Source organism: Carcharodon carcharias, assembly GCF_017639515.1.
Source record: "Carcharodon carcharias isolate sCarCar2 chromosome 38 unlocalized genomic scaffold, sCarCar2.pri SUPER_38_unloc_21, whole genome shotgun sequence".
NCBI lineage: Eukaryota > Metazoa > Chordata > Chondrichthyes > Lamniformes > Lamnidae > Carcharodon > Carcharodon carcharias.
This window is the reverse complement of record NW_024470788.1, coordinates 91,112-231,295: the sequence shown is the minus strand read 5'-3', so window position 1 is coordinate 231,295 and position 140,184 is coordinate 91,112. Positions and strand designations below refer to the sequence as shown.

At 49.9% G+C, this 140,184-nt stretch overlaps 1 protein-coding gene across 1 annotated transcript; it reads left to right on the top strand.

Annotated features, from left to right (window-relative positions):
- The first annotated feature begins 42,025 nt into the window (after positions 1-42,025).
- Positions 42,026-115,472, top strand: LOC121274805 (3 beta-hydroxysteroid dehydrogenase type 7-like). Its single transcript, XM_041182168.1, has 3 exons — positions 42,026-42,232; positions 112,826-112,981; positions 115,238-115,472. The coding sequence occupies exons 1-3, from the start codon at positions 42,076-42,078 to the stop codon at positions 115,348-115,350; spliced, it is 426 nt and encodes a 141-aa protein (XP_041038102.1). The 5' UTR covers positions 42,026-42,075; the 3' UTR covers positions 115,351-115,472.
- The last annotated feature ends 24,712 nt before the right edge of the window (positions 115,473-140,184 follow it).

Here is a 140,184-nt window from a genome sequence, read left to right as displayed (position 1 = left end):
TTCCAGGGATGACGAAGTTCAGTGAAGTGGATCGATGGGAGAAGTTGGGTCTTTTCTCAGAGAACAGAAGGTCAAGAGGAGATTTGATCGAGATGTTCAAAATCATGAGGGGGTCTGGGACAGAGTGGATCGGGAAACTGTTCCCACTGAGGGGAGGATGGAGAAGCAGAGGGACACGGATTGAAGGCGATGGGTAAAAGGAGCGACGGAGACACGAGGAGAAACTTTTTCACGCAGCGAGGGGTTAGGATCTGGAATGCGCTGCCTGAGAGTGTGGGGGAGGGAGGGTCAATCGAGGGGTTAGGGAATGGATCACGCTCCCTGAGAGTGTGGGGGAGGGAGGGTCAATCGAGGGGTTCGGGAGGGGATGGGGTGAATGTTCAGGGGAGTGAGGGAGATGGTAGGGGAGGGGTCTGAGTTGCGTGCTGGTTTGAAGGGCTACACAGGCCCAATGGGGCATAGTTATTGACCTCTCTCTGCCCACCCACAGCCAGGCCCACTTCTCGCCCCTCTGGCACTGATCAATGACACAACTGTCCAGGCTGTAGGCTTAGTCCAGGCCCCACCTGTCTCCGAGCCTCTGCGAGACCCTTTATCTTGTGAGCTTTCCGCTCTGGACAGATGTTGACTCCCCTCGGCCCCCAATAAAACATCAGATCAGAGAAAGCCGAAATTGTCCGACCTTGTGTCAGGGTGGCCAAGGTCACAGTGAGGCCTTGGGCCTGCTGCCTGGTGGTGTGGGAGGCCAGCCTTATAACCCCATTGTGTACCGAGGATTTGGAGATTAGATAGCGGAGGACAGTTCCATTGCTCTGCCAGTCTCTGACGCCACAAGCCTGGAGGTGACACCTCTTCATCACCGACTCAAGCAGGCAGCTAACTACCACTTTCTCAAGGGGCAATTAGGGATGGCTAATAAATGCTGGGCCCAGCCAGAGACGCCCACATTCCGTAAATGAATACATTATATAAAAAGTTTCAACATTTCACAGTTTGACTTGCCCTTGTCCTTCGAGATGGTAGAGGTGGTGGGTTTGGGCGGCGCTGTCGAAGGAGCCTTGGTGAGTTGCTGCAGTGCATCTTGTAGGTGGTACACACACTGGTGCTGCTGCTGTTGCTGCTGCTCCAGCTGTTGCTGCTGCTGTTAAGAAAACTCTGTGGCTTTTGGTTTGCAAATGTGAAAAATTGCAAATTTGCTTTCAATTCTTTTCCGGGGCTACTTAAATATTTTTTTCTTAAAGTTACTCTCTCTTAAGGAACACTTCAACACAGTTAGAATACACTGGCTTCTCCCTACACCTCCTTCAGGGCAATTAACATATTGGTTTATATTCCATACTGAGGGAGAGCCGCACTGTCGGAGGGTCAGTACCTAGGGAGCGCCGCACTGTCGGAGGGTCAGTATTGAGGGAGTGCCGCACTGTCGGAGGGTCAGTACTGAAGGAGCGCCGCACTGTTGGAGGGTCAGTACTGAGGGAGAGACGCACTGTCGGAGGTTCAGTGCTGAGGGAGAGCCGCACTGTCGGAGGGTCAGTGATGAGGGAGTGCTGCACTATCAGAGGGTCAGTGCTGAGGGAGTGCCGCACTGTAAAAGGGTCAGTACTGAGGGAGCGCCGCACTGTTGGAGGGTCAGTACTGAGGGAGAGCCGCACTGTCGGAGGGTCATACTGAGGGAACACCGCAATGTCGGAGGGTCAGAACTGAGGGAGAGCCGCACTATCGGAGGGTCAGTACTGAGGTAGCGCCGCACTGTCGGAGGGTCAGTACTGAGGGACCGCCGCACTGTCGGGGGGTCAGTACTGAGGGAGTGCCACTCCAACATTATATTCCGTGTCTGGAATCTCTTGGTTGGGAATACTAAATAGTCCATGAAACCGACAGATTTGTTCAGTTATTGTTCCCAACCCATGGATCATCGCTGACGTTTAAGTAAGGATGTGAGAGAATTTGAGAGAGGGTGTGGAAAAGATTCACAGGAACGATTCCAGGGATGACGAAGTTCAGTGAAGTGGATCGATGGGAGAAGTTGGGTCTTTTCTCAGAGAACAGAAGGTCAAGAGGAGATTTGATCGAGATGTTCAAAATCATGAGGGGGTCTGGGACAGAGTGGATTGGGAAACTGTTCCCATTGGGGGACGGATGGAGAAGCAGAGGGACACGGATTGAAGGCGATGGGTAAAAGGAGCGACGGAGACACGAGGAGAAACTTTTTCACGCAGCGAGGGGCTAGGATCTGGAATGCGCTGCCTCAGAGTGTGGGGGAGGGAGGGTCAATCGAGGGGCTAGGGTCTGGAACGTGCTGCCTGAGGGTCTGGGGAGGGAGGGTCATTCGAGGGGTTAGGATCTGGAACGCGTTGCCTGAGTGTGGGGGGAGGGAGGATAATCGAGGGGTTAGGGAATGGATCACGCTCCCTGAGAGTGTGGGGGAGGGAGGGTAATCGAGGGGTTAGGGAATGGATCACGCTCCCTGAGAGTGTGGGGGAGGGAGGGTCAATCGAGGGGTTCGGGAGGGGATGGGGTGAATTTTCAGGGGAGTGAGGGAGATGGTAGGGGAGGGGTCTGAGTTGCTGTGCTGGTTTGAAGGGCTACACAGGCCCAATGGGGCATAGTTATTGACTTCTCTCTGCTCACCCCCAGCCAGGCCCACTTCTCGCCCCTCTGGCACTGATCAATGACACAACTGTCCAGGCTGTAGGCTTAGTCCAGGCCCCACCTGTCTCCGAGCCTCTGCGAGACCCTTTATCTTGTGAGCTTTCCGCTCTGGACAGATGTTGACTCCCCTCGGCCCCCAATAAAACATCAGATCAGAGAAAAACGAAATTGTCCGACCTTGTGTCAGGGTGGCCAAGGTCACAGTGAGGCCTTGGGCCTGCTGCCTGGTGGTGTGGGAGGCCAGCCTTATAACCCCATTGTGTACCGAGGATTTGGAGATTAGATAGCGGAGGACAGTTCCATTGCTCTGCCAGTCTCTGACGCCACAAGCCTGGAGGTGACACCTCTTCATCACCGACTCAAGCAGGCAGCTAACTACCACTTTCTCAAGGGGCAATTAGGGATGGCTAATAAATGCTGGGCCCAGCCAGAGACGCCCACATTCCGTAAATGAATACATTATATAAAACGTTTCAACATTTCACAGTTTGACTTGCCCTTGTCCTTTGAGATGGTAGAGGCCGTGGGTTTGGGCGGCGGTGTCAAAGGAGCCTTGGTGAGTTGCTGCAGTGCATCTTGTAGGTGGTACACACACTGGTGCTGCTGCTGTTGCTGCTGCTCCAGCTGTTGCTGCTGCTGTTAAGAAAACTCTGTGGCTTTTGGTTTGCAAATGTGAAAAATTGCAAATTTGCTTTCAATTCTTTTCCGGGGCTACTTAAATATTTTTTTCTTAAAGTTACTCTCTCTTAAGGAACACTTCAACACAGTTAGAATACACTGGCTTCTCCCTACACCTCCTTCAGGGCAATTAACATATTGGTTTATATTCCATACTGAGGGAGAGCTGCACTGTCGGAGGGTCAGTACCTAGCGAACGCCGCACTGTCGGAGGGTCAGTACTGAGGGAGCGCCGCACTGTCGGAGGGTCAGTACTGAGGTAGCGCCGCACTGTCGGAGGGTCAGTGCTGAGGGAGCGCCGCACAGTCAGAGGGTCAGTACTGAGGGAGAGCCGCACTGTCGGAGGGTCAGTACTGAGGGAGTGCCACTCCCACATTATATTCCGTGTGTGGAATCTCTTGGTTGGGAATACTAAATAGTCCATGAAACCGACAGATTTGTTCAGTTATTGTTCCCAACCCATGGATCTTCGCTGACCTTTAAGGAAGGATGTGAGAGAATTTGAGAGAGGGTGTGGAAAAGATTCACAGGAACGATTCCAGGAATGACGAAGTTCAGTGAAGTGGATCGATGGGAGAAGTTGGGTCTTTTCTCAGAGAACAGAAGGTCAAGAGGAGATTTGATCGAGATGTTCAAAATCATGAGGGGGTCTGGGACAGAGTGGATCAGGAAACTGTTCCCATTGGGGGACGGATGGAGAAGCAGAGGGACACGGATTGAAGGCGATGGGTAAAAGGAGCGATGGAGACACGAGGAGAAACTTTTTCACGCAGCGAGGGGCCAGGATCTGGAATGCGCTGCCTCAGAGTGTGGTGGAGGGAGGGTCAATCGAGGGGTTAGGATCAGGAACGTGCTGGCTGAGAGTGTGGGGGAGGGAGGGTCAATCGAGGGGCTAGGGTCTGGAACGTGCTGCCTGAGGGTGTGGGGGAGGGAGGGTCAATCGAGGGGTTAGGATCTGGAACGCGCTGCCTGAGGGTGGGGGGAGGGAGGGTCAATAGAGGGGTTAGGGAATGGATCACGCTCCCTGAGGGTGGGGGGAGGGAGTGTCAATCGAGGGGTTCGGGAATGGATCACGCTCCCTGAGAGTGTGGGGGAGGGAGGGTCAATCGAGGGGTTTGGGAGGGGATGGGGTGAATTTTCAGGGGAGTGAGGGAGATGGTAGGGGAGGGGTCTGAGTTGCTGTGTTGGTTTGAAGGGCTACACAGGCCCAATGGGGCATAGATATTGACTTCTCTCTGCTCACCCCCAGCCAGGCCCAATTCTCGCCCCTCTGGCACTGATCAATGACACAACTGTCCAGGCTGTAGGCTTAGTCCAGGCCCCACCTGTCTCCGAGCCTCTGCGAGACCCTTTATCTTGTGAGCTTTCCGCTCTGGACAGATGTTTACTCCCCTCGGCCCAATAAAACATCAGATCAGAGAAAGCCGAAATTGTCCGACCTTGTGTCAGGGTGGCCAAGGTCACAGTGAGGCCTTGGGCCTGCTGCCTGGTGGTGTGGGAGGCCAGCCTTATAACCCCATTGTGTACCGAGGATTTGGAGATTAGATAGCGGAGGACAGTTCCATTGCTCTGCCAGTCTCTGACGCCACAAGCCTGGAGGTGACACCTCTTCATCACCGACTCAAGCAGGCAGCTAACTACCACTTTCTCAAGGGGCAATTAGGGATGGCTAATAAATGCTGGGCCCAGCCAGAGACGCCCACATTCCGTAAATGAATACATTATATAAAAAGTTTCAACATTTCACAGTTTGACTTGCCCTTGTCCTTCGAGATGGTAGAGGCCGTGGGTTTGGGCGGCGCTGTCGAAGGAGCCTTGGTGAGTTGCTGCAGTGCATCTTGTAGGTGGTACACACACTGGTGCTGCTGCTGTTGCTGCTGCTCCAGCTGTTGCTGCTGCTGTTAAGAAAACTCTGTGGCTTTTGGTTTGCAAATGTGAAAAATTGCAAATTTGCTTTCAATTCTTTTCCGGGGCTACTTAAATATTTTTTTCTTAAAGTTACTCTCTCTTAAGGAACACTTCAACACAGTTAGAATACACTGGCTTCTCCCTACACCTCCTTCAGGGCAATTAACATATTGGTTTATATTCCATACTGAGGGAGAGCCGCACTGTCGGAGGTTCAGTACCTAGGGAGCGCCGCACTGTCGGAGGGTCAGTACTGAGGGAGAGCCGCACTGTCGGAGGGTCAGTGCTGAGGGAGAGCCGCACTGTCGGAGGGTCAGTACTGAGGGAGAGACGTACTGTCGGAGGGTCAGTACTGAGGTTGCGCCGCACTGTCGGAGGGTCAGTGCTGAGGGAGCGCCGCACAGTCAGAGGGTCAGTACTGAGGGAGAGCCGCACTGTCGGAGGGTCAGTACTGAGGGAGAGCCGCACTGTCGGAGGGTCAGTACTGAGGGAGTGCCACTCCAACATTCTATTCCGTGTGTGGAATCTCTTGGTTGGGAATACTAAATAGTCTATGAAACCGACAGATTTGTTCAGTTATTGTTCCCAACCCATGGATCTTCGCTGACCTTTAAGGAAGGATGTGAGAGAATTTGAGAGAGGGTGTGGAAAAGATTCACAGGAACGATTCCAGGGATGACGAAGTTCAGAGAAGTGGATCGATGGGAGAAGTTGGGTCTTTTCTCAGAGAACAGAAGGTCCAGAGGAGATTTGATCGAGATGTTCAAAATCATGAGGGGGTCTGGGACAGAGTGGATCAGGAAACTGTTCCCATTGGGGGACGGATGGAGAGGCAGAAGGACACGGATTGAAGGCGATGGGTAAAAGGAGCGATGGAGACACGAGGAGAAACTTTTTCACGCAGCGAGGGGCTAGGATCTGGAATGCGCTGCCTGAGAGTGTGGGGGAGGGAGGGTCAATTGAGGGGTTAGGATCTGGAATGCGCTGCCTGAGAGTGTGGGGGAGGGAGGGACAATCGAGGGGTTAGGGAATGGATCACGCTCCCTGAGAGTGTGGGGGAGGGAGGGTCAATCGAGGGGTTAGGGAATGGATCACGCTCCCTGAGGGTGTGGGGGGAGGGAGGGTAATCGAGGGGTTAGGGAATGGATCACGCTCCCTGAGAGTGTGGGGGAGGGAGGGTCAATCGAGGGGTTAGGGAATGGATCACGCTCCCTGAGAGTGTGGGGGAGGGAGGGTCAATCGAGGGGTTCGGGAGGGGATGGGGTGAATGTTCAGGGGAGTGAGGGAGATGGTAGGGGAGGGTCTGAGTTGCTGTGCTGGTTTGAAGGGCTACACAGGCCCAATGGGGCATAGTTATTGACCTCTCTCTGCTCACCCCCAGCCAGGCCCACTTCTCGCCCCTCTGGCACTGATCAATGACACAACTGTCCAGGCTGTAGGCTTAGTCCAGGCCCCACCTGTCTCCGAGCCTCTGCGAGACCCTTTATCTTGTGAGCTATCCGCTCTGGACGGATGTTGACTCCCCTCGGCCCCCAATAAAACATCAGATCAGAGAAAGCCGAAATTGTCCGACCTTGTGTCAGGGTGGCCAAGGTCACAGTGAGGCCTTGGGCCTGCTGCCTGGTGGTGTGGGAGGCCAGCCTTATAACCCCATTGTGTACCGAGGATTTGGAGATTAGATAGTGGAGGACAGTTCCATTGCTCTGCCAGTCTCTGACGCCACAAGCCTGGAGGTGACACCTCTTCATCACCGACTCAAGCAGGCAGCTAACTACCACTTTCTCAAGGGGCAATTAGGGATGGCTAATAAATGCTGGGCCCAGCCAGAGACGCCCACATTCCGTAAATGAATACATTATATAAAAAGTTTCAACATTTCACAGTTTGACTTGCCCTTGTCCTTCGAGATGGTAGAGGCCGTGGGTTTGGGCGGCGCTGTCGAAGGAGCCTTGGTGAGTTGCTGCAGTGCATCTTGTAGGTGGTACACACACTGATGCTGCTGCTGTTGCTGCTGCTCCAGCTGTTGCTGCTGCTGTTAAGAAAACACTGTGGCTTTTGGTTTGCAAATGTGAAAAATTGCAAATTTGCTTTCAATTCTTTTCCGGGGCTACTTAAATATTTTTTTCTTAAAGTTACTCTCTCTTAAGGAACACTTCAACACAGTTAGAATACACTGGCTTCTCCCTACACCTCCTTCAGGGCAATTAACATATTGGTTTATATTCCATACTGAGGGAGAGCTGCACTGTCGGAGGGTCAGTACCTAGCGAACGCCGCACTGTCGGAGGGTCAGTACTGAGGGAGCGCCGCACTGTCGGAGGGTCAGTACTGAGGTAGCGCCGCACTGTCGGAGGGTCAGTGCTGAGGGAGCGCCGCACAGTCAGAGGGTCAGTACTGAGGGAGAGCCGCACTGTCGGAGGGTCAGTACTGAGGGAGTGCCACTCCCACATTATATTCCGTGTGTGGAATCTCTTGGTTGGGAATACTAAATAGTCCATGAAACCGACAGATTTGTTCAGTTATTGTTCCCAACCCATGGATCTTCGCTGACCTTTAAGGAAGGATGTGAGAGAATTTGAGAGAGGGTGTGGAAAAGATTCACAGGAACGATTCCAGGAATGACGAAGTTCAGTGAAGTGGATCGATGGGAGAAGTTGGGTCTTTTCTCAGAGAACAGAAGGTCAAGAGGAGATTTGATCGAGATGTTCAAAATCATGAGGGGGTCTGGGACAGAGTGGATCGGGAAACTGTTCCCATTGGGGGACGGATGGAGAAGCAGAGGGACACGGATTGAAGGCGATGGGTAAAAGGAGCGATGGAGACACGAGGAGAAACTTTTTCACGCAGCGAGGGGCCAGGATCTGGAATGCGCTGCCTCAGAGTGTGGTGGAGGGAGGGTCAATCGAGGGGTTAGGATCAGGAACGTGCTGGCTGAGAGTGTGGGGGAGGGAGGGTCAATCGAGGGGCTAGGGTCTGGAACGTGCTGCCTGAGGGTGTGGGGGAGGGAGGGTCAATCGAGGGGTTAGGATCTGGAACGCGCTGCCTGAGGGTGGGGGGAGGGAGGGTCAATAGAGGGGTTAGGGAATGGATCACGCTCCCTGAGGGTGGGGGGAGGGAGTGTCAATCGAGGGGTTCGGGAATGGATCACGCTCCCTGAGAGTGTGGGGGAGGGAGGGTCAATCGAGGGGTTTGGGAGGGGATGGGGTGAATGTTCAGGGGAGTGAGGGAGATGGTAGGGGAGGGGTCTGAGTTGCTGTGTTGGTTTGAAGGGCTACACAGGCCCAATGGGGCATAGATATTGACTTCTCTCTGCTCACCCCCAGCCAGGCCCAATTCTCGCCCCTCTGGCACTGATCAATGACACAACTGTCCAGGCTGTAGGCTTAGTCCAGGCCCCACCTGTCTCCGAGCCTCTGCGAGACCCTTTATCTTGTGAGCTTGCCGCTCTGGACAGATGTTTACTCCCCTCGGCCCAATAAAACATCAGATCAGAGAAAGCCGAAATTGTCCGACCTTGTGTCAGGGTGGCCAAGGTCACAGTGAGGCCTTGGGCCTGCTGCCTGGTGGTGTGGGAGGCCAGCCTTATAACCCCATTGTGTACCGAGGATTTGGAGATTAGATAGCGGAGGACAGTTCCATTGCTCTGCCAGTCTCTGACGCCACAAGCCTGGAGGTGAGACCTCTTCATCACCGACTCAAGCAGGCAGCTAACTACCACTTTCTCAAGGGGCAATTAGGGATGGCTAATAAATGCTGGGCCCAGCCAGAGACGCCCACATTCCGTAAATGAATACATTATATAAAAAGTTTCAACATTTCACAGTTTGACTTGCCCTTGTCCTTCGAGATGGTAGAGGCCGTGGGTTTGGGCGGCGCTGTCGAAGGAGCCTTGGTGAGTTGCTGCAGTGCATCTTGTAGGTGGTACACACACTGGTGCTGCTGCTGTTGCTGCTGCTCCAGCTGTTGCTGCTGCTGTTAAGAAAACTCTGTGGCTTTTGGTTTGCAAATGTGAAAAATTGCAAATTTGCTTTCAATTCTTTTCCGGGGCTACTTAAATATTTTTTTCTTAAAGTTACTCTCTCTTAAGGAACACTTCAACACAGTTAGAATACACTGGCTTCTCCCTACACCTCCTTCAGGGCAATTAACATATTGGTTTATATTCCATACTGAGGGAGAGCCGCACTGTCGGAGGTTCAGTACCTAGGGAGCGCCGCACTGTCGGAGGGTCAGTACTGAGGGAGAGCCGCACTGTCGGAGGGTCAGTGCTGAGGGAGAGCCGCACTGTCGGAGGGTCAGTACTGAGGGAGAGACGTACTGTCGGAGGGTCAGTACTGAGGTTGCGCCGCACTGTCGGAGGGTCAGTGCTGAGGGAGCGCCGCACAGTCAGAGGGTCAGTACTGAGGGAGAGCCGCACTGTCGGAGGGTCAGTACTGAGGGAGAGCCGCACTGTCGGAGGGTCAGTACTGAGGGAGTGCCACTCCAACATTCTATTCCGTGTGTGGAATCTCTTGGTTGGGAATACTAAATAGTCTATGAAACCGACAGATTTGTTCAGTTATTGTTCCCAACCCATGGATCTTCGCTGACCTTTAAGGAAGGATGTGAGAGAATTTGAGAGAGGGTGTGGAAAAGATTCACAGGAACGATTCCAGGGATGACGAAGTTCAGAGAAGTGGATCGATGGGAGAAGTTGGGTCTTTTCTCAGAGAACAGAAGGTCCAGAGGAGATTTGATCGAGATGTTCAAAATCATGAGGGGGTCTGGGACAGAGTGGATCAGGAAACTGTTCCCATTGGGGGACGGATGGAGAGGCAGAAGGACACGGATTGAAGGCGATGGGTAAAAGGAGCGATGGAGACACGAGGAGAAACTTTTTCACGCAGCGAGGGGCTAGGATCTGGAATGCGCTGCCTGAGAGTGTGGGGGAGGGAGGGTCAATTGAGGGGTTAGGATCTGGAATGCGCTGCCTGAGAGTGTGGGGGAGGGAGGGACAATCGAGGGGTTAGGGAATGGATCACGCTCCCTGAGAGTGTGGGGGAGGGAGGGTCAATCGAGGGGTTAGGGAATGGATCACGCTCCCTGAGGGTGTGGGGGGAGGGAGGGTAATCGAGGGGTTAGGGAATGGATCACGCTCCCTGAGAGTGTGGGGGAGGGAGGGTCAATCGAGGGGTTAGGGAATGGATCACGCTCCCTGAGAGTGTGGGGGAGGGAGGGTCAATCGAGGGGTTCGGGAGGGGATGGGGTGAATGTTCAGGGGAGTGAGGGAGATGGTAGGGGAGGGTCTGAGTTGCTGTGCTGGTTTGAAGGGCTACACAGGCCCAATGGGGCATAGTTATTGACCTCTCTCTGCTCACCCCCAGCCAGGCCCACTTCTCGCCCCTCTGGCACTGATCAATGACACAACTGTCCAGGCTGTAGGCTTAGTCCAGGCCCCACCTGTCTCCGAGCCTCTGCGAGACCCTTTATCTTGTGAGCTATCCGCTCTGGACAGATGTTGACTCCCCTCGGCCCCCAATAAAACATCAGATCAGAGAAAGCCGAAATTGTCCGACCTTGTGTCAGGGTGGCCAAGGTCACAGTGAGGCCTTGGGCCTGCTGCCTGGTGGTGTGGGAGGCCAGCCTTATAACCCCATTGTGTACCGAGGATTTGGAGATTAGATAGTGGAGGACAGTTCCATTGCTCTGCCAGTCTCTGACGCCACAAGCCTGGAGGTGACACCTCTTCATCACCGACTCAAGCAGGCAGCTAACTACCACTTTCTCAAGGGGCAATTAGGGATGGCTAATAAATGCTGGGCCCAGCCAGAGACGCCCACATTCCGTAAATGAATACATTATATAAAAAGTTTCAACATTTCACAGTTTGACTTGCCCTTGTCCTTCGAGATGGTAGAGGCCGTGGGTTTGGGCGGCGCTGTCGAAGGAGCCTTGGTGAGTTGCTGCAGTGCATCTTGTAGGTGGTACACACACTGATGCTGCTGCTGTTGCTGCTGCTCCAGCTGTTGCTGCTGCTGTTAAGAAAACACTGTGGCTTTTGGTTTGCAAATGTGAAAAATTGCAAATTTGCTTTCAATTCTTTTCCGGGGCTACTTAAATATTTTTTTCTTAAAGTTACTCTCTCTTAAGGAAGACTTCAACACAGTTAGAATACACTGGCTTCTCCCTACACCTCCTTCAGGGCAATTAACATATTGGTTTATATTCCATACTGAGGGAGAGCTGCACTGTCGGAGGTTCAGTACCTAGGGAGCGACGCACTGTCGGAGGGTCAGTATTGAGGGATAGCTGCACTGTCGGAGGGCCAGTACTGAGGGAGCGCCGCACTGTCGGAGGGTCAGTACTGAGGGAGAGACGCACTGTCGGAGGGTCAGTACTGAGGGAGAGACGCACTGTCGGAGGGTCAGTACTGAGGGAGAGCCGGAATGTCAGGGGGTCAGTGCTGAGGGAGAGCCGCACAGTCGATGGGTCAGTACTGAGGGAGAGCAGCACTGTCGCAGGGTCAGTGCTGAGGGAGCGCCACAGTGTCGGAGGGTCAGTGCTGAGGGAGAGCCTCACTGTCGGAGGGTCAGTACTGAGGGAGAGCTGGACTGTCGGAGGGTCAGTACTGAGGGAGAGCCGCACTGTCGGAGGGTCAGTACTGAGGGAGAGCCACACTGTCGGAGGGTCAGTACTGAGGGAGCGCCGCACTGTCGGAGGGTCAGTACTGAGGGAGAGCCGCACTGTCAAAGGGTCAGTGCACAGGGAGAGCCGCACTGTTGGATGGTCAGTGCTGAGGGAGCGCCACAGTGTCGGAGGGTCAGTGCTGAGGGAGAGCCTCACTGTCGGAGGGTCAGTACTGAGGGAGAGCCGGACTGTCGGAGGGTCAGTGCTGAGGGAGATCCGCACTGTCGGAGGGTCAATACGGAGAGAGAGCAGCGCAGTTGGTGGGTCAGTACTGAGGGAGAGCAGCACTGTCGGAGGGTCAGTGCTGAGGGAGAGCAGCACTGTCGGAGGGTCAGTACTGAGGGAGCGCCGCACTGTCGGAGGGTCAGTGCTGAGGGAGAGCCGCACTGTCGGAGGGTCAGTGCTGAGGGAGATCCGCACTGTCGGAGGGTCAGTGCTGAGGGAGCGCCGCTCAGTCAGAGGGTCAGTACTGAGGGAGAGCCGCACTGTCGGAGGGTCAGTACTGAGGGAGTGCCACTCCAACATTATATTCCGTGTGTGGAATCTCTTGGTTGGGAATACTAAATAGTCCATGAAACCGACAGATTTGTTCAGTTATTGTTCCCAACCCATGGATCTTCGCTGACCTTTAAGGAAGGATGTGAGAGAATTTGAGAGAGGGTGTGGAAAAGATTCACAGGAACGATTCCAGGGATGACGAAGTTCAGTGAAGTGGATCGATGGGAGAAGTTGGGTCTTTTCTCAGAGAACAGAAGGTCAAGAGGAGATTTGATCGAGATGTTCAAAATCATGAGGGGGTCTGGGACAGAGTGGATCGGGAAACTGTTCCCACTGAGGGGAGGATGGAGAAGCAGAGGGACACGGATTGAAGGCGATGGGTAAAAGGAGCGACGGAGACACGAGGAGAAACTTTTTCACGCAGCGAGGGGTTAGGATCTGGAATGCGCTGCCTGAGAGTGTGGGGGAGGGAGGGTCAATCGAGGGGTTCGGGAGGGGATGGGGTGAATGTTCAGGGGAGTGAGGGAGATGGTAGGGGAGGGGTCTGAGTTGCGTGCTGGTTTGAAGGGCTACACAGGCCCAATGGGGCATAGTTATTGACCTCTCTCTGCCCACCCACAGCCAGGCCCACTTCTCGCCCCTCTGGCACTGATCAATGACACAACTGTCCAGGCTGTAGGCTTAGTCCAGGCCCCACCTGTCTCCGAGCCTCTGCGAGACCCTTTATCTTGTGAGCTTTCCGCTCTGGACAGATGTTGACTCCCCTCGGCCCCCAATAAAACATCAGATCAGAGAAAGCCGAAATTGTCCGACCTTGTGTCAGGGTGGCCAAGGTCACAGTGAGGCCTTGGGCCTGCTGCCTGGTGGTGTGGGAGGCCAGCCTTATAACCCCATTGTGTACCGAGGATTTGGAGATTAGATAGCGGAGGACAGTTCCATTGCTCTGCCAGTCTCTGACGCCACAAGCCTGGAGGTGACACCTCTTCATCACCGACTCAAGCAGGCAGCTAACTACCACTTTCTCAAGGGGCAATTAGGGATGGCTAATAAATGCTGGGCCCAGCCAGAGACGCCCACATTCCGTAAATGAATACATTATATAAAAAGTTTCAACATTTCACAGTTTGACTTGCCCTTGTCCTTCGAGATGGTAGAGGTGGTGGGTTTGGGCGGCGCTGTCGAAGGAGCCTTGGTGAGTTGCTGCAGTGCATCTTGTAGGTGGTACACACACTGGTGCTGCTGCTGTTGCTGCTGCTCCAGCTGTTGCTGCTGCTGTTAAGAAAACTCTGTGGCTTTTGGTTTGCAAATGTGAAAAATTGCAAATTTGCTTTCAATTCTTTTCCGGGGCTACTTAAATATTTTTTTCTTAAAGTTACTCTCTCTTAAGGAACACTTCAACACAGTTAGAATACACTGGCTTCTCCCTACACCTCCTTCAGGGCAATTAACATATTGGTTTATATTCCATACTGAGGGAGAGCCGCACTGTCGGAGGGTCAGTACCTAGGGAGCGCCGCACTGTCGGAGGGTCAGTATTGAGGGAGTGCCGCACTGTCGGAGGGTCAGTACTGAAGGAGCGCCGCACTGTTGGAGGGTCAGTACTGAGGGAGAGACGCACTGTCGGAGGTTCAGTGCTGAGGGAGAGCCGCACTGTCGGAGGGTCAGTGATGAGGGAGTGCTGCACTATCAGAGGGTCAGTGCTGAGGGAGTGCCGCACTGTAAAAGGGTCAGTACTGAGGGAGCGCCGCACTGTTGGAGGGTCAGTACTGAGGGAGAGCCGCACTGTCGGAGGGTCATACTGAGGGAACACCGCAATGTCGGAGGGTCAGAACTGAGGGAGAGCCGCACTATCGGAGGGTCAGTACTGAGGTAGCGCCGCACTGTCGGAGGGTCAGTACTGAGGGACCGCCGCACTGTCGGGGGGTCAGTACTGAGGGAGTGCCACTCCAACATTATATTCCGTGTCTGGAATCTCTTGGTTGGGAATACTAAATAGTCCATGAAACCGACAGATTTGTTCAGTTATTGTTCCCAACCCATGGATCATCGCTGACGTTTAAGTAAGGATGTGAGAGAATTTGAGAGAGGGTGTGGAAAAGATTCACAGGAACGATTCCAGGGATGACGAAGTTCAGTGAAGTGGATCGATGGGAGAAGTTGGGTCTTTTCTCAGAGAACAGAAGGTCAAGAGGAGATTTGATCGAGATGTTCAAAATCATGAGGGGGTCTGGGACAGAGTGGATTGGGAAACTGTTCCCATTGGGGGACGGATGGAGAAGCAGAGGGACACGGATTGAAGGCGATGGGTAAAAGGAGCGACGGAGACACGAGGAGAAACTTTTTCACGCAGCGAGGGGCTAGGATCTGGAATGCGCTGCCTCAGAGTGTGGGGGAGGGAGGGTCAATCGAGGGGCTAGGGTCTGGAACGTGCTGCCTGAGGGTCTGGGGAGGGAGGGTCATTCGAGGGGTTAGGATCTGGAACGCGTTGCCTGAGTGTGGGGGGAGGGAGGATAATCGAGGGGTTAGGGAATGGATCACGCTCCCTGAGAGTGTGGGGGAGGGAGGGTAATCGAGGGGTTAGGGAATGGATCACGCTCCCTGAGAGTGTGGGGGAGGGAGGGTCAATCGAGGGGTTCGGGAGGGGATGGGGTGAATTTTCAGGGGAGTGAGGGAGATGGTAGGGGAGGGGTCTGAGTTGCTGTGCTGGTTTGAAGGGCTACACAGGCCCAATGGGGCATAGTTATTGACTTCTCTCTGCTCACCCCCAGCCAGGCCCACTTCTCGCCCCTCTGGCACTGATCAATGACACAACTGTCCAGGCTGTAGGCTTAGTCCAGGCCCCACCTGTCTCCGAGCCTCTGCGAGACCCTTTATCTTGTGAGCTTTCCGCTCTGGACAGATGTTGACTCCCCTCGGCCCCCAATAAAACATCAGATCAGAGAAAAACGAAATTGTCCGACCTTGTGTCAGGGTGGCCAAGGTCACAGTGAGGCCTTGGGCCTGCTGCCTGGTGGTGTGGGAGGCCAGCCTTATAACCCCATTGTGTACCGAGGATTTGGAGATTAGATAGCGGAGGACAGTTCCATTGCTCTGCCAGTCTCTGACGCCACAAGCCTGGAGGTGACACCTCTTCATCACCGACTCAAGCAGGCAGCTAACTACCACTTTCTCAAGGGGCAATTAGGGATGGCTAATAAATGCTGGGCCCAGCCAGAGACGCCCACATTCCGTAAATGAATACATTATATAAAACGTTTCAACATTTCACAGTTTGACTTGCCCTTGTCCTTTGAGATGGTAGAGGCCGTGGGTTTGGGCGGCGCTGTCGAAGGAGCCTTGGTGAGTTGCTGCAGTGCATCTTGTAGGTGGTACACACACTGGTGCTGCTGCTGTTGCTGCTGCTCCAGCTGTTGCTGCTGCTGTTAAGAAAACTCTGTGGCTTTTGGTTTGCAAATGTGAAAAATTGCAAATTTGCTTTCAATTCTTTTCCGGGGCTACTTAAATATTTTTTTCTTAAAGTTACTCTCTCTTAAGGAGCACTTCAACACAGTTAGAATACACTGGCTTCTCCCTACACCTCCTTCAGGGCAATTAACATATTGGTTTATATTCCATACTGAGGGAGAGCTGCACTGTCGGAGGGTCAGTACCTAGCGAACGCCGCACTGTCGGAGGGTCAGTACTGAGGGAGCGCCGCACTGTCGGAGGGTCAGTACTGAGGTAGCGCCGCACTGTCGGAGGGTCAGTGCTGAGGGAGCGCCGCACAGTCAGAGGGTCAGTACTGAGGGAGAGCCGCACTGTCGGAGGGTCAGTACTGAGGGAGTGCCACTCCCACATTATATTCCGTGTGTGGAATCTCTTGGTTGGGAATACTAAATAGTCCATGAAACCGACAGATTTGTTCAGTTATTGTTCCCAACCCATGGATCTTCGCTGACCTTTAAGGAAGGATGTGAGAGAATTTGAGAGAGGGTGTGGAAAAGATTCACAGGAACGATTCCAGGAATGACGAAGTTCAGTGAAGTGGATCGATGGGAGAAGTTGGGTCTTTTCTCAGAGAACAGAAGGTCAAGAGGAGATTTGATCGAGATGTTCAAAATCATGAGGGGGTCTGGGACAGAGTGATCGGGAAACTGTTCCCATTGGGGGACGGATGGAGAAGCAGAGGGACACGGATTGAAGGCGATGGGTAAAAGGAGCGATGGAGACACGAGGAGAAACTTTTTCACGCAGCGAGGGGCCAGGATCTGGAATGCGCTGCCTCAGAGTGTGGTGGAGGGAGGGTCAATCGAGGGGTTAGGATCAGGAACGTGCTGGCTGAGAGTGTGGGGGAGGGAGGGTCAATCGAGGGGCTAGGGTCTGGAACGTGCTGCCTGAGGGTGTGGGGGAGGGAGGGTCAATCGAGGGGTTAGGATCTGGAACGCGCTGCCTGAGGGTGGGGGGGAGGGAGGGTCAATAGAGGGGTTAGGGAATGGATCACGCTCTCTGAGGGTGGGGGGAGGGAGGGTCAATAGAGGGGTTAGGGAATGGATCACGCTCCCTGAGAGTGTGGGGGAGGGAGGGTCAATCGAGGGGTTCGGGAGGGGATGGGGTGAATTTTCAGGGGAGTGAGGGAGATGGTAGGGGAGGGGTCTGAGTTGCTGTGTTGGTTTGAAGGGCTACACAGGCCCAATGGGGCATAGTTATTGACTTCTCTCTGCTCACCCCCAGCCAGGCCCAATTCTCGCCCCTCTGGCACTGATCAATGACACAACTGTCCAGGCTGTAGGCTTAGTCCAGGCCCCACCTGTCTCCGAGCCTCTGCGAGACCCTTTATCTTGTGAGCTTTCCGCTCTGGACAGATGTTTACTCCCCTCGGCCCAATAAAACATCAGATCAGAGAAAGCCGAAATTGTCCGACCTTGTGTCAGGGTGGCCAAGGTCACAGTGAGGCCTTGGGCCTGCTGCCTGGTGGTGTGGGAGGCCAGCCTTATAACCCCATTGTGTACCGAGGATTTGGAGATTAGATAGCGGAGGACAGTTCCATTGCTCTGCCAGTCTCTGACGCCACAAGCCTGGAGGTGACACCTCTTCATCACCGACTCAAGCAGGCAGCTAACTACCACTTTCTCAAGGGGCAATTAGGGATGGCTAATAAATGCTGGGCCCAGCCAGAGACGCCCACATTCCGTAAATGAATACATTATATAAAAAGTTTCAACATTTCACAGTTTGACTTGCCCTTGTCCTTCGAGATGGTAGAGGCCGTGGGTTTGGGCGGCGCTGTCGAAGGAGCCTTGGTGAGTTGCTGCAGTGCATCTTGTAGGTGGTACACACACTGGTGCTGCTGCTGTTGCTGCTGCTCCAGCTGTTGCTGCTGCTGTTAAGAAAACTCTGTGGCTTTTGGTTTGCAAATGTGAAAAATTGCAAATTTGCTTTCAATTCTTTTCCGGGGCTACTTAAATATTTTTTTCTTAAAGTTACTCTCTCTTAAGGAACACTTCAACACAGTTAGAATACACTGGCTTCTCCCTACACCTCCTTCAGGGCAATTAACATATTGGTTTATATTCCATACTGAGGGAGAGCCGCACTGTCGGAGGTTCAGTACCTAGGGAGCGCCGCACTGTCGGAGGGTCAGTACTGAGGGAGAGCCGCACTGTCGGAGGGTCAGTGCTGAGGGAGAGCCGCACTGTCGGAGGGTCAGTACTGAGGGAGAGACGTACTGTCGGAGGGTCAGTACTGAGGTTGCGCCGCACTGTCGGAGGGTCAGTGCTGAGGGAGAGCCGCACAGTCAGAGGGTCAGTACAGAGGGAGCGCCGCACTGTCGGAGGGTCAGTACTGAGGGAGTGCCACTCCAACATTCTATTCCGTGTGTGGAATCTCTTGGTTGGGAATACTAAATAGTCTATGAAACCGACAGATTTGTTCAGTTATTGTTCCCAACCCATGGATCTTCGCTGACCTTTAAGGAAGGATGTGAGAGAATTTGAGAGAGGGTGTGGAAAAGATTCACAGGAACGATTCCATGGATGACGAAGTTCAGAGAAGTGGATCGATGGGAGAAGTTGGGTCTTTTCTCAGAGAACAGAAGGTCCAGAGGAGATTTGATCGAGATGTTCAAAATCATGAGGGGCTCTGGGACAGAGTGGATCAGGAAACTGTTCCCATTGGGGGACGGATGGAGAGGCAGAAGGACACGGATTGAAGGCGATGGGTAAAAGGAGCGATGGAGACACGAGGAGAAACTTTTTCACGCAGCGAGGGGCTAGGATCTGGAATGCGCTGCCTGAGAGTGTGGGGGAGGGAGGGACAATCGAGGGGTTAGGGAATGGATCACGCTCCCTGAGAGTGTGGGGGAGGGAGGGTCAATCGAGGGGTTAGGGAATGGATCACGCTCCCTGAGGGTGTGGGGGGAGGGAGGGTAATCGAGGGGTTAGGGAATGGATCACGCTCCCTGAGAGTGTGGGGGAGGGAGGGTCAATCGAGGGGTTAGGGAATGGATCACGCTCCCTGAGAGTGTGGGGGAGGGAGGGTCAATCGAGGGGTTCGGGAGGGGATGGGGTGAATGTTCAGGGGAGTGAGGGAGATGGTAGGGGAGGGTCTGAGTTGCTGTGCTGGTTTGAAGGGCTACACAGGCCCAATGGGGCATAGTTATTGACCACTCTCTGCTCACCCCCAGCCAGGCCCACTTCTCGCCCCTCTGGCACTGATCAATGACACAACTGTCCAGGCTGTAGGCTTAGTCCAGGCCCCACCTGTCTCCGAGCCTCTGCGAGACCCTTTATCTTGTGAGCTATCCGCTCTGGACAGATGTTGACTCCCCTCGGCCCCCAATAAAACATCAGATCAGAGAAAGCCGAAATTGTCCGACCTTGTGTCAGGGTGGCCAAGGTCACAGTGAGGCCTTGGGCCTGCTGCCTGGTGGTGTGGGAGGCCAGCCTTATAACCCCATTGTGTACCGAGGATTTGGAGATTAGATAGTGGAGGACAGTTCCATTGCTCTGCCAGTCTCTGACGCCACAAGCCTGGAGGTGACACCTCTTCATCACCGACTCAAGCAGGCAGCTAACTACCACTTTCTCAAGGGGCAATTAGGGATGGCTAATAAATGCTGGGCCCAGCCAGAGACGCCCACATTCCGTAAATGAATACATTATATAAAAAGTTTCAACATTTCACAGTTTGACTTGCCCTTGTCCTTCGAGATGGTAGAGGCCGTGGGTTTGGGCGGCGCTGTCGAAGGAGCCTTGGTGAGTTGCTGCAGTGCATCTTGTAGGTGGTACACACACTGATGCTGCTGCTGTTGCTGCTGCTCCAGCTGTTGCTGCTGCTGTTAAGAAAACACTGTGGCTTTTGGTTTGCAAATGTGAAAAATTGCAAATTTGCTTTCAATTCTTTTCCGGGGCTACTTAAATTTTTTTTCTTAAAGTTACTCTCTCTTAAGGAAGACTTCAACACAGTTAGAATACACTGGCTTCTCCCTACACCTCCTTCAGGGCAATTAACATATTGGTTTATATTCCATACTGAGGGAGAGCTGCACTGTCGGAGGTTCAGTACCTAGGGAGCGACGCACTGTCGGAGGGTCAGTATTGAGGGATAGCTGCACTGTCGGAGGGCCAGTACTGAGGGAGCGCCGCACTGTCGGAGGGTCAGTACTGAGGGAGAGACGCACTGTCGGAGGTTCAGTGCTGAGGGAGAGCCGCACTGTCGGAGGGTCAGTGATGAGGGAGTGCTGCACTATCAGAGGGTCAGTGCTGAGGGAGTGCCGCACTGTAAAAGGGTCAGTACTGAGGGAGCGCCGCACTGTTGGAGGGTCAGTACTGAGGGAGAGCCGCACTGTCGGAGGGTCATACTGAGGGAACACCGCAATGTCGGAGGGTCAGAACTGAGGGAGAGCCGTACTATCGGAGGGTCAGTACTGAGGTAGCGCCGCACTGTCGGAGGGTCAGTACTGAGGCACCGCCGCACTGTCGGGGGGTCAGTACTGAGGGAGAGCCGGACTGTGGGAGTGTCAGTAATGAGGGAGTGTCGCACTGTCGGAGGGTCAGTGCTGAGTGCGAGCCGCACTGTCTGAGTGTCAGTACTGAGGGAGAGCCGCACTGTCGGAGTGTCAGTACTGAGGGAGGGCCACACTGTCGGAGGATCTGTACAGAGGGAGAGCCGCACTGTCGGAGGGTCAGTACTGAGGGAAGCCGCACTCTCAGAGGCTCAGCGCTGAGGGAGAGCCGCACTGTCGGTGGGTCAGTGCAGAGGGAGCGCCGCACTGTCGGAGGGTCAGTACTGAAGGAGCGCCGCTCTGTCGGAGGGTCAGTACTGAGGGAGAGACGCACTGTCGGAGGTTCAGTGCTGAGGGAGAGCCGCACTGTCGGAGGGTCAGTGATGAGGGAGTGCTGCTCTGTCAGAGGGTCAGTGCTGAGGGAGCGCCGCACTGTTGGAGGGTCAGTACTGAGGGAGAGCCGCACTGTTGGAGGGTCATACTGAGGGAGAGCCGCACTGTCGGAGGGTCAGAACTGAGGGAGAGCCGCACTACCGGAGGGTCAGAACTGAGGTAGCGCCGCACTGTTGGAGGGTCAGTACTGAGGGAGAGCCGGACTGTCGGAGGGTCAGTGCTGAGGGAGATTGCACAGTCGGAGGGTCAGTACTGAGGGAGCGCCGCACTGTCGGAGGGTCAGTACTGAGGGAGCGCCGAACTGTCAAAGGGTCAGTACTGAGGGAGCGCTGCACTGTTGGAGGGTCAGTACTGAGGGAGAGCTGCACTGTCGGAGGGTCAGTGCTGAGGGAGAGCCGCACTGTCAAAGGGTTAGTACTGAGGGAGCGCTGCACTGTTGGAGGGTCAGTACTGAGGGAGAGCCGCACTGTCGGAGGGTCAGTACTAAGGGAGAGCCGCACTGTCGGAGGGTCAGTGCTGAGGGAACACTGCACTGTCGGAGGGTCAGAACTGAGGGAGAGCCGCACTGTCGGAGGGTCAGTGCTGTGGGAGATTGCACAGTCGGAGAGTCAGTACTGAGGGAGAGCCGCACTATCGGAGGGTCAGTACTGAGGTAGCGCCGCACTGTCGGAGGGTCAGTACTGAGGGAGAGCCTGACTGTCGGAGGGTCAGTGCTGAGGGAGATTGCACAGTCGGAGGGTCAGTACTGAGGGAGAGCCTCACTGTCAAAGGGTCAGAACTGAGGGAGTAACGCACTGTTGGAGGGTCAGTACTGAGGGAGAGCCGCACTGTCGGAGGGTCAGTGCTGAGGGAGAGCCGCACTGTCTAAGGGTCAGTACTGAGGGAGCGCCGCACTGTCGGAGGGTCAGTGCTGAGGGAGAGCCGCACTCTCGGTGGTTCAGTGTTGAGGGAGAGACGCAATGTCAGAGGGTCAGTGCTGAGGGAGAGCCGCACTGTCGGAGGGTCAGTACTGAGGGAGAGCCGCACCGTCGGAGGGTCAGTGCTGAGGTAGCGCTGCACTGTCGGAGGGTCAGTAATGAGGGAGCGCCGCACTGTCAGAGGGTCAGTGTTGAGGGAGCGCCGCACTGTCGGAGGGTCAGTACTGAGGGAGAGCCGCACTGTCGGAGGGTCAGTACTGAGGGAGAGCCGCACTGTCGGTGGGTCAGTACTGAGGGAGTGCCACATTGTCAGAGGGGCATTGCTGAGGGAGAGCCGCACTGTCGGAGGGTCAGTGCTGAGGGAGCGCCGCACTGTCGGAGGGTCAGTGCTGAGGGAGCGCCGCACTGTCGGAGGGTCAGTACTGAGGGAGAGCCGCACTGTCGGAGGGTCAGTGCTGAGGGAGAGCCGCACTGTTGGAGGGTCAGTACGGAGAGAGAGCGCACAGTCGGAGGGTCAGTGCTGAGGGAGAGCCACAGTATCGGAGGGTCAGGGCTGAGGGAGAGCAGCACTGTCAGAGGGTCAGGGCTGAGGGAGAGCAGCACTGTCGGAGGGTCAGTACTGAGGGAGAGCCGCACTGTCGGAGGGTCAGTACTGAGGGAGAGCCGCACTGTCAGAGGGTCAGTACTGAGGGAGAGCCGGACTGTCGGAGTGTCAGTACTGAGGGAGTGCAGCATTGTCAGAGGGTCAGTACTGAGGGAGACATGGACTGTTGGAGGGTCAGTACTGAGGGAGAGCCGCACTGTCGGAGGGTCAGTACAGAGGGAGAGCAGCACTGTCAGAGGGTCAGTACTGAGGGAGTGCCACTCCAACATTATATTCCGTGTCTGGAATCTCTTGGTTGGGAATACTAAATAGTCCATGAAACCGACAGATTTGTTCAGTTATTGTTCCCAACCCATGGATCTTCGCTGACCTTTAAGGAAGGATGTGAGAGAATTTGAGAGAGGGTGTGGAAAAGATTCACAGGAACGATTCCAGGGATGACGAAGTTCAGTGAAGTGGATCGATGGGAGAAGTTGGGTCTTTTCTCAGAGAACAGAAGGTCAAGAGGAGATTTGATCGAGATGTTCAAAATCATGAGGGGGTCTGGGACAGAGTGGATCGGGAAACTGTTCCCACTGAGGGGAGGATGGAGAAGCAGAGGGACACGGATTGAAGGCGATGGGTAAAAGGAGCGACGGAGACACGAGGAGAAACTTTTTCACGCAGCGAGGGGTTAGGATCTGGAATGCGCTGCAAGAGTGTGGGGGAGGGAGGGTCAATCGAGGGGTTCGGGAGGGGATGGGGTGAATGTTCAGGGGAGTGAGGGAGATGGTAGGGGAGGGGTCTGAGTTGCGTGCTGGTTTGAAGGGCTACACAGGCCCAATGGGGCATAGTTATTGACCTCTCTCTGCCCACCCACAGCCAGGCCCACTTCTCGCCCCTCTGGCACTGATCAATGACACAACTGTCCAGGCTGTAGGCTTAGTCCAGGCCCCACCTGTCTCCGAGCCTCTGCGAGACCCTTTATCTTGTGAGCTTTCCGCTCTGGACAGATGTTGACTCCCCTCGGCCCCCAATAAAACATCAGATCAGAGAAAGCCGAAATTGTCCGACCTTGTGTCAGGGTGGCCAAGGTCACAGTGAGGCCTTGGGCCTGCTGCCTGGTGGTGTGGGAGGCCAGCCTTATAACCCCATTGTGTACCGAGGATTTGGAGATTAGATAGCGGAGGACAGTTCCATTGCTCTGCCAGTCTCTGACGCCACAAGCCTGGAGGTGACACCTCTTCATCACCGACTCAAGCAGGCAGCTAACTACCACTTTCTCAAGGGGCAATTAGGGATGGCTAATAAATGCTGGGCCCAGCCAGAGACGCCCACATTCCGTAAATGAATACATTATATAAAAAGTTTCAACATTTCACAGTTTGACTTGCCCTTGTCCTTCGAGATGGTAGAGGTGGTGGGTTTGGGCGGCGCTGTCGAAGGAGCCTTGGTGAGTTGCTGCAGTGCATCTTGTAGGTGGTACACACACTGGTGCTGCTGCTGTTGCTGCTGCTCCAGCTGTTGCTGCTGCTGTTAAGAAAACTCTGTGGCTTTTGGTTTGCAAATGTGAAAAATTGCAAATTTGCTTTCAATTCTTTTCCGGGGCTACTTAAATATTTTTTTCTTAAAGTTACTCTCTCTTAAGGAACACTTCAACACAGTTAGAATACACTGGCTTCTCCCTACACCTCCTTCAGGGCAATTAACATATTGGTTTATATTCCATACTGAGGGAGAGCCGCACTGTGGGAGGGTCAGTACCTAGGGAGCGCCGCACTGTCGGAGGGTCAGTATTGAGGGAGTGCCGCACTGTCGGAGGGTCAGTACTGAAGGAGCGCCGCACTGTTGGAGGGTCAGTACTGAGGGAGAGACGCACTGTCGGAGGTTCAGTGCTGAGGGAGAGCCGCACTGTCGGAGGGTCAGTGATGAGGGAGTGCTGCACTATCAGAGGGTCAGTGCTGAGGGAGTGCCGCACTGTAAAAGGGTCAGTACTGAGGGAGCGCCGCACTGTTGGAGGGTCAGTACTGAGGGAGAGCCGCACTGTCGGAGGGTCATACTGAGGGAACACCGCAATGTCGGAGGGTCAGAACTGAGGGAGAGCCGCACTATCGGAGGGTCAGTACTGAGGTAGCGCCGCACTGTCGGAGGGTCAGTACTGAGGGACCGCCGCACTGTCGGGGGGTCAGTACTGAGGGAGAGCCGGACTGTGGGAGTGTCAGTACTGAGGGAATGTCGCACTGTCGGAGGGTCAGTGCTGAGTGCGAGCCGCACTGTCTGAGTGTCAGTACTGAGGGAGAGCCGCACTGTCGGAGTGTCAGTACTGAGGGAGGGCCACACTGTCGGAGGATCTGTACAGAGGGAGAGCCGCACTGTCGGAGGGTCAGTACTGAGGGAAGCCGCACTCTCAGAGGCTCAGCGCTGAGGGAGAGCCGCACTGTCGGTGGGTCAGTGCAGAGGGAGCGCCGCACTGTCGGAGGGTCAGTACTGAAGGAGCGCCGCTCTGTCGGAGGGTCAGTACTGAGGGAGAGACGCACTGTCGGAGGTTCAGTGCTGAGGGAGAGCCGCACTGTCGGAGGGTCAGTGATGAGGGAGTGCTGCTCTGTCAGAGGGTCAGTGCTGAGGGAGCGCCGCACTGTTGGTGGGTCAGTACTGAGGGAGAGCCGCACTGTTGGAGGGTCATACTGAGGGAGAGCCGCACTGTCGGAGGGTCAGAACTGAGGGAGAGCCGCACTACCGAAGGGTCAGTACTGAGGTAGCGCCGCACTGTCGGAGGGTCAGTACTGAGGGAGAGCCGGACTGTCGGAGGGTCAGTGCTGAGGGAGATTGCACAGTCGGAGGGTCAGTACTGAGGGAGCGCCGCACTGTCGGAGGGTCAGTACTGAGGGAGCGCCGAACTGTCAAAGGGTCAGTACTGAGGGAGCGCTGCACTGTTGGAGGGTCAGTACTGAGGGAGAGCTGCACTGTCGGAGGGTCAGTGCTGAGGGAGAGCCGCACTGTCAAAGGGTTAGTACTGAGGGAGCGCTGCACTGTTGGAGGGTCAGTACTGAGGGAGAGCCGCACTGTCGGAGGGTCAGTACTAAGGGAGAGCCGCACTGTCGGAGGGTCAGTGCTGAGGTAGCGCCGCACTGTCGGAGGGTCAGTAATGAGGGAGCGCCGCACTGTCAGAGGGTCAGTGTTGAGGGAGCGCTGCACTGTCGGAGGATCAGTAGTGAGGGAGAGCCGCACTGTCGGAGGGTCACTACTGAGCGAGAGCCGCACTGTCGGAGGGTCAGTACTGAGGGAGTGCCACATTGTCAGAGGGTCAGTGCTGAGGGAGAGCCGCAATGTCGGAGGGTCAGTGCTGAGGGAGCGCCGCACTGTCGGAGGGTCAGTGCTGAGGGAACACTGCACTGTCGGAGGGTCAGAACTGAGGGAGAGCCGCACTGTCGGAGGGTCAGTGCTGTGGGAGATTGCACAGTCGGAGAGTCAGTACTGAGGGAGAGCCGCACTATCGGAGGGTCAGTACTGAGGTAGCGCCGCACTGTCGAGGGTCAGTACTGAGGGAGAGCCTGACTGTCGGAGGGTCAGTGCTGAGGGAGATTGCACAGTCGGAGGGTCAGTACTGAGGGAGAGCCTCACTGTCAAAGGGTCAGAACTGAGGGAGTAACGCACTGTTGGAGGGTCAGCACTGAGGGAGAGCCGCACTGTCGGAGGGTCAGTGCTGAGGGAGAGCCGCACTGTCAAAGGGTCAGTACTGAGGGAGCGCCGCACTGTCGGAGGGTCAGTGCTGAGGGAGAGCCGCACTCTCGGCGGTTCAGTGTTGAGGGAGAGACGCAATGTCAGAGGGTCAGTGCTGAGGGAGAGCCGCACTGTCGGAGGGTCAGTACTGAGGGAGAGCCGCACCGTCGGAGGGTCAGTGCTGAGGTAGCGCTGCACTGTCGGAGGGTCAGTAATGAGGGAGCGCCGCACTGTCAGAGGGTCAGTGTTGAGGGAGCGCCGCACTGTCGGAGGGTCAGTACTGAGGGAGAGCCGCACTGTCGGAGGGTCAGTACTGAGGGAGAGCCGCACTGTCGGTGGGTCAGTACTGAGGGAGTGCCACATTGTCAGAGGGGCATTGCTGAGGGAGAGCCGCACTGTCGGAGGGTCAGTGCTGAGGGAGCGCCGCACTGTCGGAGGGTCAGTGCTGAGGGAGCGCCGCACTGTCGGAGGGTCAGTACTGGGGGAGAGCCGTAATGTCGGAGTGTCAGTGCTGAGGGAGCGCCGCACTGTCGGAGGGTCAGTACTGAGGGAGAGCCGCACTGTCGGAGGGTCAGTGCTGAGGCAGAGCCGCACTGTTGGAGGGTCAGTACGGAGAGAGAGCGCACAGTCGGAGGGTCAGTGCTGAGGGAGAGCCACAGTATCGGAGGGTCAGGGCTGAGGGAGAGCCGCACAGTCAGAGGGTCAGGGCTGAGGGAGAGCCGCACTGTCGGAGGGTCAGTGCTGAGGGAGTGCCGCACTGTCGGAGGGTCAGTGCTGAGGGAGAACGCACTGTCGGAGGGTCAGTACTGAGGGAGAGCCGCACTGTCGGAGGGTCAGTACTGAGGGAGCGCCGCACTGTCAGAGGGTCAGTACTGAGGGAGAGCCGGACTGTCGGAGGGTCTGTACTGAGGGAGTGCCGCACTGTCGGAGGGTCAGTGCTGAGGGAGAACGCACTGTCGGAGGGTCAGTACTGAGGGAGCGCCGCACTGTCGGAGGGTCAGTACTGAGGGAGTGCCACTCCAACATTATATTCCGTGTCTGGAATCTCTTGGTTGGGAATACTAAATAGTCCATGAAACCGACAGATTTGTTCAGTTATTGTTCCCAACCCATGGATCATTGCTGACCTTTAAGGAAGGATGTGAGAGAATTTGAGAGAGGGTGTGGAAAAGATTCACAGGAACGATTCCAGGGATGACGAAGTTCAGTGAAGTGGATCGATGGGAGAAGTTGGGTCTTTTCTCAGAGAACAGAAGGTCAAGAGGAGATTTGATCGAGATGTTCAAAATCATGAGGGGGTCTGGGACAGAGTGGATTGGGAAACTGTTCCCATTGGGGGACGGATGGAGAAGCAGAAGGACACGGATTGAAGGCGATGGGTAAAAGGAGCAATGGAGACACGAGGAGAAACTTTTTCACGCAGCGAGGGGCTAGGATCTGGAATGCGCTGCCTCAGAGTGTGGGGGAGGGAGGGTCAATCGAGGGGCTAGGGTCTGGAACGTGCTGCCTGAGGGTCTGGGGAGGGAGGGTCATTCGAGGGGTTAGGATCTGGAACGCGTTGCCTGAGAGTGTGGGGGAGGGAGGGTCAATCGAGGGGTTAGGGAATGGATCACGCTCCCTGAGAGTGTGGGGGAGGGAGGGTCAATCGAGGAGTTCGGGAGGGGATTGGGTGAATGTTCAGGGGAGTCATGGAGATGGTAGGGGAGGGTCTGAGTTGCTGTGCTGGTTTGAAGGGCTACACAGGCCCAATGGGGCATAGTTATTGACCTCTCTCTGCTCACCCCCAGCCAGGCCCACTTCTCGCCCCTCTGGCACTGATCAATGACACAACTGTCCAGGCTGTAGGCTTAGTCCAGGCCCCACCTGTCTCCGAGCCTCTGCGAGACCCTTTATCTTGTGAGCTTTCCGCTCTGGACAGATGTTTACTCCCCTCGGCCCAATAAAACATCAGATCAGAGAAAGCCGAAATTGTCCGACCTTGTGTCAGGGTGGCCAAGGTCACAGTGAGGCCTTGGGCCTGCTGCCTGGTGGTGTGGGAGGCCAGCCTTATAACCCCATTGTGTACCGAGGATTTGGAGATTAGATAGCGGAGGACAGTTCCATTGCTCTGCCAGTCTCTGACGCCACAAGCCTGGAGGTGACACCTCTTCATCACCGACTCAAGCAGGCAGCTAACTACCACTTTCTCAAGGGGCAATTAGGGATGGCTAATAAATGCTGGGCCCAGCCAGAGACGCCCACATTCCGTAAATGAATACATTATAAAAAAAGTTTCAACATTTCACAGTTTGACTTGCCCTTGTCCTTCTAGATGGTAGAGGTCGTGGGTTTGGGCGGCGGTGTCAAAGGAGCCTTGGTGAGTTGCTGCAGTGCATCTTGTAGGTGGTACACACACTGGTGCTGCTGCTGCTGCTGCTGCTCCAGCTGTTGCTGCTGCTGTTAAGAAAACTCTGTGGCTTTTGGTTTGCTAATGTGAAAAATTGCAAATTTGCTTTCAATTCTTTTCCGGGGCTACTTAAATATTTTTTTCTTAAAGTTACTCTCTCTGAAGGAAGTCTTCAACGCAGTTAGAATACACTGGCTTCTCCCTACACCTCCTTCAGGGCAATTAACATATTGGTTTATATTCCATACTGAGGGAGAGCCGCATTGTCGGAGGGTCAGTACGTCGGGAGCGCCGCACTGTCGGAGGGTCAGTACTGAGGGAGACCGCACTGTCGGAGGGTCAGTACTGAGGGATAGACGCACTGTCGGAGGGTCAGTACTGAGGTAGCGCCGCACTGTCGGAGTGTCAGTACTGAGGGAGAGCCGGACTGTCGGGGGGTCAGTGCTGAGGGAGAGCCGCACAGTCAATGGGTGAGTACTGAGGGAGAGCCGCACTGTCAAAGGGTCAGTACTGAGGGAGTGACGCACTGTCGGATGGTCAGTACTGAGGGAGAGCCGCACTGTCGGAGGGTCAGTGCTGAGGTAGAGCAGCACTGTCGGAGGGTCAACACGGAGAGAGAGCCGCACAGTCGGTGTGTCAGTAATGAGGGAGAGCAGCACTGTCGGAGGGTCAGCGCTGAGGGATAGCCGCACTGTCGGAGGGTCTGTACCTAGGGAGCGCCACAGTATCGGAGGGTCAGGGTGAGGGAGAGCCGCACTGTCGGAGGGTCAGTGCTGAGGGAGAGCCGCACTGTTGGAGGGTCAGTACGGAGAGAGAGCGCACAGTCGGAGGGTCAGTGCTGAGGGAGAGCCACAGTATCGGAGGGTCAGGGCTGAGGGAGAGCCGCACAGTCAGAGGGTCAGGGCTGAGGGAGAGCCGCACTGTCGGAGGGTCAGTGCTGAGGGAGTGCCGCACTGTCGGAGGGTCAGTGCTGAGGGAGAACGCACTGTCGGAGGGTCAGTACTGAGGGAGAGCCGCACTGTCGGAGGGTCAGTACTGAGGGAGCGCCGCACTGTCAGAGGGTCAGTACCGAGGGAGAGCCGGACTGTCGGAGGGTCAGTACTGAGGGAGTGCCACTCCAACATTATATTCCGTGTCTGGAATCTCTTGGTTGGGAATACTAAATAGTCCATGAAACCGACAGATTTGTTCAGTTATTGTTCCCAACCCATGGATCTTCGCTGACCTTTAAGGAAGGATGTGAGAGAATTTGAGAGAGGGTGTGGAAAAGATTCACAGGAACGATTCCAGGGATGACGAAGTTCAGTGAAGTGGATCGATGGGAGAAGTTGGGTCTTTTCTCAGAGAACAGAAGGTCAAGAGGAGATTTGATCGAGATGTTCAAAATCATGAGGGGGTCTGGGACAGAGTGGATTGGGAAACTGTTCCCATTGGGGGACGGATGGAGAAGCAGAGGGACACGGATTGAAGGCGATGGGTAAAAGGAGCGATGGAGACACGAGGAGAAACTTTTTCACGCAGCGAGGGGTTAGGATCTGGAATGCGCTGCCTCAGAGTGTGGGGGAGGGAGGGTCAATCGAGGGGCTAGGGTCTGGAACGTGCTGCCTGAGGATGTGGGGGAGGGAGGGTCAATCGAGGGGTTAGGATCTGGAACGCGCTGCCTGAGGGTGGGGGGAGGGAGGGTAATCGAGGGGTTAGGGAATGGATCACGCTCCCTGAGAGTGTGGGGGAGGGAGGGTCAATCGAGGGGTTCGGGAGGGGATGGGGTGAATGTTCAGGGGAGTGAGGGAGATGGTAGGGGAGGGGTCTGAGTTGCTGTGCTGGTTTGAAGGGCTACACAGGCCCAATGGGGCATAGTTATTGACCTCTCTCTGCTCACCCCCAGCCAGGCCCACTTCTCGCCCCTCTGGCACTGATCAATGACACAAATGTCCAGGCTGTAGGCTTAGTCCAGGCCCCACCTGTCTCCGAGCCTCTGCGAGACCCTTTATCTTGTGAGCTTTCCGCTCTGGACAGATGTTTACTCCCCTCGGCCCAATAAAACATCAGATCAGAGAAAAACGAAATTGTCCGACCTTGTGTCAGGGTGGCCAAGGTCACAGTGAGGCCTTGGGCCTGCTGCCTGGTGGTGTGGGAGGCCAGCCTTATAACCCCATTGTGTACTGAGGATTTGGAGATTAGATAGCGGAGGACAGTTCCATTGCTCTGCCAGTCTCTGACGCCACAAGCCTGGAGGTGACACCTCTTCATCACCGACTCAAGCAGGCAGCTAACTACCACTTTCTCAAGGGGCAATTAGGGATGGGTAATAAATGCTGGGCCCAGCCAGAGACGCCCACATTCCATAAATGAATACATTATAAAAAAAGTTTCAACATTTCACAGTTTGACTTGCCCTTGTCCTTCTAGATGGTAGAGGTCGTGGGTTTGGGCGGCGGTGTCAAAGGAGCCTTGGTGAGTTGCTGCAGTGCATCTTGTAGGTGGTACACACACTGGTGCTGCTGCTGCTGCTGCTGCTCCAGTTGTTGCTGCTGCTGTTAAGAAAACTCTGTGGCTTTTGGTTTGCTAATGTGAAAAATTGCAAATTTGCTTTCAATACATTTCCGGGGCTACTTAAATATTTTTTTCTTAAAGTTACTCTCTCTGAAGGAAGTCTTCAACGCAGTTAGAATACACTGGCTTCTCCCTACACCTCCTTCAGGGCAATTAACATATTGGTTTATATTCCATACTGAGGGAGAGCCGCATTGTCGGAGGGTCAGTACGTCGGGAGCGCCGCACTGTCGGAGGGTCAGTACTGAGGGAGACCGCACTGTCGGAGGGTCAGTACTGAGGGATAGACGCACTGTCGGAGGGTCAGTACTGAGGTAGCGCCGCACTGTCGGAGTGTCAGTACTGAGGGAGAGCCGGACTGTCGGGGGGTCAGTGCTGAGGGAGAGCCGCACAGTCAATGGGTGAGTACTGAGGGAGAGCCGCACTGTCAGAGGGTCAGTACTGACGGAGAGCCGCACTGTCAAAGGGTCAGTACTGAGGGAGTGACGCACTGTCGGATGGTCAGTACTGAGGGAGAGCCCCACTGTCGGAGGGTCAGTGCTGAGGTAGAGCAGCACTGTCGGAGGGTCAACACGGAGAGAGAGCCGCACAGTCGGTGTGTCAGTAATGAGGGAGAGCAGCACTGTCGGAGGGTCAGCGCTGAGGGATAGCCGCACTGTCGGAGGGTCTGTACCTAGGGAGCGCCACAGTATCGGAGGGTCAGGGTGAGCGAGAGCCGCACTGTCGGAGGGTCAGTGCTGAGGGAGTGCCGCACTGTCGGAGGGTCAGTGCTGAATGAGTGCCGCACTGTCGGAGGGTCAGTGCTGAGGGAGCGCCGCACTGTCGGAGGGTCAGTGCTGAATGAGTGCCACTCCAACATTTTATTCCGTGTGTGGAATCTCATGGTGGGAATACTAAATAGTCCATGAAACCGACAGATTTGTTCAGTTATTGTTCCCAACCCATGGATCATCGCTGACCTTTAAGGAAGGATGTGAGAAAATTTGAGAGAGGGTGTGGAAAAGATTCACAGGAACGATTCCAGGGATGACGAAGTTCAGTGAAGTGGATCGATGGGAGAAGTTGGGTCTTTTCTCAGAGAAGGTCAAGAGGAGATTTGATTGAGATGTTCAAAATCATGAGGGGGTCTGGGACAGAGTGGATCGGGAGAAACTGTTCCCATTGGGGGAATGATGGAGAAGCAGAGGGACACGGATTGAAGGCGATGGGTAAAAGGAGCGACGGAGACACGAGGAATAACTTTTTCACGCAGCGAGGGGTTAGGATCTGGAACGCGCTGCCTGAGAGTGTGGGGGAGGGAGGGTCAATAGAGGGGTTAGGATCTGGAACGCGCTGTCTGAGAGTGTGGGGGAGGGAGGGTCAATCGAGGGGTTAGGGAATGGATCACTCTCCCTGAGAGTGTGGGGGAGGGAGGGTCAATCGAGGAGTTCGGGAGGGGATTGGGTGAATGTTCAGGGGAGTCATGGAGATGGTAGGGGAGGGTCTGAGTTGCTGTGCTGGTTTGAAGGGCTACACAGGCCCAATGGGGCATAGTTATTGACCTCTCTCTGCTCACCCCCAGCCAGGCCCACTTCTCGCCCCTCTGGCACTGATCAATGACACAACTGTCCAGGCTGTAGGCTTAGTCCAGGCCCCACCTGTCTCCGAGCCTCTGCGAGACCCTTTATCTTGTGAGCTTTCCGCTCTGGACAGATGTTTACTCCCCTCGGCCCAATAAAACATCAGATCAGAGAAAGCCGAAATTGTCCGACCTTGTGTCAGGGTGGCCAATGTCACAGTGAGGCCTTGGGCCTGCTGCCTGGTGGTGTGGGAGGCCAGCCTTATAACCCCATTGTGTACCGAGGATTTGGAGATTAGATAGCGGAGGACAGTTCCATTGCTCTGCCAGTCTCTGACGCCACAAGCCTGGAGGTGACACCTCTTCATCACCGACTCAAGCAGGCAGCTAACTACCACTTTCTCAAGGGGCAATTAGGGATGGCTAATAAATGCTGGGCCCAGCCAGAGACGCCCACATTCCGTAAATGAATACATTATAAAAAAAGTTTCAACATTTCACAGTTTGACTTGCCCTTGTCCTTCTAGATGGTAGAGGTGGTGGGTTTGGGCGGCGCTGTCGAAGGAGCCTTGGTGAGTTGCTGCAGTGCATCTTGTAGGTGGTACACACACTGGTGCTGCTGCTGCTGCTGCTGCTCCAGCTGTTGCTGCTGCTGTTGAGAAAACTCTGTGGCTTTTGGTTTGCAAATGTGAAAAATTGCAAATTTGCTTTCAATTCATTTCCTGGGCTACTTAAATATTTTTTTCTTAAAGTTACTCTCTCTGAAGGAAGCCTTCAACACAGTTAGAATACACTGGCTTCTCCCTACACCTCCTTCAGGGCAATTAACATATTAGTTTATATTCCATACTAAGGGAGAGCCGCACTGTCGGAGGGTCAGTACCTAGGGAGCGCCGCACTGTCGGAGGGTCAGTATTGAGGGAGTGCCGCACTGTTTGAGGGTCAGTACTGAAGGAGCGCCGCACTGTTGGAGGGTCAGTACTGAGGGAGAGACGCACTGTCGGAGGTTCAGTGCTGAGGGAGAGACTCACTGTCGGAGGGTCAGTGATGAGGGAGTGCTGCACTATCAGAGGGTCAGTGCTGAGGGAATGCCGCACTGTCAAAGGGTCAGTACTGAGGGAGCACCGCACTGTTGGAGGGTCAGTACTGATGGAGAGCCGCACTGTCGGAGGGTCAGTGCTGAGGGAGAGCCACAGTGTCGGAGGGTCAGTGCTGGGGGAGAGCCGCACTGTCAGAGGGTCAGTACTGAGGGAGCGCCGCACTGTCGGAGGGTCAGTACAGAGGGAGAGCAGCACTGTTGGAGGGTCAGTGCTGAGGGAGAGCCGCACTGTCAGAGGGTCAGTGCTGAGGGAGAGCCACTCCAACATTATATTCCGTGTGTGGAATCTCTTGGTTGGGAATACTAAATAGTCCATGAAACCGACAGATTTGTTCAGTTATTGTTCCCAACCCATGGATCTTTGCTGACCTTTAAGGAAGGATGTGAGAGAATTTGAGAGAGGGTGTGGAAAAGATTCACAGGAACGATTCCAGGGATGACGAAGTTCAGTGAAGTGGATCGATGGGAGAAGTTGGGTCTTTTCTCAGAGAAGGTCGAGAGGAGATTTGATGGAGGTGTTCAAAATCATGAGGGGGACTGGGACAGAGTGGATCGGGAAACTGTTCCCATTGGGGGACGGATGGAGAAGCAGAGGGACACGGATTGAAGGCGATGGGTAAAAGGAGCGACGGAGACATGAGGAGAAACTTTTTCACACAGCGAGGGGTTAGGATCTGGAACGCGCTGCCTGAGGGTGTGGGGGAGGGAGGGTCAATCAAGGGGTTAGGATCTGGAACGCGCTGCCTGAGAGTGTGGGGGAGGGAGGGTCAATCGAGGGGTTCGGGTGGGGATGGGGTGAATATTCAGGGGAGTGAGGGAGATGGTAGGGGAGGGGTCTGAGTTGCTGTGCTGGTTTGAAGGGCTACACAGGCCCAATGGAGCATAGTTATTGACTTCTCTCTGCTCACCCCCAGCCAGGCCCAATTCTCGCCCCTCTGGCACTGATCAATGACACAACTGTCCAGGCTGTAGGCTTAGTCCAGGCCCCACCTGTCTCCGAGCCTCTGCAAGACCCTTTATCTTGTGAGCTTTCCGCTCTGGACAGATGTTTACTCCCCTCGGCCCAATAAAACATCAGATCAGAGAAAGCCGAAATTGTCCGACCTTGTGTCAGGGTGGCCAAGGTCACAGTGAGGCCTTGGGCCTGCTGCCTGGTGGTGTGGGAGGCCAGCCTTATAACCCCATTGTGTAGCGAGGATTTGGAGATTAGATAGCGGAGGACAGTTCCATTGCTCTGCCAGTCTCTGAGACCACAATGCTCGGGAATACTAATCCCCACTTCAGGACCATCAGAGTCCAACGCAGGGGTTAAATTATAGGGGCAATGAGGGGGTGAGTGGGTGACGGGGGAAACCCTGTGTAAATATCAGTCCAGAACAAAAAACATAATTTCTCGCATTTCGCTCTCTCTTTCCCCCTGTCTCTCTCTCTCTCTGTCCTTGTCTCTCTGCCTCTCTCTCTCCCTCTCTCTCTTCCTCTGACTCTCTCTCTCTGTCTTTCTCTTTCTCCCTCTCTCTCTCTCTCTCTCTCTCTGTCTCTCTCTCCCTCTCTCTGTCCCTCTCCCTCTTTCTCTCTCTCTGTCCTCCCTCTGTCTCTCTCTCTATCTCTTTGCCTCTCTCTTTCTCTCTCACTCTCTCTGTCTCTTCCTCTCTGTCTCTCAATCTCTTTGTCACTCTCTCTCTCTCTATGTCTGTTTCTCTCTCTCTCTCTATGTCTGTTTCTCTCTTTGTCTCTCCCTCTCTCTCTCTGTGACTTTCTCTCTCTCTCTGCCCTATGCCCTTGGCAACGGGATATAGACCCATTGGAGACTTGGGCAGAGAAATATCAGATGTAGTTTAATCCGGACAAATGCGAGGTAATGCATTTTGGAAGGTCTAATACAGGCAGGAATTACACAGTAAATGGCAAAACCCTTAAGTGCATCGATGGGCAGAGGGATCTAGGTGTACAGGTCCACAAGTGGCAACGCAGGTGGATAAGGTAGTCAGGAATGCATATGGCATGCTTGCCTTCATCGGCAGGGGTGTTGAGTATAAAAGCTGGGAAGTCATGCTGCAGCTGTATAGAACCTTGGTTAGGCCACACTTGGAATATTGCGTGCAATTCTGGTCACCACATTACCAGAAGGATATGGAGGCGTTGGAGAGGGTGCAGAGGAGGTTTACCAGGATGCTGCCTGGCCTGGAGGTTATTAGCTATGAGGAGAGGTTGGAGAAACTCGGATTGTTCTCACTAGAGCGACGGAGATTGAGGGGGCGACTTGATAGAAGTTTACAAAATTATGAGTGGCATGGACAGAGTAGATAGTCAGAAGCTTTTTCCCAGGGTGGAAGAGTCAATTACTAGGGGACATAGATTTAAGGTGAGAGGAGAAAACTATAGAGGAGATGTGCGGGGCAAGTTTTTTACTTACAGAGGGTAGTGAGTGTCTGGAACTCGCTGCCAGAGGAGGCGGTGGAAGCAGGTACGATAGTGGTGTTTAAGGGGCAGCTTGACAAATACATGAATAGGATGGGAATAGAGGGAGACGCACCCCAGAAGTGCAAAATGTTTCAGTTGACGGGCAATATGATCGGCGCAGGCTTGGAGGGCTGAAGGGCCTGTTCTTGTGCTGTACTTTTCTCTGTTCTTTGTCCTGCGTTCAGACTGCTCTAATCAGTAGCTCGCTGTGTTGACACTCTCTGACCCCTCGCTCCATCCCTGCCAACTCCCTCTCAGCCTTCTACCACACCAACAGCCCAGCCTCAAGTCCAGACCATCCAGTTCAGCCCAGTATCGCCCATTGGGACCTATTCCAGTTGCAGTCCATGCACAAGTTGGGTGTGCGATGGGACACACACCCCCCCCCACCCCGCCCCCACCCTCTCTCAAAAACACACAGAAAAAACCCACCCCTCTGAATGTTATTCTCCACTTAATTCCCCAGCTTGCCCACCTCTCTCTGGCCTCCTGGCATTCCCCCCCACCGGCTGCCCCCCATCGCCAGTTAAAATTACCCACCAGCAACCCCCCCCCAAACCCCGCTCACTACAGGAACACCAGCACCTACACCCACAAGGAGCGCAGCACCAAAACATGCAGAAACCTCTGAAAACCAAGTTAGAGTAAACCCAGGTCACTCACTGGGGCAAAGGGAGCAGCAAGCTCTGGGAGAGATAAGCAGGGAGACACGGATGGGGAGAGAGAGACTGAGAGAGAGCAACAGAGGAATAGACAGAGAGTGAGACAAGGAAAGAGGCAGCGAGAGAGATAAAGACAGATTGAGAAACCGAAAGAACAGAGTGAGAGAGAGAAACAGACAGAGCGAGAGAGACAGACAGAGACAGAGAGAGAGTTAAAGAGTGAGGCAGAGTGAGAGACAGACAAAGAGTGAGAAAGGGAGAGAGAGAGAGGGAGGGAGGGTGGAGAGAAGGAGAGGGGGTTGTTTGAGAGAGAGAGAGGGTGTGAGTGAAGAGAGAGGGTGTGAGTGAGAGAGAGAGGGGGGGGGGTGTTGGAGAGAGAGAGGGTGGGTAGAGAGAGAGAGAGGGTGGAGAGAGAGAGAAGGTGGAGAGAGAGAGAGAGGGGGGGGTGTTTGAGAGAGAGAGGGAGGGAGAGTAGAGGGAGAGAGAGAGAGGGTGGAGAGAGAGAGAGGGAGGGAGGGTAGAGGGAGAGAGAGAGGGTGGAGAGAGAGAGAGAGGGGGGAGTTTTGGAGAGAGAGGGAGGGTGTGGGTGAGAGAGAGAGGGAGGGTGGAGTGAGAGAGAGAGGGGGTGTTGGAGAGAGACAGAGGGAGCGAGGGTGGAGAGAGAGAGAGAGAGGGAGGAAGGGAGGGTGGAGAGAGAGAGAGGGAGGGAGGGTGGAGTGAGAGAGAGAGGGGGGTGTTGGAGAGAGAGAGAGAGGGGGGGTGAGTGAGAGAGAGGGGGGTGGAGTGAGAGAGAGGGGGGTGGAGTGAGTGAGAGAGAGGGGGGGTGGAGTGAGAGAGAGAGGGGGTGGAGTGAGTGAGAGAGAGGGGGGTGGAGTGAGAGAGAGAGGGGGTGGAGTGAGTGAGTGGGAGGGAGGGAGGGGGGATGGAGTGAGTGAGTGGGAGGGAGGGAGGGAGGGTGGAGTGAGTGAGAGAGAGGGAGGGTGGAGTGAGTGAGAGAGAGGGAGGGAGGGTGGAGTGAGTGAGAGAGAGGGAGGGAGGGTGGAGTGAGTGAGAGAGAGAGGGAGGGAGGGTGGAGAGAGGGAGGGAGGGTGGAGAGAGGGAGGGAGGGTGGAGTGAGTGAGAGAGAGGGAGGGAGGGTGGAGTGAGTGAGAGAGAGGGAGGGAGGGTGGAGTGAGAGAGAGGGAGGGAGGGTGGAGTGAGAGAGAGGGAGGGAGGGTGGAGTGAGAGAGAGGGAGGGAGGGTGGAGTGAGAGAGAGGGAGGGAGGGTGGAGTGAGAGAGAGGGAGGGAGGGTGGAGTGTGAGAGAGAGAGGGAGGGAGGGTGGAGTGTGAGAGAGGGAGGGAGGGTGGAGTGAGAGAGAGAGGGGGTATTGGAGAGAGAGAGAGGGGGGGTGGAAAGAGTGAGAGAGAGAGGGGGGGTGGAATGAGTGAGAGAGAGAGGGGTGGAGTGAGTGAGAGAGAGGGAGGGTGGAGTGAGTGAGAGAGGGGTGGAGTGAGTGAGAGAGAGGGAGGGAGTGAGTGAGAGAGAGGGGGTGGAGTGAGTGAGAGAGAGGGGGTGGAGTGAGTGAGAGAGAGAGAGGGAGGGAGGGTGGGGAAGAGAGGGAGGGAGGGAGGGTGGGGAGAGAGAGGGAGGGAGGGTGGGGAGAGAGAGAGGGAGGGTGGGGGAGAGAGAGAGGGTGGGTGGGGAGGGAGGGAGGGTGGGGAGGGGAGAGAGAGAGAGGGAGGGAGGGGAGAGAGAGAGAGGGAGGGAGGGGAGAGAGAGAGAGAGAGGGAGGGTGGGGAGAGAGAGAGGGAGTGAGGGGAGAGAGAGAGAGGGAGGGTGGGGAGAGAGAGGGAGGGAGGGTGGGGAGAGAGAGGGAGGGAGGGTGGGGAGAGAGAGAGAGAGAGGGAGGGTGGGGAGAGGGAGAGAGAGGGAGGGAGGGGAGAGAGAGGGAGGGAGGGGAGAGAGTGGGAGGGAGGGGAGAGAGAGAGAGGGAGGGAGGGGGAGGGAGGGAGGGGAGAGGGAGGGAGGGGAGAGGGAGGGAGGGAGGGAGGGGAGAGAGAGGGAGGGAGGGTGGGAGAGAGAGAGAGAGGGAGGGTGGGAGAGAGGGAGGGAGGGTGGGAGAGAGAGAGGGAGGGAGGGTGGGAGAGAGAGAGGGAGGGAGGGTGGGAGAGAGGGAGGGAGGGTGGGAGAGAGGGAGGGAGGGTGGGGAGAGAGGGAGGGTGGGAGGGTGGGAGAGAGGGAGGGAGGGAGGGTGGGAGAGAGGGAGGGAGGGAGGGTGGGAGAGAGAGAGGGAGGGAGGGTGCAGAGAGAGGGAGGGAGGGTGGGGAGGGGGAGAGAGGGAGGGAGGGTGGGGAGAGAGAGCGGGAGGGAGGGAGGGAGGGTGGAGGGAGGGAGGGGGATCGCGGGAGGGTGGAGGGAGGGAGGAGGGAGGGTGGAGGGAGGGAGGGAGGGAGGGTGGAGGGAGGGAGGGTGGAGGGAGGGTGGGGAGAGAGAGGGAGGGTGGGGAGAGAGAGAGGGAGGGAGGGGAGAGAGAGAGAGAGAGGGACGGAGGGGAGAGAGAGAGAGGGAGGGAGGGGAGAGAGAGAGAGGGAGGGAGGGGAGAGAGAGAGAGGGAGGGAGGGGAGAGAGAGAGGGAGGGAGGGGAGAGAGAGAGGGAGGGAGGGGAGGAGAGAGGGAGGGAGGGTGGGGGGGAGAGAGAGGGAGGGAGGGGTGGGGGAGGAGAGAGAGGGAGGGAGGGTGGGGGAGGAGAGAGGGAGGGAGGGTGGGGGGAGAGAGAGGGAGGGAGGGTGGGGGGAGAGAGAGGGAGGGAGGGTGGGGGGAGAGAGAGGGAGGGAGGGTGGGGGGAGAGAGAGAGAGAGAGGGAGGGAGGGTGGAGTGAGTGAGTGAGAGAGGGGGGTGGGTGGAGTGAGAGAGAGGGAGAGGGGGTGGAGTGAGTGAGAGTGGGAGGGAGGGAGGGAGGGAGGGTCGGGACAGTGAGAGAGGGAGGGAGGGTGGGGACAGAGAGAGAGGGAGGGAGGGTGGGGACAGAGAGAGAGGGAGGGAGGGTGGGGACAGAGAGAGAGGGAGGGAGGGTGGGGACAGAGAGAGAGGGGGCGGTGGAGTGAGAGAGAGGGAGAGGGGGTGGAGTGAGTGAGAGAGAGGGAGGGAGGGTGGAATGAGTGAGTGAGTGAGTGAGAGAGAGAGGGAGGGAGGGAGGGTGGGGACAGAGAGAGAGGGGGGGTGGAGTGAGAGAGAGAGAGGGAGGGAGGGTGGAATGAGTGAGTGAGTGAGAGAGAGAGAGGGAGGGAGGGAGGGAGGGTGGGGACTGAGAGAGAGAGAGAGAGGGAGGGAGGGTGGGGGGAGAGAGAGGGAGGGAGGGTGGGGGGAGAGAGAGGGAGGGAGGGTGGGGGGAGAGAGAGGGAGGGAGGGTGGGGGGAGAGAGAGAGAGAGAGGGAGGGAGGGTGGAGTGAGTGAGTGAGAGAGGGGGGTGGGTGGAGTGAGAGAGAGGGAGAGGGGGTGGAGTGAGTGAGAGTGGGAGGGAGGGAGGGAGGGAGGGTCGGGACAGTGAGAGAGGGAGGGAGGGTGGGGACAGAGAGAGAGGGAGGGAGGGTGGGGACAGAGAGAGAGGGAGGGAGGGTGGGGACAGAGCGAGAGGGAGGGAGGGTGGGGACAGAGCGAGAGGGAGGGAGGGTGGGGACAGAGAGAGAGGGGGCGGTGGAGTGAGAGAGAGGGAGAGGGGGTGGAGTGAGTGAGAGAGAGGGAGGGAGGGTGGAATGAGTGAGTGAGTGAGTGAGAGAGAGAGGGAGGGAGGGAGGGTGGGGACAGAGAGAGGGGGGGGTGGAGTGAGAGAGAGAGAGGGAGGGAGGGTGGAATGAGTGAGTGAGTGAGAGAGAGAGAGGGAGGGAGGGAGGGAGGGTGGGGACTGAGAGAGAGAGAGAGAGGGAGGGAGGGTGGGGACAGAGAGAGAGAGGGGTGGGTGGAGTGAGAGAGAGGGAGAGGGGGTGAAGTGAGTGAGAGAGAGGGGGTGGAGTGAGTGAGAGAGAGAGAGAGGGAGGGAGGGTGGAGTGAGAGAGAGAGAGAGGGGGTGGAGTGAGTGAGACAGAGGGGGTGGAGTGAGTGAGAGGGTGGAGTGAGTGAGAGAGAGGGGGTGGAGTGAGTGAGAGAGAGAGAGAGGGAGGGAGGGTGGAGTGAGAGAGAGAGAGAGGGGGTGGAGTGATTGAGAGAGAGGGGGTGGAGTGAGTGAGAGGGAGAGGGAGGGAGGGTGGAGTGAGTGAGAGAGAGGGGGTGGAGTGATTGAGAGAGAGGGGGTGGAGTGAGTGAGAGGGAGAGGGAGGGAGGGTGGAGTGAGTGAGAGAGAGGGGGTGGAGTGATTGAGAGAGAGGGGGTGGAGTGATTGAGAGAGAGGGGGTGGAGTGATTGAGAGAGAGGGGGTGGAGTGAGTGAGAGAGAGGGGGTGGAGTGAGTGAGAGAGAAGGGGTGGAGTGATTGAGAGAGAGGGGGTTGAGTGAGAGAGAGGGGTGGAGTGAGTGAGAGAGAGGGGTGGAGTGATTGAGAGAGAGGGGGTTGAGTGATGAGAGAGAGGGGGTGGAGTGAGTGAGAGAGGGGGGGTGGAGTGATTGAGAGAGAGGGGGTGGAGTGAGTGAGAGAGAGGGGGTGGAGTGAGTGAGAGAGAGGGGGTGGAGTGATTGAGAGAGAGGGGGTTGAGTGAGAGAGAGGGGGTGGAGTGAGTGAGAGAGAGGGGGTTGAGAGTGATTGAGAGAGAGGGGGTTGAGTGAGAGAGAGGGGGTGGAGTGAGTGAGAGAGAGGGGGTGGAGTGATTGAGAGAGAGGGGGTGGAGTGATTGAGAGAGAGGGGGTGGAGTGAGTGAGAGAGAGGGGGTGGAGTGAGTGAGAGAGAGGGGGTGGAGTGATTGAGAGAGAGGGGGTGGAGTGATTGAGAGAGAGGGGGTTGAGTGAGAGAGAGGGGGTGGAGTGAGTGAGAGAGAGGGGGTGGAGTGATTGAGAGAGAGGGGGTGGAGTGAGTGAGAGAGAGGGGGTGGAGTGAGAGAGAGGGGGTGGAGTGATTGAGAGAGGGGGTGGAGTGATTGAGAGAGAGGGGGTGGAGTGAGAGAGAGAGGGGGTGGAGTGAGTGAGAGAGAGGGGGTGGAGTGATTGAGAGAGAGGGGGTTGAGTGAGAGAGAGGGGGTGGAGTGAGTGAGAGAGAGGGGGTGGAGTGAGTGAGAGAGAGGGGGTGGAGTGAGTGAGAGAGGCAGCCTCTATTCAGCAGGAGGAGGAGCTGACTCTGTCCTGACACAGTGTCGAGTCAGGAGCTGAGTGAGCACCGAGCAGATTATAGAGCTGTGATACTATCAGTCTGTACAGGCCGAGTCTGCCCGGGACGGGGGTGGGTGGAGTTCGGGGTAATGGCTGATCGACCGGGAGAGGTGTATCTGGTCACAGGCGGCTGTGGGTTTCTCGGCCGGCACCTGGTGAAGATGCTGGTGGAGCGCGGACAGGGAATCTCGGAGATTCGGGTCTTCGACGTGAAGGTGGACAGAGAGCTGGAGTCCCTGAGCACGGGTAAGCAGCAATTCATACCAGTCCCAGATGGGCAGGGATGTCATACCCAATCTGGGTCCCTGTCCGACAACCCAGCGAGATAAGCATTGCCCTCGAGACTCAAAGCAAAATAAGGTGGATGTTGGAAATGTGAAACCAGAACAGGAAATAATGGAAAAGTTCAGCCGGTCTGCCAGAATTTGTGCAGAGAGAAACAGGGTAAAGGTTTGCACTTCGTATGAATCTTCTTCAGAGCTGAAGAGAGGTACAAATGGGATGAAATTTACATCGTTCAAGGGGCGGTGGAGTCGGAAAAGCTGGAGAGAAGGTCAAAAAGATCAAAAAACGGGGCAAAAGGTGGGATAAAACAATGAATATTCATGAAAATGAATAAAAATGGAGATGGATAAAAATCAGAAATAAAAATGAATATTGAGGAAAGGGGATGGGAAAGGGGGTGGGGATGGAGGAGAGAGTTCATGATCTGAAGTTGTTCAGTATTCAGTCCCCAAGGCTGTAAAGTCCCTAGTCGGTAGATGAGGTGCTGTACCTCCAGTTTGCGTTGGGCTTCACTGGAACAATGCAGCAGGCCAAGGACAGATATGTGGGCAAGAGAGCAGGGTGGAGTGTTAAAATGGCAAGCGACAGGGAGGTTTGGGTCATTCTTGCGGACAGACCGCAGGTGTCCTGCAAAACGGTCACCCAGTCTGTGTTTGGTCTCTCCAATCTAGAGGAGACCACATTGGGAGCAATGAATGCAGTAGACTAAGTTGAGGGAGTACAAGTGAAAAGCTGCTTCACTTGGAAGGAGTGTTTGGGCTCTTGGACCCAAGGATCATCCTCCGTCATTTCCACCAACTCCAGCATGATGCCACCACCAAACACATCTTCCCTTCACCCCCCCCGTCGGCATTCCGTAGGGATCGCTCCCTCCGGGACACCCTGGTCCACTCCTCCATCACCCCCTACTCCCCAACCCCCTCCCACGGTACCTCCCCATGCAACCGCAGGCAAAGTAGCATACAGAATTGAACCATTAAGTCTGTTTCTCTCCCCACGGAAGATGTTAGACCATAAGACCATAAGACATAGGAGCAGAAATTAGACCATTCGGCCCATCGAGTCTGTTCCACCATTCAATCACGGCTGATAAGTTTCTCAACCCCATTCTCCCGCCTTCTCCCCGTAACCTTTGACCCCCTTACCAATCAAGAACCTATCTATCTCGGTCTTAAATACACTCAATGACCCGGCCTCCACAGCCTTCTGTGGCAATGAATTCCATAGATTCACCACTCTCTGGCTAAAGAAGTTTCTCCTCATCTCTGTTCTAAAAGGTCTTCCCTTTACTCTGAGGCTGTGCCCTCGGGTCCTAGTCTCTCCTACTAATCGAAACATCTTCCCCACGTCCACTCTATCCAGGCCTTTCAGTATTCTGTAAGTTTCAATCAGATCCACCCCCTCATCCTTCTAAACTCCATCGAGTATAAACCCAGAGTCCTCAAACATTCCTCATATCTTAAGCCTTTCATTCCTGGGATCGTTCTCGTGAACCTCCTCTGGACCCTCTCCAGGGCCAGCACATCCTTCCTGAGATACGGGGTCCAAAATTGCTCACAATATTCTAAATGTGGTCTGACCAGAGCCTTATAAAGCCTCAGCAGCGCATCCCTGCTTTTATATTCCAGTCCTCTCGAAATAAATGCCAACATTGCATTTGTCTTCCTAACTACCGACTCAACCTGCAAGTTAACCTTAAGAGAATCCTGGACTAGGACTCCCAAGTCCCTTTGCACTCCAGATTTCTGAATTCTCTCCCCATTTAGAAAATAGTCTATTCCTCTATTCTTCCTACCAAAGTGCATGACCTCACACTTCCCCACGTTGTATTCCATCTGCCACTTCTTTGCCCATTCTCCTAACCTGTCCAAATCCTTCTGCAGCCTCCCCACCTCCTCAATACTACCTGTCCCTCCACCAATCTTTGTATCATCTGCAAACTTAGCCAGGATGCCCTCAGTTCCTTCATCTAGATCATTAATGTATGAAGTGAAAAGTTGTGGTCCCAACACTGACCCCTGTGGAACTCCACTAGTCACCGGCCACCATCCTGAGAAGGACCCCCTTACCCCACTCTCTGCCTCCTGCCAGACAGCCAGTCTTCTATCCGGCTGGGCTTTTCCAGCATTTTCTGTTTTTAAGTATTGGCCCTGTTTACTTAGATCTTGTGAAATGATTTCCACTCAAAATGCCTGGCTTGGAATCAAAGGTTAATGAGCCAAAGGTTCAGCCAAGCTGTGTGTGTGTGAGTGTGTGTGTGTGTCTGCGTGAGTGTGTGTGTGTGTGTGTGTCTACGTGAGTGTGTGTGTGTGTGTCTACGTGAGTGTGTGTGTGTGTGTCTACGTGAGTGTGTGTGTGTCTACGTGAGTGTGTGTGTGTGTCTCTACGTGAGTGTGTGTGTGTGTGTGTGTGTCTATGTGAGTGTGCGTGTGTGTCTGCGTGAGTGTGCGTGTGTGTCTGCGTGAGTGTGCGTGTGTGTCTGCGTGAGTGTGCGTGTGTCTGCGTGAGTGTGCGTGTGTGTCTGCGTGAGTGTGTGTGTGTGTGTGTCTACATGAGTGTGTGTGTGTCTACATGAGTGTGTGTGTGTCTCTACGTGAGTGTGTGTGTGTGTGTGTCTCTACGTGAGTGTGTGTGTGTGTGTGTCTCTACGTGAGTGTGTGTGTGTGTGTGTCTCTACGTGAGTGTGTGTGTGCGTGTGTGTCTATGTGAGTGTGCGTGTGTGTCTATGTGAGTGTGCGTGTGTGTCTATGTGAGTGTGTGTGTGTGTCTACGTGAGTGTCTGTGTGTGTGTCTACGTGAGTGTCTGTGTGTGTGTCTACGTGAGTGTCTGTGTGTGTGTCTACGTGAGTGTCTGTGTGTGTGTTTACGTGAGTGTCTGTGTGTATGTTTACGTGAGTGTCTGTGTGTGTGTGTGTCTGCGTGAGCGTGTGTGTGTGTGTCTGCGTGAGCGTGTGTGTGTGTGTCTGCGTGAGCGTGTGTGTGTGTCTACGTGAGTGTCTGTGTGTGTGTGTGTGTGAGCGTGTGTGTGTGTCTACGTGAGTGTCTGTGTGAGTGTCTGTGTGTGTGTGTGTGAGTGTCTGCGTGAATGTCTGTGTGTGTGTGTGTCTGAGGGAGCGTGTGTGTGTCTACGTGACTGTCTGTGTGTGTCTACGTGACTGTCTGTGTGTGTCTACGTGACTGTCTGCGTGAGTGTCTACATGACTGTCTGCGTGAGTGTCTGCGTGAGTGTCTGCGTGAGTGTCTGCGTGAGTGTCTGCGTGAGTGTCTGTGTGTGTGTGTGTGTGTGTGTCTGCGTGAGTGTTTGTGTGGGTGTGTGTGTCTGCGTGAGTGTCTGTGTGGGTGTGGCTGCGTGAGTGTGTGTGTGTGTGTCTGCGTGAGTGTCTGTGTGTGTGTGTGTGTGTGTGAGTGGCTACGTGAGTGGCTACGTGAGTGTCTACGTGAGTGTCTACGTGAGTGTCTGTGTGTGTGTCTGTGTGTGTGTGTCTGCGTGAGCGTGTGTGTGTGTCTGTGTGTGTGTGTGTGTGTGTGTCTATGTGAGTGTCAGTGTGTGTGTGTGTGTCTGCGTGAGTGTCTGTGTGTGTGTGAGTGTGTATATGTGTCTGCGTGAGTGTGTGTGCGTGTGGCTGCATGAGTGTGTGCATGTGTGTGTGTGCATGTGTGTCTACGTGAGTGTGTGTGTGTGTATTTGTGTGAGAGTATTTGTGTGTGTGTGTGTGTGTGTGTTCCTGCGTGAGTGTGTGTGTGTGTGCATTTGTGTCTGCATGAGTGTGTGTGTGCGTGTGTGTGTCTGCGTGAGTGTGTGTGTGCATGTGTGTCTGCGTGAGTGTGAATGTGTGTGTGTGGCTTCATGAGTGTGTGTGTGTGCATGTGTGTCTGCGTGAGTGTGTGCGTGCACTGTCGGAGGATCAGTGCTGAAGGAGCGCCGCACTGTCGGAGGTTCAGTGCTGAGGGAGCGCCGCACTGTCAGAGGGTCAGTGCTGAGGGAGAGCCGCACTGTCGGTGGGTCAGTGCTGAAGGAGCGCTGCACTGTCGGAGGTTCAGTGCTGAGGGAGAGCGGCACTGTCGGAGGGTCAGTACTGAGGGAACACCGCACTGTCGGAGGGTCAGAACTGAGGGAGAAATGCACTGTCGGAGGTCCAGTACTGAGGGAGAGCCGCACTGTCGGAGGTTCAGTGCTGAGAGAGAGCCGCACTGTCGGAGGGTCAGTACTGAGGGAGAGCCGCACTGTCGGAGGGTCAGTACTGAGGGAGCGCCGCACTGTCGGAGGGTCAGTACTGAGGGAACACCGCACTGTCGGAGGGTTAGAACTGAGGGAGAAACGCACTGTCAGAGGTTCAGTACTGAGGGAGAGCCGCACTGTCGGAGGGTCAGTGCTGAGGGAGAGCCGCACTGTCGGAGGGTCAGTACTGAGGAAGAGCCGCACTGTCGGAGGGTCTGTACTGAGGGAGTGATGCACTGTCGGAGGGTCAGTACTGAGGGAGAGCTGCACTGTCAGAGGGTCAGTACTGAGGGAGAGCCTCACTGTCGGAGGGTCAGTACTGAGGGAGAGCCGCACTGTCGGAGTGTCAGTACTGAGGGAGAGCCGCACTGTCGGAGGGTCAGTGCTGAGGGAGAGCCGTACTGTCGGAGGGTCAGTGCTGAGGGAGAGACGCACTGTCAAAGGGTCAGTACTGAGGGAGAGCCGCACTGTCGGAGGGTCAGTACTGAGGGAGAGCCGCACTGTCGGAGGGTCAGTGCTGAGGGAGAGCCGCACTGTCAAAGGGTCAGTACTGAGGGAGAGCCGCACTGTCGGAGGGTCAATGCTGAGGGAGAGCCTCACTGTCGGAAGGTCAGTGCTGAGGGAGAGCCGCAGTGTGGGAGGGTCAGTGCTGAGGGAGCGCCGCACTGTCGGAGGGTCAGTGCTGAGGGAGAGCCGCACTGTCGGTGGGTCAGTGCTGAGGGAGAGCCGCACTGTCGGAGGGTCAGTACTGAGGGAGAGCCGCACTGTCGGAGGGTCAGTACTGAGGGAGAGCCGCACTGTCACACAATCGCATACAGACACACACACCCCGACTCTCACACACAGACAGGAAAACACACACGTTCACACAAACATACAGACACACAAACACACACACTAACCCCCAAGGCCGTGTAGTCGGGTGGGAGAGTGTATCCACCCCTTTCACAGCCTGTATCTCTCTGCACACGTACAGCAGCTGACTCTGAGACGTGCACACAGAGCGTATCATCATATCGAAACCAGTCTGAACAGCTTGTGAGGTTCGTTCTGCAAAACAGATGCAATTGAAAGGAGGTAGCTGAGTCAAATTCATGCACCTGACTCTGAATCGTGGAGACGTGGATCCCATACCCAATCCCATGTCATGAGAGTTCAAGTTTGGGGGATATCAATGGATGAAACAAAACGCTTTGTTGGGAGCTGCTGCGGCGGAACAGAAACGTTAATGTGTTCCTTTATTCCGGCATTCCCTCCTCTGGAGCAGATTTACTCTCTCTGATCAACACAATGTGGTTCAGGGCTGGTGCAACTGATTCAGAGGTTGGCCAGTTTAAAGTGGACTCGGAAAGTTCAGTGACCTGCATGTATCATATCTGTTTTGCAGAATGAATCTCACAAGCTTGTTCGGACTGGTTTCGATTTGTTAATAAAGTCTGTATGTGTGTCTCAGGGTCAGCTACTGTATGCATACACATCGATACAGTGAGTAAAAGAGGCACATTCACTCTCCTGTCTGACTGTGCAGCTGTATCCGTGCTTGTGTGTGTGTGTGTTTGTGTGTGTCTGTATGTGCGTCTGTTTGTGAGTGTGTATGTGTGTTTGTGAGCGTGTGGGTGTGTGTGTCTGTGTGTTTTTGCGCCTGAGGCTGTGTGTGTGTGTGTGTGTGTGTGTGTGTGTGTGTGTGTCCGTGTGTGCATGTTTGAGTGTGAGTGCCTGTGTGTGAGAGTCGGTGTGAGTGTGTGTGTGTTATTGGCTGAGAATGTATCTGTGTGTCTGTGTGTGTGTGTATTATTGTCTGTGAGAGAGTGCGTGTGTGTATGTCTGTGTTATTGTCTGTGAAAGAGAGTGTGTGTGTGTTTGAGTGTCGGTACGTGTGGATCTGTGTGTGTGTGCGTGTTTGAGTATGAATGCCTGTGTGTGAGTGTGTGTATGTGTGTATGTCTGTTAGTGTCTGTGAGAGAGAGTGTATGTGTGTATGTCTGTGTTGTTGTCTGTGAGAGAGAGTGTGTGTGTGTGTATGTCTGTGTTATTGTCTGTGAGAGAGAGTGTGTGTATGTCTGTGTTGCCTGTGAGAGAGAGTGTGTGTGTATGTCTGTGTTATTTTCTGTGAGAGAGAGTGTGTGTGTGTTTGAGTGTGTGTATGTGTGGATCTGTGCGTGTGTGTGTGTGTGTGTGTGTGTGCGTGTTTGAGTATGAATGCCTGTGTGTGAGAGTGTGTGTGTGTATGTGTTTTATTGTCTGTGAGAGAGAGTGTGTGTGTGTATGTGTGTTATTGTCTGTGAGAGAGAGTGTGTGTGTGTATGTCTGTGTTGTTGTCTGTGAGAGAGAAAGTGTATGTATGTCTGTGTTATTGTCTGTGTGAGAGAGTATGTGTGTGTTTGAGCGTGTGTATGTGTGGATCTGTGTGTGTGTGTGAATGTTTGAGTATGAATGCCTGTGTGTGAGAGTGTGTGCATGTGTAAGTGTGTTGTTATCTGTGAGAGAGAGTGTGTGTGTATGTCTGTGTTATTGTCTGTGAGAGTGCGTGTGTATATGTCTGTGTTATTGTCTTTGAGAGGGAGTGTGTGTCTGTTTGAGTGTGTGTATGTGTGGATCTGTGTGTGTGTGTGTGTGTGTGTGTGTGTGTGCGTGTTTGACTATGAATGCCTGTGTGTGAGAGTGTGTGTGTATGTCTGTGTTGTTGTCTGTGAGAGAGAGAGTGTATTATGTCTGTGTTATTGTCTGTGAGAGTGTGTGTGTATATGTCTGTGTTATTGTCTGTGAGAGAGAGTGTGTGTGTGTTTGAGTGTGTGTATGTGTGGATCTCTGTGTGTGTGTGTGTGTGTGTGTGTGCGCGTTTGAGTATGAATGCCTGTGTGTGTGTGTGTGCGTATGTGAGTTATTGTCTGTGAGAGAGAGTGTGTGTGTATGTCTGTGTTGTTGTCTGTGAGAGAGAGAGAGTGTATGTATGTCTGTGTTATTATCTGTGAGAGAGAATGTGTGTGTATGTCTGTGTTATTGTCTGTGTGAGAGAGTATGTGAGTGTTTGAGCGTGTGTATGTGTGAATCTGTGTGTGTGCATGTTTGAGTATGGATGCCTGTGTGTGAGAGTGTGTGTGTATGTGTGTTATTGTCTGTAAGAGAGAGTGTGTGTGTGTTTGAGTGTGTGTATGTGTGGATGTGTGTGTGTGTGCGTGTTGGAGTATGAATGCCTGTGTGTGAGAGTGTGTGCATGTGTATGTGTGTTATTGTCTGTAAGAGAGAGTGTGTGTGTGTTTGAGTGTGTGTATGTGTGAATCTGTGTGTGTGTGCATGTTTGAGTATGTATGCCTGTGTGTGAGAGTGTTTGTGTATGTGTGTTATTGTCTGTGAGAGAGTGTGTGTGTATGTATGTTATTGTCTGTGGGAGAGAGTGTGTGTGTGTTTGAGTGTGTGTATGTGTGGATCTGTGTGTGTGTGCGTGTCTGAGTATGAATGACTGTGTGTGAGAGTGTGTGTGTGTGATTGTCTGTGAGAGACAGTGTGTGTGTGTTTGAGTGTGTGTATGTGTGGATCTGTGAGTGTGTGTGTGTTTGAGTATGAATGCCTGTGTGTGAGAGTGAGTGTGTGTGATTGTCTGTGAGACAGAGTGTGTGTGTGAGTGTTTGATTGTGTGTATGTGTGAATCTGTGTGTGTTTGTGCGTGTTTGAGAATGAATGCCTGTGTGTGAGAGTGTGCGTATGTGTATGTGTGTTATTGTCTGTGAGAGAGAGTGTGTGTGTGTTTGAGTGTGTGTATGTGTGGATGTGTGTGTGTGTGCGTGTTGGAGTATGAATGCCTGTGTGTGAGAGTGTGTGCATGTGTATGTGTGTTATTGTCTGTAAGAGAGAGTGTGTGTGTGTTTGAGTGTGTGTATGTGTGAATCTGTGTGTGTGTGCATGTTTGAGTATGTATGCCTGTGTGTGAGAGTGTTTGTGTATGTGTGTTATTGTCTGTGTGAGAGTGTTTGTGTATGTGTGTTATTGTCTGTGAGAGAGTGTGTGTGTATGTATGTTATTGTCTGTGAGAGAGTGTGTGTGTATGTATGTTATTGTCTGTGAGAGAGAGTGTGTGTGTGTTTGAGTGTGTGTATGTGTGGATCTGTGTGTGTGTGCGTGTCTGAGTATGAATGACTGTGTGTGAGAGTGTGTGTGTGTGATTGTCTGTGAGAGACAGTGTGTGTGTGTTTGAGTGTGTGTATGTGTGGATCTGTGAGTGTGTGTGTGTTTGAGTATGAATGCCTGTGTGTGAGAGTGAGTGTGTGTGATTGTCTGTGAGACAGAGTGTGTGTGTGAGTGTTTGATTGTGTGTATGTGTGAATCTGTGTGTGTTTGTGCGTGTTTGAGAATGAATGCCTGTGTGTGAGAGTGTGCGTATGTGTGTGTGTGTTATTGTCTGTGAGAGAGAGTGTGTGTGTGTTTGAGTGTGTGTATGTGTGGATCTGTGTGTGTGTGCGTGTTGGAGTATGAATGCCTGTGTGTGAGAGTGTGTGCATGTGTATGTGTGTTATTGTCTGTGAGAGAGAGTGTGTGTGTGTTTGAGTATGTGTATGTGTGTATCTGTGTGTGTGTGTGCATGTTTGAGTATGAATGCCTGTGTGTGAGAGTGTGTGTGTGTATGTATGTCTGTGTTATTGTCTGTGAGAGAGTGTGTGTATATGTCTGTTATTGACTGTGAGAGAGAGTGTGTGTGTGTTTGAGTGTGTGTATGTGTGGATCTGTGTGTGTGTGTGTGTATGTGTGTTTGTTATTGTCTGTGAGAGAGAGTGTGTGTGTATGTCTGTGTTGCTGTCTGTGAGAGAGAGAGTGTATGTATGTCTGTGTTATTGTCTGTGAGAGAGAATGTGTGTGTATGTCTGTGTTATTGTCTGTGTGAGAGTCTGTGGGTATGTGTGTTATTGTCTGTGAGAGAAAGTGTGTGTGTGTTTGAGTGTGTGTATGTGTGGATCTGTGTGTGTGTGCGTGTTTGAGTATGAATGTCTGTGTTTGAGAGTGTTTGTGTGTGATTGTCTATGAGAGGGAGTGTGTGTGTGTTTGAGTGTGTGTATGTGTGAATCTCTGTGTGTGTGTGTGTGTGTGTGTGTGTGTGTGCGTGTTTGAGTATGAATTCCTGGGTGTGAGAGTGTGTGTATGTGTATGTGTGTTATTGTCTGTGAGAGAGAGTGTGTATGTATGTCTGTGTTGTTGTCTGTGAGAGATTGTGTTTGTATTTGTGTTATTGTCTGTGAGAGAGAGTGTGTGTGTGTTTGAGTGTGTGTATATGTGAATCTGTGTGTGTGTGTGCATGTTTGAGTATGAATGCCCCTGTGTGAGAGTGTGTGTATGTGTATGTGTGTTATTGTCTGTGAGAGTGAGTGTGTGTGTGTTTGAGTGTGTGTATATGTGGATCTGTGTGTGTGTGTTTGTGCGTGTTTCAGTATGAATGCCTCTGTGTGAGAGTGTGTGTATGTTTGTTATTGTCTGTGAGAGAGAGTGTGTGTGTGTATGTCTGTGTTATTGTCTGAGAGAGAGTGTGTGTGTGTATGTCTGTGTTGCTGTCTGTGACAAAGAGAGTGTATGTATGTCTGTGTTATTGTCTGTGAGAGAGAATGTGTGTGTATGTCTGTGTTATTGTCTGTGTGAGAGTGTGTGGGTATGTCTGTTATTGTCTGTGAGAGAGAGTGTGTGTGTGTTTGAGTGTGTGTATGTGTGGATCTGTGTGTGTGTGCGTGTTTGAGTATGAATGCCTGTGTGTGAGAGTGCTTGTGTATGTGTGTTATTGTCTGTGAGAGAGAGTGTGTATGTATGTCTGTGTTGTTGTCTGTGAGAGATTGTGTTTGTATGTGTGTTATTGTCTGTGAGAGAGAGTGTGTGTGTGTTTGAGTGTGTGTATGTGTGAATCTGTGTGTGTGTGTGCATGTTTGAGTATGAATGCCTCTGTGTGAGAGTGTGTGTATGTGTATGTGTGTTATTGTCTGTGAGAGTGAGTGTGTGTGTGTTTGAGTGTGTGTATATGTGGATCTGTGTGTGTGTGTTTGTGCGTGTTTCAGTATGAATGCCTCTGTGTGAGAGTGTGTGTATGTTTGTTATTGTCTGTGAGAGAGAGTGTGTGTGTGTATGTCTGTGTTATTGTCTGTGAGAGAGAGTGTGTGTGTGTATGTCTGTGTTGCTGTCTGTGACAAAGAGAGTGTATGTATGTCTGTGTTATTGTCTGTGAGAGAGAATGTGTGTGTATGTCTGTGTTATTGCCTGTGAGAGAGAATGTGTGTGTATGTCTGTGTTATTGTCTGTGTGAGAGTGTGTGGGTATGTCTATTATTGTCTGTGAGAGAGAGTGTGTGTGTGTATGTCTGTGTTGCTGTCTGTGAGAAAGAGAGTCTATGTATGTCTGTGTTATTGTCTGTGAGAGTGAGTGTGTGTGTGTTTGAGTGTGTGTATGTGTGGATGTGTGTGTGTGTGTGTGTGTGTGTGTGTGTTTGTGCGTGTTTGAGTATGAATGCCTCTGTGTGAGAGTGTGTGTATGTTTGTTATTGTCTGTGAGAGAGTGTGTGTGTGTGTATGTCTGTGTTATTGTCTGTGAGAGAGGATGTGTGTCTGTTTGAGTGTGTGTATGTGTGGATCTGTGTGTTTGTGTGTGTGTGTGTATGCGTGTTTGTGTATGAATGCCTGTGTGTGAGAGTGTGTACATGTGTATGTGTGTTATTGTCTGAGAGAGAGAGTGTGTATGTGTGTTATTGTCTGTGAGAGAGAGTGTGTGTGTGTTTGAGTGTGTGTATGTGTGAATCTGTGTGTGTGTGCATGTTTGAGTATGTATGCCTGTGTGTGGGAGTGTTTGTGTATGTGTGTTATTGTCTGTGAGAGAGTGTGTGTGTATGTATGTTATTGTCTATGAGAGAGAGAGTGTGTGTGTTTGAGTGTGTGTATGTGTGGATCTGTGTGTGTGTGCGTGTCTGAGTATGAATGACTGTGTGTGAGAGTGTGTGTGTGTGATTGTCTGTGAGAGACAGTGTGTGTGTGTTTGAGTGTGTGTATGTGTGGATCTGTGAGTGTGTGTGTGTTTGAGTATGAATGCCTGTGTGTGAGAGTGAGTGTGTGTGATTGTCTGTGAGACAGAGTGTGTGTGTGAGTGTTTGATTGTGTGTATGTGTGAATCTGTGTGTGTTTGTGCGTGTTTGAGAATGAATGCCTGTGTGTGAGAGTGTGCGTATGTGTGTGTGTGTTATTGTCTGTGAGAGAGAGTGTGTGTGTGTTTGAGTGTGTGTATGTGTGAATCTGTGTGTGTTTGTGCGTGTTTGTGTATGAATGCCTGTGTTTGAGAGTGTGCGTATGTGTATGTGTGTTATTGTCTGTGAGAGAGAGTGTGTGTGTGTTTGAGTATGTGTATGTGTGAATCTGTGTGTGTGTGCATGTTTGTGTATGAATGCCTGTGTGTGCGAGTGTGTATGTATGTATGTCTGTGTTATTGTCTGTGAGAGAGTGTGTGTGTGTATGTCTGTTATTGTCTGTGAGAGAGAGTGTGTGTGTGTGTTTGAGTGTGTGTATGTGTGGATCTGTGTGTGTGTGCGTGTTTGAGTATGAATGACTGTGTGTGAGAGTGTGTGTGTTTGATTGTCTGTGAGAGACAGTGTGTGTGTGTTTGAGTGTGTGTATGTGTGAATCTGTGTGTGTGTGCGTGTTTGAGTATGAATGCCTGTGTGTGAGAGTGTGTGCATGTGCATGTGTGTTACTGCCTGTGAGAGAGTGTGTGTGTGTGTTTGAGTGTATGTATGTGTGAATCTGTGTATGTTTGTGCGTGTTTGAGTATGACTGCCTGTGTGTGAGAGTGTGTTTATGTGTGTTATTGTCTGTGAGAGAGTGTGTGTGTGTGTTTGGGTGTGTGTATGTGTGGATTTGTGTGTGTGTGCACGTTTGAGTATGAATGCCTGTATATGAAAGTGTGTGTGTGTGATTGTCTGTGAAAGAGAGTGTGTGTGTGTTTGAGTGTGTGTATGTGTGAATCTGTGTGTGTGTGTGTGTGTGTGTGTTTGAGTATGAATGCCTGTGTGTGAGTGTGTGTGTGTGTGATTGTCTGTGAGAGACAGTGTGTGTGTGTGTTTGAGTGTGTGTATGTGTGAATCTGTGTGTGTGTGCATGTTTGAGTGTGAACGCCTGTGTGTGAGTGTCTGTGTGTGTGATTGTCTGTGAAAGAGAGTGTGTGTGTGTTTGAGTGTGTGTACATGTGTATGTGTGTTAATGTCTGAGAGAGAGAGTGTGAGTGTGTTTGAGTGTGTGCATGTGTGAATCTGTGTGTGTGTGCATGTTTGAGTATGAATGCCTGTGTGTGAGAGTGTGTGTGTATGTATGTCTGTGTTATTGTCTGTGAGAGAGTGTGTGTATATGTCTGTTATTGACTGTGAGAGAGAGTGTGTGTGTGTTTGAGTGTATGTATGTGTGGATCTGTGTGTGTGTGTGTGTGTGTGTGTGTTTGAGTATGAATGCCTGTGTGTGAGAGTGTGTGTGTGTATGTGTGTTATTGTCTGTGAGAGAGAGTGTGTGTGTGTTTGAGTGTGTGTATGTGTGAATCTGTGTGTGTGTGCGTGCTTGAGTATGAATGCCTGTGTGTGAGAGTGTGTGTATGTGTATGTTTGTTATTGTCTGTGAGAGACAGTGTGTGTGTGTTTGAGTGTGTGTATGTGTGGATCTGTGTGTGTGCGTGTTTGAGTATGAATGCCTCTGTCTGAGAGTGTGTGCATGTGTAAGTGTGTTGTTATCTGTGAGAGAGAGTGTGTGTGTATGTCTGTGTTATTGTCTGTGAGAGTGCGTGTGTATATGTCTGTGTTATTGTCTTTGAGAGGGAGTGTGTGTCTGTTTGAGTGTGTGTATGTGTGGATCTGTGTGTGTGTGTGTGTGTGTGTGTGTGTGTGTGCGTGTTTGAGTATGAATGCCTGTGTGTGAGAGTGTGTGTGTATGTCTGTGTTGTTGTCTGTGAGAGAGAGAGTGTATTATGTCTGTGTTATTGTCTGTGAGAGTGTGTGTGTATATGTCTGTGTTATTGTCTGTGAGAGAGAGTGTGTGTGTGTTTGAGTGTGTGTATGTGTGGATCTCTGTGTGTGTGTGTGTGTGTGTGTGCGCGTTTGAGTATGAATGCCTGTGTGTGTGTGTGTGTGTGTGTGTGTGTGTGTGTGTGTGTGCGTATGTGAGTTATTGTCTGTGAGAGAGAGTGTGTGTGTATGTCTGTGTTGTTGTCTGTGAGAGAGAGAGAGTGTATGTATGTCTGTGTTATTATCTGTGAGAGAGAATGTGTGTGTATGTCTGTGTTATTGTCTGTGTGAGAGAGTGTGTGTGTGTTTGAGTGTGTGTATGTGTGGATGTGTGTGTGTGTGCGTGTTGGAGTATGAATGCCTGTGTGTGAGAGTGTGTGCATGTGTATGTGTGTTATTGTCTGTAAGAGAGAGTGTGTGTGTGTTTGAGTGTGTGTATGTGTGAATCTGTGTGTGTGTGCATGTTTGAGTATGTATGCCTGTGTGTGAGAGTGTTTGTGTATGTGTGTTATTGTCTGTGAGAGAGTGTGTGTGTATGTATGTTATTGTCTGTGGGAGAGAGTGTGTGTGTGTTTGAGTGTGTGTATGTGTGGATCTGTGTGTGTGTGCGTGTCTGAGTATGAATGACTGTGTGTGAGTGTGTGTGTGTGTGATTGTCTGTGAGAGACAGTGTGTGTGTGTTTGAGTGTGTGTATGTGTGGATCTGTGAGTGTGTGTGTGTTTGAGTATGAATGCCTGTGTGTGAGAGTGAGTGTGTGTGATTGTCTGTGAGACAGAGTGTGTGTGTGAGTGTTTGATTGTGTGTATGTGTGAATCTGTGTGTGTTTGTGCGTGTTTGAGAATGAATGCCTGTGTGTGAGAGTGTGCGTATGTGTATGTGTGTTATTGTCTGTGAGAGAGAGTGTGTGTGTGTTTGAGTGTGTGTATGTGTGGATGTGTGTGTGTGTGCGTGTTGGAGTATGAATGCCTGTGTGTGAGAGTGTGTGCATGTGTATGTGTGTTATTGTCTGTAAGAGAGAGTGTGTGTGTGTTTGAGTGTGTGTATGTGTGAATCTGTGTGTGTGTGCATGTTTGAGTATGTATGCCTGTGTGTGAGAGTGTTTGTGTATGTGTGTTATTGTCTGTGTGAGAGTGTTTGTGTATGTGTGTTATTGTCTGTGAGAGAGTGTGTGTGTATGTATGTTATTGTCTGTGAGAGAGTGTGTGTGTATGTATGTTATTGTCTGTGAGAGAGAGTGTGTGTGTGTTTGAGTGTGTGTATGTGTGGATCTGTGTGTGTGTGCGTGTCTGAGTATGAATGACTGTGTGTGAGAGTGTGTGTGTGTGATTGTCTGTGAGAGTGTGTGTGTGTTTGAGTGTGTGTATGTGTGGATCTGTGAGTGTGTGTGTGTTTGAGTATGAATGCCTGTGTGTGAGAGTGAGTGTGTGTGATTGTCTGTGAGACAGAGTGTGTGTGTGAGTGTTTGATTGTGTGTATGTGTGAATCTGTGTGTGTTTGTGCGTGTTTGAGAATGAATGCCTGTGTGTGAGAGTGTGCGTATGTGTGTGTGTGTTATTGTCTGTGAGAGAGAATGTGTGTGTGTTTGAGTGTGTGTATGTGTGGATCTGTGTGTGTGTGCGTGTTGGAGTATGAATGCCTGTGTGTGAGAGTGTGTGCATGTGTATGTGTGTTATTGTCTGTGAGAGAGAGAGTGTGTGTGTTTGAGTATGTGTATGTGTGTATCTGTGTGTGTGTGCATGTTTGAGTATGAATGCCTGTGTGTGAGAGTGTGTGTGTATGTATGTCTGTGTTATTGTCTGTGAGAGAGTGTGTGTATATGTCTGTTATTGACTGTGAGAGAGAGTGTGTGTGTGTTTGAGTGTGTGTATGTGTGGATCTGTGTGTGTGTGTGTATGTGTGTTTGTTATTGTCTGTGAGAGAGAGTGTGTGTGTATGTCTGTGTTGCTGTCTGTGAGAGAGAGAGTGTATGTATGTCTGTGTTATTGTCTGTGAGAGAGAATGTGTGTGTATGTCTGTGTTATTGTCTGTGTGAGAGTCTGTGGGTATGTGTGTTATTGTCTGTGAGAGAAAGTGTGTGTGTGTTTGAGTGTGTGTATGTGTGGATCTGTGTGTGTGTGCGTGTTTGAGTATGAATGTCTGTGTTTGAGAGTGTTTGTGTGTGATTGTCTATGAGAGGGAGTGTGTGTGTGTTTGAGTGTGTGTATGTGTGAATCTCTGTGTGTGTGTGTGTGTGTGTGTGTGCGTGTTTGAGTATGAATTCCTGGGTGTGAGAGTGTGTGTATGTGTATGTGTGTTATTGTCTGTGAGAGAGAGTATGTTTGTGTTTGACCGTGTGTATGTGTGAATCTGTGTGTGTGTGCATGTTTGAGTATGAATGCCTGTGTGTGAGAGTGCTTGTGTATGTGTGTTATTGTCTGTGAGAGAGAGTGTGTATGTATGTCTGTGTTGTTGTCTGTGAGAGATTGTGTTTGTATTTGTGTTATTGTCTGTGAGAGAGAGTGTGTGTGTGTTTGAGTGTGTGTATATGTGAATCTGTGTGTGTGTGTGCATGTTTGAGTATGAATGCCTCTGTGTGAGAGTGTGTGTATGTGTATGTGTGTTATTGTCTGTGAGAGTGAGTGTGTGTGTGTTTGAGTGTGTGTATATGTGGATCTGTGTGTGTGTGTTTGTGCGTGTTTCAGTATGAATGCCTCTGTGTGAGAGTGTGTGTATGTTTGTTATTGTCTGTGAGAGAGAGTGTGTGTGTGTATGTCTGTGTTATTGTCTCTGAGAGAGAGTGTGTGTGTGTATGACTGTGTTGCTGTCTGTGACAAAGAGAGTGTATGTATGTCTGTGTTATTGTCTGTGAGAGAGAATGTGTGTGTATGTCTGTGTTATTGTCTGTGTGAGAGTGTGTGGGTATGTCTGTTATTGTCTGTGAGAGAGAGTGTGTGTGTGTTTGAGTGTGTGTATGTGTGGATCTGTGTGTGTGTGCGTGTTTGAGTATGAATGCCTGTGTGTGAGAGTGCTTGTGTATGTGTGTTATTGTCTGTGAGAGAGAGTGTGTATGTATGTCTGTGTTGTTGTCTGTGAGAGATTGTGTTTGTATGTGTGTTATTGTCTGTGAGAGAGAGTGTGTGTGTGTTTGAGTGTGTGTATGTGTGAATCTGTGTGTGTGTGTGCATGTTTGAGTATGAATGCCTCTGTGTGAGAGTGTGTGTATGTGTATGTGTGTTATTGTCTGTGAGAGTGAGTGTGTGTGTGTTTGAGTGTGTGTATATGTGGATCTGTGTGTGTGTGTGTGTGTGTGTGTGTGTGTTTGTGCGTGTTTCAGTATGAATGCCTCTGTGTGAGAGTGTGTGTATGTTTGTTATTGTCTGTGAGAGAGAGTGTGTGTGTGTATGTCTGTGTTATTGTCTGTGAGAGAGAGTGTGTGTGTGTATGTCTGTGTTGCTGTCTGTGACAAAGAGAGTGTATGTATGTCTGTGTTATTGTCTGTGAGAGAGAATGTGTGTGTATGTCTGTGTTATTGTCTGTGAGAGAGAATGTGTGTGTATGTCTGTGTTATTGTCTGTGTGAGAGTGTGTGGGTATGTCTGTTATTGTCTGTGAGAGAGAGTGTGTGTGTGTATGTCTGTGTTGCTGTCTGTGAGAAAGAGAGTCTATGTATGTCTGTGTTATTGTCTGTGAGAGAGAGTGTGTGTGTGTTTGAGTGTGTGTATGTGTGGATCTGTGTGTGTGTGCGTGTTTGAGTATGAATGCCTGTGTGTGAGGGTGTGTACATGTGTATGTGTGTTATTGTCTGAGAGAGAGAGAGTGAGTGTGTTTGAGTGTGTGTATGTGTGGATCTGTGTGTCTGTACGTATTTGAGTATGAATGCCTGTGTGTGAGAGTGTGTGTGTGATTGTCTATGAGAGTGAGTGTGTGTGTGTTTGAGTGTGTGTATGTGTGGATCTGTGTGTGTGTGTGTGTGTGTGTGTGTGTGTGTGTTTGTGCGTGTTTGAGTATGAATGCCTCTGTGTGAGAGTGTGTGTATGTTTGTTATTGTCTGTGAGAGAGAGTGTGTGTGTGTATGTCTGTGTTATTGTCTGTGAGAGAGGGTGTGTGTCTGTTTGAGTGTGTGTATGTGTGGATCTTTGTGTTTGTGTGTGTGTGTGTGTGTGCGTGTTTGTGTATGAATGCCTGTGTGTGAGAGTGTGTACATGTGTATGTGTGTTATTGTCTGAGAGAGAGAGTGTGTATGTGTGTTATTGTCTGTGAGAGAGAGTGTGTGTGTGTTTGAGTGTGTGTATGTGTGAATCTGTGTGTGTGTGCATGTTTGAGTATGTATGCCTGTGTGTGGGAGTGTTTGTGTATGTGTGTTATTGTCTGTGAGAGAGTGTGTGTGTATGTATGTTATTGTCTATGAGAGAGAGTGTGTGTGTGTTTGAGTGTGTGTATGTGTGGATCTGTGTGTGTGTGCGTGTCTGAGTATGAATGACTGTGTGTGAGAGTGTGTGTGTGTGATTGTCTGTGAGAGACAGTGTGTGTGTGTTTGAGTGTGTGTATGTGTGGATCTGTGAGTGTGTGTGTGTGTTTGAGTATGAATGCCTGTGTGTGAGAGTGAGTGTGTGTGATTGTCTGTGAGACAGAGTGTGTGTGTGAGTGTTTGATTGTGTGTATGTGTGAATCTGTGTGTGTTTGTGCGTGTTTGAGAATGAATGCCTGTGTGTGAGAGTGTGCGTATGTGTGTGTGTGTTATTGTCTGTGAGAGAGAGTGTGTGTGTGTTTGAGTGTGTGTATGTGTGAATCTGTGTGTGTTTGTGCGTGTTTGAGTATGAATGCCTGTGTTTGAGAGTGTGCGTATGTGTATGTGTGTTATTGTCTGTGAGAGAGAGTGTGTGTGTGTTTGAGTATGTGTATGTGTGGATCTGTGTGTGTGTGCGTCTTGGAGTATGAATTCCTGTGCTTGAGAGTGTGTGCATGTGTATGTGTGTTATTGTCTGTGAGAGAGAGTGTGTGTGTGTTTGAGTATGTGTATGTGTGAATCTGTGTGTGTGTGCATGTTTGTGTATGAATGCCTGTGTGTGCGAGTGTGTATGTATGTATGTCTGTGTTATTGTCTGTGAGAGAGTGTGTGTGTGTATGTCTGTTATTGTCTGTGAGAGAGAGTGTGTGTGTGTGTTTGAGTGTGTGTATGTGTGGATCTGTGTGTGTGTGCGTGTTTGAGTATGAATGACTGTGTGTGAGAGTGTGTGTGTTTGATTGTCTGTGAGAGACAGTGTGTGTGTGTTTGAGTGTGTGTATGTGTGAATCTGTGTGTGTGTGCGTGTTTGAGTATGAATGCCTGTGTGTGAGAGTGTGTGCATGTGCATGTGTGTTACTGCCTGTGAGAGAGTGTGTGTGTGTGTTTGAGTGTATGTATGTGTGAATCTGTGTATGTTTGTGCGTGTTTGAGTATGACTGCCTGTGTGTGAGAGTGTGTTTATGTGTGTTATTGTCTGTGAGAGAGTGTGTGTGTGTGTTTGGGTGTGTGTATGTGTGGATTTGTGTGTGTGTGCACGTTTGAGTATGAATGCCTGTATATGAAAGTGTGTGTGTGTGATTGTCTGTGAAAGAGAGTGTGTGTGTGTTTGAGTGTGTGTATGTGTGAATCTGTGTGTGTGTGTGTGTGTGTGTGTTTGAGTATGAATGCCTGTGTGTGAGTGTGTGTGTGTGTGATTGTCTGTGAGAGACAGTGTGTGTGTGTGTTTGAGTGTGTGTATGTGTGAATCTGTGTGTGTGTGCATGTTTGAGTGTGAACGCCTGTGTGTGAGTGTCTGTGTGTGTGATTGTCTGTGAAAGAGAGTGTGTGTGTGTTTGAGTGTGTGTACATGTGTATGTGTGTTAATGTCTGAGAGATAGAGTGTGAGTGTGTTTGAGTGTGTGCATGTGTGAGTATGAATGCCTGTGTGTGAGAGTGTGTGTGTATGTATGTCTGTGTTATTGTCTGTGAGAGAGTGTGTGTATATGTCTGTTATTGACTGTGTGTGTGTTTGAGTGTATGTATGTGTGGATCTGTGTGTGTGTGTGTGTGTGTGTGTGTGTTTGAGTATGAATGCCTGTGTGTGAGAGTGTGTGTGTGTATGTGTGTTATTGTCTGTGAGAGAGTGTGTGTGTTTATGTCTGTGTTGCTGTCTGTGAGAAAGAGAGTGTATGTATGTCTGTGTTATTGTCTGTGAGAGAGAATGTGTGTGCATGCCTGTGTTATTGTCTGTGTGAGAGTGTGTGGGTTTGTGTGTTATTGTCTGTGAGAGAAAGTGTGTGTGTGTTTGAGTGTGTGTATGTGTGGATCTGTGTGTGTGTGTGCATGTTTGAGTATGAATGCCTGTGTGTGAGAATGTGTGTATGTGTATATGTGTTATTGTCTGTGAGAGAGAGTGTGTGTGTGTTTGAGTGTGTGTATGTGTGGATCTGTGTGTGTGTGCATGTTTGAGTATGAATGCCTGTGTGTGAGGGTGTGTACTTGTGTATGTGTGTTATTGTCTGAGAGAGAGAGTGTGAGTGTGTTTGAGTGTGTGCACGTGTGGATCTGTGTGTGTGTGTGCGTGTTTGAGTATGAATGCCTGTGTGTGAGAATGTGTGTATGTGTATATGTGTTATTGTCTGTGAGAGAGAGTATGTGTGCGTTTGAGTGTGTGTATGTGTGGATCTGTGTGTGTGTGCGTGTTTGAGTATGAATGCCTGTGTGTGAGTGTGTGTACATGTGTATGTGTGTTAATGTCTGAGAGAGAGAGTGTGAGTGTGTTTGAGTGTGTGTATGTGTGGATCTGTGTGTGTGTACGTGTTTGAGTATGAATGCCTGTGTGTGAGAGAGTGTGTGTGTGATTGTCTATGAGAGTGAGTGTGTGTGTGTTTGAGTGCGTGTATGTGTGGATCTGTGTGTGTGTGTGTGTGTGTGTGTGTGTGTGTGTGCGTGTTTGAGTATGAATGCCTGTGTTTGAGAGTGTGTGTATGTTTGTTATTGTCTGTGAGAGAGAGTGTGTGTGTGTATGTCTGTGTTATTGTTTGTGAGAGAGAGTGTGTGTGTGTTTGACTATGTGTATGTGTGGATCTGTGTGTGTGTGCGTCTTGGAGTATGAATTCCTGTGCTTGAGAGTGTGTGCATGTGTATGTGTGTTATTGTCTGTGAGAGTGAGTGTGTGTGTGTTTGAGTATGTGTATGTGTGAATCTGTGTGTGTGTGCATGTTTGTGTATGAATGCCTGTGTGTGAGAGTGTGTGTGTATGTATGTCTGTGTTGTTGTCTGTGAGAGAGTATGTGTGTATGTCTGTTATTGTCTGTGAGAGAGAGTGTGTGTGTGTTTGAGTGTGTGTATGTGTGGATCTGTGAGTGTGTGTGTGTTTGAGTATGAATGCCTGTGTGTGAGAGTGAGTGTGTGTGATTGTCTGTGAGAGAGAGTGTGTGTGTGTGTTTGATTGTGTGTATGTGTGAATCTGTGTGTGTTTGTGCGTGTTTGAGTATGAATGCCTGTGTGTGAGAGTGTGTGTATGTGTGTTATTGTCTGTGAGAGAGAGTGTGTGTGTGTTTGATTGTGTGTATGTGTGGATCTGTGAGTGTGTGCATGTTTGAGTATGAATGCCGGTGTGTGAGAGTGATTGTGTGTGATTGTCTGTGAGAGAGAGTGTGTGTGTGTGTTTGAGTGTGTGTATGTGTGAATCTGTGTGTGTTTGTGCGTGTTTGAGTATGAATGCCTGTGTGAGAGTGTGTGTATGTGTTATTGTCTGTGAGAGAGTGTGTGTGTGTTTGAGTGTGTGTGTGTGAATCTGTGTGTGTGTGCGTGTGTTTGAGTATGAATGCCTGTGTGTGAGAGTGTGTGTGTGTGTGATTGTCTGTGAGAGACAGTGTGTGTGTGTTTGAATGTGGGTATGTGTGAATCTGTGTGTGTATGCATGTTTGCGTATGAATGCCTGTGTGTGTGTCTGTGTGTGTGATTTTCTGTGAAAGAGAGTGTGTGTGTTTGTGTGTATGTATGTGTGAATCTGTGTGTGCATGCATGTTTGAGTATGAACGCCTGTGTGTGAGATTGTGTGATTGTGAAAGAGAGTGTGTGTGTGTTTGAGTGTGTGTACGTGTGTATCTGTGTGTGTATGCGTGTTTGAGTATGAATGCCTGTGTGTGGGAGTGCGTGTGTGTGATTGTCTGTGAAAGAGAGTGTGTGTGTGTTTGAGTGTGTGTATGTGTGAATCTGTGTGTGTGTGCGTGTTTGATTATGAATGCCTGTGTGTGAGTGTGTGTGGCTATGTGTGTTATTGCCTTTGAGATAGAGAGTGTGTATGTATGTCTGTGTTATTGTCTGTGAGCGAGTGTGTGTGTATGTCTGTTATTGTCTGTGAGAGAGAGTGTGTGTGTGTTTGAGTGTGTGTATGTGTGGATCTGTATGTGTGCGTGTTTGAGTATGAATGTCTGTGTATGTGAGTGTGTGTGTGTGATTGTGAGAGACAGTGTGTGTGTGTTTGAGTGTGTTTATGTCTTGCGCTTTGTGTGTGTGCGTGTTTGAGTAGGAATGCCTGTGTGTGAGAGTGTGTGTGTGTGATTGTCTGTGAGAGAGAGTGTTTGTGTGTTTGAGTGTGTGTATGTCTGTGTTATTGTCTGTGAGAGAGAGTTTGTGTGTATGTCTGTGTTATTGTCTGTGAGCGAGAGGTGTGTGTGTGTTGGAGTGTGTGTATGTGTGGATCTGTGTGTGTGTGTTTGTGTGTGTGTGTGTGTGTGTGTGTGTGCGTGTTTGAGTATGAATGCCTCTGTGAGTGTGTGTGTATGTTATTGTCTGTGAGAGAGAGTGTATGTTTGTATGTCTGTGTTATTGTCTGTGAGAGAGAGTGTGTGTCTGTTTGAGTATGTGTATGCGTGGATCTGTGTGTATGTGTGCGTGTTTGAGTATGAATGCCTGTGTGTGAGAGTGTGTCTGTGTGTACATGTGTTATTGTCTGTGAGAGAGAGTGTGTTTGTATGTCTGTGTTGTTGTCTGTGTGAGAGAGAGTGTTTTTTTGTCTGTGTTATTGTCTGTTTGAGAGAGTATGTGTGTGTTTGAGCGTGTGTATGTGTGAATCTGTGTGTCTGTGCATGTTTGAGTATGAATGCCTGTGTGTGAAATCGTGTGTGTATGTGTGTTATTGTCTGTGAGAGAGAATGTGTGTGTATGTCTGTGTTATTGTCTGTGAGAGAGAATGTGTGTGTATGTCTGTGTTATTGTCTGTGAGAGAGAATGTGTGTGTATGTCTGTGTTATTGTCTGTGTGAGAGTGTGTGGGTATGTCTGTTATTGTCTGTGAGAGAGAGTGTGTGTGTGTATGTCTGTGTTGCTGTCTGTGAGAAAGAGAGTCTATGTATGTCTGTGTTATTGTCTGTGAGAGAGAGTGTGTGTGTGTTTGAGTGTGTGTATGTGTGGATCTGTGTGTGTGTGCGTGTTTGAGTATGAATGCCTGTGTGTGAGGGTGTGTACATGTGTATGTGTGTTATTGTCTGAGAGAGAGAGAGTGTGAGTGTGTTTGAGTGTGTGTATGTGTGGATCTGTGTGTCTGTACGTATTTGAGTATGAATGCCTGTGTGTGAGAGTGTGTGTGTGATTGTCTATGAGAGTGAGTGTGTGTGTGTTTGAGTGTGTGTATGTGTGGATCTGTGTGTGTGTGTGTGTGTGTGTGTGTTTGTGCGTGTTTGAGTATGAATGCCTCTGTGTGAGAGTGTGTGTATGTTTGTTATTGTCTGTGAGAGAGAGTGTGTGTGTGTATGTCTGTGTTATTGTCTGTGAGAGAGGGTGTGTGTCTGTTTGAGTGTGTGTATGTGTGGATCTGTGTGTTTGTGTGTGTGTGTGTGTGTGTGTGCGTGTTTGTGTATGAATGCCTGTGTGTGAGTGTGTACATGTGTATGTGTGTTATTGTCTGAGAGAGAGTGTGTGTATGTGTGTTATTGTCTGTGAGAGAGAGTGTGTGTGTGTTTGAGTGTGTGTATGTGTGAATCTGTGTGTGTGTGCATGTTTGAGTATGTATGCCTGTGTGTGGGAGTGTTTGTGTATGTGTGTTATTGTCTGTGAGAGAGTGTGTGTGTATGTATGTTATTGTCTATGAGAGAGAGAGTGTGTGTGTGTTTGAGTGTGTGTATGTGTGGATCTGTGTGTGTGTGCGTGTCTGAGTATGAATGACTGTGTGTGAGAGTGTGTGTGTGATTGTCTGTGAGAGACAGTGTGTGTGTGTTTGAGTGTGTGTATGTGTGGATCTGTGAGTGTATGTGTGTGTTTGAGTATGAATGCCTGTGTGTGAGAGTGAGTGTGTGTGATTGTCTGTGAGACAGAGTGGGTGTGTGAGTGTTTGATTGTGTGTATGTGTGAATCTGTGTGTGTTTGTGCGTGTTTGAGAATGAATGCCTGTGTGTGAGAGTGTGCGTATGTGTGTGTGTGTTATTGTCTGTGAGAGAGAGTGTGTGTGTGTGTTTGAGTGTGTGTATGTGTGAATCTGTGTGTGTTTGTGCGTGTTTGAGTATGAATGCCTGTGTTTGAGAGTGTGCGTATGTGTATGTGTGTTATTGTCTGTGAGAGAGAGTGTGTGTGTGTTTGAGTATGTGTATGTGTGGATCTGTGTGTGTGTGCGTCTTGGAGTATGAATTCCTGTGCTTGAGAGTGTGTGCATGTGTATGTGTGTTATTGTCTGTGAGAGAGAGTGTGTGTGTGTTTGAGTATGTGTATGTGTGAATCTGTGTGTGTGTGCATGTTTGTGTATGAATGCCTGTGTGTGCGAGTGTGTATGTATGTATGTCTGTGTAATTGTCTGTGAGAGAGTGTGTGTGTGTATGTCTGTTATTGTCTGTGAGAGAGAGTGTGTGTGTGTGTTTGAGTGTGTGTATGTGTGGATCTGTGTGTGTGTGCGTGTTTGAGTATGAATGACTGTGTGTGAGAGTGTGTGTTTGATTGTCTGTGAGAGACAGTGTGTGTGTGTTTGAGTGTGTGTATGTGTGAATCTGTGTGTGTGTGCGTGTTTGAGTATGAATGCCTGTGTGTGAGAGTGTGTGCATGTGCATGTGTGTTACTGCCTGTGAGAGAGTGTGTGTGTGTGTTTGAGTGTATGTATGTGTGAATCTGTGTGTGTTTGTGCGTGTTTGAGTATGACTGCCTGTGTGTGAGAGTGTGTTTATGTGTTATTGTCTGTGAGAGAGTGTGTGTGTGTGTTTGGGTGTGTGTATGTGTGGATTTGTGTGTGTGTGCACGTTTGAGTATGAATGCCTGTATATGAAAGTGTGTGTGTGTGATTGTCTGTGAAAGAGAGTGTGTGTGTGTTTGAGTGTGTGTATGTGTGAATCTGTGTGTGTGTGTGTGTGTGTGTGTGTGTGTGTTTGAGTATGAATGCCTGTGTGTGAGTGTGTGTGTGTGTGATTGTCTGTGAGAGACAGTGTGTGTGTGTGTTTGAGTGTGTGTATGTGTGAATCTGTGTGTGTGTGCATGTTTGAGTGTGAACGCCTGTGTGTGAGTGTCTGTGTGTGTGATTGTCTGTGAAAGAGAGTGTGTGTGTGTTTGAGTGTGTGTACATGTGTATGTGTGTTAATGTCTGAGAGAGAGAGTGTGAGTGTGTTTGAGTGTGTGCATGTGTGAAACTGTGTGTGTGTGCATGTTTGAGTATGAATGCCTGTGTGTGAGAGTGTGTATGTATGTATGTCTGTGTTATTGTCTGTGAGAGAGTGTGTGTATATGTCTGTTATTGACTGTGAGAGAGAGTGTGTGTGTGTTTGAGTGTATGTATGTGTGGATCTGTGTGTGTGTGTGTGTGTGTGTGTGTGTTTGAGTATGAATGCCTGTGTGTGAGAGTGTGTGTGTGTATGTGTGTTATTGTCTGTGAGAGAGTGTGTGTGTTTATGTCTGTGTTGCTGTCTGTGAGAAAGAGAGTGTATGTATGTCTGTGTTATTGTCTGTGAGAGAGAATGTGTGTGTATGCCTGTGTTATTGTCTGTGTGAGAGTGTGTGGGTATGTGTGTTATTGTCTGTGAGAGAAAGTGTGTGTGTGTTTGAGTGTGTGTATGTGTGGATCTGTGTGTGTGTGTGCATGTTTGAGTATGAATGCCTGTGTGTGAGAATGTGTGTATGTGTATATGTGTTATTGTCTGTGAGAGAGAGTGTGTGTGTGTTTGAGTGTGTGTATGTGTGGATCTGTGTGTGTGTGCATGTTTGAGTATGAATGCCTGTGTGTGAGGGTGTGTACTTGTGTATGTGTGTTATTGTCTGAGAGAGAGAGTGTGAGTGTGTTTGAGTGTGTGCATGTGTGGATCTGTGTGTGTGTGTGCGTGTTTGAGTATGAATGCCTGTGTGTGAGAATGTGTGTATGTGTATATGTGTTATTGTCTGTGAGAGAGAGTATGTGTGCGTTTGAGTGTGTGTATGTGTGGATCTGTGTGTGTGTGCGTGTTTGAGTATGAATGCCTGTGTGTGAGTGTGTGTACATGTGTATGTGTGTTAATGTCTGAGAGAGAGAGTGTGAGTGTGTTTGAGTGTATGTGTGGATCTGTGTGTGTGTACGTGTTTGAGTATGAATGCCTGTGTGTGAGAGAGTGTGTGTGTGATTGTCTATGAGAGTGTGTGTGTGTGTGTTTGAGTGCGTGTATGTGTGGATCTGTGTGTGTATGTGTGTGTGTGTTTGTGCGTGTTTGAGTATGAATGCCTCTGTGTGAGAGTGTGTGTATGTTTGTTATTGTCTGTGAGAGAGAGTGTTTGTGTGTATGTCTGTGTTATTGTCTGTGAGAGAGAGTGTGTGTCTGTTTGAGTGTGTGTATGTGTGGATCTGTGTGTGTGTGTGTGTGTGTGTGTGCGTGTTTGAGTATGAATGCCTCTGTTTGAGAGTGTGTGTATGTTTGTTATTGTCTGTGAGAGAGAGTGTGTGTGTGTATGTCTGTGTTATTGTTTGTGAGAGAGAGTGTGTGTGTGTTTGACTATGTGTATGTGTGGATCTGTGTGTGTGTGCGTCTTGGAGTATGAATTCCTGTGCTTGAGAGTGTGTGCATGTGTATGTGTGTTATTGTCTGTGAGAGTGAGTGTGTGTGTGTTTGAGTATGTGTATGTGTGAATCTGTGTGTGTGTGCATGTTTGTGTATGAATGCCTGTGTGTGAGAGTGTGTGTGTATGTATGTCTGTGTTATTGTCTGTGAGAGAGTATGTGTGTATGTCTGTTATTGTCTGTGAGAGAGAGTGTGTGTGTGTTTGAGTGTGTGTATGTGTGGATCTGTGAGTGTGTGTGTGTTTGAGTATGAATGCCTGTGTGTGAGAGTGAGTGTGTGTGATTGTCTGTGAGAGAGAGTGTGTGTGTGTGTTTGATTGTGTGTATGTGTGAATCTGTGTGTGTTTGTGCGTGTTTGAGTATGAATGCCTGTGTGTGAGAGTGTGTGTATGTGTGTTATTGTCTGTGAGAGAGAGTGTGTGTGTGTTTGATTGTGTGTATGTGTGGATCTGTGAGTGTGTGCATGTTTGAGTATGAATGCCGGTGTGTGAGAGTGATTGTGTGTGATTGTCTGTGAGAGAGAGTGTGTGTGTGTGTTTGAGTGTGTGTATGTGTGAATCTGTGTGTGTTTGTGCGTGTTTGAGTATGAATGCCTGTGTGAGAGTGTGTGTATGTGTTATTGTCTGTGAGAGAGTGTGTGTGTGTTTGAGTGTGTGTGTGTGTGAATCTGTGTGTGTGTGCGTGTGTTTGAGTATGAATGCCTGTGTGTGAGAGTGTGTGTGTGTGTGATTGTCTGTGAGAGACAGTGTGTGTGTGTTTGAATGTGGGTATGTGTGAATCTGTGTGTGTATGCATGTTTGCGTATGAATGCCTGTGTGTGTGTGTCTGTGTGTGTGATTTTCTGTGAAAGAGAGTGTGTGTGTTTGTGTGTGTGTATGTGTGAATCTGTGTGTGCATGCATGTTTGAGTATGAACGCCTGTGTGTGAGATTGTGTGATTGTGAAAGAGAGTGTGTGTGTGTTTGAGTGTGTGTACGTGTGTATCTGTGTGTGTATGCGTGTTTGAGTATGAATGCCTGTGTGTGGGAGTGCGTGTGTGTGATTGTCTGTGAAAGAGAGTGTGTGTGTGTTTGAGTGTGTGTATGTGTGAATCTGTGTGTGTGTGCGTGTTTGATTATGAATGCCTGTGTGTGAGTGTGTGTGGCTATGTGTGTTATTGCCTTTGAGATAGAGAGTGTGTCTGTATGTCTGTGTTATTGTCTGTGAGCGAGTGTGTGTGTATGTCTGTTATTGTCTGTGAGAGAGAGTGTGTGTGTGTTTGAGTGTGTGTATGTGTGGATCTGTATGTGTGCGTGTTTGAGTATGAATGTCTGTGTATGTGAGTGTGTGTGTGTGATTGTGAGAGACAGTGTGTGTGTGTTTGAGTGTGTTTATGTCTTGCGCTTTGTGTGTGTGCGTGTTTGAGTAGGAATGCCTGTGTGTGAGAGTGTGTGTGTGTGATTGTCTGTGAGAGAGAGTGTTTGTGTGTTTGAGTGTGTGTATGTCTGTGTTATTGTCTGTGAGAGAGAGTTTGTGTGTATGTCTGTGTTATTGTCTGTGAGCGAGAGGTGTGTGTGTGTTGGAGTGTGTGTATGTGTGGATCTGTGTGTGTGTGTTTGTGTGTGTGTGTGTGTGTGTGTGTGTGTGTGTGTGTGTGTGTGTGCGTGTTTGAGTATGAATGCCTCTGTGAGTGTGTGTGTATGTTTGTTATTGTCTGTGAGAGAGAGTGTATGTTTGTATGTCTGTGTTATTGTCTGTGAGAGAGAGTGTGTGTCTGTTTGAGTATGTGTATGTGTGGATCTGTGTGTATGTGTGCGTGTTTGAGTATGAATGCCTGTGTGTGAGAGTGTGTCTGTGTGTACATGTGTTATTGTCTGTGAGAGAGAGTGTGTTTGTATGTCTGTGTTGTTGTCTGTGTGAGAGAGAGTGTTTATATGTCTGTGTTATTGTCTGTTTGAGAGAGTATGTGTGTGTTTGAGCGTGTGTATGTGTGAATCTGTGTGTCTGTGCATGTTTGAGTATGAATGCCTGTGTGTGAAATCGTGTGTGTATGTGTGTTATTGTCTGTGAGAGAGAGTGTGTGTGTGTTTGAGTGTGTGTATGTGTGGATCTGTGTGTGTGTGCGTGTTTGAGTATGAATGCCTGTGTGTGAGAGTGTGTGTATGTTTGTTATTGTCTGTGAGAGAGAGTGTGTGTGTGTATGTCTGTGTTATTGTCTGTGAGAGAGAGTGTGTGTGTGTATGTCTGTGTTGCTGTCTGTGAGAAAGAGAGTGTATGTATGTCTGTGTTATTCTCTGTGAGAGAGAATGTGTGTGTATGTCTGTGTTATTGTCTGTGTGAGAGTTTATGTGTGTGTTTGAGCGTGTGTATGTGTGGATCTGTGTGTGTGTGTGCATGTTTGAGTATGAATGCCTGTGTGTGAGAGAGTTTGTGTATGTGTGTTATTGTCTGTGAGAGAGAGTGTTTATGTATGTCTGTGTTATTGTCTGTGAGAGAGTGTGTGGGTATGTGTGTTATTGTCTGTGAGAGAAAGTGTGTGTGTGTTTGAGTGTGTGTATGTGGGAATCTGTGTGTGTGTGCGTGTTTGAGTATGAATGCCTGTGTGTGAGAATGTGTGCATGTGTATGTGTGTTATTGTCTGTGAGAGAGAGTGTGTGTGTGTTTGAGTGTGTGTATGTGTGGATCTGTGTGTGTGTGCGTGTTTGAGTATGAATGCCTGTGTGTGAGGGTGTGTACATGTGTATGTGTGTTATTGTCTGAGAGAGAGAGTGTGAGTGTGTTTGAGTGTGTGTATGTGTGGACCTGTGTGTGTGTGTGTGTGCGTGTTTGAGTCTGAATGCCTGTGTGTGAGAGTGTGCGTGTGTGATTGTCTGTGAGGGGGAGTGTGTGTGTGTTTGAGTTTGTCTATGTGTGAATCTGTGTGTGTGTGCGTGTTTGAGTATGAACGCCTGTGTGTGAGATTGTGTGTGTGATTGTGAGAGTGTGTGTGTGTTTGAGTGTGTGTACATGTGGCTCTTTGTGTGTGTGCTTGTTTGAGTATGAAGGCCTGTGTGTGAGAGTGCGTGCATGTGACTGTTTGTGAAAGAGAGTGTGTGTGCGTTTGAGTGTGTATATGTGTGAATCTTTGTGTGTGTGCGTGTTTGAGTATGAATGCCTGAGTGTGAGAGTGTGTGTGTATGTGTGTTATTGTCTGTGAGAGATTGTGTATGTATGTCTGTGTTATTGTCTGTGAGAGAGTGTGTGTGTATGTCTGTTATTGTCTGTGAGAGAGAGAGTGTGTGTGTATCTCTGTTTTGTTGTCTGTGAGAGAGAGAGTGTACATAAATCTGTGTTACTATCTGTGTGAGAGAATTTGTGTGTCTGTGTGTTATTGTCTGTGAGAGAGAGTGTGTGTGTGTTTGAGTGTGTGTATGTGTGGATCTGTGTGTGTGTGCATATTTGAGTATGAATGCCTGCATGTGAGAGTGTGTGTTATTGTCTGTGAGAGAGAGTGTGTATGTACGTCTCTGTTATTGTCTGTGAGAGAGTGTGTGTGTATGTGTGTTATTGTCCGTGTGAGCGGGTTTGTGTGTGTTTGAGTGTGTGTATGTGTGAATCTGTGTGTGTATGCGTGCTTGAGTATGAATGCCTGTGTGTGAGAGTGTGTGTAGGTGTATGTGTGTCATTGTCTGTGAGAGACAGTGTATGTGTGGATCTGTGTTTGTGTGCATAATTGAGTATGAATGCCTGTGTGTGAGATTGTGTGTGTATGTGTGGTATTGTCTGTGAGGGAGAGTGTGTATGTATGTCTGTGTTATTGTCTGTGAGAGAGTGTGTGTGTATGTGTGTTATTGTCTGTGAGAGTGTGTGTGTGTGTATGTGTGAATCTGTGTGTGTATGTGTGAATCTGTGTGTGTGTGCATGTTTGAGTATGAATACCTGTGTGTGAGAGTGTGTGTGTGTATGTGTGTTATGGTCTGTGAGAGAGAGTGTGTATGTATGTCTGTGTTATTGTCTGTGAGAGAACGTGTGTGTGTGTTTGAGTGTGTGTATGTGAGAATCTGTTTGTGTGTGCGTGTTTGAGTATGAATGCCTGTGTGTGAGAATGTGTGTATGTGTATGTGTGTTATTGTCTGTGAGAGAGAGTGTGTGTGTGTGTGTGAGTGTGTGTATGTGTGAATCTGTGTGTGTGTGTGTGTTTGGGTATGAATGCCTGTGTGTGAGAGTGTGTGTGTAAGTCTGTTATTGTCTGTGAGAGAGAGTGTGTGTGTGTATGTCTGTGTTGCTGTCTGTGAGAAAGAGAGTCTATGTATGTCTGTGTTATTGTCTGTGAGAGTGAATGCGTGTGTATGTCTGTGTTATTGTCTGTAAGAGAAAGTGTGTGTGTGTTTGAGTGTGTGTATGTGTGGATCTGTGTGTGTGTGCGTGTTTGAGTATGAATGCCTGTGTGTGAGAATGTGTGTGTGTGATTGTCTGTGAGAGAGAGTGTGTGTGTGTTTGAGTGTGTGTATGTGTGAATCTGTGTGTGTGTGCATGTTTGTGTATGAATGCCTGTGTGTGAGAGTGTGTGTGTATGTATGTCTGTGTTATTGTCTGTGAGAGAGTATGTGTGTATGTCTGTTATTGTCTGTGAGAGAGAGTGTGTGTGTGTTTGAGTGTGTGTATGTGTGGATCTGTGAGTGTGTGTGTGTTTGAGTATGAATGCCTGTGTGTGAGAGTGAGTGTGTGTGATTGTCTGTGAGAGAGAGTGCGTGTGTGTGTTTGATTGTGTGTATGTGTGAATCTGTGTGTGTTTGTGCGTGTTTGAGTATGAATGCCTGTGTGTGAGAGTGTGTGTATGTGTGTTATTGTCTGTGAGAGAGAGTGTGTGTGTGTTTGAGTGTGTGTATGTGTGAATCTGTGTGTGTGTGCGTGTTTGAGTATGAATGCCTGTGTGTGAGAATGTGTGTGTGTGATTGTCTGTGAGAGAGAGTGTGTGTGTGTTTGAGTGTGTGTATGTGTGAATCTTTGTGTGTGTGCGTGTTTGAGTATGAATGCCTGAGTGTGAGAGTGTGTGTGTATGTGTGTTATTGTCTGTGAGAGAGAGTGTGTATGTATGTCTGTGTTATTGTCTGTGAGAGAGTGTGTGTGTATGTGTGTTATTGTCTGTGAGAGAGAGTGTGTGTGTGTTTGAGTGTGTGTATGTGTGGATCTGTGTGTGTGTGCATATTTGAGTATGAATGCCTGTATGTGAGAGTGTGTGTGTTATTGTCTGAGAGAGTGTGTATGTATGTCTGTGTTATTGTCTGTGAGAGAGTGTGTGTGTATGTGTGTTATTGTCCGTGTGAGAGAGTTTGTGTGTGTTTGAGTGTGTGTATGTGTGAATCAATGTGTGTATGCGTGCTTGAGTATTAATGCCTGTATGTGAGAGTGTGTGTATGTGTATGTGTGTCATTGTCTGTGAGAGACAGTGTGTGTGTGTTTCAGTGTGTGTATGTGAGGATCTGTGTGTGGGTGCATAATTGAGTATGAATGCCTGTGTGTGAGAGTGTGTGTGTATGTGTGTTATTGTCTGTGAGAGAGAGTGTGTGTGTGTTTGAGTGTGCGTATGTGTGGAACGGTGTGTGTGTGCGTGTTTGAGTATGAATGCCTGTGTGTGAAAGTGTGTGTGTGTGATTGTCTGTGAGAGAGAGTGTGTGTGTGTTTGAGTGTGTGTATGTCTGTGTTATTGTCTGTGAGAGAGAGTGTGTGTGTATATGTCTCTGTTATTATCTGTGAGAGAGAGTGTGTGTGTGTTTGAGTGTGTGTATGTGTGGATCTGTGTGTGTGTGTGTGTGTTTGAGTATGAATGCCTGTGTGTGAGAGCGTGTCTGTGTGTACGTGTGTTATTGTCTGTGAGAGAGAGTGTGTTTGTATGTCTGTGTTGTTGTCTGTGTGAGAGAGAGTGTATATATGTCTGTGTTATTGTCTGTTTGAGAGAGTGTGTGTGTGTTTGAGTGTGTGTATGTGTGGATCTGTGTGTGTGTGCGTGTTTGAGTATGAATGCCTGTGTGTGAGAGTGTGTGTATATGTGTGTTATTGTCTGTGAGAGAGTGTGTGTGTGTGTTTGAGTGTGTGTATGTGTGAATCTGTGTGTGTGCGTTTTTGATTATGAATGCCTGTGTGTGAGAGTGTGTGTGTATATGTGTTAATGTCTGTGAGAGAGTGTGTGTATGTATCTCTGTGTTATTGTCTGTGAGAGTGTGTGTGTGTATGTGTGTTATTGTCTGTGAGAGAGAGTGTGTGTGTGTTTGAGTGTGTGTATGTGTGGATCTATGTGTGTGTGCGTGTTTGAGTATGAACGGCTGTGTGTGAGAGTGTGTGTGTGTGATTGTTTGTGAGAGACAGTGTGTGTGTGTTTGAGTGTGTGTATGTGTAGATCTGTGTGTGTGTGTGTGCGTGTTTGAGTATGAATGCCTGTGTGTGAGAGTGTGTGTAGGTGTATGTGTGTTATTGTCTGTGAGAGAGTGTGTGTGTGTGTTTGAGTGTGTGTATGTGTGAATCTGTGTGTGTATGCGTGCTTGAGTATGAATGCCTGTGTGTGAGAGTGTGTGTAGGTGTATGTGTGTCATTGTCTGTGAGAGACAGTGTATGTGTGGATCTGTGTTTGTGTGCATAATTGAGTATGAATGCCTGTGTGTGAGATTGTGTGTGTATGTGTGGTATTGTCTGTGAGGGAGAGTGTGTATGTATGTCTGTGTTATTGTCTGTGAGAGAGTGTGTGTGTATGTGTGTTATTGTCTGTGAGAGTGTGTGTGTGTGTATGTGTGAATCTGTGTGTGTATGTGTGAATCTGTGTGTGTGTGCATGTTTGAGTATGAATACCTGTGTGTGAGAGTGTGTGTGTGTATGTGTGTTATGGTCTGTGAGAGAGAGTGTGTATGTATGTCTGTGTTATTGTCTGTGAGAGAACGTGTGTGTGTGTTTGAGTGTGTGTATGTGAGAATCTGTTGGTGTGTGCGTGTTTGAGTATGAATGCCTGTGTGTGAGAATGTGTGTATGTGTATGTGTGTTATTGTCTGTGAGAGAGAGTGTGTGTGTGTGTGAGTGTGTGTATGTGTGAATCTGTGTGTGTGTGTGTGTTTGGGTATGAATGCCTGTGTGTGAGAGTGTGTGTGTAAGTCTGTTATTGTCTGTGAGAGAGAGTGTGTGTGTGTATGTCTGTGTTGCTGTCTGTGAGAAAGAGAGTCTATGTATGTCTGTGTTATTGTCTGTGAGAGTGAATGCGTGTGTATGTCTGTGTTATTGTCTGTAAGAGAAAGTGTGTGTGTGTTTGAGTGTGTGTATGTGTGGATCTGTGTGTGTGTGCGTGTTTGAGTATGAATGCCTGTGTGTGAGAATGTGTGTGTGTGATTGTCTGTGAGAGAGAGTGTGTGTGTGTTTGAGTGTGTGTATGTGTGAATCTGTGTGTGTGTGCATGTTTGTGTATGAATGCCTGTGTGTGAGAGTGTGTGTGTATGTATGTCTGTGTTATTGTCTGTGAGAGAGTATGTGTGTATGTCTGTTATTGTCTGTGAGAGAGAGTGTGTGTGTGTTTGAGTGTGTGTATGTGTGGATCTGTGAGTGTGTGTGTGTTTGAGTATGAATGCCTGTGTGTGAGAGTGAGTGTGTGTGATTGTCTGTGAGAGAGAGTGCGTGTGTGTGTTTGATTGTGTGTATGTGTGAATCTGTGTGTGTTTGTGCGTGTTTGAGTATGAATGCCTGTGTGTGAGAGTGTGTGTATGTGTGTTATTGTCTGTGAGAGAGAGTGTGTGTGTGTTTGAGTGTGTGTATGTGTGAATCTGTGTGTGTGTGCGTGTTTGAGTATGAATGCCTGTGTGTGAGAATGTGTGTGTGTGATTGTCTGTGAGAGAGAGTGTGTGTGTGTTTGAGTGTGTGTATGTGTGAATCTTTGTGTGTGTGCGTGTTTGAGTATGAATGCCTGAGTGTGAGAGTGTGTGTGTATGTGTGTTATTGTCTGTGAGAGAGAGTGTGTATGTATGTCTGTGTTATTGTCTGTGAGAGAGTGTGTGTGTATGTGTGTTATTGTCTGTGAGAGAGAGTGTGTGTGTGTTTGAGTGTGTGTATGTGTGGATCTGTGTGTGTGTGCATATTTGAGTATGAATGCCTGTATGTGAGAGTGTGTGTGTTATTGTCTGAGAGAGTGTGTATGTATGTCTGTGTTATTGTCTGTGAGAGAGTGTGTGTGTATGTGTGTTATTGTCCGTGTGAGAGAGTTTGTGTGTGTTTGAGTGTGTGTATGTGTGAATCAATGTGTGTATGCGTGCTTGAGTATTAATGCCTGTATGTGAGAGTGTGTGTATGTGTATGTGTGTCATTGTCTGTGAGAGACAGTGTGTGTGTGTTTCAGTGTGTGTATGTGAGGATCTGTGTGTGGGTGCATAATTGAGTATGAATGCCTGTGTGTGAGAGTGTGTGTGTATGTGTGTTATTGTCTGTGAGAGAGAGTGTGTGTGTGTTTGAGTGTGTGTATGTGTGGATCTGTGTGTATGTGTGCGTGTTTGAGTATGAATGCCTGTGTGTGAAAGTGTGTGTGTGTGATTGTCTGTGAGAGAGAGTGTGTGTGTGTTTGAGTGTGTGTATGTCTGTGTTATTGTCTGTGAGAGAGAGTGTGTGTGTATATGTCTCTGTTATTATCTGTGAGAGAGAGTGTGTGTGTGTTTGAGTGTGTGTATGTGTGGATCTGTGTGTGTGTGTGTGTGTTTGAGTATGAATGCCTGTGTGTGAGAGCGTGTCTGTGTGTACGTGTGTTATTGTCTGTGAGAGAGAGTGTGTTTGTATGTCTGTGTTGTTGTCTGTGTGAGAGAGAGTGTATATATGTCTGTGTTATTGTCTGTTTGAGAGAGTGTGTGTGTGTTTGAGTGTGTGTATGTGTGGATCTGTGTGTGTGTGCGTGTTTGAGTATGAATGCCTGTGTGTGAGAGTGTGTGTATATGTGTGTTATTGTCTGTGAGAGAGTGTGTGTGTGTGTTTGAGTGTGTGTATGTGTGAATCTGTGTGTGTGCGTTTTTGATTATGAATGCCTGTGTGTGAGAGTGTGTGTGTATATGTGTTAATGTCTGTGAGAGAGTGTGTGTATGTATCTCTGTGTTATTGTCTGTGAGAGTGTGTGTGTGTATGTGTGTTATTGTCTGTGAGAGAGAGTGTGTGTGTGTTTGAGTGTGTGTATGTGTGGATCTATGTGTGTGTGCGTGTTTGAGTATGAACGGCTGTGTGTGAGAGTGTGTGTGTGTGATTGTTTGTGAGAGACAGTGTGTGTGTGTTTGAGTGTGTGTATGTGTAGATCTGTGTGTGTGTGTGTGCGTGTTTGAGTATGAATGCCTGTGTGTGAGAGTGTGTGTAGGTGTATGTGTGTTATTGTCTGTGAGAGAGTGTGTGTGTGTGTTTGAGTGTGTGTATGTGTGAATCTGTGTGTGTGCGTTTTTGATTATGAATGCCTGTGTGTGAGAGTGTGTGTGTATATGTGTTAATGTCTGTGAGAGAGTGTGTGTATGTATCTCTGTGTTATTGTCTGTGAGAGTGTGTGTGTGTATGTGTGTTATTGTCTGTGAGAGAGAGTGTGTGTGTGTTTGAGTGTGTGTATGTGTGGATCTATGTGTGTGTGCGTGTTTGAGTATGAACGGCTGTGTGTGAGAGTGTGTGTGTGTGATTGTTTGTGAGAGACAGTGTGTGTGTGTGTTTGAGTGTGTGTATGTGTAGATCTGTGTGTGTGTGTGTGCGTGTTTGAGTATGAATGCCTGTGTGTGAGAGTGTGTGTAGGTGTATGTGTGTTATTGTCTGTGAGAGAGAGTGTGTGTGTGTTTGAGTGTGTGTATGTGTGGATCTGGGTGTTTGTGCATGTTTTAGTTTGAATGCCTGTGTATGAGAGTGTGTGTGTGTGTGTGATTGTCTGTGAAAGAGAGTGTGTGTGTGTGTTTGAGTGCATGTATGTGTGAATCTGTGTGTGTGTGTGTGTTTGAGTATGAACGCCTGTGTGTCAGAGTGTGTGTGTGTGATTGTCTGTGAGAGAGAGTGTGTGTGTGTTTGAGTGTATGTATGTCTGTGTTATTGTCTGTGAGAGAGAGTTTGTGTGTATGTCTGTGTTATTGTCTGTGAGAGAGATTGTGTGTGTGTGTGTGTATGTGTGGATCTGTGTGTGTGTGTGTTTGTCCGTGTTTGAGTATGAATGCCTGTATGTGAGAGGTTGTTTGTGTGTGTATGTGTGTTATTGTCTCTGAGAGAGTGTGTGTGTGTTTATGTCTGTGTTATTGTCTGTGAGAGAGAGTATGTGTGTGTTTGAGTGTGTGTATGTGTGGATCTGTGTGTGTGTGTCTGTGTGTCTGTGTGTGTGCGTGTTTGAGTATGAATGCCTGTGTGTGAGAGTATCTGTGTGTATGTGTGTTATGGTCTGTGAGAGAGAGTGTGTGTGTGTATGTCTGTGTTGCTGTTTGTGAGAGAGAGTGAGAGTGTATGTATGTCTGTGTTATTGTCTGTGAGAGAGAATTTGTGTGTATGTCTGTGTTATTGTTTGTGTAAGAGAGTATGTGTGTGTTTGAGCGTGTGTATGTGTGGATCTGTGTGTGTGTGCATTATTGAGTATGAATGCCTGTGTGTGAGTGCATGCATGTGATTGTCTGTCAAAGAGAGTGTGTGTGTGTTTGAGTGTGTTTATGTGTGAATCTGTGGTTGTGTGCATGTTTGAGTATGAATGCCTGAAAGTGAGAGTGTGTGTGTATTTGTGTTATTGTCTGTGAGAGAGAGTGTGCATGTGTGTCTGTGTTATTGTCTGTGAGAGAGTCTGTGTGTATGTCTGTTATTGTCTGTGAGAGAGAGTATGTGTGTGTTTGAGTGTGTGTATGTGTGGATCTGTGTGTGTGTGCATGTTTGAGTATGAATGCCTGTGTGTGAGAGTCTGTGTGTGTGATTGTCTGTGAGAGAGAGTGTGTGTTTGAGTGTTTGTATTTCTGTGTTATTATCTGTGAGAGGGTGATTGTATATATCTGTGTTATTGTCTGTGAGAGAGAGAGTGTGTGTGTTTGAGTGTGTGTATGTGTGGATCTGTGTGTGTGTGTGTGTGTGTGTGTGTGTGTGTGTGTGTGTGTGTGTTTGAGTATGAATGCCTGTGTGTGAGAGTGTGTTTGTGTGTTCGTGTGTTATTGTCTGTGAGAGAGAGTGTGTGTGTTTGAGTGTGTGTATGTGTGAATCTGTGTGTGTGCGTTTTTCATTATGAATGCCTGTGTGTGAGAGTGTGTGTGTATGTGTGTTAATGTCTGTGAGAGAGTGTGTGTATGTATCTCTGTGTTATTGTCTGTGAGAGTGTGTGTGTGTATGTGTGTTATTGTCTGTGAGAGAGAGTGTGTGTGTGTGTTTGAGTGTGTGTATGTGTGGATCTATGTGTGTGTGCGTGTTTGAGTATGAACGGCTGTGTGTGAGAGTGTGTGTGTGTGATTGTTTGTGAGAGACAGTGTGTGTGTGTTTGAGTGTGTGTATGTGTAGATCTGTGTGTGTGTGTGTGCGTGTTTGAGTATGAATGCCTGTGTGTGAGAGTGTGTGTAGGTGTATGTGTGTTATTGTCTGTGAGAGAGAGTGTGTGTGTGTTTGAGTGTGTGTATGTGTGGATCTGGGTGTTTGTGCATGTTTTAGTTTGAATGCCTGTGTATGAGAGTGTGTGTGTGTGTGTGATAGTCTGTGAAAGAGAGTGTGTGTGTGTGTTTGAGTGCATGTATGTGTGAATCTGTGTGTGTGTGTGTGTGTGTGTGTGTGTGTGTTTGAGTATGAACGCCTGTGTGTCAGTGTGTGTGTGTGATTGTCTGTGAGAGAGAGTGTGTGTGTGTTTGAGTGTATGTATGTCTGTGTTATTGTCTGTGAGAGAGAGTTTGTGTGTATGTCTGTGTTATTGTCTGTGAGAGAGATTGTGTGTGTGTGTGTGTGTATGTGTGGATCTGTGTGTGTGTGTGTTTGTCCGTGTTTGATTATGAATGCCTGTGTGTGAGAGGTTGTTTGTGTGTGTATGTGTGTTATTGTCTCTGAGAGAGTGTGTGTGTGTTTATGTCTGTGTTATTGTCTGTGAGAGAGAGTATGTGTGTGTTTGAGTGTGTGTATGTGTGGATCTGTGTGTGTGTGTCTGTGTGTCTGTGTGTGTGCGTGTTTGAGTATGAATGCCTGTGTGTGAGAGTATCTGTGTGTATGTGTGTTATGGTCTGTGAGAGAGAGTGTGTGTGTGTATGTCTGTGTTGCTGTTTGTGAGAGAGAGAGAGTGTATGTATGTCTGTGTTATTGTCTGTGAGAGAGAATTTGTGTGTATGTCTGTGTTATTGTCTGTGTAAGAGAGTATGTGTGTGTTTGAGCGTGTGTATGTGTGGATCTGTGTGTGTGTGCATTATTGAGTATGAATGCCTGTGTGTGAGTGCGTGCGTGTGATTGTCTGTCAAAGAGAGTGTGTGTGTGTTTGAGTGTGTTTATGTGTGAATCTGTGGTTGTGTGCGTGTTTGAGTATGAATGCCTGAAAGTGAGAGTGTGTGTGTATTTGTGTTATTGTCTGTGAGAGAGAGTGTGTATGTGTGTCTGTGTTATTGTCTGTGAGAGAGTCTGTGTGTATGTCTGTTATTGTCTGTGAGAGAGAGTGTGTGTGTTTGAGTGTGTGTATGTGTGGATCTGTGTGTGTGTGCATGTTTGAGTATGAATGCCTGTGTGTGAGAGTCTGTGTGTGAGATTGTCTGTGAGAGAGAGTGTGTGTGTGTCTGAGTGTTTGTATTTCTGTGTTATTATCTGTGAGAGGGTGATTGTATATATCTGTGTTATTGTCTGTGAGAGAGAGAGTGTGTGTGTTTGAGTGTGTGTATGTGTCGATCTGTGTGTGTGTGTGCATTTGAGTATGAATGCCTGTGTGTGAGAGTGTGTGTGTATGTGTGTTATTGTCTGTGAGAGACTGTGTGTATGTATGTCTGTGTTATTGTCTGTGAGAGAGAATGTGTGTGTGTTTGAGTGTATGTATGTGTGATTCTGTGTGTGTGTGTGTGTGCATGTTTGAGTATGAATGCCTGTGTGTGAGAGTGTGTGTATGTGTATGTGTGTTATTGTCTGTGAGAGAGAGTGTGTGTATGTGTGGATCTGTGTGTGTGTGCATGTTTGAGTATGAATTCCTGTGCGTCAGAGTGTGTGTGTGTGTGATTGTCTGTGAAAGAGAGTGTGTGTGTGTTTGAGTGTGTGTATGTGTGAATCTGTATGTGTGTGGTGTTTGAGTATGAACGCCTGTGTATGAGATTGTCTGTGTGATTGTGAAAGAGAGTGTGTGTGTGTTTGAGTGTATGTACGTGTGGATCTGTGTGTGTGTGCATGTTTGAGTATGAATGCCTGTGTGTGAGAGTGCGTGTGTGATTGTCTGTGAAAGAGAGTGTGTGTGTGTTTGAGTGTGTGTATGTGTGAATCTGTGTGTGTGTGCTTGTTTGAGTATGAATGCCTGTGTGTGAGAGTGTGTGTATGTGTATGTGTGTTATTGTCTGTGAGAGAGAGTGTGTGTGTGTTTGAGTGTGTGTATGTGTGAATCTGTGTGTGTGTGCGTGTTTGGGTATGAATGCCTGTGTGTGACTGTGTGTGTATGTGTGTTATTGTCTGTGAGTGAGAGTGTTTGTATGTCTGTTATTGTCTGTGAGAGAGAGTGTGTGTATGTGTGGATCTGTGTGTGTGTGTGCATGTTTGAGTATGAATTCCTGTGCGTGAGAGTGTGTGTGTGTGATTGTCTGTGAAAGAGAGTGTGTGTGTGTGTTTGAGTGTGTGTGTGTGAATCTGTATGTGTGTGCGTGTTTGAGTATGAACGCCTCTGTGTGAGATTGTGTGTATTATTGTGAAAGAGAGTGTGTGTGTGTGTGAGTGTATGTACTTGTGGATCTGTGTTTGTGTGCGTGTTTGAGTATGAATGCCTGTGTGTGAGAGCGTGTGTGTGTGATTGTCTGTGAGAGACAGTGTGTGTGTTTTTGAGAGTGTGTATATGTGGATCTGTGTGTGTGTGCGTGTTTGAGTATGAATGCCTGTGTGTGAGAGTGCGTGTGTGATTGTCTGTGAAAGAGAGTGTGTGTGTGTTTGAGTGTGTGTATGTGTGAATCTGTGTGTGTGCTTGTTTGAGTATGAATGCCTGTGTGTGAGAGTGTATGTATGTGTATGTGTGTTATTGTCTGTGAGAGAGAGTGTGTGTATGTGTGGATCTGTGTGTGTGTGTGCATGTTTGAGTATGAATTCCTGTGCGTGAGAGTGTGTGTGTGTGATTGTCTGTGAAAGAGAGTGTGTGTGCGTGTTTGAGTATGAACGCCTCTGTGTGAGATTGTGTGTGTTATTGTGAAAGAGAGTGTGTGTGTGTGTGAGTGTATGTACTTGTGGATCTGTGTTTGTGTGCGTGTTTGAGTATGAATGCCTGTGTGTGAGAGCGTGTGTGTGTGATTGTCTGTGAGAGACAGTGTGTGTGTTTTTGAGCGTGTGTATATGTGGATCTGTGTGTGTGTGTGCGTGTTTGAGTATGAATGCCTGTGTGTGAGAGTGCGTGTGTGATTGTCTGTGAAAGAGAGTGTGTGTGTGTTTGAGTGTGTGTATGTGTGAATCTGTGTGTGTGTGCTTGTTTGAGTATGAATGCCTGTGTGTGAGAGTGTATGTATGTGTATGTGTGTTATTGTCTGTGAGAGAGAGTGTGTGTGTGTTTGAGTGTGTGTATGTGTGAATCTGTGTGTGTGTGCGTGTTTGGGTATGAATGCCTGTGTGTGACTGTGTGTGTATGTGTGTTATTGTCTGTGAGTGAGAGTGTTTGTATGTCTGTTATTGTCTGTGAGAGAGAGTGTGTGTATGTGTGGATCTGTGTGTGTGTGTGCATGTTTGAGTATGAATTCCTGTGCGTGAGAGTGTGTGTGTGTGATTGTCTGTGAAAGAGAGTGCGTGTGTGTTTGAGTGTGTGTATGTGTGAATCTGTGTGTGTGTGCTTGTTTGAGTATGAATGCCTGTGTGTGAGAGTGTGTGTATGTGTATGTGTGTTATTGTCTGTGAGAGAGAGTGTGTGTGTGTTTGAGTGTGTGTATGTGTGAATCTGTGTGTGTGTGCGTGTTTGGGTATGAATGCCTGTGTGTGACTGTGTGTGTATGTGTGTTATTGTCTGTGAGTGAGAGTGTTTGTATGTCTGTTATTGTCTGTGAGAGAGAGTGTGTGTATGCGTGGATCTGTGTGTGTGTGTGCATGTTTGAGTATGAATTCCTGTGCGTGAGAGTGTGTGTGTGTGATTGTCTGTGAAAGAGAGTGTGTGTGTGTTTGAGTGTGTGTGTGTGAATCTGTGTGTGTGTGCGTGTTTGAGTATGAATGCCTGTGTGTGAGAGTGTGTGCATGTGTGTTATTGTCTGTGAGAGAGAGTGTGTGTGTGTTATAGTGTGTGTATGTGTGAATCTGTGTGTGTGTGCGTGTTTGAGTATGAATGCCTGTGTGTGTGAGTGTGTGTGTATGTGTGTTGTTGTCTGTGAGTGTGTGTATGTATGTCTGTGTTATTGTCTTTGAGAGAGTGTATATGTATGTCTGTTATTGTCTGTGAGAGAGAGTATGTGCGTGTTTGAGTGTGTGTATGTGTGGATCTGTGTGTGTGTGCATGTTTGAGTATGAATGCCTGTGTGTGAGAGTCTGTGTGTGTGATTGTCTGTGAGAGAGAGTGTGTGTGTGTGTTTGAGTGTTTGTATTTCTGTGTTATTATCTGTGAGAGGGTGATTGTGTATATCTGTGTTATCGTCTGTGAGAGAGAGTGTGTGTGTGTTTGAGTGTGTGTATGTGTCGATCTGTGTGTGTGTGTGCGTGTTTGAGTATGAATGCCTGTGTGTGAGAGTGTGTGTGTATGTGTGTTATTGTCTGTGATAGAGTGTATGTGTATGTCTGTTATTGTTTGTGAGAGACAGTGTGTGTGTGTATGTCTGTGTTATTGTCTGTGTGAGAGAGTATGTGTGTGTTTGAGTGTGTCTATGTGTGGATCTGTGTGTGTCTGCATGTTTGTGTATGAATGCCTGTGTGTGAGAGTGTGTGTGTATGTGTGTTATTGTCTGTGAGAGATTGTGTGTGTATGTCTGTGTTATTGTCTGTGAGAGAGTGTGTGTGTATGTGTGTTATTGTCTGTGAGAGAGAGAGTCTGTGTGTATGTGTGAATCTATGTGTGTATGTGTGGATCTGTGTGTGTGTGTGTGTGCATGTTTGAGTATGAATTCCTGTGCGTGAGAGTGTGTGTGTGTGATTGTCTGTGAAAGAGAGTGTGTGTGTGTTTGTGTGTGTGTATGTGTGAATCTGTATGTGTGTGCGTGTTTGAGTACGAATGCCTGTGTGTGAGAGTGTGTGCATGTGTGTTATTGTCTGTGAGGGAGAGTGTGTGGGTGTTTGAATGTGTGTATGTGTGAATCTGTGTGTGTGTGCGTGTTTGAGTACTTGTGTATGTGTGTTATTGTCTGTGAGAGTGTGTGTGTGAGTGTGTGTGTATGTGTGTTGTTGTCTGTGAGTGTGTGTATGTATGTCTGTGTTATTGTCTTTGAGAGAGTGTATGTGTATGTCTGTTATTGTCTGTGAGAGAGAGTATGTGCGTGTTTGAGTGTGTGTATGTGTGGATCTGTGTGTGTGTGCATGTTTGAGTATGAATGCCTGTGTGTGACAGTCTGTGTGTGTGATTGTCTGTGAGAGAGAGTGTGTGTGTGTGTTTGAGTGTTTGTATTTCTGTTATTATTTGTGAGAAGGTGATTGTGTATAACTTTGTTATCGTCAGTGAGAGAGAGTGTGTGTGTGTTTGTGTGTGTGTATGTGTCGATCTGTGTGTGTGTGTGTGTGTGTGTGCGTGTTTGAGTATGAATGCCTGTGTGTGAGAGTGTGTGTGTATTTGTGTTATTGTCTGTGAGAGAGTGTGTGTATATATGTCTGTGTTATTGTCTGTGAGAGAGTGTATGTGTATGTCTGTTATTGTCTGTGAGAGACAGTGTGTGTGTTTGAGTGTGTGTATGTGTGGATCTGTGTGTGTGTGTGCGTTTTTGAGTACGAATGCCTGTGCGTGAGAGTGTGTGTGTGTGATTGTCTGTGAAAGAGAGTGTGTGTGTGTTTGAGAGTGTGTATGTGTGAATCTGTACGTGTGTGCGTGTTTGAGTATGAACGCCTGTGTGTGAGATTGTGTGTGTGATTGTGAAAGAGAGTGTGTGTGTGTTTGAGTGTGTGTATGTGTGAATCTGTACGTGTGTGCGTGTTTGAGTATGAACGCCTCTGTGTGAGATTGTGTGTGTGATTGTGAAAGAGAGTGTGTGTGTGTTTGAGTGTATGTATGTGTGGATCTGTGTGTGTGTGCGTGTTTGAGTATGAATGCCTGTGTGTGAGAGCGTGTGTGTGTGATTGTCTGTGAGAGACAGTGTGTGTGTTTTTGAGTGTGTGTATATGTGGATCTGTATGTGTGCATGTTTGAGTATGAATGCCTGTGTGTAAGAGTGTGTGTGTGTGATTCTCTGTGAGAGAGAGTGTGTGTGTTTGAGTGTGTGTGTGTGTGTGTGTGTGTGTGTCTGCGTGTTTGTGTATGAATGCCTGTGTGAGAAAGTGTGTGCGTGTGTGTGTGTTATTGTCTGTGAGATAGAGTGTGTGTGTGTATATCGGTGTTATTGTTGTGAGATGGTTTGTGTGTGTGTCTGTTTGAGTGGATGTATGTGTGGATCTGTGTGTGTGTGTGTGTGTCTGTGTGTGCGTGTTTGAGTATGAATGCCTGTGTGTGAGAGTGTGTGTGTATGTGTGTTATTGTCTGTGGGAGAGAGAGTGTGTGTGTGTGTGTATGTCTGTGTTGTTGTCTGTGAGAGAGAGAGTTTATGTATGTCTGTGTTATTGTCTGTGAGAGAGAATGTGTGTGCATGTCTGTGTTATTGTCTGTGAGAGAGATTGTGTGTTTGAGTGTGTGTATGTGTGGATCTGTGTGTGTCTGCATGTTTGTGTATGAATGCCTGTGTGTGAGAGTGCGTGTGTATGTGTGTTATTGTCTGTGAGAGATTGTGTATGTATGTCTGTGTTATTGTCTGTGAGAGAGTGTGTGTGTATGTGTGTTATTGTCTGTGAGAGAGAGAGTCTGTGTGTATGTGTGAATCTGTGTGTGTATATGTGGATCTGTGTGTGTGCATGTTTGAGTATGAATGCCTGTGTGTAAGAGTGTGTGTGTGTGATTCTCTGTGAGAGAGTGTGTGTGTGTTTGAGTGTGTGTATGTGTGAATCTGTATGTGTGTGCGTGTTTGAGTATGAATGCCTCTGAGTGAGATTGTGAGTGTGATTGTGAAAGAGAGTGTGTGTGTGTGTTTGAGTGTATGTACGTGTGGATCTGTGTGTGTGTGCGTGTTTGAGTATGACTGCCTGTGTGTGAGAGTGCGTGTGTGATTGTCTGTGAAAGAGAGTGTGTGTGTGTTTGAGTGTGTGTATGTGTGAATCTGTGTGTGTGCGTGTTTGAGTATGAATGCCTGTGTGTGAGAGTGTGTGTATGTGTATGTGTGTTATTGTCTGTGAGAGAAAGTGTGTGTGTGTTATAGTGTGTGTATGTGTGAATCTGTGTGTGTGTGCGTGTTTGGGTATGAATGCCTGTGTGTGACTGTGTGTGTGTATGTCTGTTATTGTCTGTGAGTGAGAGTGTTTGTATGTCTGTTATTGTCTGTGAGAGAGAGTGTGTGTATGTGTGGATCTGTGCGTGTGTGTGCATGTTTGAGTATGAATTCCTGTGCGTGAGAGTGTGTGTGTGTGATTGTCTGTGAAAGAGAGTGTGTGTGTGTTTGAGTGTGTGTATGTGTGAATCTGTATGTGTGTGCGTGTTTGAGTATGAACGCCTCTGTGTGAGATTGTGTGTGTGATTGTGAAAGAGAGTGTGTGTGTGTTTGAGTGTGTGTATGTGTGAATCTGTATTTGTGTGCGTATGATTGTCTGTGAGAGAGAGTGTGTGTGTTTGAGTGTGTGTATGTCTGGATCTGTGTGTGTGTGTGTGTGTGTGTGTGTGTGTGTGTGTGTGTGTGTGTGTGTGTGTGTGTGTGTGTGTGTGTGTGTCTGCGTGTTGTGTATGAATGCCTGTGTGAGAAAGTGTGTGTGTGTGTGTGTGTGTGTATGTGTGTTATTGTCTGTGAGAGAGAGTGTGTGTGTATATCGGTGTTATTGTCTGTGAGATGGTGTGTGTGTGTCTGTTTGAGTGGATGTATGTGTGGATCTGTGTGTGTGTGCGTGTTTGAGTATGACTGCCTGTGTGTGAGAGTGCGTGTGTGATTGTCTGTGAAAGAGAGTGTGTGTGTGTTTGAGTGCGTGTATGTGTGAATCTGTGTGTGTGTGTGCATGTTTGAGTATGAATGCCTGTGTGTGAGAGTGTGTGTATGTGTATGTGTGTTATGGTCTGTGAGAGAAAGTGTGTGTGTGTTATAGTGTGTGTATGTGTGAATCTGTGTGTGTGTGCGTGTTTGGGTATGAATGCCTGTGTGTGACTGTGTGTGTATGTCTGTTATTGCTTTTGAGTGAGAGTGTTTGTATGTCTGTTATTGTCTGTGAGAGAGAGTGTGTGTATGTGTGGATCTGTGCGTGTGTGTGCATGTTTGAGTATGAATTCCTGTGCGTGAGAGTGTGTGTGTGTGATTGTCTGTGAAAGAGAGTGTGTGTGTGTTTGAGTGTGTGTCTGTGTGAATCTGTATGTGTGTGCGTGTTTGAGTATGAATGCCTGTGTGTGAGAGTGTGTGCATGTGTGTTATTGTCTGTGAGGGAGAGTGTGTGTGTGTTTGAATGTGTGTATGTGTGAATCTGTGTGTGTGTGCGTGTTTGAGTATGAATGCCTGTGTGTGTGAGTGTGTGTGTATGTGTGTTGTTGTCTGTGAGTGTGTGTATGTATGTCTGTGTTATTGTCTTTGAGAGAGTGTATATGTATGTCTGTTATTGTCTGTGAGAGAGAGTATGTGCGTGTTTGAGTGTGTGTATGTGTGGATCTGTGTGTGTGTGTGCATGTTTGAGTATGAATGCCTGTGTGTGAGAGTGCTTGTGTATGTGTGTTATTGTCTGTGAGAGTGTGTATGTATGTCTGTGTTGTTGTCTGTGAGAGATTGTGTTTGTATGTGTGTTATTGTCTGTGAGAGAGAGTGTGTGTGTGTTTGGGTATGAATGCCTGTGTGTGACTGTGTGTGTATGTCTGTTATTGTCTGTGAGTGAGAGTGTTTGTATGTCTGTTATTGTCTGTGAGAGAGAGTGTGTGTATGTGTGGATCTGTGCGTGTGTGTGCATGTTTGAGTATGAATTCCTGTGCGTGAGAGTGTGTGTGTGTGATTGTCTGTGAAAGAGAGTGTGTGTGTGTATGTGTGAATCTGTATGTGTGTGCGTGTTTGAGTATGAACGCCTCTGTGTGAGATTGTGTGTGTGATTGTGAGAGTGTGTGTGTGTTTGAGTGTGTGTATGTGTGAATCTGTATTTGTGTGCGTGTGATTGTCTGTGAGAGAGAGTGTGTGTGTTTGAGTGTGTGTATGTCTGGATCTGTGTGTGTGTGTGTGTGTGTGTGTGTGTGTGTGTGTGTGTGTGTGTGTGTGTGTCTGCGTGTTGTGTATGAATGCCTGTGTGAGAAAGTGTGTGTGTGTGTGTGTATGTGTGTTATTGTCTGTGAGAGAGAGTGTGTGTGTATATCGGTGTTATTGTCTGTGAGATGGTGTGTGTGTGTCTGTTTGAGTGGATGTATGTGTGGATCTGTGTGTGTGTGTGTCTGTGTGTGCGTGTTTGAGTATGAATGCCTGTGTGTGAGAGTGTGTGTGTATGTGTGTTATTGTCTGTGAGAGAGAGAGTGTGTGTGTATATGTCTGTGTTGTTGTCTGTGAGAGAGAGAGTGTATGTATGTCTGTGTTATTGTCTGTGAGAGAGAATGTGTGTGCATGTCTGTGTTATTGTCTGTGTGAGAGAGTATGTGTGTGTTTGAGTGTGTGTATGTGTGGATCTGTGTGTGTCTGCATGTTTGTGTATGAATGCCTGTGTGTGAGAGTGTGTGTGTATGTGTGTTATTGTCTGTGAGAGATTGTGTATGTATGTCTGTGTTATTGTCTGTGAGAGAGTGTGTGTGTATGTGTGTTATTGTCTGTGAGAGAGAGAGTCTGTGTGTATGTGTGAATCTGTGTGTGTATGTGTGAATCTGTGTGTGTGTGCGTGTTTGAGTGTGAATGCCTGTCTGTGAGAGTGTGTGTATGTGTGTTAATGTCTGTGAGAGAGAGTATGTTTGTGTTTGAGCGTGTGTATGTGTGAATCTGTGTGTGTGTGCATGTTTGAGTATGAATGCCTGTGTGTGAGAGTGCTTGTGTATGTGTGTTATTGTCTGTGAGAGAGAGTGTGTATGTATGTCTGTGTTGTTGTCTGTGAGAGATTGTGTTTGTATGTGTGTTATTGTCTGTAAGAGATAGTGTGTGTGTGTTTGAGTATGTGTATGTGTGAATCTGTGTGTGTGTGCATGTTTGAGTACGAATGCCTCTGTGTGAGAGTGTGTGTATGTGTATGTGTGTTATTGTCTGTGAGAGAGAGTGTGTGTGTGTTTGAGTGTGTGTATGTGTGGATCTGTGTGTGTGTGTGCGTGTTTGAGTACGAATGCCTGTGTCTGAGAGTGTGTGCATGTGCATGTGTGTTATTGTCTGTGAGAGAGAGTGTGTGTGTGTTTGAATGTGTGTATGTGTGAATCTGTGTGTGTGTGCATGTTTGAGTATGAATGCCTGTGTGTGAGAGTGTGTGCATGTGTGTTATTGTCTGTGAGGGAGAGTGTGTGTGTGTTTGAATGTGTGTATGTGTGAATCTGTGTGTGTGTGCGTGTTTGAGTATGAATGCCTGTGTGTGTGAGTGTGTGTGTATGTGTGTTGTTGTCTGTGAGTGTGTGTATGTATGTCTGTGTTATTGTCTTTGAGAGAGTGTATATGTATGTCTGTTATTGTCTGTGAGAGAGAGTATGTGCGTGTTTGAGTGTGTGTATGTGTGTTAATGTCTGTGAGAGAGAGTATGTTTGTGTTTGAGCGTGTGTATGTGTGAATCTGTGTGTGTGTGCATGTTTGAGTATGAATGCCTGTGTGTGAGAGTGCTTGTGTATGTGTGTTATTGTCTGTGAGAGAGAGTGTGTATGTATGTCTGTGTTGTTGTCTGTGAGAGATTGTGTTTGTATGTGTGTTATTGTCTGTGAGAGAGAGTGTGTGTGTGTTTGAGTGTGTGTATGTGTGAATCTGTGTGTGTGTGCATGTTTGAGTATGAATGCCTCTGTGTGAGAGTGTGTGTATGTGTATGTGTGTTATTGTCTGTGAGAGAGAGTGTGTGTGTGTTTGAGTGTGTGTATGTGTGGATCTGTGTGTGTGTGTGCGTGTTTGAGTACGAATGCCTGTGTGTGAGAGTGTGTGCATGTGCATGTGTGTTATTGTCTGTGAGAGAGAGTGTGTGTGTGTTTGAATGTGTGTATGTGTGAATCTGTGTGTGTGTGTGCGTGTTTGAGTATGAATGCCTGTGTGTGAGTGTGTGTGTATGTGTGTTGTTGTCTGTGAGTGTGTGTATGTATGTCTGTGTTATTGTCTTTGAGAGAGTGTATATGTATGTCTGTTATTGTCTGTGAGAGAGAGTATGTGTGTGTTTGACTGTGTGTATGTGTGGATCTGTGTGTGTGTGCATGTTTGAGTATGAATGCCTGTGTGTGAGAGCCTGTGTGTGTGATTGTCTGTGAGAGAGAGTGTGTGTGTGTGTTTGAGTGTTTGTATTTCTGTGTTATTATCTGTGAGAGGGTGATTGTGTATATCTGTGTTATCGTCTGTGAGAGAGAGTGTGTGTGTGTTTGAGTGTGTGTATGTGTCGATCTGTGTGTGTGTGTGTGTGTGTGTGTGTGTGTGTGTGTGTGCATGTTTGAGTATGAATGCCTGTGTGTGAGAGTCTGTGTGTGTGATTGTCTGTGAGAGAGAGTGTGTGTGTGTGTTTGAGTGTTTGTATTTCTGTGTTATTATTTGTGAGAAGGTGATTGTGTATAACTTTGTTATCGTCAGTGAGAGAGAGTGTGTGTGTGTTTGTGTGTGTGTATGTGTCGATCTGTGTGTGTGTGTGTGTGTGTGTGTGTGTGCGTGTTTGAGTATGAATGCCTGTGTGTGAGAGTGTGTGTGTATGTGTGTTATTGTCTGTGATAGAGTGTATGTGTATGTCTGTTATTGTTTGTGAGAGACAGTGTGTGTGTGTATGTCTGTGTTATTGTCTGTGTGAGAGAGTATGTGTGTGTTTGAGTGTGTCTATGTGTGGATCTGTGTGTGTCTGCATGTTTGTGTATGAATGCCTGTGTGGGAGAGTGTGTGTATGTGTGTTATTGTCTGTGAGAGAGAGTGTGTGTGTGTTTGAGTGTGTGTATGTGTGGATCTGTGTGTGTGTGTGCGTGTTTGAGTACGAATGCCTGTGTGTGAGAGTGTGTGCATGTGCATGTGTGTTATTGTCTGTGAGAGAGAGTGTGTGTGTGTTTGAATGTGTGTATGTGTGAATCTGTGTGTGTGTGTGCGTGTTTGAATATGAATGCCTGTGTGTGTGAGTGTGTGTGTATGTGTGTTGTTGTCTGTGAGTGTGTGTATGTATGTCTGTGTTATTGTCTTTGAGAGAGTGTATATGTATGTCTGTTATTGTCTGTGAGAGAGAGTATGTGCGTGTTTGAGTGTGTATATGTGTGGATCTGTGTGTGTGTGCATGTTTGAGTATGAATGCCTGTGTGTGAGAGTCTGTGTGTGTGATTGTCTGTGAGAGAGAGTGTGTGTGTGTGTTTGAGTGTTTGTATTTCTGTGTTATTATCTGTGAGAGGGTGATTGTGTATATCTGTGTTATCGTCTGTGAGAGAGAGTGTGTGTGTGTTTGAGTGTGTGTATGTGTCGATCTGTGTGTGTGTGTGTGTGTGTGTGTGTGTGTGTGTGTGTGTGTGTGCATGTTTGAGTATGAATGCCTGTGTGTGAGAGTCTGTGTGTGTGATTGTCTGTGAGAGAGAGTGTGTGTGTGTGTTTGAGTGTTTGTATTTCTGTGTTATTATTTGTGAGAAGGTGATTGTGTATAACTTTGTTATCGTCAGTGAGAGAGAGTGTGTGTGTGTTTGTGTGTGTGTATGTGTCGATCTGTGTGTGTGTGTGTGCGTGTTTGAGTATGAATGCCTGTGTGTGAGAGTGTTTGTGTATTTGTGTTATTGTCTGTGAGAGAGTGTGTGTATGTATGTATGTGTTATTGTCTGTGAGAGAGTGTATGTGTATGTCTGTTATTGTCTGTGAGAGACAGTGTGTGTGTTTGAGTGTGTGTATGTGTGGATCTGTGTGTGTGTGTGCGTTTTTGAGTACGAATGCCTGTGCGTGAGAGTGTGTGTGTGTGTGATTGTCTGTGAAAGAGAGTGTGTGTGTGTTTGAGTGTGTGTATGTGTGAATCTGTATGTGTGTGCGTGTTTGAGTATGAACGCCTGTGTGTGAGATTGTGAAAGAGAGTGTGTGTGTGTTTGAGTGTATGTATGTGTGGATCTGTGTGTGTGTGTGCGTGTTTGAGTATGAATGCCTGTGTGTGAGAGCGTGTGTGTGTGATTGTCTGTGAGACAGTGTGTGTGTTTTTGAGTGTGTGTATATGTGGATCTGTGTGTGTGCGTGTTTGAGTATGAATGTCTGTGTGTAAGAGTGTGTGTGTGATTCTCTGTGAGAGAGAGTGTGTGTGTTTGAGTGTGTGTATGTGTGGATCTGTGTGAGTGTGTGTGTGTGTGTGTCTGCGTGTTTGTGTATGAATGCCTGTGTGAGAAAGTGTGTGCGTGTGTGTGTGTATGTGTGTTATTGTCTGTGAGAGAGAGTGTGTGTGTGTATATCGGTGTTATTGTTGTGAGATGGTGTGTGTGTGTGTCTGTTTGAGTGGATGTATGTGTGGATCTGTGTGTGTGTGTGTGTGTCTGTGTGTGCGTGTTTGAGTATGAATGCCTGTGTGTGAGAGTGTGTGTGTATGTGTGTTATTGTCTGTGGGAGAGAGAGTGTGTGTGTGTGTATGTCTGTGTTGTTGTCTGTGAGAGAGAGAGTTTATGTATGTCTGTGTTATTGTCTGTGAGAGAGAATGTGTGTGCATGTCTGTGTTATTGTCTGTGAGAGAGAGTGTGTGTGTGTTTGAGTGTGTGTATGTGTGGATCTGTGTGTGTCTGCATGTTTGTGTATGAATGCCTGTGTGTGAGAGTGCGTGTGTATGTGTGTTATTGTCTGTGAGAGATTGTGTATGTATGTCTGTGTTATTGTCTGTGAGAGAGTGTGTGTGTATGTGTGTTATTGTCTGTGAGAGAGAGAGTCTGTGTGTATGTGTGAATCTATGTGTGTATGTGTGGATCTGTGTGTGTGTGTGCATGTTTGAGTATGAATTCCTGTGCGTGAGAGTGTGTGTGTGTGATTGTCTGTGAAAGAGAGTGTGTGTGTGTTTGAGTGTGTGTATGTGTGAATCTGTATGTGTGTGCGTGTTTGAGTATGAATGCCTCTGTGTGAGATTGTGAGTGTGATTGTGAAAGAGAGTGTGTGTGTGTTTGAGTGTATGTACGTGTGGATCTGTGTGTGTGTGCGTGTTTGAGTATGACTGCCTGTGTGTGAGAGTGCGTGTGTGATTGTCTGTGAAAGAGAGTGTGTGTGTGTTTGAGTGTGTGTATGTGTGAATCTGTGTGTGTGTGTGTGTTTGGGTATGAATGCCTGTGTGTGACTGTGTGTCTATGTCTGTTATTGTCTGTGAGTGAGAGTGTTTGTATGTCTGTTATTGTCTGTGAGAGAGAGTGTGTGTATGTGTGGATCTGTGCGTGTGTGTGCATGTTTGAGTATGAATTCCTGTGCGTGAGAGTGTGTGTGTGTGATTGTCTGTGAAAGAGAGTGTGTGTGTGTGTTTGAGTGTGTGTATGTGTGAATCTGTATGTGTGTGCGTGTTTGAGTATGAACGCCTCTGTGTGAGATTGTGTGTGTGATTGTGAAAGAGTGTGTGTGTGTTTGAGTGTGTGTATGTGTGAATCTGTATTTGTGTGCGTGTGATTGTCTGTGAGAGAGAGTGTGTGTGTTTGAGTGTGTGTATGTCTGGATCTGTGTGTGTGTGTGTGTGTGTGTGTGTGTCTGCGTGTTTGTGTATGAATGCATGTGTGAGAAAGTGTGTGTGTGTGTGTGTGTGTGTGTGTATGTGTGTGTTATTGTCTGTGAGAGAAAGTGTGTGTGTATATCGGTGTTATTGTCTGTGAGATGGTGTGTGTGTGTCTGTTTGAGTGGATGTATGTGTGGATCTGTGTGTGTGTGTGTCTGTGTGTGCGTGTTTGAGTATGAATGCCTGTGTGTGAGAGTGTGTGTGTATGTGTGTTATGGTCTGTGAGAGAGAGTGTGTATATGTCTGTGTTGTTGTCTGTGTGAGAGAGAGTGTATGTATGTCTGTGTTATTGTCTGTGAGAGAGAATGTGTGTGCATGTCTGTGTTATTGTCTGTGTGAGAGAGTATGTGTGTGTTTGAGTGTGTGTATGTGTGGATCTGTGTGTGTCTGCATGTTTGTGTATGAATGCCTGTGTGTGTGTGTGTGTGTATGTGTGTTATTGTCTGTGAGAGATTGTGTATGTATGTCTGTGTTATTGTCTGTGAGAGAGTGTGTGTGTATGTGTGTTATTGTCTGTGAGAGAGAGTATGTTTGTGTTTGAGCGTGTGTATGTGTGAATCTGTGTGTGTGTGCATGTTTGAGTATGAATGCCTGTGTGTGAGAGTGCTTGTGTATGTGTGTTATTGTCTGTGAGAGAGAGTGTGTATGTATGTCTGTGTTGTTGTCTGTGAGAGATTGTGTTTGTATGTGTGTTATTGTCTGTGAGAGAGAGTGTGTGTGTGTTTGAGTGTGTGTATATGTGAATCTGTGTGTGTGTGCATGTTTGAGTATGAATGCCTCTGTGTGAGAGTGTGTGTATGTGTATGTGTGTTATTGTCTGTGAGAGAGAGTGTGTGTGTGTTTGAGTGTGTGTATGTGTGGATCTGTGTGTGTGTGTGCGTGTTTGAGTACGAATGCCTGTGTGTGAGAGTGTGTGCATGTGCATGTGTGTTATTGTCTGTGAGAGAGAGTGTGTGTGTGTTTGAGCGTGTGTATGTGTGAATCTGTGTGTGTGTGCGTGTTTGAGTATGAATGCCTGTGTGTGAGAGTGTGTGCATGTGTGTTATTGTCTGTGAGGGAGAGTGTGTGTGTGTTTGAATGTGTGTATGTGTGAATCTGTGTGTGTGTGCGTGTTTGAGTATGAATGCCTGTGTGTGTGAGTGTGTGTGTATGTGTGTTGTTGTCTGTGAGTGTGTGTATGTATGTCTGTGTTATTGTCTTTGAGAGAGTGTATATGTATGTCTGTTATTGTCTGTGAGAGAGAGTATGTGCGTGTTTGAGTGTGTGTATGTGTGGATCTGTGTGTGTGTGCATGTTTGAGTATGAATGCCTGTGTGTGAGAGTCTGTGTGTGTGATTGTCTGTGAGAGAGAGTGTGTGTGTGTGTTTGAGTGTTTGTATTTCTGTGTTATTATCTGTGAGAGGGTGATTGTGTATATCTGTGTTATCGTCTGTGAGAGAGAGTGTGTGTGTGTTTGAGTGTGTGTATGTGTCGATCTGTGTGTGTGTGTGTGTGTGTGTGTGTGCGTGTTTGAGTATGAATGCCTGTGTGTGAGAGTGTGTGTGTATGTGTGTTATTGTCTGTGAGAGTGTGTGTATGTATGTCTGTGTTATTGTCTGTGATAGAGTGTATGTGTATGTCTGTTATTGTCTGTGAGAGACAGTGTGTGTGTGTATGTCTGTGTTATTGTCTGTGTGAGAGAGTATGTGTGTGTTTGAGTGTGTCTATGTGTGGATCTGTGTGTGTCTGCATGTTTGTGTATGAATGCCTGTGTGTGAGATTGTGTATGTATGTCTGTGTTATTGTCTGTGAGAGAGTGTGTGTGTATGTGTGTTATTGTCTGTGAGAGAGAGAGTCTGTGTGTATGTGTGAATCTGTGTGTGTATGTGTGGATCTGTGTGTGTGTGTGTGCATGTTTGAGTACGAATTCCTGTGCGTGAGAGTGTGTGTGTGTGATTGTCTGTGAAAGAGAGTGTGTGTGTGTTTGAGTGTGTGTATGTGTGAATCTGTATGTGTGTGCGTGTTTGAGTACGAATGCCTGTGTGTGAGAGTGTGTGCATGTGCATGTGTGTTATTGTCTGTGAGAGAGAGTGTGTGTGTGTTTGAATGTGTGTATGTGTGAATCTGTGTGTGTGTGCGTGTTTGAGTACTTGTGTATGTGTGTTATTGTCTGTGAGAGTGTGTGTGTGAGTGTGTGTGTATGTGTGTTGTTGTCTGTGAGTGTGTATGTATGTCTGTGTTATTGTCTTTGAGAGAGTGTATGTGTATGTCTGTTATTGTCCGTGAGAGAGAGTATGTGCGTGTTTGAGTGTGTGTATGTGTGGATCTGTGTGTGTGTGCATGTTTGAGTATGAATGCCTGTGTGTGAGAGTCTGTGTGTGTGATTGTCTGTGAGAGAGAGTGTGTGTGTGTGTTTGAGTGTTTGTATTTCTGTGTTATTATTTGTGAGAGGGTGATTGTGTATAACTTTGTTATCGTCAGTGAGAGAGTGTGTGTGTGTTTGTGTGTGTGTATGTGTCGATCTGTGTGTGTGTGTGTGTGCGTGTTTGAGTATGAATGCCTGTGTGTGAGAGTGTGTGTGTATGTGTGTTATTGTCAGTGAGAGAGTGTGTGTATGTATGTCTGTGTTATTGTCTGTGATAGAGTGTATGTGTATGTCTGTTATTGTCTGTGAGAGACAGTGTGTGTGTTTGAGTGTGTGTATGTGTGGATCTGTGTGTGTGTGTGCGTTTTTGAGTACGAATGCCTGTGCGTGAGAGTGTGTGTGTGTGATTGTCTGTGAAAGAGAGTGTGTGTGTGTTTGAGTGTGTGTATGTGTGAATCTGTATGTGTGTGCGTGTTTGAGTATGAACGCCTGTGTGTGAGATTGTGTGTGTGATTGTGAAAGAGAGTGTGTGTGTGTTTGAGTGTGTGTATGTGTGAATCTGTATGTGTGTGCGTGTTTGAGTATGAACGCCTCTGTGTGAGATTGTGTGTGTGATTGTGAAAGAGAGTGTGTGTGTGTTTGAGTGTATGTATGTGTGGATCTGTGTGTGTGTGTGCGTGTTTGAGTATGAATGCCTGTGTGTGAGAGCATGTGTGTGTGATTGTCTGTGAGAGACAGTGTGTGTGTTTTTGAGTGTGTGTATATGTGGATCTGTGTGTGTGCGTGTTTGAGTATGAATGCCTGTGTGTAAGAGTGTGTGTGTGATTCTCTGTGAGAGAGAGTGTGTGTGTTTGAGTGTGTGTATGTGTGGATCTGTGTGTGTGTGTGTGTGTGTGTGTCTGCGTGTTTGTGTATGAATGCCTGTGTGAGAAAGTGTGTGCATGTGTGTGTGTATGTGTGTTATTGTCTGTGAGAGAGATTGTGTGTGTGTATGTCTGTGTTGTTGTCTGTGAGAGATTGTGTTTGTATGTGTGTTATTGTCTGTGAGAGAGAGTGTGTGTGTGTTTGAGTGTGTGTATGTGTGGATCTGTGTGTGTGTGTGCGTGTTTGAGTACAAATGCCTGTGTGTGAGAGTGTGTGCATGTGCATGTGTGTTATTGTCTGTGAGAGAGAGTGTGTGTGTGTTTGAATGTTTGTATGTGTGAATCTGTGTGTGTGTGCATGTTTGAGTATGAATGCCTGTGCGTGAGAGTGTGTGTGTGTGATTGTCTGTGAAAGAGAGTGTGTGTGTGTTTGAGTGTGTGTATGTGTGAATCTGTATGTGTGTGCGTGTTTGAGTATGAATGCCTCTGTGTGAGATTGTGAGTGTTATTGTGAAAGAGAGTGTGTGTGTGTTTGAGTGTATGTACGTGTGGATCTGTGTGTGTGTGCGTGTTTGAGTATGTCTGCCTGTGTGTGAGAGTGCGTGTGTGATTGTCTGTGAAAGAGAGTGTGTGTGTGTTTGAGTGTGTGTATGTGTGAATCTGTGTGTGTGTGCGTGTTTGAGTATGAATGCCTGTGTGTGAGAGTGTGTGTATGTGTATGTGTGTTATGGTCTGTGAGAGAGAGTGTGTGTGTGTTATAGTGTGTGTATGTGTGAATCTGTGTGTGTGTGCGTGTTTGGGTATGAATGCCTGTGTGTGACTGTGTGTGTATGTCTGTTATTGTCTGTGAGTGAGAGTGTTTGTATGTCTGTTATTGTCTGTGAGAGAGAGTGTGTGTATGTGTGGATCTGTGCGTGTGTGTGCATGTTTGAGTATGAATTCCTGTGCGTGAGAGTGTGTGTGTGTGATTGTCTGTGAAAGAGAGTGTGTGTGTGTTTGAGTGTGTGTATGTGTGAATCTGTATTTGTGTGCGTGTGATTGTCTGTGAGAGAGAGTGTGTGTGTTTGAGTGTGTGTATGTCTGGATCTGTGTGTGTGTGTGTGTGTGTGTGTGTGTGTGTGTGTGTGTCTGCGTGTTGTGTATGAATACCTGTGTGAGAAAGTGTGTGTGTGTGTGTATGTGTGTTATTGTCTGTGAGATGGTGTGTGTGTGTCTGTTTGAGTGGATGTATGTGTGGATCTGTGTGTGTGTGTGTCTGTGTGTGCGTGTTTGAGTATGAATGCCTGTGTGTGAGAGTGTGTGTGTATGTGTGTTATTGTCTGTGAGAGAGAGAGTGTGTGTGTATATGTCTGTGTTGTTGTCTGTGAGAGAGAGAGTGTATGTATGTCTGTGTTATTGTCTGTGAGAGAGAATGTGTGTGCATGTCTGTGTTATTGTCTGTGTGAGAGAGTATGTGTGTGTTTGAGTGTGTGTATGTGTGGATCTGTGTGTGTCTGCATGTTTGTGTATGAATGCCTGTGTGTGAGAGTGTGTGTGTATGTGTGTTATTGTCTGTGAGAGATTGTGTATGTATGTCTGTGTTATTGTCTGTGAGAGAGTGTGTGTGTATGTGTGTTATTGTCTGTGAGAGAGAGTGTGTGTGTATATGTCTGTGTTGTTGTCTGTGAGAGAGAGAGTGTATGTATGTCTGTGTTATTGTCTGTGAGAGAGAATGTGTGTGCATGTCTGTGTTATTGTCTGTGAAAGAGAGTGTGTGTGTGTTTGAGTGTGTGTATGTGTGAATCTGTATGTGTGTGCGTGTTTGAGTACGAATGCCTGTGTGTGAGAGTGTGTGCATGTGCATGTGTGTTATTGTCTGTGAGAGAGAGTGTGTGTGTGTTTGAATGTGTGTATGTGTGAATCTGTGTGTGTGTGCGTGTTTGAGTACTTGTGTATGTGTGTTATTGTCTGTGAGAGTGTGTGTGTGAGTGTGTGTGTATGTGTGTTGTTGTCTGTGAGTGTGTGTATGTATGTCTGTGTTATTGTCTTTGAGAGAGTGTATGTGTATGTCTGTTATTGTCCGTGAGAGAGAGTATGTGCGTGTTTGAGTGTGTGTATGTGTGGATCTGTGTGTGTGTGCATGTTTGAGTATGAATGCCTGTGTGTGAGAGTCTGTGTGTGTGATTGTCTGTGAGAGAGAGTGTGTGTGTGTGTTTGAGTGTTTGTATTTCTGTGTTATTATTTGTGAGAGGGTGATTGTGTATAACTTTGTTATCGTCAGTGAGAGAGTGTGTGTGTGTTTGTGTGTGTGTATGTGTCGATCTGTGTGTGTGTGTGTGTGCGTGTTTGAGTATGAATGCCTGTGTGTGGGAGTGTGTGTGTATGTGTGTTATTGTCAGTGAGAGAGTGTGTGTATGTATGTCTGTGTTATTGTCTGTGATAGAGTGTATGTGTATGTCTGTTATTGTCTGTGAGAGACAGTGTGTGTGTTTGAGTGTGTGTATGTGTGGATCTGTGTGTGTGTGTGCGTTTTTGAGTACGAATGCCTGTGCGTGAGAGTGTGTGTGTGTGATTGTCTGTGAAAGAGAGTGTGTGTGTGTTTGAGTGTGTGTATGTGTGAATCTGTATGTGTGTGCGTGTTTGAGTATGAACGCCTGTGTGTGAGATTGTGTGTGTGATTGTGAAAGAGAGTGTGTGTGTGTTTGAGTGTGTGTATGTGTGAATCTGTATGTGTGTGCGTGTTTGAGTATGAACGCCTCTGTGTGAGATTGTGTGTGTGATTGTGAAAGAGAGTGTGTGTGTGTTTGAGTGTATGTATGTGTGGATCTGTGTGTGTGTGTGCGTGTTTGAGTATGAATGCCTGTGTGTGAGAGCATGTGTGTGTGATTGTCTGTGAGAGACAGTGTGTGTGTTTTTGAGTGTGTGTATATGTGGATCTGTGTGTGTGCGTGTTTGAGTATGAATGCCTGTGTGTAAGAGTGTGTGTGTGATTCTCTGTGAGAGAGAGTGTGTGTGTTTGAGTGTGTGTATGTGTGGATCTGTGTGTGTGTGTGTGTGTGTGTGTCTGCGTGTTTGTGTATGAATGCCTGTGTGAGAAAGTGTGTGCATGTGTGTGTGTATGTGTGTTATTGTCTGTGAGAGAGATTGTGTGTGTGTATGTCTGTGTTGTTGTCTGTGAGAGATTGTGTTTGTATGTGTGTTATTGTCTGTGAGAGAGAGTGTGTGTGTGTTTGAGTGTGTGTATGTGTGGATCTGTGTGTGTGTGTGCGTGTTTGAGTACAAATGCCTGTGTGTGAGAGTGTGTGCATGTGCATGTGTGTTATTGTCTGTGAGAGAGAGTGTGTGTGTGTTTGAATGTTTGTATGTGTGAATCTGTGTGTGTGTGCATGTTTGAGTATGAATGCCTGTGCGTGAGAGTGTGTGTGTGTGATTGTCTGTGAAAGAGAGTGTGTGTGTGTTTGAGTGTGTGTATGTGTGAATCTGTATGTGTGTGCGTGTTTGAGTATGAATGCCTCTGTGTGAGATTGTGAGTGTTATTGTGAAAGAGAGTGTGTGTGTGTTTGAGTGTATGTACGTGTGGATCTGTGTGTGTGTGCGTGTTTGAGTATGTCTGCCTGTGTGTGAGAGTGCGTGTGTGATTGTCTGTGAAAGAGAGTGTGTGTGTGTTTGAGTGTGTGTATGTGTGAATCTGTGTGTGTGTGCGTGTTTGAGTATGAATGCCTGTGTGTGAGAGTGTGTGTATGTGTATGTGTGTTATGGTCTGTGAGAGAGAGTGTGTGTGTGTTATAGTGTGTGTATGTGTGAATCTGTGTGTGTGTGCGTGTTTGGGTATGAATGCCTGTGTGTGACTGTGTGTGTATGTCTGTTATTGTCTGTGAGTGAGAGTGTTTGTATGTCTGTTATTGTCTGTGAGAGAGAGTGTGTGTATGTGTGGATCTGTGCGTGTGTGTGCATGTTTGAGTATGAATTCCTGTGCGTGAGAGTGTGTGTGTGTGATTGTCTGTGAAAGAGAGTGTGTGTGTGTTTGAGTGTGTGTATGTGTGAATCTGTATTTGTGTGCGTGTGATTGTCTGTGAGAGAGAGTGTGTGTGTTTGAGTGTGTGTATGTCTGGATCTGTGTGTGTGTGTGTGTGTGTGTGTGTGTGTGTGTGTGTGTGTGTGTGTGTGTCTGCGTGTTGTGTATGAATACCTGTGTGAGAAAGTGTGTGTGTGTGTGTATGTGTGTTATTGTCTGTGAGATGGTGTGTGTGTGTCTGTTTGAGTGGATGTATGTGTGGATCTGTGTGTGTGTGTGTCTGTGTGTGCGTGTTTGAGTATGAATGCCTGTGTGTGAGAGTGTGTGTGTATGTGTGTTATTGTCTGTGAGAGAGAGAGTGTGTGTGTATATGTCTGTGTTGTTGTCTGTGAGAGAGAGAGTGTATGTATGTCTGTGTTATTGTCTGTGAGAGAGAATGTGTGTGCATGTCTGTGTTATTGTCTGTGTGAGAGAGTATGTGTGTGTTTGAGTGTGTGTATGTGTGGATCTGTGTGTGTCTGCATGTTTGTGTATGAATGCCTGTGTGTGAGAGTGTGTGTGTATGTGTGTTATTGTCTGTGAGAGATTGTGTATGTATGTCTGTGTTATTGTCTGTGAGAGAGTGTGTGTGTATGTGTGTTATTGTCTGTGAGAGAGAGAGTCTGTGTGTATGTGTGAATCTGTGTGTGTATGTGTGAATCTGTGTGTGTGTGCATGTTTGAGTATGAATGCCTGTGTGTGAGAGTGCTTGTGTATGTGTGTTATTGTCTGTGAGAGAGAGTGTGTATGTATGTCTGTGTTGTTGTCTGTGAGAGATTGTGTTTGTATGTGTGTGATTGTCTGTGAAAGAGAGTGTGTGTGTGTTTGAGTGTGTGTATGTGTGAATCTGTATGTGTGTGCGTGTTTGAGTATGAATGCCTCTGTGTGAGATTGTGAGTGTTATTGTGAAAGAGAGTGTGTGTGTGTTTGAGTGTATGTACGTGTGGATCTGTGTGTGTGTGCGTGTTTGAGTATGTCTGCCTGTGTGTGAGAGTGCGTGTGTGATTGTCTGTGAAAGAGAGTGTGTGTGTGTTTGAGTGTGTGTATGTGTGAATCTGTGTGTGTGTGCATGTTTGAGTATGAGTGCCTCTGTGTGAGAGTGTGTTTATGTGTATGTGTGTTATTGTCTGTGAGAGAGAGTGTGTGTGTGTTTGAGTGTGCGTATGTGTGGATCTGTGTGTGTGTGTGCGTGTTTGAGTACGAATGCCTGTGTGTGAGAGTGTGTGCATGTGCATGTGTGTTATTGTCTGTGAGAGAGAGTGTGTGTGTGTTTGAATGTGTGTATGTGTGAATCTGTGTGTGTGTGCATGTTTGAGTATGAATGCCTGTTTGTGAGAGTGTGTGCATGTGTGTTATTGTCTGTGAGGGAGAGTGTGTGTGTGTTTGAATGTGTGTATGTGTGAATCTGTATGTGTGTGCGTGTTTGAGTATGAATGCCTGTGTGTGTGAGTGTGTGTGTATGTGTGTTGTTGTCTGTGAGTGTGTGTATGTATGTCTGTGTTATTGTCTTTGAGAGAGTGTATATGTATGTCTGTTATTGTCTGTGAGAGAGAGTATGTGCGTGTTTGAGTGTGTGTATGTGTGGATCTGTGTGTGTGTGCATGTTTGAGTATGAATGCCTGTGTGTGAGAGTCTGTGTGTGTGATTGTCTGTGAGAGAGAGTGTGTGTGTGTGTTTGAGTGTTTGTATTTCTGTGTTATTATCTGTGAGAGGGTGATTGTGTATATCTGTGTTATCGTCTGTGAGAGAGAGTGTGTGTGTGTTTGAGTGTGTGTATTTGTCGATCTGTGTGTGTGTGTGTGTGTGTGCGTGTTTGAGTATGAATGCCTGTGTGTGAGAGTGTGTGTGTATGTGTGTTATTGTCTGTGATAGAGTGTATGTGTATGTCTGTTATTGTTTGTGAGAGACAGTGTGTGTGTGTATGTCTGTGTCATTGTCTGTGTGAGAGAGTATGTGTGTGTTTGAGTGTGTCTATGTGTGGATCTGTGTGTGTCTGCATGTTTGTGTATGAATGCCTGTGTGTGAGAGTGTGTGTGTATGTGTGTTATTGTCTGTGAGAGATTGTGTATGTATGTCTGTGTTATTGTCTGTGAGAGAGTGTGTGTGTATGTGTGTTATTGTCTGTGAGAGAGAGAGTCTGTGTGTATGTGTGAATCTATGTGTGGATCTGTGTGTGTGTGTGTGCATGTTTGAGTATGAATTCCTGTGCGTGAGAGTGTGTGTGTGTGATTGTCTGTGAAAGAGAGTGTGTGTGTGTTTGAGTGTGTGTATGTGTGAATCTGTATGTGTGTGCGTGTTTGAGTACGAATGCCTGTGTGTGAGAGTGTGTGCATGTGTGTTATTGTCTGTGAGGGAGAGTGTGTGTGTGTTTGAATGTGTGTATGTGTGAATCTGTGTGTGTGTGCGTGTTTGAGTACTTGTGTATGTGTGTTATTGTCTGTGAGAGTGCGTGTGTGAGTGTGTGTGTATGTGTGTTGTTGTCTGTGAGTGTGTGTATGTATGTCTGTGTTATTGTCTTTGAGAGAGTGTATATGTATGTCTGTTATTGTCTGTGAGAGAGAGTATGTGCGTGTTTGAGTGTGTGTATGTGTGGATCTGTGTGTGTGTGCATGTTTGAGTATGAATGCCTGTGTGTGAGAGTCTGTGTGTGTGATTGTCTGTGAGAGAGAGTGTGTGTGTGTGTTTGAGTGTTTGTATTTCTGTGTTATTATTTGTGAGAAGGTGATTGTGTATAACTTTGTTATCGTCAGTGAGAGAGAGTGTGTGTGTGTTTGTGTGTGTGTATGTGTCGATCTGTGTGTGTGTGTGTGTGTGTGCGTGTTTGAGTATGAATGCCTGTGTGTGAGACTGTGTGTGTATTTGTGTTATTGTCTGTGAGAGAGTGTGTGTATATATGTCTGTGTTATTGTCTGTGAGAGAGTGTATGTGTATGTCTGTTATTGTCTGTGAGAGACAGTGTGTGTGTTTGAGTGTGTGTATGTGTGGATCTGTGTGTGTGTGTGCGTTTTTGAGTACGAATGCCTGTGCGTGAGAGTGTGTGTGTGTGATTGTCTGTGAAAGAGAGTGTGTGTGTGTTTGAGTGTGTGTATGTGTGAATCTGTATGTGTGTGCGTGTTTGAGTATGAACGCCTGTGTGTGAGATTGTGTGTGTGATTGTGAAAGAGAGTGTGTGTGTGTTTGAGTGTGTGTATGTGTGAATCTGTATGTGTGTGCGTGTTTGAGTATGAACGCCTCTGTGTGAGATTGTGTGTGTGATTGTGAAAGAGAGTGTGTGTGTGTTTGAGTGTATGTATGTGTGGATCTGTGTGTGTGTGCGTGTTTGAGTATGAATGCCTGTGTGTGAGAGAGTGTGTGTGTGATTGTCTGTGAGAGACAGTGTGTGTGTTTTTGAGTGTGTGTATATGTGGATCTGTATGTGTGCGTGTTTGAGTATGAATGCCTGTGTGTAAGAGTGTGTGTGTGATTCTCTGTGAGAGAGAGTGTGTGTGTTTGAGTGTGTGTATGTGTGGATCTGTGTGTGTGTGTGTGTGTGTGTGTGTCTGCGTGTTTGTGTATGAATGCCTGTGTGAGAAAGGGTGTGCGTGTGTGCGTGTATGTGTGTTATTGTCTGTGAGAGAGAGTGTGTGTGTGTATATCGGTGTTATTGTTGTGAGATGGTGTGTGTGTGTGTCTGTTTGAGTGGATGTATGTGTGGATCTGTGTGTGTGTGTGTGTGTGTGTGTGTCTGTGTGTGCGTGTTTGAGTATGAATGCCTGTGTGTGAGAGTGTGTGTGTGTGTGTGTTGTTGTCTGTGGGAGAGAGAGTGTGTGTGTGTGTATGTCTGTGTTGTTGTCTGTGAGAGAGAGAGTTTATTTATGTCTGTGTTATTGTCTGTGAGAGAGAGTGTGTGTGTGTTTGAGTGTGTGTATGTGTGGATCTGTGTGTGTCTGCATGTTTGTGTATGAATGCCTGTGGTGAGAGTGCGTGTGTATGTGTGTTATTGTCTGTGAGAGATTGTGTATGTATGTCTGTGTTATTGTCTGTGAGAGAGTGTGTGTGTATGTGTGTTATTGTCTGTGAGAGAGAGAGTCTGTGTGTATGTGTGAATCTGTGTGTGTATGTGTGGATCTGTGTGTGTGTGTGCATGTTTGAGTATGAATTCCTGTGCGTGAGAGTGTGTGTGTGTGATTGTCTGTGAAAGAGAGTGTGTGTGTTTTTGAGTGTGTATGTGTGAATCTGTATGTGTGTGCGTGTTTGAGTATGAATGCCTCTGTGTGAGATTGTGAGTGTGATTGTGAAAGAGAGTGTGTGTGTGTTTGAGTGTATGTACGTGTGGATCTGTGTGTGTGTGTGTGCGTGTTTGAGTATGACTGCCTGTGTGTGAGAGTGCGTGTGTGATTGTCTGTGAAAGAGAGTGTGTGTGTGTTTGAGTGTGTGTATGTGTGAATCTGTGTGTGTGTGCGTGTTTGAGTATGAATGCCTGTGTGTGAGAGTGTGTGTATGTGTATGTGTGTTATGGTCTGTGAGAGAGAGTGTGTGTGTGTTATAGTGTGTGTATGTGTGAATCTGTATTTGTGTGCGTGTGATTGTCTGTGAGAGAGAGTGTGTGTGTTTGAGTGTGTGTATGTCTGGATCTGTGTGTGTGTGTGTGTGTCTGCATGTTTGTGTATGAATGCCTGTGTGAGAAAGTGTGTGTGTGTGTGTGTGTGTGTATGTGTGTTATTGTCTGTGAGAGAGAGTGTGTGTGTATATCGGTGTTATTGTCTGTGAGATGGTGTGTGTGTGTCTGTTTGAGTGGATGTATGTGTGGATCTGTGTGTGTGTGTGTCTGTGTGTGCGTGTTTGAGTATGAATGCCTGTGTGTGAGAGTGTGTGTGTATGTGTGTTATTGTCTGTGAGAGAGAGAGTGTGTGTGTATATGTCTGTGTTGTCTGTGAGAGAGAGAGTGTATGTATGTCTGTGTTATTGTCTGTGAGAGAGAATGTGTGTGCATGTCTGTGTTATTGTCTGTGTGAGAGAGTATGTGTGTGTTTGAGTGTGTGTATGTGTGGATCTGTGTGTGTCTGCATGTTTGTGTATGAATGCCTGTGTGTGAGTGTGTGTGTATGTGTGTTATTGTCTGTGAGAGATTGTGTATGTATGTCTGTGTTATTGTCTGTGAGAGAGTGTGTGTGTATGTGTGTTATTGTCTGTGAGAGAGAGAGTCTGTGTGTATGTGTGAATCTGTGTGTGTATGTGTGAATCTGTGTGTGTGTGCGTGTTTGAGTGTGAATGCCTGTCTGTGAGAGTGTGTGTATGTGTGTTAATGACTGTGAGAGAGAGTATGTTTGTGTTTGAGCGTGTGTATGTGTGAATCTGTGTGTGTGTGCATGTTTGAGTATGAATGCCTGTGTGTGAGAGTGCTTGTGTATGTGTGTTATTGTCTGTGAGAGAGAGTGTGTATGTATGTCTGTGTTGTTGTCTGTGAGAGATTGTGTTTGTATGTGTGTTATTGTCTGTGAGAGAGAGTGTGTGTGTGTTTGAGTGTGTGTATGTGTGGATCTGTGTGTGTGTGTGCGTGTTTGAGTACGAATGCCTGTGTGTGAGAGTGTGTGTATGTGTATGTCTGTTATTGTCTGTGAGAGAGAGTGTGTGTGTGTTTGAGAGCGTGTATGTGTGGATCTGTGTGTGTGTGTGCGTGTTTGAGTACGAATGCCTGTGTGTGAGAGTGTGTGCATGTGCATGTGTGTTATTGTCTGTGAGAGAGAGTGTGTGTGTGTTTGAATGTGTGTATGTGTGAATCTGTGTGTGTGTGCATGTTTGAGTATGAATGCCTGTGTGTGAGAGTGTGTGCATGTGTGTTATTGTCTGTGAGGGAGAGTGTGTGTGTGTTTGAATGTGTGTATGTGTGAATCTGTGTGTGTGTGCGTGTTTGAGTATGAATGCCTGTGTGTGTGAGTGTGTGTGTATGTGTGTTGTTGTCTGTGAGTGTGTGTATGTATGTCTGTGTTATTGTCTTTGAGAGAGTGTATATGTATGTCTGTTATTGTCTGTGAGAGAGAGTATGTGCGTGTTTGAGTGTGTGTATGTGTGGATCTGTGTGTGTGTGCATGTTTGAGTATGAATGCCTGTGTGTGAGAGTCTGTGTGTGTGATTGTCTGTGAGAGAGAGTGTGTGTGTGCGTTTGAGTGTTTGTATTTCTGTGTTATTATCTGTGAGAGGGTGATTGTGTATATCTGTGTTATCGTCTGTGAGAGAGAGTGTGTGTGTGTTTGAGTGTGTGTATGTGTCGATCTGTGTGTGTGTGTGTGTGTGTGTGCGTGTTTGAGTATGAATGCCTGTGTGTGAGAGTGTGTGTGTATGTGTGTTATTGTCTGTGAGAGAGTGTGTGTATGTATGTCTGTGTTATTGTCTGTGATAGAGTGTATGTGTATGTCTGTGTTATTGTCTGTGAGAGAGTGTGTGTGTATGTGTGTTATTGTCTGTGAGAGAGAGAGTCTGTGTGTATGTGTGAATCTGTGTGTGTATGTGTGGATCTGTGTGTGTGTGTGTGCATGTTTGAGTATGAATTCCTGTGCGTGAGAGTGTGTGTGTGTGATTGTCTGTGAAAGGGAGTGTGTGTGTGTTTGAGTGTGTGTATTTGTGAATCTGTGTGTGTGTGCGTGTTTGAGTACTTGTGTATGTGTGTTATTGTCTGTGAGAGTGTGTGTGTGAGTGTGTGTGTATGTGTGTTGTTGTCTGTGAGTGTGTGTATGTATGTCTGTGTTATTGTCTTTGAGAGAGTGTATGTGTATGTCTGTTATTGTCTGTGAGAGAGAGTATGTGCGTGTTTGAGTGTGTGTATGTGTGGATCTGTGTGTGTGTGCATGTTTGAGTATGAATGCCTGTGTGTGAGAGTCTGTGTGTGTGATTGTCTGTGAGAGAGAGTGTGTGTGTGTGTTTGAGTGTTTGTATTTCTGTGTTATTATTTGTGAGAGGGTGATTGTGTATAACTTTGTTATCGTCAGTGAGAGAGTGTGTGTGTGTTTGTGTGTGTGTATGTGTCGATCTGTGTGTGTGTGTGTGTGGGCGTGTTTGAGTATGAATGCCTGTGTGTGAGAGTGTGTGTGTATGTGTGTTATTGTCTGTGAGAGAGTGTGTGTATGTATGTCTGTGTTATTGTCTGTGAGAGAGTGTATGTGTATGTCTGTTATTGTCTGTGAGAGACAGTGTGTGTGTTTGAGTGTGTGTATGTGTGGATCTGTGTGTGTGTGTGTGTTTTTGAGTACGAATGCCTGTGCATGAGAGTGTGTGTGTGTGATTGTCTGTGAAAGAGAGTGTGTGTGTGTTTGAGTGTGTGTATGTGTGAATCTGTATGTGTGTGCGTGTTTGAGTATGAACGCCTGTGTGTGAGATTGTGTGTGTGATTGTGAAAGAGAGTGTGTGTGTGTTTGAGTGTGTGTATGTGTGAATCTGTATGTGTGTGCGTGTTTGAGTATGAACGCCTCTGTGTGAGATTGTGTGTGTGATTGTGAAAGAGAGTGTGTGTGTGTTTGAGTGTATGTATGTGTGGATCTGTGTGTGTGTGCGTGTTTGAGTATGAATGCCTGTGTGTGAGAGCTTGTGTGTGTTATTGTCTGTGAGAGACAGTGTGTGTGTTTTTGAGTGTGTGTATATGTGGATCTGTGTGTGTGCGTGTTTGAGTATGAATGCCTGTGTGTAAGAGTGTGTGTGTGATTCTCTGTGAGAGAGAGTGTGTGTGTTTGAGTGTGTGTATGTGTGGATCTGTGTGTGTGTGTGTGTCTGCGTGTTTGTGTATGAATGCCTGTGTGAGAAAGTGTGTGCATGTGTGTGTGTATGTGTGTTATTGTCTGTGAGAGAGAGTGTGTGTGTGTATGTCTGTGTTGTTGTCTGCGAGAGATTGTGTTTGTATGTGTGTTATTGTCTGTGAGAGAGAGTGTGTGTGTGTTTGAGTGTGTGTATGTGTGGATCTGTGTGTGTGTGTGCGTGTTTGAGTACAAATGCCTGTGTGTGAGAGTGTGTGCATGTGCATGTGTGTTATTGTCTGTGAGAGAGAGTGTGTGTGTGTTTGAATGTTTGTATGTGTGAATCTGTGTGTGTGTGCATGTTTGAGTATGAATGCCTGTGTGTGAGAGTGTGTGCATGTGTGTTATTGTCTGTGAGGGAGAGTGTGTGTGTGTTTGAATGTGTGTATGTGTGAATCTGTGTGTGTGTGCGTGTTTGAGTATGAATGCCTGTGTGTGTGAGTGTGTGTGTATGTGTGTTGTTGTCTGTGAGTGTGTGTATGTATGTCTGTGTTATTGTCTTTGAGAGAGTGTATGTGTATGTCTGTTATTGTCTGTGAGAGAGAGTATGTGCGTGTTTGAGTGTGTGTATGTGTGGATCTGTGTGTGTGTGCATGTTTGAGTATGAATGCCTGTGTGTGAGAGTGTGTGTGTATGTGTGTTGTTGTCTGTGAGTGTGTGTATGTATGTCTGTGTTATTGTCTTTGAGAGAGTATATGTGTATGTCTGTTATTGTCTGTGAGAGAGAGTATGTGCGTGTTTGAGTGTGTGTATGTGTGGATCTGTGTGTGTGTGCATGTTTGAGTATGAATGCCTGTGTGTGAGAGTCTGTGTGTGTTATTGTCTGTGAGAGAGAGTGTGTGTGTGTGTGTTTGAGTGTTTGTATTTCTGTGTTATTTTCTGTGAGAGGGTGATTGTGTATATCTGTGTTATCGTCTGTGAGAGAGAGTGTGTGTGTGTTTTTGTGTGTGCATGTGTCGATCTGTGTGTGTGTGTGTGTGTGCGTGTTTGATTATGAATGCCTGTGTGTGAGAGTGCGTGTGTATGTGTGTTATTGTCTGTGAGAGAGTGTGTGTATGTATGTCTGTGTTATTGTCTGTGAGAGAGTGTATGTGTATGTCTGTTATTGCCTGTGAGAGACAGTGTGTGTGTTTGAGTGTGTGTATGTGTGAATCTGTGTGTGTGTGTGCGTGTTTGAGTATGAATGCCTGTGGTTGAGAGTGTGTGTATGTGTATGTGTGTTATTGTCTGTGAGAGAGAGTGTGTGTATTTGTGGATCTGTGTGTGTGTGTGCATGTTTGAGTATGAATTCCTGTGCGTGAGAGTGTGTGTGTGTGATTGTCTGTGAAAGAGAGTGTGTGTGTGTTTGAGTGTGTGTATGTGTGAATCTGTGTGTGTGCGTGTTTGAGTATGAATGCCTGTGTGTGAGAGTGCGTGTGTGTGATTGTCTGTCAAAGTGAGTGTGTGTGTTTGAGTGTGTGTATGTGTGAATCTGTGTGTATGTGCGTGTTTGGGTATGAATGCCTGTGTGTGAGAGTGTGTGTATGTGTATGTGTGTTATTGTCTGTGAGAGAGAGTGTGTGTGAGTTTGAGTGTGTGTATGTGTGAATCTGTGTGTGTGTGTGTGTTTGGGTATGAATGCCTGTGTGTGAGTGTGTGTGTGTATGTGTGTTATTGTCTGTGAGAGAGAGTGTGTGTATGTCTGTTATTGTCTGTGAGAAAGAGTGTGTGTGTGTTTGAGTGTGTGTGTGTGTGTGCGTGTTTGAGTATGAATGCCTGTGTGTGAGAGTGTGGGTGTGTGATTGTCTGTGAGAGACAGTGTGTGTGCTTTTGAGTGTGTGTATGTGTGGATCTGTGTGTGTGCGTGTTTGAGTATGAATGCCTGTGTGTGAGAGTGTGTTTGTGTGATTGTCTGTGAGAGAGTGTGTGTGTTTGAGTGTGTGTATGTGTGAATCTGTATGTGTGTGCATGTTTGAGTATGAACGCCTCTGTGTGAGATTGTGTGTGTGATTGTGAAAGAGAGTGTGTGTGTGTTTGAGTGTGTGTATGTGTGAATCTGTATTTGTGTGCGTGTGATTGTCTGTGAGAGAGAGTGTGTGTGTATGTCTGGATCTGTGTGTGTGTGTGTGTGTGTGTGTGTGTGTGTGTGTGTGTCTGCGTGTTTGTGTATGAATGCCTGTGTGAGAAAGTGTGTGTGTGTGTGTGTATGTGTGTTATTGTCTGTGAGAGAGAGTGTGTGTGTATATCGGTGTTATTGTCTGTGAGATGGTGTGTGTGTGTGTCTGTTTGAGTGGATGTATGTGTGGATCTGTGTGTGTGTGTGTCTGTGTGTGCGTGTTTGAGTATGAATGCCTGTGTGTGAGAGTGTGTGTGTATGTGTGTTATTGTCTGTGAGAGAGAGTGTGTGTGTGTATATGTCTGTGTTGTTGTCTGTGAGAGAGAGAGTGTATGTATGTCTGTGTTATTGTCTGTGAGAGAGAATGTGTGTGCATGTCTGTGTTATTGTCTGTGTGAGAGAGTATGTGTGTGTTTGAGTGTGTGTATGTGTGGATCTGTGTGTGTGTGTGCGTGTTTGAGTATGAACACATGTGTGTGAGTGCGTGTGTGTTATTGTCTGTGAGAGACAGTGTGTGTGTTTGAGTGTGTGTATGTGTGAATCTGTGTGTGTGTGCATGTTTGAGTATGAATGCCTGTGTGTGAGAGTGTGTGTGTGATTGTGAAAGAGAGTGTGTGTGTGTTTGAGTGTGTGTACGTGTGGATCTGTGTGTGTGTGCGTGTTTGAGTATGAATGCCTGTGTGTGAGAGTGCATGTGTGTGATTGTCTGTGAAAGAGAGTGTGTGTGTGTTTGAGTGTGTGTATGTGTGAATCTGTGTGTGTGTGGGTGTGTGCGTGTTTGTGTATGAACGCATGTGTGTGAGAGTGTGTGTGTGTGTCTCTCTGATCAGCTCCTGTATATATACATGGGTGCCTTTAATGCAGTTTCTAGTGAATTTGTGGCTGTGTAACACATGTACGCCAGCTAATTCCACCACTCCCACCCATCTATCTCTCTCTGTCACTGCATTTCTCTGAATCTGTGTCAGACTCTCTTGTTCTTTTACTTTCCCTCTCTCTCTCTCTCTCTGTCTCTCTCTTTGTGATTCCCTGATTTTCTGTCTCACGATTTCTACTTCTCTCCATCACAAATGTTCCCTCAGGCCCTCTTCACCATCATCTCCCACATTCTCGTCATTTCTGGGTTAGACCCCTCCAGCGCCCTGTCAGCATCCCTCTCTCACACTGTCCTCACACTATTCCCTTTTGGTCAATCTCCTCCCACAGTTGCTGTACATGTCAAGCTGATTCAGGGTGATGTCTCTGAGGCAGACAGCGTGCGAGATGCAGCGAGAGGCGTGGACCTCATCATCCACACAGCCGCACTCATCGATGTCTGGGGCAAATATTCGCCATCCAGGATCTGGGCCATCAACTATCAAGGTAAGAAGAAGCAGAAAGATGCCACTACACTGTCCCCATCAAACACTCCCAGCACAGGTACAGCACGAGGTTAGATACAAAGTAAAGCACCCTCTACACCGTCCCCATCAAACACTCCCAGCACAGGTACAGCACGGGGTTAGATACAGAGTAAAGCTCCCTCTACACCGTCCCCATCAAACACTCCCAGGACAGGTACAGCACAGGGTTAGATACAGAGTAAATCTCCCTCTAAACTGTCCCCATCAAACACTCCCAGGACAGGTACAACACGGGGGTTAGTTACAGAGTAAATCTCCCTCTACATCGTCCCCATCAAACACTCCCAAGACAGGTACAGAATGGGGTTAGATACAGAGTAAAACTCCCTCTACACTGTCCGCATCAAACACTCCCAGGACAGGAACAGCACGGGGTTAGATAGAGAGTAAAGTTACCTCTACACCGTCCCCATCAAACACACCCAGGACAGGTACAGCACGGGGTAAGATACAGAGTAAAGCTCAATCTACAACGTCCCCATCATACACTCCTAGGACAGGTACAGCACAGGGATAGATACAGAGTAAAGCTCCCTCCACACCGTCCCAATCAAACACTCCCAGGACAGGTACAGCACAGGGTTAGATAGAAAGTAAAACTCCCTCCACACCGTCCCCATCAAACACTATTAGGACAGGTACAGCACAGGGTTAGATAAAGAGTAAAGCATCCTCTACACTGTCCCCATCAAACACACCGAGGACAGGTACAGCACGGGGTTAGATACAGAGTAAATCTCCCTCTACACTGTCCCCACCAACCACTCCCAGGACAGGTACAGCACGGGGTTAGATACAGAGTAAAGCTCCCTGTACACCGTCACCGTCAAACACTCCCAGGACAGGAACAGCACGGGGTTAGATACAGAGTAAAGCTCCCTCTACACTGTCCCCATCAAACACTCCCAGGACAGGTACAGCACGGGGTTAGATACAGAGTAAATCTCCCTCTACACTGTCCCCACCAACCACTCCCAGGACAGGTACAGCACGGGGTTAGATACAGAGTAGAGCACCCTCTACAATGTCCCCATCATACACTCCCAGGACAGGTACAGCCCAGGGTTAGATAAAGAATAAAGAATCCTCTACACTGTCCCCTTCCAACACTGCGCGGACAAGTACAGCACGGGGTTAGATACAGAGTAAATCTCCCTCTACACTGTCCCCATCAAACACTCACAGGACAGATACAGCACGGGGTTAGATACAGAGTAAAGCACCCTCTACACCGTCCCCATCAATCACGTCCAGGACAGGTACAGCACGGGATAGGTACAGAGTAAATCTCCCTGTACACTGTCCCCACCAAACACTCCGAGGACAGGTACAGCACGGGGTTAGATACAGAGTAAGGTTCCCTCTACACTGTCCCCATCAAACACTCCCAGGACAGGTACAGCACGGGGTTAGATACAGAGTAAAGCTCCCTCTACACTGTCCCCATCTAACGTTCCCAGGACATGTACAGCACGGGGTTAGATACAGAGTAAATCTCCCTCTACACCGTCCCCATCAAACACTCCCAGGACAGGTACAGCACGGGGTTAGATACAGAGTAAAGCTCCCTCCACACCGTCCCCATAAACACTCCCAGAGCTGGTACAGCACGGGGTTAGATACAGAGTAAATCTCCCTCTACACCATCCCCATCAAACACTCCCAGGACAGGTACAGCACGGGGTTAGAAACAGAGTAAATCTCCCTCTGCACTGTCCCCATCAAACACTCCCAGGACAGGTACAGCACGGGGTTAGATACAGAGTAAAACTCCCTCTACACTGTCCCAATCAAACTCCCAGGACAGGTACAGCACAGGGTTAGATACAGAGTAAGTCTCCCTCTACACTGTCCCCATCAAACACTCCCAGGACAGGTACAGCATGGGGTTAGACACAGAGTAAATCTCCCTCTACACTGTCCCCATCAAACACACCCAGGACAGGTACAGCACGGGGTTAGATACAGAGTAAATCTCCCTCTACACTGTCCCCATCAAACACTCCCAGGACAGGTACAGCACGGGGTTAGATACAGAGTAAATCTCCCTCTACACTGTCCCCATCAAACACTCCCAGGACAGGTACAGCACGGGGTTAGATACAGAGTAAAGCTCCCTCTCCATTTTCCTGTCAGGCAATAGGCCACGGATTGAGATAACCCTTATGCGGTGTCGCTTTGCTGATTGATATCTGCCGTTTTCCCTTTCCTACAGGGACCTTAAATGTGATTAACGCCTGTAAGGAGTTGGGGATTCAGTTCCTGCTGTACACGAGCAGCATTGAAGTGGTGGGACCGAACTCGAAGGGGGACCCTTTCATTAGGTGAGGATTGTACGGGGCGCTGGCGGGTCTGTTGACCTCGGGGCTGGATGTTGGCCATGGGAGGGGGTCCCCTCTCTCCTCGAAGCAGGTGGAGCGTGGAGAGGACACGTTGGGCACCAAGTGGCTTGTGCCTTCTAAACAAGGCCAGGTGAATCCAGCCACCCTCATGAACCGAACCGGCGGCTTCATTGGCCCACGACTCCTGGTGTCCAGTGAGTCCGAGGCTGGACCGTCCCCGCTGGCTGAGCTCCCGGGGCCCTCGGATGCTGCCCGGCGCTGTCTCCATGGGGAGTGCCCAGGAAACGGGGTCCTCCAATGGGCCATTGCGCTTCTCGCTGGCACCGCCCGAGAGAGAGTTCGGACAGTCTTGCTTCATCCGCGTGGGGAGTTACGCAGGAAAACGTTAGACAGAATAACAACACAGAGGGAGACCAGGGAAAGAGGGAAACCTTCGCCCTAATGATCATACCGACTGTGCACTGAGCAGCCCAACTCAACGAGAAAACCTAACCATAACCCTAAACCCTAACCCTAACCCTAACCCTAACCTTCGCCCTAATGATCATACCGACTGTGCACTGAGCAGCCCAACTCAACGAGAAACCCTAACCCTAACCCTAACCCTAACCCTAACCTTCGCCCTAATGATCATACCGACTGTGCACTGAGCAGCCGAACTCAACCACTAACCCTAACCCTAACCCTAACCCAACTTTAACCCTAACCCTAGCCCTAACCCTAACCCTAACCCAACTCTAACCCTAACCCTAAACCCAACGCTAACCCTAACCCTAACCCTAACCCTAATGCCCTAACCCAACTCTAACCCTAACCCGAACCCTAACCCGAACCCTAACCCGAACCCTAACCCGAACCCTAACCCGAACCCTAACCCGAACCCTAACCCGAACCCTAACCCGAACCCTAACCCGAACCCTAACCCGAACCCTAACCCGAACCCTAACCCGAACCCTAACCCGAACCCGAACCCGAACCCTAACCCGAACCCTAACCCTAACCCGAACCCTAACCCGAACCCTAACCCTAACCCGAACCCTAACCCTAACCCGAACCCTAACCCTAACCCTAACCCTAACCCAACTCTAAACCTAGCCCTAACCCTAACCCGAACACAACCCTAACCCTAACCCTAACCCTAGCCCTGACCCGAACCCTAACCCGAACCCGAACCCTGACCCGAACCCTGACCCGAACCCTGACCCGAACCCTGACCCGAACCCTGACCCGAACCCGGACCCGGACCCGGACCCGGACCCGGACCCGGACCCGAACCCGGACCCGAACCCGGACCCGAACCCCGACCCGAACCCCGACCCCAGCCCCGACCCCAGCCCCGACCCCAGCCCCGACCCCAGCCCCGACCCCAGCCCCAACCCGAGCCCCAACCCGATCCCCAACCCGATCCCCAACCCTAGCCCCAACCCTAGCCCCAACCCTAGCCCCAACCCTAGCCCCAACCCCAACCCCAGCCCCAGCCCTAACCCTAACCCAACTCTAACCCTAACCCTAGCCCAACTCTAACCCTAACCCAACTCTAACCCTAACCATAACCCAACTCTAAACATAAACCTAACCCTAACCCAACCCTAACCCTAACCCTAACTCCAACTCCAACCCTAACCCCAACTCCAACCCTAACCACAAGCCTAACCCCAACACCCACCCCCATCCCAACCCCAACCTCAACCCTAACCCTAACCCCCAACCCCAACCCTAACCACAACCCTAACCCCCAACCCCAACCCTAATCCTAACCCTAACCTTAACCCTAACACTAACCCTAACCCAACTCAACCAGTAACCCTAACCCCAACCCCAAACCCAACCCTAACCCTAACCCTAACCCAAATCAGCCAGTAACCCTAACCCTAACCCCAACCCCCACCCCCACCCCAACCCCAACCCCAACCTCAACCCTAAACCTAACCCTAACCTTAACCCTAACCCCAACCCTAACCCTAACACTAACCCAACTCAAACAGTAACCCTAACCCTAACCTTAACCCCAACCCCAACCCCAACCCTAACCCTAACCCTAACACAACTCAACCAGTAACCCTAACACTAACCCTAACCACAACCCTAAACCTAACCCTAACCCCAACCCCTACCCTAACCTTAACCCTAACTCAACTCAACCAGTAACCCTAACCCCAACCACAACCCCAACCCTAATCTTAACCCTAACCTTAAACCTAACCCCAACCACAACCCTAACCCTAACCCTAACCCAACTCAACAAGTAACCCTAACCCCAAACCCAACCCCAACCCCAACCCCAACCCTAACCCTAGCCCTAACCCTAACCCAACTCAACCAGTAACCCTAACTCCAACCCACACTCCCACCCCAACCCCAACCTCAACCCCAACCCTAACCCTAACCCCCAACCCCAACCCTAATCCTAACCCTAACCTTAACCCTAACCCCAACCCCAACCCTAACCCTAACCCATAACCCCAATCCCAAACCCAACCCTAACCCTAACCCAACTCAACCAGTAACCCTAACCCCAACCCCAAACCCAACCCCAACCCTAACCATAACCCAACTCAACCAGTAACCCTAACCTTAACCCTAATGCGCAATGAGCAGCCCAACTCAACCAGTAACACTAATCGCAACCCTAAACCTAACCCTAACCCTAACCCCAACCCTAACCCATGACCCTGACCCAAACCCTAACCCAAACCCTAACCCATAACCCTGACCCAAACCCTAACCCTAACCCTAACCCTGACCCATAACCCTGACCCAAACGCTAACACTAAACCTAACCCGTACCCTAACGTAACCCTAACCCTAAACACCAAACGTATCCCCCAGTCCTAACCCCCAATGCCAACCCCACCCTAACCTAACCCCCAAACCTAATGCCCAACCCCAACCCCTAACCCTAACCCCAAACCTAACACCCAACCCTAACCCCAACCCTAATCCTAACCCTAACCTTAACCCTAACCCCAACCCTAACCCTAAGCCAACTCAACCAGTTACCCTAACCCCGACCCCAACCCTAACACTAACCCTAACCCCAACCCTAACCCTAACCCAACTCAACCAGTAACCCTAACCCTAACCCCAAGCCCCACCCCCACCCCAACCCCAACCTCAACCCAAATCCTAACCCCCAACCCCAACCACAACCCTAATCCTAACCCTAACCTTAACCCTAACCCCAACCCCGACCCTAACCCTAACCCAACTCAACCAGTAACCCTAACCCTAACCCCAACCCCAACCCTAACCCTAACCCCAACCCCAACCCTAACCCTAACCTAACCCAACTCAACCAGTAACAATAACCCCAACCCCAACCCCAACCCCAACCCCAACCCCTACACCAACCCCTAACCCCAACCCCAACCCCAACCCCAGCCCCAACCCCTACACCAACCCTAACCCTAACCCCAACCCCAACCCCAATCCTAACCCTAACCCTAACCCCTAACCCATAACCCCAACGCCAACCCCAACCCTAACCCTAACCCAACTCAACCAGTAACCCTAACCCCAAACCCAACTCCAACTCCAACTCCAACCCCAACCCCAACTCCAACTCCAACCCTAAGCCCAACCCAACCCCAACCCCAACCCTAACCCTAACCCCAACCCCAACCCTAATCCTAACCCTAACCTTAACCCAACTCAACCAGTAACCCTAACCCTAACCCTAACCCCAACCCCAACCGCAACCCCAACCACAAACCCAACCCTAACCCCCAACCCCAACCCCAACCACAACCCCAACCCTAACCCTAACCTTAACCCTAACCTTAACTCAACTCAACCAGTAACACTAACCCTAACCCTAACCCTAACTCCAACCCCAACCCTAACCCTAACCCAACTCCAACCCCAGCCCTAACCCTAAACCTAACTCCAACTCCAACTCCAACTCCAACCCTAACCCCAACCCCAACCCCAACCCTAATCCCAAGCCTAACCCCAACCACAACCCCAACCCCCAACCTCAACCCTAACCCTAACCCCCAACCCCAACACTAATCTTAGCCCTAACCTTAACCCTAACCCCAACCACAACCCTAACCCTAACCCTAACCCAACTCAACCAGTAACCCTAACCCTAACCCCAACCCTAACCCTAACCCTTACCCCAACCCCAACCCTAACCCTAACCCTAACCCAACTCAACCAGTAACCCTAACCCCAACCCCCACCCCCACCCCCACCCCCACCCCAACCGCAACCCTAACCCTAACCCTAACCCTAACCCTAACCCTAACCCCCAACCCCAACCCTAATCCTAACACTAACCTTAACCCTAACCCCAACCCCAACCCTAACCCTAACCCTAACCCAACTCAACCAATAACCCTAATCCTAACCCTAACCCCAACCCCACCCTAACCCTAACCCTCACCCAACTCAATCAGTAACCCTAACCTTAACCCCAAACCCCACCCCCACCCCAACACCAACCTCAACCCTAACCCTAACACCCAACCCCAACCCTAATCCTAACACTAACCTTAACACCAACCCCAGCCCCAACCCTAACCCTAACCCTAACCCAACTCAACCAGTAACCCTAACCCTAAACCCAACCCCAACCCCAACCCCAAACATAACCCTAACCCTAACCCCAACCCCAACCCTAACCCTAACCCAACTCAACCAGTAACCTTAACCCCAACCCCCACCCCCACCCCAAACCCAACCTCAACCCTAACCCTAACCCTAACCCAACTCAACCAGTAACCCTAACCCTAACCCCAACCCCAACCCCAAACATAACCCTAACCCCAACCCCAACCCTAACCCTAACCCAACTCAACCAGTAACCTTAACCCCAACCCCCACCCCCACCCCAACCCCAACCTCAACCCTAACCCTAACACCCAACCCCAACCCCAACCCTAATCCTAACACTAACCTTAACACCAACCCCAACCCCAACCCTAACCCTAACCCTAACCCTAACCCAACTCAACCAGTAACCCTAACCCTAACCCCAAACCCAACCCCAACCCCAAACCTAACCCTAACCCCAACCCCAACCCCAACCCTAACCCTAACCCTAACCCAACTCAACCAGTAACCCTAACCCCAACCCCAACCCTAACCCTAACCCAACTCAACCAGTAACCCTAACCCTAACCCCAACCCCAACCCCTACACCAACCCCAACCCTAACCCTAACCTTAACCCCAACCCCAACCCCAGCCCCAACCCCTACACCAACCCCAACCCTAACCCTAACCCCTAACCCATAACCCTAACCCTAACCCAACTCAACCAATAACCCTAACCTCAACCCCAAACCCAACCCCAACCCTAACCCTAACCCAACTCAACCAGTAACCCTAACCCTAACCCCTACACCAACCTCAACACTAACCCTAACCCCAAACCCAACCCCAACCCCAGCCCCAACCCCTACACCAACCCCAACCCCAAACCCAACCCAACTCAACCAGTAACACTAACCCTAACCCTAATGCGCACTGAGCAGTCCAACTCAACCAGTAACACTAATCGCAACCCTAAACTTGACCCTAACCCTAACACCAACCCCAACCCTAACCCATAACCCTGACCCAAACCTTAACCCTAACCCTAACCCATAACCCTGACACTAACCCTAAGCCTGAGCCATAACCCTGACCCAAACCCTAACACTAACCCTAACCCGAACCCTAATGTAACCCTAACCCGAACACTAACCCTAACCCCCAAACCTATCCCCCAACCCTAACCCCCAATGCCAACCCCACCCTAACCTAACCCCCAAACCTAATGCCCAACCCCAACCCCTAACCCTAACCCCCAACCCTAACGCCAAAACCAATCCCCCAACCCTAACCACCAACCCCAACCCTAATCTAAGCCTAACCCCCAAACCTAATGCCCAACCCCAACCCTAACCCCCAACCCCAACCCTAGCCCCGAACCCAAACCCCAAAACCTATCCCCCAACCCTAAACCCTAACCCTAATCCCCAACCCTAAACCCCAACCCTAACCCCCAATGCCAACCCCATTCTAACCACCCAACTCAACCCTAACCTCCAACACTAACCCCCAAACCTAACCCCAAACCCTAACCCCCAACGCCAACTATAACTCCAAAACCTAACCCCCAACCCTAATGCCAAAACCTATCCCCAAACCCTAATGCCAAAACTTATCCTCCAACCCTAAACCCGAACCCCAAACCTAACCAAACCTAACCCCCAAACCTAATGCCCAACCCCAACCCTAATCCCCAACCCCAACCCTAACGGCCAACCCTAACTCCTAACCCCCAACGCTAACCCACAACCCTAACCCCCAATGCCAACCCCAACCCTAACCACCAACCCTAACCCCTAACCCTAACCACCAGCACTAACCCCCAACCCTAACCCGTAACCCTAACCCGCAACCCTAACCCCCAACGCCAACCCCAACCCTAACCCCCAACCCTAACCCCCAACCCTAACCCCCAACCCTAACCCCCAACCCTAACCCCCAACCCTAACCCCCAACCCTAACCCCCAACCCTAACCCTAACCCCCAACCCTAACCCCCAACGCCAACCCTAACCCCCAACCCTAACCCCCAATGCCAAGCCCAACCCTAACCCCCAACCCTAACCCCGAACTCTAACCCCCAACCCTAACCCCCAACGCCAACCCCAAAACTAACACCCAAACCCAACCCTAACCCTAACCCTAACCCCCAAACCTAACCCCAAAATTAACCACCAACTCCAACCCCAACCCTAACTCCCAAACCCAACCCTAACCCCCAACCGAAACCCCCAACCCTAACCACCAAACCTAACCCCAAACCCCAAACCCAATGCCAACCCCAACACTAACCCCCAAACCCAACCCTAACCCCCAACCCTAACCCCCAACCCAAAACCCCAACCCTAACCACCAAACCTAACCCCAAACCCTAAACCCAATGCCAACCCCAACCCTAGCCCCCAAACCCAACCCTAACCCTCAACCCAAACCCCCAACCCAAACCACCAACCCTAACCTCCAACACCAACCCTAACCTAACCCTAACCCCCAAACCCTAACCCCCAAGGCCAACCCTAACCCAAACCCCCAACCCAAACCCCCAACCCTAACCTAACCCTAACCCCCAAACCTAACCCCAAACCCTAACCCCCAAGGCCAACCCTAACCCTAACCCCCAACCCTAACCCCCACGGCCAATACCAACCCCAACCCCAACCCTAGCCCCCAAACCCAACCCTAACCCTCAACCCAAACCCCCAACACTAACCTCCAACCCCAACCCTAACCCCCAATCCCAACCCTGTCCCCCAACCCAAACCCCCAACTCTAACCCCCAACACCAACCCTAACCTAACCCTAACCCCCAAACTTGACCCCCAACCCCCAAACTTGACCCCCAACCCCTAACCATAATCCACAACCCTAAACCCCAAACCTAACACCCAACCCCAACCCTAACCCTAACCCCCAACCCCAACCCTAACCCTAACCCCCTTAACCCCTTAATCCCCTTACCCACCCTTAACCCCTTTACTCTTCTTACCCACCCTTACCCACTTTTACCCTCATTACCCACCCTTACCCACACTTTACCCTTTTACCCCCTTCCACACCCTTACCCATCCTACCACTCTACCCCCTTATCTCTCTTCCCAACCTACCCCATTACCCCTGACCCACCTTCATCCCCTTACCCCATTAACCCCTTGCCCACACTTACCCACCCTTCCCCCTTACCCACACTTACCCACCCTTACCCCCTTACCCACCCTTACCCCATTACCCCCTTACCTCCTTTCCCACACCTACCCCTTACCTTCCTTACCCCCTTGCCCACCCTACCCTTTACCCCCTTACCCCTTACACACTTACCCACTCTTACCCCCAGACGCACCTTACCACTCTTACCCCTTTACCCAGTCTTACCCCCTTAACCACTACCCACTTACTCTATTGCCTGCCCTTACCCCCTTACCCACCCTTACCCCCTTACACACCATATCCTATTCCACCTGGACCCAACCTAACCCATTCCCCCCGACCCACCTTTAACCCCTTCCCCACCTTTGCCACCTTACCCCCTTACCTCCGACCCACCTTTAACCCCTTACCCACCTTTACCCCCGACCCAACCTTACCCCGATCCAACTTTACCCCTTACCCAACTTTACCCCCTGACCCAACTTTACTCCCTGACCCACATTTACCCTCTGACCCACATTTATCCCCTTACCCACCCTTACCCCCTCACCATCTTATCCCCATTAGCCCCCTTACCACCCTTAACACCCTTACCCCCTTACCCCCTTCCCCACCCTTACCCTCTTACCCCTTAGCCCATTACCCCCTGAGCCATCCTATCCACTTACCCACTTAGCCACTCTTGCCCCCTTGCCCATTCTTGCCCACTCTTACCCCCTTACCCACTCTTACCTCCTTGCCCACTCTTGCCCACTCTTGCCCACTCTTGCCCACTCTTGCCCACTCTTGCCCACTCTTGCCCACTCTTGCCCACTCTTGCCCACTCTTGCCCACTTTTGCCCCTTGCCCACTTTTGCCCCTTGCCCACTCTTGCCCCTTGCCCACTCTTGCCCCTTGCCCACTCTTGCCCACTCTTGCCCACTCTTGCCCACTCTTGCCCACTCTTGCCCACTCTTGCCCACTCTTGCCCACTTTTGCCCCTTGCCCACTTTTGCCCCTTGCCCACTCTTACCCCCTTACCCAATCTTGCCCCCTTACCCACTCTTGCCTCCTTACCCCCTTACTCACTCTTGCCCCCTTACCCACTCTTACCCCTTACCCACTCTTGCCTCCTTACTCCCTTACTCACTCTTGCCCCCTTACCCACTCTTACCCCCTTACCCACGCTACCCCATGGCCATGTTACATTGCAACTCTATCCTGACTGGAATAGAGCAGTGAGTGCCCTGTGAATGGGGCTGGTTACTGTAGGACTTCTGATACCACGGACACCAAGTGTCCTGGACTGTGTCGATGTGAACAATCCGTCCTCAATGGACAACCCTGGAATATCGGAGGAAGTTGTGTGTGTGAACGTTCATATCTGATACAGGACAGAAATCAGGTTTCCAATCAGGATTGGAGGATCGGAGTTCAGGGTTCATGTCTAGAGCACGAGAGCTGAACACCAAAGTATTTCAATTTATACTGAACCTCGGTTAGACCACACTCGGAGCGCTGTGCACAGTCCTGGTCTCCATATCCCTCGGTTAGACAAGACTCGGAGCGCTGTGCACAGTTCTGGTCTCCATTTCCCTCGGTTAGACCACACTTGGAGCACCGTGCACAGTTCCGGTCTACGTATCCCTCGGTTAGACCACACTCGGAGCACTGTGCACAGTCCCGGTCTCTGTATCCCTCGGTTAGAACAGACTGGGAGCACTGTGCACAGATCCGGTCTCCGTATCCCTCGGCTAGACCACACTTGGAGCACCGTGCACAGTTCCGGTCTCCGTAACCCTCGGTTAGATCACACTCGGAGCACCGTGCACAGTTCCGGTCTCGTTATCCCTCGGTTAGGCGACACTCGGAACAGCGTGCACAGTTCCGGTCTCCGTGTCCCTCGATTAGACCACACTCGGTGCACTGTGCAAAGTTCCGGTCTCTGTATCCCTCGGTTAGACCACACTCGCAGCACTGTGCACAGTTTCGGTCTCCGTATCCAACAGGTAGACCACACTCGGAGCACTGTGCACAGTTCCAGTCTCCGTATCCCTCGATGAGACCACACTCGGAGCACTGTGCACAGTTTCGGTCTCCGTATCCAACAGTTAGACCACACTCGGAGCACTGTGCACAGTTCCAGTCTCCGTATCCCTCGGTTAGACCACACTCGGAGCACCGTGCACTTTTCCGGTCTCCCTATCCCTTGGTTGGACCACAATCGGAGCACTGTGCACAGTCCCGGTCTCCCTATCCCTCGGTAAGACCATACTCGGAGCACCGTGCACAGTTGCGGTCTCCGTGTCCCTCGATTAGACCACACTCGGAGCACTGTGCACAGTTCCGATCTCCATAACCCTCGGTTAGATCACACTCGGAGCACCGTGCACAGTTCCGGTCTCGTTATCCCTCGGTTAGACGACACTCGGAACAGTGTGCACAGTTCCGGTCTCCGTGTCCCTCGATTAGACCACACTCGGAGCACTGTGCAAAGTTCCGGTCTCTGTATCCCTCGGTTAGACCACACTCGCAGCACTGTGCACAGTTTCGGTCTCCGTATCCAACAGGTAGACCACACTCGGAGCACTGTGCACAGTTCCAGTCTCAGTATCCCTCGATGAGACCACACTCGGAGCACTGTGCACAGTTTCGGTCTCCGTATCCAACAGTTAGACCACACTCGGAGCACTGTGCACAGTTCCAGTCTCCGTATCCCTCGGTTAGACAACACTCGGAGCACCGTGCACTTTTCCGGTCTCCCTATCCCTCGGTTAGACCACACTCGGAGCACCGTACACAGTTCTGGTCTCCGTATCTTTCGGTTAGACCACAGTCGGAGCACTATGCACAGTCCTGGTCTCCTTATCCCTCGGTTAGACTACACTCGGAGCACCGTGCACAGTTGCGGTCTCCGTATCCCTCGGTTAGACCACACTCGGAGCGCCGCCCACAGTCCCGTTCTCCGTATCCCTCGGTTAGACCACACTCAGAGCACTGTGCACAGTCCCGGTGTCCGTATCCCTCGGTTAGCTCACACTCGGAGCACCGTGCACAGTCGCGGTCTCCGTATCCCTCGGTTAGACCACACTCGGAGCACCGTGCACAGTCCCGGTCTCCGTATCCCTCTGTTAGACCACACTCGGAGCACTGTGCACAGTTCCGGTCTCCGTAACCCTTGGTTAGACCACACTCGGAGCTCTGTGCACAGTTCCGGTCTCCGTATCCCTCGGTTAGACCACACTCGGAGCACCATGCACAGTTCCAGTCTCCGTTTCCCTCGGTTAGACCGCAATCGAAGCACCGTGCACAGTTCCAGTCTCCGTATCCCTCAGTTAGACCACACTCAGAGAATTGTGCACAGTTCTGGCGCCCGTATCCCTCGGTTAGCTCACACTCGGAGCACCGTGCACAGTTTCGGTCTCGGTATCCCACAGTTAGACCACACTCGGAGCACCGTGCCCAGTTTCAGTCTCCGTATCCCTCGGTTAGACCACACTCGGAGCCCCGAGCACAGTTCCGGTCTCCATATCCCTCGGTTAGACCACACTCAGAGCACCGTGCACAGTTCCGGTGTCCGTATCCCTCGGTTAGACCACACTCGGAGCACCGTGCACAGGTCCGGTCTCCATATCCCTCTGTTAGACCACACTCGGAGCACCGTGCACAGTTCCGCTGTCCGTATCCCTCTGTTAGACCACACTCGGAGCACCCTGCACAGTTCCGGTCTCCGTATCCCTCGGTTAGACCACACTCGGAGAACTGTGCACAGCCCCGGTCTCTGTATCCCTCGGTTAGACCACACTCGGAGCACCGTGCACATTTCCGGTCTCCATATCCTTCAGTTAGACTACACTCGGAGCATTGTGTATAGTTCCGGTCTCCCTATCCCTCGGTTAGACCACAATCGGAGCACTGTGCACAGTCCCGGTCTCCCTATCCCTCGGTTAGACCTTACTCGGAGCACCGTGCACAGTTCTGGTCTCCGTATCTTTCGGTTAGACGACAGTCGGAGCACCGTGCACAGTTCCGGTGTCCGTATCCCTCGGTTAGACCACACTCGGAGCTCCGTGCACAGTTCCGGTCTCCGTGTCCCTCGGTTAGACCACGCTCGGAGCAGTGTGCACAGTCCCGGTGTCCGTATCCCTCGGTTAGCTCACACTCGGAGCACCGTGCACAGTCGCGTTCTCCGTATCCCTCGGTTAGACCACACTCGGAGCACCGTGCACAGTCCCTGTCTCCGTATCCCTCGGTTAGACCACACTCGGAGCACCGTGCACAGTCGCGGTCTCCGTATCCCTCGGTTAGACCACACTCGGAGCACCGCCCACAGTCCCGGTCTCCGTATTCCTCGGTTATACCAAACTCAGAGCACCGTGCACAATCCCGGTCTCCGTATCCCTCGGTTAGACCACACTCGGAGTACCGTGCACAGTCCCGGTCTCTGTATCCCTCTGTGAGACCACACTCGGAGCACCGTGCACAATTCTGGTCTCCGTAACCCAAGGTTATACCACACTCGGAGCACCGTGCACAGTTCCGGTCTCCATATCCCTCCGTTAGACCACACTCGGAGCACCGTGCACAGTACCGGTCTCCATATCCCTCAGTTAGACCACACTCGGAGCACCGTGCAGAGTTCCGGTCTCCGTATCCCTCGGTTAGACCACACTCGGAGCACCGTGTACAGTTCCGGTCTCCGTATCCCACAGTGAGAGCACTCTCGGAGCACCGTGCCTAGTTTCAGCCTCCGTATCCCTCGGTTAGACCACACTCGGAGCACCGTGCACAGTTCCGGTCTCCGTATCCCTCGTTTAAACCACACTCGGCGCATTGTGCACAGTCGCGGTCTCCGTATTCCTCGGTTAGACCGCACTCGGAGCACCGTGCACATTTCCGGTGTCCGTATCCCTCGGTTAGACCAGACACGGAGCACCGTGCACAGTTCCGGTCTCCGTATCCCTCGGTTAGACCACACTCGGAGAACCGTGCCCAGCCCCGGTCTCTGTATCCCTCGGTTAGACCACACTCGGTGAACCGTGCACAGCCCCGGTCTCCGTATCCCTCGGTTAGACCACACTCGGAGCACCGTGCACATTTCCGGTCCCCATATCCTTCAGTTAGACGACACTCTGAGCATTGTGTATAGTTCCGGTCTCCCTATCCCTCGGTTAGACCACAATCGGAGCACTGTGCACATTCCCGGTCTCCCTATCCCTCGGTTAGACCATACTCGGAGCACCGTGCAGAGTTCTGGTCTCCGTATCTTTCGGTTAGACCACAGTCGGAGCACTATGCACAGTTCCGGTGTCCGTATCCCTCGGTTAGACCACACTCGGAGCACCATGCACAGTTCCGGTCTCCGTATCCCTCGGTTAGACCACACTCGGAGCACCGTGCTCAGTTCCGGTGTCCGTATCCCTCTGTTAGCTCACACTCAGAGCACCGTGCAGAGCCGCGGTCTCCGTATCCCTCGGTTAGACCACACTCGGAGCACCGCCCACAGTCCCGGTCTCCGTATTCCTCGGTTAGACCACACTCGGAGCACCGTGCACAGTCCCGGTCTCTGTATCCCTCTGTGAGACGACACTCGGAGCACCGTGCACAGTTCTGGTCTCCATTTCCCTCGGTTAGACCACACTCGGTGCACCATGCACAGTCCCGGTCTCCATGTCTCCATATCCCTCAGTTAGACCACACTCGGAGCACTGTGCAGAGATCCGGTCTCCGTATCCCTCGGTTAGACCACACTCGGAGAACCGTGCACAGCCCCGGTCTCTGTATCCCTCGGTTAGACCACACTCAGAGCACCGTGCACATTTCCGGTCTCCATATCCTTCAGTTAGACTACACTCGGAGCATTGTGTATAGTTCCGGTCTCCATATCCCTCAGTTAGACCACACTCGGAGCACCGTGCAGAGTTCAGGTCTCCGTATCCCTCGCTTAGACCACACTCTGAGCACCGTGCACAGTTTCGGTCTCTGTATCCCACAGTTAGACCACTCTCGGAGCACCGTGCCTAGTTTCAGCCTCCGTATCCCTCGGTTAGACCACACTCGGAGCACCGTGCACAGTTCCGGTCTCCGTGTCCCTCGTTTAAACCACACTCGGCGCACTGTGCACAGTCGCGGTCTCCGTATCCCTCGGTTAGACCGCACTCGGAGCACCGTGCACATTTCCGGTCTCCGTATCCCTCGCTTAGACCAGACTCGGAGCACCGTGCACAGTCCCGGTCTCTGTATCCCTCTGTGAGACGACACTCGGAGCACCGTGCACAATTCTGGTCTCCGTAACCCACGGTTAGACCACACTCGGAGCACCGTGCACAGTTCCGGTCTCCATTTCCCTCGGTTAGACCACACTCGGAGCACCGTGCACATTTCCGGTCTCCGTATCCCTCGCTTAGACCAGACTCGGAGCACCGTGCACAGTCCCGGTCTCCGTATCCCTCTGTGAGACCACACTCGGAGCACCGTGCACAATGCTGGTCTCCGTAACCCATGGTTAGACCACACTCGGAGCACCGTGCACAGTTCCGGTCTCCATTTCCCTCAGTTAGACCACACTCGGAGCAGCGTGCAGAGATCCGGTCTCCGTATCCCTCGGTTAGACCACACTCGGTGAACCGTGCACAGCCCCGGTCTCGGTATCCCTCGGTTAGACCAATCTCGGAGCACCGTGCACATTTCCGGTCTCCATATCCTTCAGTTAGACTACACTCGGAGCATTGTGTAGAGTTCCGGTCTCCCTATCCCTCGGTTAGACCACAATCGGAGCACTGTGCACAGTCCCGGTCTCCCTATCCCTCGGTTAGACCTTACTCGGAGCACCATGCACAGTTCTGGTCTCCGTATCTTTCGGTTAGACGAGAGTCGGAGCACTATGCACAGTCCCGGTCTCCTTATCCCTCGGTTAGACCACACTCTGAGCACCGTGCACAGTTCCGGTGTCCGTATCCCTCGGTTAGACCACACTCGGAGCTCCGTGCACAGTTCCGGTCTCCGTGTCCCTCGGTTAGACCACGCTCGGAGCAGTGTGCACAGTCCCGGTGTCCGTATCCCTCGGTTAGCTCACACTCGGAGCACCGTGCACAGTCGCGTTCTCCGTATCCCTCGGTTAGACCACACTCGGAGCACCGTGCACAGTCCCTGTCTCCGTATCCCTCGGTTAGACCACACTCGGAGCACCGTGCACAGTCGCGGTCTCCGTATCCCTCGGTTAGACCACACTCGGAGCACCGCCCACAGTCCCGGTCTCCGTATTCCTCGGTTATACCAAACTCAGAGCACCGTGCACAATCCCGGTCTCCGTATCCCTCGGTTAGACCACACTCGGAGTACCGTGCACAGTCCCGGTCTCTGTATCCCTCTGTGAGACCACACTCGGAGCACCGTGCACAATTCTGGTCTCCGTAACCCAAGGTTATACCACACTCGGAGCACCGTGCACAGTTCCGGTCTCCATATCCCTCCGTTAGACCACACGCGGAGCACCGTGCACAGTACCGGTCTCCATATCCCTCAGTTAGACCACACTCGGAGCACCGTGCAGAGTTCCGGTCTCCGTATCCCTCGGTTAGACCACACTCGGAGCACCGTGCACAGTTCCGGTCTCCGTATCCCACAGTGAGAGCACTCTCGGAGCACCGTGCCTAGTTTCAGCCTCCGTATCCCTCGGTTAGACCACACTCGGAGCACCGTGCACAGTTCCGGTCTCCGTATCCCTCGTTTAAACCACACTCGGCGCATTGTGCACAGTCGCGGTCTCCGTATTCCTCGGTTAGACCGCCCTCGGAGCACCGTGCACATTTCCGGTGTCCGTATCCCTCGGTTAGACCAGACACGGAGCACCGTGCACAGTTCCGGTCTCCGTATCCCTCGGTTAGACCACACTCGGAGAACCGTGCCCAGCCCCGGTCTCTGTATCCCTCGGTTAGACCACACTCGGTGAACCGTGCACAGCCCCGGTCTCCGTATCCCTCGGTTAGACCACACTCGGAGCACCGTGCACATTTCCGGTCCCCATATCCTTCAGTTAGACGACACTCGGAGCATTGTGTATAGTTCCGGTCTCCCTATCCCTCGGTTAGACCACAATCGGAGCACTGTGCACATTCCCGGTCTCCCTATCCCTCGGTTAGACCATACTCGGAGCACCGTGCAGAGTTCTGGTCTCCGTATCTTTCGGTTAGACCACAGTCGGAGCACTATGCACAGTTCCGGTGTCCGTATCCCTCGGTTAGACCACACTCGGAGCACCATGCACAGTTCCGGTCTCCGTATCCCTCGGTTAGACCACACTCGGAGCACCGTGCTCAGTTCCGGTGTCCGTATCCCTCTGTTAGCTCACACTCAGAGCACCGTGCAGAGTCGCGGTCTCCGTATCCCTCGGTTAGACCACACTCGGAGCACCGCCCACAGTCCCGGTCTCCGTATTCCTCGGTTAGACCACACTCGGAGCACCGTGCACAGTCCCGGTCTCTGTATCCCTCTGTGAGACGACACTCGGAGCACCGTGCACAGTTCTGGTCTCCATTTCCCTCGGTTAGACCACACTCGGTGCACCATGCACAGTCCCGGTCTCCATGTCTCCATATCCCTCAGTTAGACCACACTCGGAGCACTGTGCAGAGATCCGGTCTCCGTATCCCTCGGTTAGACCAGACTCGGAGAACCGTGCACAGCCCCGGTATCCGTATACCTCGGTTAGACCACACTCGGAGCACCGTGCACAGTTCCGGTCTCCATATCCTTCAGTTAGACTACACTCGGAGCATTGTGTATAGTTCCGGTCTCCATATCCCTCAGTTAGACCACACTCGGAGCACCGTGCAGAGTTCAGGTCTCCGTATCCCTCGCTTAGACCACACTCTGAGCACCGTGCACAGTTTCGGTCTCTGTATCCCACAGTTAGACCACTCTCGGAGCACCGTGCCTAGTTTCAGCCTCCGTATCCCTCGGTTAGACCACACTCGGAGCACCGTGCACAGTTCCGGTCTCCGTGTCCCTCGGTTAGACCACACTCGGAGCACTGTGCACAGTCGCGGTCTCCGTATCCCTCGGTTAGACCGCACTCGGAGCACCGTGCACATTTCCGGTCTCCGTATCCCTCGCTTAGACCAGACTCGGAGCACCGTGCACAGTCCCGGTCTCTGTATCCCTCTGTGAGACGACACTCGGAGCACCGTGCACAATTCTGGTCTCCGTAACCCACGGTTAGACCACACTCGGAGCACCGTGCACAGTTCCGGTCTCCATTTCCCTCGGTTAGACCACACTCGGAGCACCGTGCACATTTCCGGTCTCCGTATCCCTCGCTTAGACCAGACTCGGCGCACCGTGCACAGTCCCGGTCTCCGTATCCCTCTGTGAGACCACACTCGGAGCACCGTGCACAATGCTGGTCTCCGTAACCCATGGTTAGACCACACTCGGAGCACCGTGCAGAGATCCGGTCTCCGTATCCCTCGGTTAGACCACACTCGGTGAACCATGCACAGCCCCGGTCTCGGTATCCCTCGGTTAGACCAATCTCGGAGCACCGTGCACATTTCCGGTCTCCATATCCTTCAGTTAGACTACACTCGGAGCATTGTGTAGAGTTCCGGTCTCCCTATCCCTCGGTTAGACCACAATCGGAGCACTGTGCACAGTCCTGGTCTCCCTATCCCTCGGTTAGACCATACTCTGAGCACCGTGCACAGTTCTGGTCTCCGTATCTTTCGGTTAGACGAGAGTCGGAGCACTATGCACAGTCCCGGTCTCCTTATCCCTCGGTTAGGCCACATTCGGAGCACCGTGCACAGTTCCGGTCTCCGTATCCCTCGATTAGACCACGCTCGGAGCACTGTGCACATTCCCGGTGTCCGTATCCCTCTGTTAGCTCACATTCGGAGCACCGTGCACAGTCGCGGTCTCCGTAACCCTCGGTTAGACCACACTCGGAGCACCGCCCACAGTCCCGGTCTCCGTATTCCTCGGTTATATCAAACTCAGAGCACCGTGCACAGTCCCGGTCTCTGTATCCCTCTGTGAGACCACACCCGGAGCACCGTGCACAATTCTGGTCTCCGTAACCCAAGGTTATACCACACTCGGAGCACCGTGCACAGTTCCGGTCTCCATATCCCTCGGTTAGACCACACTCGGAGCACCGTGCACAGTACCGGTCTCCATATCCCTCAGTTAGACCACACTCGGAGCACCGTGCAGAGTTCCGGTCTCCGTATCCCTCAGTTAGACCGCACTCGGAGCACCGGGCACAGTTTCGGTCTCCGTATCCCACAGTGAGAGCACTCTCGGAGCACCGTGCCTAGTTTCAGCCTCCGTATCCCTCGGTTAGACCACACTCGGAGCACCGTGCACAGTTCCGGTCTCCGTATCCCTCGTTTAAACCACACTCGGCGCATTGTGCACAGTCGCGGTCTCCGTATTCCTCGGTTAGACCGCCCTCGGAGCACCGTGCACATTTCCGGTGTCCGTATCCCTCGGTTAGACCAGACACGGAGCACCGTGCACAGTTCCGGTCTCCGTATCCCTCGGTTAGACCACACTCGGAGAACCGTGCCCAGCCCCGGTCTCTGTATCCCTCGGTTAGACCACACTCGGTGAACCGTGCACAGCCCCGGTCTCCGTATCCCTCGGTTAGACCACACTCGGAGCACCGTGCACATTTCCGGTCCCCATATCCTTCAGTTAGACGACACTCGGAGCATTGTGTATAGTTCCGGTCTCCCTATCCCTCGGTTAGACCACAATCGGAGCACTGTGCACATTCCCGGTCTCCCTATCCCTCGGTTAGACCATACTCGGAGCACCGTGCAGAGTTCTGGTCTCCGTATCTTTCGGTTAGACCACAGTCGGAGCACTATGCACAGTTCCGGTGTCCGTATCCCTCGGTTAGACCACACTCGGAGCACCATGCACAGTTCCGGTCTCCGTATCCCTCGGTTAGACCACACTCGGAGCACCGTGCTCAGTTCCGGTGTCCGTATCCCTCTGTTAGCTCACACTCAGAGCACCGTGCAGAGTCGCGGTCTCCGTATCCCTCGGTTAGACCACACTCGGAGCACCGCCCACAGTCCCGGTCTCCGTATTCCTCGGTTAGACCACACTCGGAGCACCGTGCACAGTCCCGGTCTCTGTATCCCTCTGTGAGACGACACTCGGAGCACCGTGCACAGTTCTGGTCTCCATTTCCCTCGGTTAGACCACACTCGGTGCACCATGCACAGTCCCGGTCTCCATGTCTCCATATCCCTCAGTTAGACCACACTCGGAGCACTGTGCAGAGATCCGGTCTCCGTATCCCTCGGTTAGACCACACTCGGAGAACCGTGCACAGCCCCGGTCTCTGTATCCCTCGGTTAGACCACACTCAGAGCACCGTGCACATTTCCGGTCTCCATATCCTTCAGTTAGACTACACTCGGAGCATTGTGTATAGTTCCGGTCTCCATATCCCTCAGTTAGACCACACTCGGAGCACCGTGCAGAGTTCAGGTCTCCGTATCCCTCGCTTAGACCACACTCTGAGCACCGTGCACAGTTTCGGTCTCTGTATCCCACAGTTAGACCACTCTCGGAGCACCGTGCCTAGTTTCAGCCTCCGTATCCCTCGGTTAGACCACACTCGGAGCACCGTGCACAGTTCCGGTCTCTGTGTCCCTCGTTTAAACCACACTCGGCGCACTGTGCACAGTCGCGGTCTCCGTATCCCTCGGTTAGACCGCACTCGGAGCACCGTGCACATTTCTGGTCTCCGTATCCCTCGCTTAGACCAGACTCGGAGCACCGTGCACAGTCCCGGTCTCTGTATCCCTCTGTGAGACGACACTCGGAGCACCGTGCACAATTCTGGTCTCCGTAACCCACGGTTAGACCACACTCGGAGCACCGTGCACAGTTCCGGTCTCCATTTCCCTCGGTTAGACCACACTCGGAGCACCGTGCACATTTCCGGTCTCCGTATCCCTCGCTTAGACCAGACTCGGAGCACCGTGCACAGTCCCGGTCTCCGTATCCCTCTGTGAGACCACACTCGGAGCACCGTGCACAATGCTGGTCTCCGTAACCCATGGTTAGACCACACTCGGAGCACCGTGCACAGTTCCGGTCTCCATTTCCCTCAGTTAGACCACACTCGGAGCAGCGTGCAGAGATCCGGTCTCCGTATCCCTCGGTTAGACCACACTCGGTGAACCATGCACAGCCCCGGTCTCGGTATCCCTCGGTTAGACCAATCTCGGAGCACCGTGCACATTTCCGGTCTCCATATCCTTCAGTTAGACTACACTCGGAGCATTGTGTAGAGTTCCGGTCTCCCTATCCCTCGGTTAGACCACAATCGGAGCACTGTGCACAGTCCTGGTCTCCCTATCCCTCGGTTAGACCATACTCTGAGCACCATGCACAGTTCTGGTCTCCGTATCTTTCGGTTAGACGAGAGTCGGAGCACTATGCACAGTCCCGGTCTCCTTATCCCTCGGTTAGGCCACATTCGGAGCACCGTGCACAGTTCCGGTCTCCGTATCCCTCGATTAGACCACGCTCGGAGCACTGTGCACATTCCCGGTGTCCGTATCCCTCTGTTAGCTCACATTCGGAGCACCGTGCACAGTCGCGGTCTCCGTAACCCTCGGTTAGACCACACTCGGAGCACCGCCCACAGTCCCGGTCTCCGTATTCCTCGGTTATACCAAACTCAGAGCACCGTGCACAGTCCCGGTCTCTGTATCCCTCTGTGAGACCACACCCGGAGCACCGTGCACAATTCTGGTCTCCGTAACCCAAGGTTATACCACACTCGGAGCACCGTGCACAGTTCCGGTCTCCATATCCCTCGGTTAGACCACACTCGGAGCACCGTGCACAGTACCGGTCTCCATATCCCTCAGTTAGACCACACTCGGAGCACCGTGCAGAGTTCCGGTCTCCGTATCCCTCAGTTAGACCGCACTCGGAGCACCGGGCACAGTTTCGGTCTCCGTATCCCACAGTGAGAGCACTCTCGGAGCACCGTGCCTAGTTTCAGCCTCCGTCTCCCTCGGTTAGACCACACTCGGAGCACCGTGCACAGTTCCGGTCTCCGTATCCCTCGTTTAAACCACACTCGGCGCATTGTGCACAGTCGCGGTCTCCGTATCCCTCGGTTAGACCGCACTCGGAGCACCGTGCACATTTCCAGTGTCCGTATCCCTCGGTTAGACCAGACTCGGAGCACCGTGCACAGTTCCGGTCTCCGTATCCCTCTGTTAGACCACATTCGGAGCACCGTGCACAGTCCCGGTCTCCGTATCCCTCGGTTAGACCACACTCTGAGCACTGTGCATAGTCCCGGTCTCCCTTTCCCTCGCTTAGACCACACTTGGAGCACTGTGCACAGTTCCGGTCTCCGTATCCCTCGGTTAGACCACACTCGGAGCACCATGCACAGTCCCGGTCTCTGTATCCCTCTGTGTGACCACACTCGGAGCACCGTGCACAATTCTGGTCTCCGTACTCCTCGGTTAGACCACACTCGGAGCACCGTGCACAGTTCCGGTCTCCATATCCCTCGGTTGGACCACACTCGGAGCACCGTTCACAGTCCCGGTCTCCATATCCCTCAGTTAGACCACACTCGGAGCACCGTGCAGAGTTCCGGTCTCCGTATCCCTCGGTTAGACCACACTCGGAGCACCGTGCACAGTTTCGGTCTCCGTATCCCACAGTTAGACCACTCTCGGAGCACCATGCCTAGTTTCAGCCTCCGTATCCCTCGGTTAGACCACACTCGGAGCACCGTGCACAGTCGCGGTCTCCGTATCCCTCGTTTAAACCACACTCGGCGCACTGTGCACAGTCGCGGTCTCCGTATCCCTCGGTTAGACCGCACTCGGAGCACCGTGCACATTTCCGGTGTCCGTATCCCTCGGTTAGACCACACTCGGAGCACCGTGCACAGTCCCGGTCTCTGTATCCCTCTGTTAGACCACACTCGGAGCACTGTGCACACTTCCGGTCTCCGTTGCCCTCGGTTAGCTCACACTCGGAGCACCATTCACAGTCGCTGTCTCCGTAACCCGCTTTTAGACCACACTCGGAGCACCGTTCACAGTCCCGGTCTCCGTATTCCTCGGTTGGACCACACTCGGAGCACCGTGCACAGTTCTGGTCTCCGTATCCTTCAGTTAGACCACACTCGGAGCACTGTGCACAGTTCCGGCCTCCATATCCCACAGTTAGACCACACTCGGAGAACCGTGCACAGTTCCGGTCTCCGTATCCCTCGGTTAGACCACACTCGGAGAACCGTGCACAGCCCCGGTCTCTGTATCCCTCGGTTAGACCACACTCGGTGAACCGTGCACAGCCCCGGTCTCCGTATCCCTCCGTTAGACCACACTCGTAGCACCGTGCACATTTCCGGTCTCCATATCCTTCACTTAGACGACACTCGGAGCATTGTGTATAGTTCCGGTCTCCCTATCCCTCGGTTAGACCACAATCGGAGCACTGTGCACAGTCCCGGTCTCCCTATCCCTCGGTTAGACCATACTCGGAACACCGTGCACAGTTGTGGTCTCCGTATCTTTCGGTTAGACTACAGTCGGAGCACTATGCACAGTCCCGGTCTCCTTATCCATCGGTTAGACCACAGTCGGAGCACCGTGCTCAGTTCCGGTGTCCGTGTCCCTCTGTTAGACCACACTCGGAGCACCGTGCACAGTTCCGGTGTCCGTATCCCTCGGTTAGACCACACTCGGAGCACCGTGCTCAGTTCCGGTGTCCGTATCCCTCTGTTAGACCACACTCGGAGCACCATGCACAGTTCCGGTCTCCGTATCCCTCGGTTAGACCACACTCGGAGCACCGTGCAGAGTCGCGGTCTCCTTATCCCTCGGTTAGACCACACTCGGAGCACCGCCCACAGTCCCGGTCTCCGTATCCCTCGGTTAGACCACACTCAGAGCACCGTGCACAGTCCCGGTCTCTGTATCCCTCTGTGAGACGACACTAGGAGCACCGTGCACAATTCTGGTCTCCGTAACCCACGGTTAGACCGCACTCGGAGCACCGTGCACAGTTCCGGTCTCCATTTCCCTCGGTTAGACCACACTCGGAGCACCGTGCACACTCCCGGTCTCCATATCCCTCAGTTAGACCACCCTCGGAGCACCGTGCAGAGATCCGGTCTCCGTATCCCTCGGTTAGACCACACTCGGAGAACCGTGCGCAGCCCCGGTCTCCGTATCCCTCGGTTAGACCATACTCGGAGCACCGTGCACAGTTCTGGTCTCCGTATCATTTGGTTAGACCACAGTCGGAGCACTATGCACAGTCCCGGTCTCCTTATCCCTCGGTTAGACCTCACTCGGAGCACCGTGCACAGTCGCGGTCTCCGTGTCCCTCGGTTAGACCACACTCAGAGCACCGTGCACAGTCCCGGTCTCCCTTTCCCTCGCTTAGACCACACTTGGAGCACTATGCACAGTTCCGGTCTCCGTATTCCTCGGTTAGACCACACTCGGAGCACCATGCACAGTCCCGGTCTCTGTATCCCTCTGTGTGACCACACTCGGAGCACCGTGCACAATTCTGGTCTCCGTACTCCTCGGTTAGACCACACTCGGAGCACCGTGCACAGTTCCGGTCTCCATATCCCTCGGTTGGACCACACTCGGAGCACCGTTCACAGTCCCGGTCTCCATATCCCTCAGTTAGACCACACTCGGAGCACCGTGCAGAGTTCCGGTCTCCGTATCCCTCGGTTAGACCACACTCGGAGCACCGTGCACAGTTTCGGTCTCCGTATCCCACAGTTAGACCACTCTCGGAGCACCATGCCTAGTTTCAGCCTCCGTATCCCTCGGTTAGACCACACTCGGAGCACCGTGCACAGTCGCGGTCTCCGTATCCCTCGTTTAAACCACACTCGGCGCACTGTGCACAGTCGCGGTCTCCGTATCCCTCGGTTAGACCGCACTCGGAGCACCGTGCACATTTCCAGTGTCCGTATCCCTCGGTTAGACCACACTCGGAGCACCGTGCACAGTCCCGGTCTCTGTATCCCTCTGTTAGACCACACTCGGAGCACTGTGCACACTTCCGGTCTCCGTTGCCCTCGGTTAGCTCACACTCGGAGCACCATTCACAGTCGCTGTCTCCGTAACCCGCTTTTAGACCACACTCGGAGCACCGTGCACAGTCCCGGTCTCCGTATTCCTCGGTTGGACCACACTCGGAGCACCGTGCACAGTTCCGGCCTCCATATCCCACAGTTAGACCACACTCGGAGAACCGTGCACAGTTCCGGTCTCCGTATCCCTCGGTTAGACCACACTCTGAGCACTGTGCATAGTCCCGGTCTCCATATCGCTCGGTGAGACCAGACTCGGAGCACCGTGCACAGTTCCAGTCTCCGTATCCCTCGGTTAGACCACACTCGGAGAACCGTGCACAGCCCCGGTCTCTGTATCCCTCGGTTAGACCACACTCGGAGAACCGTGCACAGCCCCAGTCTCCGTATCCCTCGGTTAGACCACACTCGGAGCACCGTGCACATTTCCGGTCTCCATATCCTTCAGTTAGACTACACTCGGCGCATTGTGTATAGTTCCGGTCTCCATATCCCTCGCTTAGACCACACTCGGAGCACCGTGCACAGTTTCGGTCTCTGTATCCCACAGTTAGACCACTCTCGGAGCACCGTGCCTAGTTTCAGCCTCCGTATCCCTCGGTTAGACCACACTCGGAGCACCGTGCACAGTTCCGGTCTCCGTGTCCCTCGTTTAAACCACACTTGGCGCACTGTGCACAGTCGCGGTCTCCGTATCCCTCGGTTAGACCGCACTCGGAGCACCGTGCACAGTTCCGGTGTCCGTATCCCTCGGTTAGACCACACTCGGAGCTCCGTGCACAGTTCCGGTCTCCGTATCCCTCGGTTAGACCACGCTCGGAGCAGTGTGCACAGTCCCGGTGTCCGTATCCCTCGGTTAGCTCACACTCGGAGCACCGTGCCTAGTTTCAGCCTCCGTATCCCTCGGTTAGACCACACCCGGAGCACCGTGCACAGTTCCGGTCTCCGTATCCCTCGTTTAAACCACACTCGGCGCATTGTGCACAGTCGCGGTCTCCGTATCCCTCAGTTAGACCGCACTCGGAGCACCGTGCACATTT

Excerpts from the sequence above, each read along its gene's own strand:
- LOC121274805 (XM_041182168.1), top strand. The coding sequence starts at position 42,076 with ATGGCTGATCGACCGGGAGAGGTGTATCTGGTCACAGGCGGCTGTGGG. Across the intron at positions 42,233-112,825 it reads GCTGGAGTCCCTGAGCACGG|TTGCTGTACATGTCAAGCTG; the intron begins GTAAGCAGCAAT and ends CTCCTCCCACAG. Across the intron at positions 112,982-115,237 it reads CTGGGCCATCAACTATCAAG|GGACCTTAAATGTGATTAAC; the intron begins GTAAGAAGAAGC and ends CCTTTCCTACAG.